The sequence below is a fragment of the Stegostoma tigrinum genome, chromosome 23 (assembly GCF_030684315.1).
Source record: "Stegostoma tigrinum isolate sSteTig4 chromosome 23, sSteTig4.hap1, whole genome shotgun sequence".
Taxonomy (NCBI): domain Eukaryota; kingdom Metazoa; phylum Chordata; class Chondrichthyes; order Orectolobiformes; family Stegostomatidae; genus Stegostoma; species Stegostoma tigrinum.
This window is the reverse complement of record NC_081376.1, coordinates 17,952,191-18,096,369: the sequence shown is the minus strand read 5'-3', so window position 1 is coordinate 18,096,369 and position 144,179 is coordinate 17,952,191. Positions and strand designations below refer to the sequence as shown.

General features: G+C 42.7%; 1 protein-coding gene across 3 annotated transcripts; it reads left to right on the top strand.

Annotated features, from left to right (window-relative positions):
- The first annotated feature begins 22,813 nt into the window (after positions 1–22,813).
- On the top strand, positions 22,814–110,816 carry LOC125462539 (MICAL-like protein 2). Of its 3 annotated transcripts, XM_048552678.2 has the most exons (16): positions 22,814–23,478; positions 39,831–39,879; positions 54,455–54,596; positions 59,501–59,646; positions 60,746–60,888; positions 64,453–65,396; positions 75,382–75,481; positions 86,262–86,758; positions 88,888–88,985; positions 89,983–90,109; positions 93,694–93,784; positions 95,435–95,508; positions 96,714–96,828; positions 102,365–102,411; positions 102,926–103,024; positions 110,634–110,816. In XM_048552678.2, the coding sequence occupies exons 1-15, from the start codon at positions 23,336–23,338 to the stop codon at positions 103,021–103,023; spliced, it is 2,814 nt and encodes a 937-aa protein (XP_048408635.2). In that variant the 5' UTR covers positions 22,814–23,335; the 3' UTR covers position 103,024; positions 110,634–110,816. The 3 variants fall into 3 exon arrangements, with proteins under 3 accessions (XP_048408635.2, XP_048408637.2, XP_048408636.2); XM_048552680.2 differs by lacking the exon at positions 110,634–110,816 and having other exon boundaries at positions 64,453–64,547; positions 102,926–105,576; XM_048552679.2 differs by lacking the exons at positions 22,814–23,478; positions 110,634–110,816 and adding an exon at positions 23,661–23,800 and having other exon boundaries at positions 102,926–105,576.
- Positions 110,817–144,179: the final 33,363 nt, after the last annotated feature.

Genomic DNA, 144,179 nt, shown 5'->3' with positions numbered 1-144,179 from the left:
TTATACTCCACATGAACCTTCTCCAATCTTTGTACGAGCAAATTGCTGCAGGTGCTGGAGTCTGTTGTGAAAGTGAAAAAATACTGGAAATGACAGTGGGTCAGGCAGCATCCATAGAGAGAGAGGAAGTTAACGTTTCGAGTCTGGGTGAAGAGCCATTTAGATGCAAAATATTAGCTTGCTTTCTCTCAATGGATGCTGCCAGACCTGCTGTCATTTCCAGCATTTTTGTCTTATGCACTCCTCCAAATTTTTTCTCATCTAAATCTCACTGATAGCTGTCTACTTTTTCTTCCTCAGTTACTTGTCTACTTTGTTGTAAATAATCCATTCTATTTAGTTCAACCACTCTCCGCGGTGAGTGCTGCACATTTTCACCACTGTTTGGGTAAGTAAATTTCCCCCGACTTCTCTGTTATATTTCTTAATGATTATCTAATGTTGATAGTCTCCAATTCTGTTCTTCACACAGGATGAAACGTTCTATATGTGCACAACATGGGAATTATGAAAAGTTTTGACAGATTATGCACAAATAGAAATGCTCCAGCCCATCGTGAAGAGCAGAAACTACCCTGAAAACATTCAACGACCTCCCTAATTAGGGTCCCTTTATCCATCGGACTTGTTCAGTAAATACATGGATTAAAATCTCCCATGATTATCAATGTGTTTTTCTGACAAACTCCCATTATTTTTCCTACTGTATGGCTACTATTAGGGGGCCTGTGCACCACTTCTACATGTAACTTCCTGCCTTTATCATTTCTATCCAAACTGTTTCCACATCTTGGTTTCCTGAATTCTCTATTTTCTCATACCATCATTAACTATCAGACTCATCCCACCTTTTCCTATTTTCCTGTCATTCCTACAGAAGTTATGACCTTTATGGTCAGCTTCTTATTTTACCACCTAACTCATCATGCTGATGATGCAGAACATCCTTCTTTGCCCTATCTATGTTGTTGCCAGCAATGTAGGCCACAATGACTGGATTCACCCCCCTGCCCTCCCCCACAGCAAGTTTCTCTCCAGTCTTTAGCAGGATTTACCTGAGGGTGGGGGTGGGGCAGTAGCATACTTCTTTTGGATTTGTAATCCGGAGCTCCAGCAAATGTTCTGGGGACTTTGGTTGGGAATCTATCATGGCAGATTGTGAAATTTGAGTTCAGTAGAAACCTGGGATTAAAATACAGTGCAATGGCCACTATATAAACATTGTCAATTGTTGGAAAACCCGTTAAGTGTCTTTTAGGGAATAAAATTTGAGTTCTTACCCTGTCATGTGACTCCAATCCAGAACAATGTGATAGGATCTTAGCTGCCCTGTGAAATTGTCCGAAGAGGCAATTAGTGGTGAGTAACAAATTCAGCGATACTAATAGCCTATGTAAGGATAATAAAAAAGTTCCAACTTCTAATCACTTACCAGATACTCATCAAATAACCAGCCTCTTCTCCTGTAGTAGAATATGAATTCCTTGAGGCTGAAAAGTTTTAATCAACAGAACACCACTTTCCCTTTCACTCCTTTAACCCCTTGAATCAATGAAATTTAGTATTCTATTTATCACTGTATGCTCCTAACACAACAGCCACTATCATAGTGAATGGCAGAGCAGTCTCAAAGGTCGGGATAGTGTACTCTAACACCTATTTTTTATGTTTCTATGTTCCTAAAAGCCTATCTTACTTAATGAGGATTTAATTTTTCATGCTTCTTAGTTAAGCTGCTCTTTCACTGGAACCCTTTATAAAGTACTTTTTTAGGTCTGACATGTATAGAATTTTAACTAGATTTCAGTGTGATGTCAACTAGAAACTACAAACTAAATTCAATTGGCACAAAATAATAATTTATTCTTTCTTACCTTCAACTACATGCACAGAGTACTTGATCAATCTGAATATGTTAGTTGAATGTATATTCTCCAAATCCATAATGTCCCTGTCTTCAAATTTGATTCCTCTGGCAATAAAGCTTGGGTGTAGCTCTCTCATTTTGGTTGTAGTTGTAACTTTAGTTCTGAACCTGGGCAGATTGTTGGATGAGTGTTAGAGAAAACAAACCTTGTCAATGCTGCCCTGTATCCTTTTCAACCTTTACTGTGTAATTGCTCCCACTGACTAGCTGTCAGGAATAGCTTTTAATGACCCACTTGCTGCCACCAATATTTAATGTATGCTTGCTGTCACCATTGTATTGTACCCACAAACTGTTGCAATCATGTGTTTCATTGTTCTCTATACATTATTCTACATCATAATGTGGTTAGTGAAGTTTCTCTTCAGTGAGGTGGCTGAAATTTATTTACAACACTAATTATTTACAAGCCTATGATATCACAAACTACACATGTAGATTGTTTTTTACTTACGAATATTACACACAACTGACTACACTGACTCAAATACACAGGGAGTGTGACCAGGCAAGGCATGGAAGATTGCATGTTATAATTTCATGTAACCATCTTAAAGGTCTGTCTGGTCTGGAATCTGGACCATAATAAACCAGGCAGTTAGGATAAAGTCACCATCGACCTACCAAATCATAGAGCTGCTCTCTCATTAGATAGAAAGAGACAAGTGCTAGTGACTTAACCTGAGGGTCACCACACCTCCTGCAAGGGGTGAGGTTGAGAAAAAGAGTCCTTGATGATAACCCCAGCCAGCGTGGGAATTGAACCCATGTTGGTGGTGTTACTTTACATTGCAAACCAGCCATCCAGCCAACTGACCCTCAAGATAGACAGTCCTTTTGAGTTGAAAGTGTGACACTCTTGACCACTCCAACATGGTCTGGAGTTGTACATCACCCCAGGGTAGGTAAAGCAGTACCCTTCTTTTCCTAAAGCATAACCCAATGCTTAACTTCAGCACTTCTGATTAAATAGCGCATACATCGAACAGCTATAGGAACTATCCTTGTGAAATGAATAATGTTTGTAGAGAAGACTTACTCATCCAACCCTGAATGGATGTAGACATGAAACTTGTTACTCTTGCACTAAAGAAGACTTGCAGAGTCACATATGAAATTCATGCTCCAACATATTTCAGTGTCTGCAGTTAATGTAATTCAATTTGAGGGAAGAGCACCATCTAGTGGACCTTCTACATTGGGCTCTGGTATTTCCCTCTTGACCAATATTTTTAATACTTCTCATAATAAAGTTCAAATTACGTAAGAATTAGAATAGGCCATTCAACCATTCACAACTGTTTTACCATTCAGTCAACTCAAGCCTAGTTTTTATTCAACTCTATTTACAGGCCTTTGTACCATATTCCTTAATAATTAAATATCAGTCAATCTTAATCTTGAAGGGTTTAAGAGACTCCTAGCAACTACATGCTTTTGGGACAGAGGTTTCTGATGCTGTTTTGTGGAAAAAGTGATTCTTGATTTCATTGCTGTATAACCTGCCTCCAATTTTAACATTGTTCATAATTTCCCAGCCAGTTGATGTTGGTTCTTTGTATCAATACCATCAAATCATTTTGTAATTTTAAACGTTTCAGTTAGACTTGCCTTTAATATTCCAATCTCAAATGAGTACAAATCAAAATTATGTAACCTGTCTTCATAATTAAAGAAACTGTATTGTTTCAATTTATCAATTACTGATCTGACGATGAAACGCAGCTAGTAGGTGCATGAATCATACAGGATAATGTGACCGCTGTAATTCTTATATTTAAGAAATATTTCTAAGTCATCTCATCAGATTGAAGCATCTCAAAGTACTTATTAGGATCTAAAGTCATTTTTTGATTAACCTGCTCAGAGATGTTATTTATTCACCTGTGAAGGAGGTGGGCCTCCAGGCTCAAAGATAAGAACACTACCACTATACCAAAAGGGCCCTCTTTCCACTGCAGCTGGCAGGCCCAAGCAGTCTCCCATCCATATTGTAACCAGCCTGAGTCTGCTTATCTGCAGGGAACAAGCATTTGCAGTTAGGTATGGCTGCAGGCCCTTCTCAGTGCTTAGTACGCTTAGAGCACAGTGACTGTTGCATGGAGGCAGTTTGGGTAGTTTTCCATGCCTGTCATGTCAGCTGTAGCTCAATTGGTAAATTGTCATCTCCGAGTCAGATAGGCTAATGCCAATGTGAACAGTTTCTCTTTATCTTGTCTGTCCAAGCCCTGCATGCTTTTGAAGACAACTATCAAACCTCCTTTCAGCCTTCTCTTCCCCATGAAAAACAACTCCAGCCCCTCCTATCTCCCCTTGTATCTAAAATCCCTCACCCCTGCAACCATACTTTCCTACGCCCTCTCTAAACCCTCCATGTGCCTTTTGAAGTGTGGTGCCCAGTTGTAGATACAAGTTCATTCAGGTCAAACCAGTGTTTTTTCATACTTATTTCAAAACATCTGTATTCTTCTATTAATAACGTTCGAATCACATCTGCTCTTCAACCATTTTCTCAACCTGTGTGATGATTTGTGTTCAGGTAGCAATGTTCTTGCACAGACTTTAGAATTGTGCCCTTTCCTTTGTATTGCTTCTTCTTGATCTTCTGACTAGACAAGGAGCAATACTTGACATTCTGTTTGGAAATAAGACAGGGCAAATGGTCATAATTCTATTAATGATAAAATAGTTATGGAAAAGGACAGGACTGATCAAAAAGTTAAAGTTCTAAATTGGAGTAAGGCCCATTTTGATGGTATTAGACAGAAACTCTCAAAAGTTGAGTTGGAGAGGCAATTCGCAGATCAAGGAATGGTTGGGAAGTGGGAGGCCTTTAAAAAGAGATAATGAGAGTTCAGAGACAGCATATTCCTATTGGTGTGAAGGGCAAGGCTGGTAGGCACAGGATGACTAGAGAAACTAAAGCTCTGGTCAAATAAAAGAAGGAGGCAGATATCAGGTGTAGACAGCTGGGATTGAGCGAATTCCTGGAAGAGTAGGATATACGTAAATGGGAAATCAGGAGGGCAGAAAGGGGATATGAGATATCTTTGGCAAATAGAGTTATGGAAAATCCAAAGAGTTTCTATGAAAGCGTTAAAGGCAAAAGTGTAACCAGGGAGAGAATAAGGTCCTTTAAAGATCAATGTGGCCATCTATATGTGGAACCACAGGAGATGAGCGAGATACTAAATGAGTATGTTGCATCAGTATTTACTGTGGAGAAGGACGTGGAAGCTTGGGAAGTAAATAGTGATGTCTTGAAAAGAGTTCATATTATGGAAGAGGAGGTGCTGGAGGTCTAAAAATACATAAATGTAGTTAAATCCCTGGGACATGATCAAGTGTTTCCTGGAACTTCGTTGCAAGTTGGGAAGTGATTGCTGGACCCCTTGGTGAGATATTTGTGTCATCGATAGCCACAGGTGAGGTGCCAAAGACTGGAGGTTGGCTAACTGGTGCCATTATTTAAGAAAGGTGGTAAGGAAAAGCCAGGAAACTACAGAAAGGTGCACCTGACATCAGTGGTGGGTATGTTGTTGGAGGGGATTCTGAGGGACTGGATTTACATGCATTTGGAAAGGCAAGAACTGAGTAGAACTAGTCAGCATGACTTTGTGTGTGGAAAATCATGTCTCACTAACTTGGTTGAGTTTTTTGAAGAGGTGACAGAGAAAACTGATGAAGGCAGACTGGTGGATGTTATATACATGGACTTCAGTGAAGTGTTCAACAAAGTTCTGTATGATAGACTGGTTAGTAAAAGTAGATGACATGGGATCTGGGGGAGCTAGCTAATTGGATACAAAATTAGCTTAGAGGTAGGAGACAGAGGGTCATGGTGGAGGGTTGTTTCTTTGACTGGACGCCTGTGACCAATGGTTTGCCACAAGGATCTGTGCTAGGTCCACTGCTTTTTGTCACTCATATAAATGATTTGGATATGAATATAGGAGGTATGGTTAGTTTGCTGATGACATCAAAATAAGTGGTATAGTGGACAGTGAAGAATGTTATCTCCCTGGGGAATGCTGCCAGACAAAGAGACCTAGGGTCAAGGTGCTCGGTTCCTTCAAAATGGATTCGCTGCTATACAGGATAGTGAAGAAAGCATTTGGCACACTTGCCTTTATTGATCAGTGCATTGAGTACAGGAGTTGGGATGTCTCGTTGCAGCTGTACAAGACAGTGTTGAGGCCACTTTTGGAATTCTGTGTATAATTCTGGCCACCCTTCTTTAGAAAGGATGTTGTTAAACTTGCAAGCACGAAGAAAAGATTTACAAGGATGTTGTCAGGACTGGAGAGTTTGAGCTACAGGGAGAGGCTGAATAGGCTGGGACTTTTTTCCAAGGAGTCTCAGAGACTGAGATGTGACCTTATAGAAGTTTAAAAAATCATGAGGGGCATGGACATGGTGAATAGCCAAGGTCTTTTTCCAAGAGTTGGGGAGTGCAAAATTAGAGGACATAGGTTTACGGTGAGAGAGGAAAGATTTGAAAAGGTCCTGAGAGGTAGCTTTTCCATACAGAGGGTAGTGCAAGTATGGAATGGGCTGCCAGCGGAAGTGGGGGAGACTGGTACTGCAACATTTAAAAGGCATCTGGATGGGTATATAAATAGAAAGAGTTTAGAGGGATATGGGCCAAATGCTAGCAAATGGAACTTGATCAGATTGGGATGTCTGGTCAGCGTCGATGAGTTGGGCTGATGGGACTGTTTCTGGCCTGTGTGACTCTATGAGTTGATAACTCTATAAATGTCTCATTTCACATTCCACTTCCAATGTACAAGCCTAGTTTGTGTTCTTTTGAAGTCTATCACCACCCTACTTAAAGTTCACGTTAATTTTTTATTAGCTGTGAATTTTGAATTTTGTGCTCTGCACACCCAAGTCTATCTCATGAATCAAGAAAAGCAATGTTCTTGGTACTGGCCCTTGGGGAACCTCACTACAAATCTTCTTTATGTCTAAGAAACAACCATTCACCACAACCATTCTACTTCTTGTTCCTCAGCCAACTTTGTGACCATGTTGTCACTGTCCCTTTTATTCCAACAGTTTAGACCTTGCTGACAAGCTGTTATGTATCATTTTCCACAATGCTTGTTGGAGGTCTGGGTACATCACATAACTCATTTCCCATATTAACCCTCTTTAATGCCTCATCAAAAAAATTGTATCAAATTAGTGTCTTTAACAAATCTGGGCTGACTTTCATGAATCAATCTCGTTCGAGCAACTGTTCATTTTGTCTAAAATTATTATTTCTAAATGTTTCCCACCATGGAGCTTAAATTGTAATTGTTGGGTGTATCCTCATGCCATTTTGGAAGAAGGTGTAACATTTGCAATTTTCCAGTCCTCTGGAATTTCCCCATGTGAAGGGAGGATTAGAAGATTATGGGCAGTTCTTCCTCAATTTCTTCTCATAAACCTGGAATGCATTTCATCTGGTCCTGGGTACTTTGAACTTTAAGTCCAATCAGCCATTCTTGTGCCACCTCTTTCTCAATTGTCAGCCTATTTGCTATCTCTATGACCTCCTCTTTCATTGTGACTTTGGTAGCAGCCTCTTCCTTGGTAAAGGTGGATGTAAAGATCTCGCTTCATATCTCACTCAGGCCCATTGCTTTCTGTGTAGGTTTCCTTTTATGTTGCTAACCAGCTTTACCTCTCTTCTCTTTTGTTAGGTACTAGTCTGAGCTTTCTCCACTCAGCTCGGCCCTTGTATTAACAACCTCACATTTGTCATACACTTTTCCTCTTTCACTTACATCTTACTCTCTATTGTCTCTTCCGTTATCTCTACTTTGTTTGTTCTACCACCCCACCAAACTGGAATATGTTACAACTGTCCCAGATCAAATTCTTCATTTAAAACAGCCCACTGTTCCATTATAACTTGGATGGCCAATCGCCCATTCTCAATAATCTGGGACAGTTGTGTTCCCAATCTAAAGAAATTTGTCAGATTGTCTGACTGTTATCATATCTGGATGCCAGCTACTGAAATTTCTTACAAGATAACAGCGACTTCAAAAGTATTTAAATACCTGTAGAGTGCGTTAGGATGTCCTGAGACTATGAAAGCAACTATATCAAATCAATCCTTTCACACTCTCACATGCAGCAGTGAGTTGGAGGGAGTTAGGCATTGGCCTGGTGATATTAGTGCTGAAGAGGTTGTTGATTAGAATACCATATCCTGAATGGTACTAGTCCTCACAACAGCCAAAGGGACCACTTATTCACACACACTGATTTCCCCTCTCCTTTCAATAACAAAAAATTCAGCTGCAGCATGGAAAGGAGTGGGGAGGGGGTGGGAAGAAGGGTTGGCAGGGTAAGGAAGAGGAAGGAGGAAGGTGGGAGGGTAGAGGGAGAGAAACAGCAAGAGAAAGTAAAGTAAAAAGAAAGCAGTACGGAACAGAAGAGGAGTGTAAATGAAGTGTAGGGGTGGCAGAGAGAGGAAACTCTCCTTTTAGTTGTAACATTTCCCTGATTGTGCAAAACCTTAACCTCAAGAACCGATGCACTTAAATCATAAAACAGTGATAAATGAGCTTTAGTTTTACAAAACATTGTGAGTTTTTGAAATTAGGGTCTGTATCACTCTGAATAGAATTTTGAGACAGAGTATAAAATAGGTTGAAGCATGAAGAAATAGAAATTCTAGTAACATCAGGTAATATAACAAGGTGTAGAGCTGGATGAACACAGCAGGCCAAGCAGCATCAGAGGAGCAGGAAAGCTAACATTTCGGGTCTGGACCCTTCTTCAGAAATGGGGGAGAGGAAGGGGGTTCTGAAATAAATAGAGAGGGGGGGCAATGATGGAAGGTAGATAAAGGAGCAGATAGGTGGAGAGGAGATGGACAGGTCAAGGAGGTGAGGATGGAGCCAGCAAAGGTGAGTATAGGCAGAGAGTTAGGATGGCCTGTCCTCTCTCCACCTATCTGCTCCTTTTTCCATCTTCCATCCGCCTCCCCCTCTCTGTCTATTTATTTCAGAATCCCCTTTCCCTCCCCCATTTCTGAAGAAGAGTCCAGACCAGAAAAGTCAGCTTTCCTGCTCCTCTGATGCTGCTTGGCCTGCTGTGTTCATCCAGGTCGACACTTTGTTTTCTCAGATTCTTCAGCATCGGCAGTTCCGATCATCTCAACATCAGGTGATATGAACACTTAGATTAGATCAGATTGCCTACAATGTGGAAACAGGCCCTTTGGCCCAACACGGCCTCACCACCCCTTGAAGCATCCCACCCAGACCCATCCTCCTATAACCCCCACACCCCTGAACACTACAGGCAATTTAGCATGGCCAATCCACCTAACCTGCACATCTTTGGACTGTGGGAGGAAACCGGAGCACCTGGAGGAAACTCACGCAGACACAGGGAGAATGTGCAAACTCCATACAGACAGTCGCCCGAGGTGGGAATTGAACCCAGGTCCTTGGTGCTGTGAGGCTGCAGTGCTAACCACTGAGCCACCAAAGGGAAGGAGCTGGGGTCAGAGGAGCACTGTTGGGGATAAAGACAGTAGAGAGAGCTTTACTCTGCATCTAACCATTTGCCTTAGGTGACCTTGATTTGGCATTAAGGAATAAAACAAAATCAAATTAGAGAAATGTCTGCACTGTCAAAAACCAACATGCCTCTGTATATATGCACAGGTTTCATCACTTCTCAAATATACATACATACACACACGCACATATATATGTATGGTCTTAACCTTGTACAGTGTTCCTTGTCACATTTACTAATTGCAATATTCCATTTATATACACACACACACACACACACACACACACACACACACACACACACACATGGAAGGAGGCCATTCAACCCATCAACTCTGCTCTGCCATTCATTGAAATCATGGTTTTTCTGATAATCCTCAACTCTACTTTCCAGCCTTAACTCCATAGTCTTTGGTTCCCTTAAAAATTAGAAATCTGCCTCGCCTTGACAGCCCTCATTGATAAGGAATTCCACAATTCACCACCATCTGAGAGAAAATATTCTTCCTCATCTCATCTGAAGTGGGAGACTCCTTATTTTGTGATGAAGCCGTCTGATCATAGACTCTCCCACAAGGAGAAACAAACCCTCTGCTTCTACCCTGTCAAGCTCCTTGGAGAATTTTGTATGTTGCATTAACATTTCCACTTATTTCTCTAAACTCTGGTAAGGACAAGCTCAAACTATTTCATTCCCTCAAAGTTGCTATGGATCAGCCATATGCGACATTGAGAGGAGGTTGGAGGTGCATTTGGAGGCAGATCCTAGGTGTGGGGCATGGGATAGAGCCACCAGCCTTGCAACACTATCAAAAAGGAGTGTGCAGGGTGCGAGTGAGTTATCAAAATGAGAAGCAGGGTTGAAAGTTAGAGAAGGAAGTACATAGAGGATATGAAAAAAACTGCCATTATGGGACCACCATCGAGTTTGCTGGGTGGACTGAAATATAAGTAATTCTGAGTTTTAAATTTTAACTTAAGATTTAATTAATCATATATTCTTAGAGATGTTTCACAAATGCATGTCCTTTGCTAGTCTAAGAAAGGAAAGAGACCATTTTTGTATTCATATATTTAACAATTCCACACCACTGAAACTAAATTGAGTAGCACCAGTAACAAGTTTTCGGAGAAGCTCTTCAATTATGCTGTAATTGAAGAGCAAGTAATTAATAATCATTACTGAGTAAAGGTTTTATTTCATAAGTAATTACTAATAAGTCTTAATAACTATGTTTACAAGGTATTGTAACAGCAGACTATAGGAGTGGGTTGAGAAAAAGATCTCTGGAGGTCTTATCAACTAATGCTGTCCTTAGCAATTAAGCTTAAGAATACTAGTTTCTTCATTTTACGATAAAACATACACACTGAGACACTCCATTATCTGAGAGCAAGAGAGTTTATGTATGCATAGCAAGATCCAATTAACTGTTACAACATTATAAGCAAATTGGGTTTCAACAACTTATAATTAAGAGGGATTATTCTCAAAAGGGATGATGAAGTAGGTGTTCTGATTGCCATGTCTTGTTGCAAATTCATGAAATGTGGACTTGCCCTGTTGTTTTAAATTGATCTAAAGTTATCTGCTCCATTAAATTATTCTGAAAGTATCTATTTCATTAAAGCAAACCAGGGACTTCTTTTAAACATGAGAATTTGACGTCAGGATAGTTAGTCAGGTGCTTCTTTCCAGTATTTAATAAAATTCAGGGAAAATTACTCAGGGATTCACGTCAACATGAAAATTTGAGGTATTTTGTTTTGAGAAAGGAAGAATTTCCTGTCTGAGAGAGGGGCTTGGATCCAGTTTGAAGTGAGTCTTGTATTCCTGATAAGTACAGTTTTGGCTTTTGGCATTTTAATTAGTTCTTAATTGTCAACAGGGTATCATCCTTGATTGTATTGAATAAAATCTGATATCATTCATTAACTCAGTGTCTGAATCGTGCCTTATGCTATATCTGCAATGGCCTTGAGGCTTGAAGGTGCTAATTTGAGATGTTAAATTGTGAGCTCATCAAATTGATTAATCTAAAATTACCCCTTTAAAAAATTACAGAAGGTGGTCAGTATGTTGGGACGCAAAATAACACATGGGAAAACTAATGGCACAAGGAGTTTACAGAGGGGTATTGACAGGTTAAATGAATAGGCAAATCTTGGCAGATGGAATATTGTGATGATACTATAGCTTTAAGAGATGTATTTTGCCCTTTTTTTTATGAAGAGAAGTCGAGACAGAGGCATCGAGTGGACTGTTCCAAGCTAATACCAAGCCCTTGGTATTTTTTAAAAAGTTGGAACAACAGAAGAACCATGAAAGGGTGGGGTCACACTCTCACAGAGCCAGGATTTTAGTTTAACTTTCAGAAGTTGGTGGGGTTTGGAAGCTGTGATACGTCTATCCCTGCAACAGAAAAATGCTTGAGTCCTCTCTCCCTCTCTCAGAGTTTTCTCTTGATGTTCTTTCCTTCTGGGCTGGAGAAATGTTGCATGTGAGAAAATCTATTTTACTGAGTTTTCCTCTGCCAATGGTGTGTTTATATGATGTTACTATTATTGGAACAGTTGCTGTTTAGTAGTTAAATACTCTATTATTCTGTTAAGTTTTCCAATAAAGTTAAGATTTTCTAATTCTTCTTTCTTTTGTTTGTATTCTAACTATAGTGCAAGAATAAAGTTTGCTTCACTTCAAGCCTGGTAGTTTGACCAATTGAATTGCATCTGGAATACAATATCTTACACTTGCCTTTAAAAATACAAAGAAGTTGGAGTCCAAGCTATGTCCTTAACATATGTTGAAAGGGTTTGGTCTGGCCCGTAGCAAAATAATTTGTGGAAATGTGAGACTCTGCACTTTGACAGGAGGAATAGAGGAGCTGAATGTCATTAAAATGGGGAAAGGCTGCAGAAAGTTGCAGCATAGAGGCATTTAGAGGTGCTAGTGCATGGATCACAAATAGATCATATCCAAGTTCAGCAGGTAATAGAGAAAGCAAAGGGAATGGAGTATAAAAGTAGGGAGATTTGTTTTTCTAAAATAATTCAGAGGACTGGTTAGACAACAACTAGAATACTATTAACGTTTCTGGTCTCCTTATCTAAAGAAAGATGCATTGGCATTGAGGGAATCCAGAGAAAGTTCACTGGTTGATTCCCTAGGTATGAAGGGATTTTCTTATGATTAAAGTTTGAGAACTTATACTTGTATTTGCTAGAGTTTAAAAGAATGAGGAGCAAGCCTTCTTGAAAATTTTGAGAAAATTTTTAAGGTCTTGACAGGGCAAGTGTGGAGAAGTTGTTTCTCCTTGTGAGAGAATCTAGAAAAAAGGGGAATAAACTTGAATATGAATTTACTATTTAAAACAGAGGTGAGGAGGATTATTTTTCTTTCAGAGAATAGTGAATCCATGAGATTTTTGATGCACAGGGTTTTCGAGGCTGGGTCGTTCAATATATTCAGATTTTTAATCAGTAATGGAATTAAGGGGTTACGGGAAAATGGCAGGAAAATGAATTTGAGGATTCTAAGAAATTTCTCAATCAAGGTGGGATGGTCTTAGTAGCATACTTCTGCTCCAATTTGTGGCCTTAGTGAATTATAGAGTTGTCCATGGCAGGACTATACACATTATTAAGGCTAGGAGAGGCATTCAGGTATAGAGATGAAGTACTAGTCACTTCTGTTTATCACATCTTGAGATCCCACAGTCTCCAATTAGTTCTAACAGAGTAGTACAAATTCCTGACTGAGATAAGGCCTCTATAATGTCCCACGTAGCCAGTGATTGCTGTTGTTCAGAGCACGATCTATCAATGGCCAAGATGTTATCACACATCTCAGGAGAAGGTAGGAGATGAACATGTGCCTCCTGATTCAAGGGTAGAAACACTGGAACTTCACCACAAGAGTCCTCCCTGTTCCCCTTCTATTATATTATTGCAATAGCAATGCTAGTAGACACGGCTGATTGCCAAATAACCTGTCTTTCCAACGAATCAACGGTCAATTCAATGGACCATGCACCTGATTGGCTGCTTTGGATGATGATATTCTAGGTACTCAGCCAATAGGACTGGGACACAGAAGATGTGTGACCCAGGTGAACATTATCACCCTCTGGTGGCCTAGCTGTCAGTGTGGGAAGGGACTTGACTCACATGGGTGGGATGTGCTTATTGCCTGGAGCATGGGCTTAGTCTCCGGTGTGGGAAATGTTTATTCCCCATATGGGAGGGTTTTATTCAAAGGTGTAGGAGGGGTTTATTCCCAGTAAAGGATGGGTTTTCTCATGTTTCAGAAGGTTTCATTCTCGGATGTAGGATATCTTTATTCTCAGGCGTGAGAGAGGTTTACTCCGAGCTGTGGGAAGGGCGTTTCTCAGTTGTAGGAGTGACTTTATTTTCTCAAGTGTAGGAGAAGTATATTCTCATGGTTTATTCTCGGAAGTAATTGGGGAGGTTTGGCTCGGGTCCAGAAGAATGAATCTCAGGTGTGGGAAAAGTTAATCTCAGGTATGGGAGGTGTTTATTCCTTGGTGGAGGAGAGATTTATTCTCAGGTGCAGCAGTAGTTTAATCCTAGGTGTGTGAGTGGATTATTCTCAGAGGTAGGAGCCCATTAAACACAAGTATTGCAGATTCTCAGTCATGGAAGGGGCATATTCATCAGTGTAGGAGATAGTTGTTCTTATATGTGGGAGGGTGTTATTCTTGGGTGCAGGAGTATATTCTCAGGTGTGGGAGGGGGGTATTTTCAAAGATAGGAGGGCATTATTCTAAGTGTGGCAGAATTTTTTTCACAGGTATGGAAGGAGATTACTTATCACTGTGGGAGGAGGTTATTCTTATATGTGGGAAGGAGTTATTCTCAGGTGTAGAGTTTATTCTCAGGTGTGGAGTTTATTCTCAGTATGGGAAGGAGTTATCCTCAGGTGTGGAGTTTATTCTCTGGTATGGGAAGGAGCTAATCTCAGGTGTGGAGATTATTCTCAGGTATGGGAAGGATTTATTCTCAGGTGTGGAGTTTATTTTCAGGCATGGGAAGGAGTTATTCTCAGGTGTGGAGTTTATTGTCAGGTATGGGAAGGAGCTATTCTCTCGCGTGGAGTTTATTCTCAGGTGTGAGAAGGAGCTATTCTCAGGTGTGGAGTTCATTCTCAGGTGTGTGAAGGAGCGATTCTCCAGTGTGGATTTTATTCTCAGGTATGGGAAGGAGTTATTCTCAGGTGTGAAGTTTATTCTCAGGTATGGGAAGGAGTTATTCGCAGGTGTGGAGTTTATTCTCAGGTTTGGCGTTTATTCTCAGTTGTGAGAAGGAGCTATTCTCAGGTGTAGAGGTTATTCTCAGGTGTGGAGTTTACACTCAGGTGTGGGATGAAGTTATTCTCAGGTGTGCAGTTTATTCTGAGGTATGAGATGGAGATATTCTCAGGTGTGGAGTATATTCTCAGGTATGGGAAGGAGTTATTCTCAGGTTTGGAGTTTATTCTCAGGGGTGGGAAGGAGTTATTCTCAGGTGTGGAGTTTGTTCTCAGGTCTGGGAAGGAGCTATTCGCAGGTGTGGCGTTTATTGTCAGGTTTGGGAAGGAGCTATTCTCTGGTGTAGACTTTATTCTCAGAAGTGGAGATAATTCTCAGGTATGGGAGGATTATCCTCAGGTGTGGAGTTTATTTTCAGATGTGGGAAGGAGTTTTTCTCAGGTGTGGAGTTTATTCTCAGGAATGGGAAGGACCTATTCTCATGCAGGGAGTATATTCTCACGTCTGGGAAGGAGCAATTCTCCGGTCTGGAGTTTATTCTCTGTTGTTGAAAGGAGCTATTCTCAGGTGTAGAGTTTATTCTCAGGTGTGGAGATTATTCTCAGGTATGGGAAGAATTCATTCTCAGGTGTTGAGTTTATTCTCAGGTATGGGAAGGAGTTATTCTCAGGTGTGGAGATTATTCTCAGATATGGGAAGTAGCTATTCTCCGGTTTGGAGTTTATTGTCAGGTGTGGGAAGGAGATATTTTCAGGTTTGTAGTTTGTTCTCAGGTAGGTGAAGGAGTTATTCTCAGGTGTGGAGTTTATTCTCAGGTGTGGGAAGGAGTTTTTCTCAGGTGTAGAGTTTATTCTCAGGTGTGTGAAGGAGCTATTCTCAGGTGCGGACTTTATTCTCATGTGTGGGAAGGAGCTATTCTCAGGTGTAGAGTTTTTTCTCAGGTATGGATTTTATTCTCAGGTGTGGGAAGCAGTTATTCTCAGGTGTGGGCTTTATTATAAGGTATGGGGTGGTGTTATTCTCAGATGTGGAGATAATTCTCAGGTGTGGGAAGGAGCTATTCTCAGCTGTAGAGTTTATTCTCAGGTGTGGGAAGGAGTTATTTTCAGGTGTGGAGTTTATTCTCAGGTGTGGGAACGAGTTGTTCTCAGCTTGTAGAATTTATTCTGTGGTGTGGGAAGGGGTTATTCTCAGGTGTGGAGTTTATTCTCAGGTGTGGGAAGTAGCTATTCTCAGGAATAGAGTGTCTTCTCAGGAATGGGAAGGAGCTATTCTCAGGTTTGCAGTTTATTCTCACGTATGGGAAGGAGTTATTCTCAGGTGTGGAGTTTATTCTCAGGTGTAGGAAGGAGCTATTCTCAGGTGTGGAGTTTATTCTCAGATGCGGGAACGAGCTATTCTCAGGTGGAGAGTTTATTCTCAGGTCTGGGAAGGAGCTTTTCTCAGGTGTGCTGCCTATTCTCACGTATGGGAAGGAGTTATTCTCAGGTGTGGAGTTTATTCTCAGGTATGGGAAGTAGCTATTCTCAGGTGTGAAGTTTATTCTCAGGTGTAGGAAGGAGCTATTCTCAGGTGTGGAATTTATTCTCAGGTGTGGGAAGCAGTTATTCTCAGGTATATATTTTGTCCTCAGGTGTGGGAAGGAGTTATTCTCAGGTGTGGAGTTTATTCTCAGGTATGGTAAGGAGTTATTCTCAGGTGTGGAGTTTATTCTCAGGTATAGGAAGGAGCTATTCTCAGTTGTGGAGATTATTCTCAGGGGTGGGAAGGAGTTATTCTCAGGAGTGGAGTTTATTCTCAGGTGTGGAGTTTATTCCCAGGTGTGGAAAGGAGTTATTCTCTGGTGTAGATTTTATTCTCAGGCGTCGGAAGAACTATTCTCAGGTGTGGAGTTTATTCACAGGTATGGGAAGGAGGTATTCTCAGGTGTGGAGTTCATTCTCAGGTGTGTGAAGAACTATTCTCCAGTGTGGAATTTATTCTCAGGTATGGGAAGGAGTTATTCTCAGGTGTGAAGTTTATTCTCAGGTGTGGGAAGGAGTTATTCTCAGGTGAGGAGTTTATTCTCAGGTATGGGAAGGAGGTATTCTCTGGTTTGGAGTTTATTCTCAGTTGTGAGAAGGAGCTATTCCCAGGTGTAGAGGTTATTCTCAGGTGTGGAGTTTATACTCAGGTGTGGGATGGAGTTATTCTCAGGTGTGCAGTTTATTCTGAGGTATGGGATGGAGTTATTCTCAGGTGTGGAGTATATTCTCAGGTACGGGAAGGAGTTATTCTCAGGTGTGGAGTTTATTCTCGGGGTGGGAAGTAGTTATTCTCAGGTGTGGAGTTTGTTCTCAGGTCTGGGATGGATCTATTCGCAGGTGTGGCGTGTATTGTCAGGTTTGGGAAGGAGCTATTCTCTGGTGTAGACTTTATTCTCAGAAGTGGAGATAATTCTTAGGTATGGGAGGAGTTATCCTCAGGTGTGGAGTTTATTCTCAGATGTGGGAAGGAGTTATTCTCAGGTGTGGAGTTTATTCTCAGGTATGGAAAGCAGGTATTCTCATGTGTGGAGTTCATTCTGAGGTCTGGGTAATAGCTATTCTCAGCTGTAGAGTTTATTGCCAGGTGTGGGAAGGAGCTATTCTCAGGTGTAGAGCTTATTCTCTGAAGTGGAGGTTATTCTCAGGTATGGGAGGAGTTATTCTCAGATGTGGAGTTAATTCTCAGGTGTGGGAAGGAGTTATTCTTAGGTGTGGAGTTTATTCTCCGGTATGGGAAGGAGCTATTCTCAGGTGTGGAGTTTATTCTCAAGACTGGGAAGGTGTTATTCTCGGGTGTTGAATTTATTCTCAGGTATGCGCCGGAGGTATTCTCATGTGTGGTGTTTTTTCTCAGGTATGGGAAGGAGTTATTCTCAGGTTTTGAGTTTATTCTCAGTTCTGGGAAGGAGCTATTCTCAGGTGTGGAGTTTATTCTCAGGTATGGGAAGGAGCTTTCTCAGGTGTGGAGTTAATTCTCAGGTATGGGAAGGAGTTATTCTCAGGTATAGAGTTTATTCTCAGGTGTGGAAGAGTTATTCTCAGGTGTCAAGTTTATTCACAGGAATTGGAAGGAGTTATTCTCAGCTGTGGAGTTTCTCCTCAGGTTTGGGAAGGACCTATTCTCAGGTGTGGTGTTTATTCTCCAGTATGGGAAGGAGTTATTCTCAGGTGTGGTGTTTATTCTCCAGTATGGGAAGGAGTTATTCTCAGGTGTGGTGTTTATTCTCCAGTATGGGAAGGAGTTATTCTCAGGTGTGGAGTTAATTCTCAGGTATGGGAAGGAGTTATTCTCAGGTATAGAGTTTATTCTCAGGTGTGGAAGAGTTATTCTCAGGTGTCAAGTTTATTCACAGGAATTGGAAGGAGTTATTCTCAGCTGTGGAGTTTCTCCTCAGGTTTGGGAAGGACCTATTCTCAGGTGTGGTGTTTATTCTCCAGTATGGGAAGGAGTTATTCTCAGGTGTGGTGTTTATTCTCCAGTATGGGAAGGAGTTATTCTCAGGTGTGGAGTTTATTCTCAGGTATGGGTAGGAGTTAATCTCAGGTATGGAGTTTATTCTCAGGTATGAGAAGGAGCTATTCTCAGGTGTGGAGTTTATTCTCACGTGTGAGAAGGAGCTATTCTCAGGTGTAGAGTGTATTCTCAGGTGTAGAGTTTATACCCAGGTGTGGGAAGGAGTTATTCTCAGGTGTGGAGTTTATTCTCAGGTATGGGAAGTTGTTATTCTCAGTTATGGAGTTTATTCTCAGGCATGGTAAGGAGTTATTCTCAGGTGTGGAGTTTATTCTCAGGTGTGGGAAGGAGCTATTCTCAGGTGTGTTGTCTATTCTCAGTTGTGGAACGGAGTTATTCTCAGCTATAGAGATTATTCTCAGGTGTGGGAAGAGCTATTCTCAGGTGTGGAGTTTATTCACAGGAATTGGAAGGAGTTATTCTCAGGTGTGGAGTTCAATCACAGGTTTGGGAAGGAGCTATTCTCAGGTGTGGTGTTTATTCTCAAGTATGGGAAGGAGTTATTCTCAGGTGTGGAGTGTATTCTCAGGTATGGGAAGGAGTTATTCTCAGGTGTGGAGTTCAATCACAGGTTTGGGAAGGAGCTATTCTCAGGTGTGGTGTTTATTCTCAAGTATGGGAAGGAGTTATTCTCAGGTGTGGAGTGTATTCTCAGGTATGGGAAGGAGTTAATCTCAGGTGTGGAGTTTAGTCTCAGGTGTGGAGTTTATACTGAGGTGTGGGAAGGAGTTATTCTCAGGTGTGGAGTTTATTCTCAGGTATGGGAAGGATTTATTCTCAGGTGTGGAGTTTATTCTCAGGTGTTGGAAGGAGTTATTCTCATGTGTGGATTTTATTCTCAGGTATGTGAAGGAGCTACAATCAGGTGTGGAGATTATTCTCAGGTGTGGGACGGAGCTATTCTCAGGTGTGGAGTTTATTGTCAGGTGTGGAGTTTATTGTCAGGTGTGGGAACGGGCTATTCGCAGGTGTAGTGTTTATTCTCAGGTTATTGAATTTATTCTCACGTGTGGGAAGATGTTATTCTCAGGTGTGGAGTTTATTCTCAGGTATGGGAAGGTGTTATTCTCAGGTGTTGAGTTTATTCTGAGGTGTGGGAAGGTTTAATTCTTAGGTGTGGAGTTTATTCTCAGTTCTGGGAATGAGCTATTCTCAGGTGTGGCGTTTATTCTCAGGTGTGGAAAGGAGTTGTTCTCAGGTATAGAGTTTATATTCAGGTGTGCGAAGAGCTATTCTCATGTGTGGAGTTTATTCTCAGGTAATGGAAGGAGCTATTCTCAGGTATGGGGTTTATTCTCAGGTGTGAGAAGGATTTATTCTCAGGTGTGGAGATTATTCTCTGTTATGGGAAGGAGTCATTCTCAGGTGTGGAGTTTATACTCATGTCTGGGAAGGAGTTATTCTCAGGTGTGGAGTTTATTCTCAGGTGTGGGAAGGAGTTATTCTCAGGTGTGGAGTTTATTCTCAGGTGTGGGAAGTGCTATTCTCATGTGTGGAATTTATTCTCAGGTATGGGAATGAGCTATTCTCAGGTGTGGAGTTTATTCTAAGTAATGGGAAGGAATTATTCTCAGGTCTGGAGTTTATTCTCTTGTATGGGAAGGAGCTATTCTCAGGTGTGGAGTTTATTTTCAGGTATGGGAAGGAATTATTCTCTGGTGTGGATTTTTTTCTCAGGTATGGGACGGAGTTATTCTCAGGTGTGGAGTTTACTTTCACGTATGAGTAGGAGCTATTCTCAGGTGTGGATTGTATTCTCTGCTTTGGGAAGGAGCTATTCTCAGATGTAGAGTTTATTCTCAGGTGTGGAGTTTATTCTCCGGTGTGGGAAGCAGTTAGTCTCAAGTGTGGAGATAATTCTCAGGTATGGGAAGGAGTTATTCTCAGGTGTGGAGTTTATTCTCAGGTGTGGGAAGGAGTTATTCTCAGGTGTGGAGTTTATTCTCAGGTATGGTAAGGAGTTATTCTCAGGTGTGGAGCTTATTCGCAGGTATGGGAAGGAGTTATTTTCAGGTGTGGAATTTAATCTCAGGTTTGGGAAGGAGTTATTCTCAGGTGTGGAGTTTATTCTCAGGTGTGGGAAGGAGCTATTCTCAGGTGTGGAGCTTAATCTCAGGTGTGGAGTTTATTCTCAGGTATGGGAAGGCGTCATCCTCAGGTGTGCAGTTTATTCTCTTGTATGGGGAGGAGTTATTCTCAGGTGTGCAGTTTATTCTCAGGTCTTGGAAGAAGTTATTCTCAGGTGTGGTGTTTATTCTCAGGTATGAGAAGGAGTTATTCTCAGGTGTGGAGTTTATTCTCAGGTGTGGCAAGGAGTTATTCTCAGGTGTGGAGTTTATTCTCAGGTGTGGGAAGGAGTTATTCTCAGGTGTGGAGTTTATTCTCAGGTATGGGAACGAGCTATTCTCAGGTGTAGAGTTTATTCTCAGGTATGGGAAGGAGTTATTCTCATGTTTGTGAGGTTTTCACAATCAGGTGAAGAGGTGTATATTTTCAGGTGCAGGAGAGCTTTATTCTCTGGTATAGGATCGATTTATTCTCTGCTGCATGAAGGGTTTATTATCTACTGGTAGCGGGATTTTTTTCTCAGATGTAGGAGTAATTTACTCTCAGTTGTGGGTGAGGTTTAGTTTCTGCTGTGGAAGAAGACCATTATCTGGTGGACGAGGATTTTATTCCCGGTGTGGGAAGCATTTATTCCAGACGCGGTTATTCCTAATTATGGGAGCGGGTTCTTTCCAGTAGTGGGTGGGGCTTATCCCTGAATAGGAGTGGCTTATCCCCAGCTGTGGGAGGGGTTTATTCCCAGTTTGATCGGCATTTTATTCCCAAGTAGGAGTGATATAATTCTCAGGCAGAGGAAAGGATTGTTCTCAGGTGTAGGAGAATTTTATTCTCAGGTGCAAGTAAGGTTTATTCCCAAGTCGTGTTGGAGTGGTTTGTTTTCAGGTTTGGGAGAACTTCATTCTCAGGTGTAGGTAAATTTTATTTGCAGGTGCAGGAGTGATAAACTTCTCAGGTGTGGGATGATTTTATTCTCAGGTGAATCAAATGTTTATTTCCCAAATTATGGATTGGTTTGTTTCCAAGTGTGGGAGAGGTTTATTCTCAAGTAAATGAGAAGTTTCTTCAACAGTGTGGGAAGGGGGTATTTTCAGGTGTGGAAGTTATTTATTCCCAGGCGTTGAAAGGTTATATTGTCAGGTGTTGAAGGGTTTCCTTCTGAGGTGCAGGAATGGTTTATTCTCAGGTGTAGGAGGAGTTTATTATTGAAAATTACCTTAAAGAAGTTTATAAAATCATGAGGCATAGATAAGGTGAATAGCAAACATCTTTTCTGTAGGGTAGAGGAGTTCAAACCTAGAGGGTATAGGGTCAAGGTGAGAGGGGAAAGTTCTAAAAGGGACATGATGAGCAATTGTTTCACATAGAGGATGTGCATATATGGAATTGACTGCCAAAGGAAGTGGTACATGTAGGTAGAGTTACGATGTTTAAAAGGCATTTGGACAGAAAAATGAGTAAGAAAAGTTTAGAAGGATATGGAGCAAATACAGGCAAACAGGACTTGTTCAGTTTGAGAAACACAGTCAGCATGGACAGATTGGACCAAAGGGTCTGCTTCCGTGCTGTAAGACCCTGGGGTGCAGGAGGTGTTTATTCTCAGGTGTTGGAGGGGTTTATTTTGGGTGTGGGAGGTGTTTATTCGCAGGTAAAAGGAAGGTTATATTTTAGGCGTGGGAGAATTTTATTTACAGGCGTTGGAGGTGTGTATTCGGCAGGCGTAGGCTGGGTTTATTCCCATGTACGGGTGGGGTGTATTCCCAGGTGTGTGTGTTGGGAGGGGTTTATTCCCAAGTGTGTGTGTTTGGGAAGGTTTTATTCCCAGGTGTGGGAGGCGTTTATTCCCAGGTGTGTGTGTTTGGGAAGGGTTTATTCCCAGGTGTGGGAGGGGCTTATTCGTGGGTGTAGGAGGGGTTTATTCCCAGGTGTGTGTTTGGGAAGAGTTTATTCCTGGGTGTGGGAGGGATTTATTCCCAGGTGTGGGAGGGGTTTATTCCCGGGTGTGTGTGTTTGGAAAGGGTTTATTCCCAGGGGTGGAGGGGTTTATTCCCAGGTGGGTGTATTTGGGAAGGTTTTATTCCCAGGTGTAGGAGAGGATTATTCCCAGGTGTGTGTGTTTGGGAAGGGTTTATTCCCAGGTGTAGGAGGGGTTTATTCCCAGGTGTGGGCGGGGTTTATTCCCAGGTTTGTGTGTGGGAAGGGTTTATTCCCAGGTGTGGGAGGGGTTTATTCCCAGGTGTGTGTGTTTGGGAAGGGTTTATTCCCAGGTGTGGGAGGGGTTTATTCCCAGGTGTGGGAGGGGTTTATTCCCAGGTTTGTGTGTGGGAAGGGTTTATTCCCAGGTGTGGGAGGGGTTTATTCCCAGATGTGTGTGTTTGGGAAGGGTTTATTCCCAGGTGTAGGAGGGGTTTATTCCCAGGTGTGGGAGGGGTTTATTCCCAGGTGTAGGAGGGGTTTATTCCCAGGTGTGGTTGTCGTTTACTCTGAGGTGCATGGGAAAGTGCGGTTTTGGCTTTTCTTTCAGGCAGCTGGTGGTTTGAAAGCGGAAAGCCCCTGCTTTGTCCTGTCCTGTCATTGCAGCCTGACGTTGCTGGCTGGTTTCTCTCTGGCTCTCGACTCGCTGTCAGTCTGCCTGAGCTCCCGGAGACTCCAGTTTATCTGTCCCGGGCCCGTTCACCCCTTTTACATCTCTGCTGTTGTTGTTTTCAAACTGTACAGAGACTTCACCTCCCACTTCTCGAAGACTGTTCCAGTTCTGGTTTCCTTCGTCTCCTATTTTTCTTACTGACGCTCTAAAACTTTTGTACTCCTTCCCAGTACGTACCTCCCAACGCCACTTCTCCCCTTCATTTTCACTTTCTCTTCTGTCTCTCATTACTGTCCTCCCCTTCATCCGATTTTACTTTCCCCTTCCCATCTCTTTCTCCCGGATTTCCTGGTTGTTTTGTGCCCGGTTTTCTGGCTTTCCGTTGCCAGTGTGTGTGTGTGTCTCTCTCTCTGGAGGCGCTATGGCTGCGATCAAAGCCTTGCAGCAATGGTGCAAGAAGCAATGCGAAGGATATCGAAACGTGGAGATTACCAACATGACGACCTCGTGGCGGGATGGGCTCGCTTTCTGTGCGATCCTGCACCACTTCAGACCCGACCTTATGTAAGCCACAAACTAACAGAAAGAGCGACTGGTCTGTGTGTGTGTGTGTGTCTGTGTTAGAAGCAGAGCAAGCAGGAACCTAGTGCGGGCACAATGCAACGCTGCAGTCTGGATCTGACCCAGACTTTGAACGCTTCTTGAACCCACCAAGACCCGTTCTGCCCTGTGTTGCAAAACTGCAAGCGAACGCAACACCTCTTTTGCTTTCTGACAATCGCTGTTGCCTCGATTTCGGCGCTTCTACTAGAAATTAAACTCCCCAGGCACGGAAGTATTTTCTAATCAATCTGCTCTGAAATTTTATTCCACACCTCTTGAGCAGGTAGGACTTGATCCTCGGTCTATCTGGCTCAGGGGAAGGGACACTACCAGAGATTAGCCCCAGGCTTCAGCACTTTGCATACAGCGTGCACAGTATATATTTTGAAGAGACGAAGAGAAGAAAACGAGGAGAAATTCTCGCCTTTCTGTGTAGTTAGTGGCATGGCTTGTGATGGTGATACCAGGTTGATCAGATTGGGCAAATATATGTTTTTACCTCAATAGAAATATTCCTGCTACTGTTCTCGAGTTAGCTTCTGATTCACAGGCTGCAGATGTTTCTGATGGGATATAGAGTCTCTTTTGAAAGGATGGTGTTAGTTCCCAGTAGTGTTACTAATGCTAAGCAGCTGGAGAAAGGATTTCCGGACAGCATTTGGTAGCTGGGAGTTTCTGACAATGGATAGTTTCAGTTCGTGTCTGTTTTTTTTAAAAACAGCTTCTAACAACACTACATTCCTTAATCAGGCAAGCAACTATTTACATAGAATTCCCACAGTGTGGAAACAGGCCCTTTGGCTCTACAAGTCCACACCAACCATTGGAGTATCCCTCCCAGTCCCATATATACCCTTACACCCACCCACGGGTACAACAGTGTTGAAGACAAAGGGACAGTTTTGGGATTTGGTTGGGTTCCGGTGATAAGTTTGCATGCTGCGATGGGCAAGCCGTTTGGGCAGATCAATAAATGGAAATGGGGACATTGTTCTTTGGGACAATATATGGGAAGTGAAGGTGTTTGGACAGGTCCATGAGAACCTGCAGATGTTTTCAGTTCAAGGAGAAGTTGGAGGTAATTTTCTTAATTTGTCCTTGCAAAGTGGGCGTTGCGGGATAGACCAGTATTTATTACCCATCGCTAATTGCTCTGGAGAAGGAAATGGTGAGTCACCTCCTTGTGATTGGGAGGTTGCGACTGAGAACGTCAGGCGGACAGGTTTCCCTCAAGCCTGGTCAAATGTAATGGCAGGGCTTGATTAGCAGTTATTTTCCATGGTTTCCCAGCCACAACTGGGAGATTGGGAGATTGGCTGTCATCATCCCTGTGGACAGGAGGTAAGGATTGCAGGTACAGGCTGTGTGAGAAGCCTTAAGGAACGAGATGCAGATCAGGGTGTCTGATCGCTGCAATCAACCAGGCAGCAATGTCAGATCCAGCAAGGTCAGTGAGAACACTCCAACCACCCCTGGTCCAGCAGCAGTTCCCTTTTCTCCAGCGACTCGGGCCCTCCAGCCAGCCAGCATTACATTTGAAATAAGGGATTGAGATGAGGCTGTGATTTGAACTGATTTGCGGCATGGTCTCAACCCACCTTGGTTACAACTAAAAGTCAGTGGATTGAGTCAGAAAGCAGATTTTCAAGGTGGCTCAGCGGTTAGCACTGCATCCTCTCAGTGCCAGGGACCCAGGTTCAATTCCAGTTTCAGGTAACTGTCTGTGCGGAGTTTGCACATTCTCCCTGTGTCTGTGTGGGTATCCTCCCAGTGCTCAGGTTTCCTCCCACAGTCCAAAGATGTCCAGGCTAGGTGGATTGGCCATGCTAAATTGCCTGTAGTGTTCAGAGTTGTGTGGGTTATGGGGGATGGGTCTGAGTGGGTTGCTCCAAGGGGCGGTGTGGACTTGTTGGGCCGTGTGGCCTGTTTCCACACTGTAGGTAATCTAATCTAATAATCTTGCAACCAACTTGAAACACACTTGTTTTCTTGAATTAGGATTCTCTCCTTGATTTTGAAGAGATGCTGCACCAATCTTAGTGGACACAGGCTTTCTCTGTTTGACTATTTCACAAAATAGAAGCTAGTAATGTCTGATTTTCTGAAGAAGGTTCCTTACCCGAAACGTCAGCTTTCCTGCTCCCCTGGTGCTGCCTGACCTGCTATGTTCCTCCAGCTCCACACTGTGCTATTTCTGGCTCTAGCATCAGCAGTTCTTACAATCACTGAGCAAGTAGTGTCTGTTCCTTCTAAATGAATTTATACCCCTGATTGAAATCGCTGATAGTGCAATTACACGGCAGTGTGTTCAATGATTGTTCACTGAGATTTGACCTGACTGAGCTCAGGGCCCATATCCATTCTTCTTTCCCTGGAGATCGCCCTACTCCTCAGCAGCAGGGCTAGCTGTCCTCTCCAGAATGTATTGCTGTTTAGTTAGTGGGACTTGAGCCTATTACTTGTTAGTGCCATGGTGCACTGAAAGAAATTATGATCAGTGTCCCCAGGAGGTTATAACTGTGGTCTATTTTTCTGCTATTGTGGTTGAGCATCTCCGTACTGACCAAAAATGGGGACGGATTTTCTAAAAAAAACAATGCTTGTAGGAGGTTTATGCAGCATCAGGAGTTGTTGGACCAGGATTTAATCTCTAATTGTCAACTGCAAAGTGATGTCCAGTGACCACAGGTTTCGGGACAGGCTGCAGTTGTTCACCTGAACATCTGTTGTGTCCATGTCCTTAGTTTCCATGAACAAGAAGCCAGATCAAGCTCATAGACTTGAGTATCAAGAGCGACCAGTGCATCACAAGAACTCAAAAGAAGGAACAAGAGCAGGCCATTCAGCCCATTGAGCATGTCCCCCATTCAGAATGATTCTGGCTGAGTTTGGGTTTGAGTTCCCCTTGAACACTCGGTTCTTAGATCCCGAGAAACCAAGACATTGTCTATCCTAGCCTTAATTATTTTCAGCAATGAAGCTTCCACAGCCCTCTTGAGTAGAGGATTTTTAAAATTCTGGACCCTTCAAATGAAGAAGTTTCACCTCATCTCAGTCCTAAATGATTGATGCCTTCTGCCTGGAAAATGCCCATGTGTTCCAGACTGTTCGGATATATGTCTATCCTGTTGATCCTTTTCAGAATATTATATGCTTCAATGATATCACCTTTCATTCTTCTAAACTCCAGAGAATATCTCATCATAGAACATTCCTCTCAGCCCAGGTAGCACAGTAGTGAACCTCCATTGTAAATCTTTCCTTCCTTAAATACAGCGACCAAAACTGTATTTTCCAGGTGTGGTATCACCAAAGCTCTGTACAGTTATGGCAAGATTTCTTATTCTTGTATTCCAATCTTCTTACAATAAAGTACAGCAGAGCATTTTCCTCGAAGGCTGTTTTTACTGGACCCACAAGTTTGTTTTCTGAGTTCCTTGTGCCAACAGACCTAAATCTTTTTGGACATCAACATCCACTGGTTTCATATCTTTTCAGAAATACTCTGTTTTTCTAATGGTCAAGATGAATGCCCTCACATTTCTCCACAGTATACTCCATATGCCATTTGGTTGCGCACTGATTTGAATTGTCTATATTTCTTTGCAGACCCTTCTATCCACTTAACAGCTGACATTTTCATCCAGCTTTGTACCTTCTGCTAACATTAATATTGGTTACAGATAACTGAGACACTGATTCCTGTGGTCTTCCTAACCCTATCGCCAACTTGAGAATGTTCCATTTATGCCTACTGTTTGCTTTGTGTTTATCAATGTTACTAAATTACTTTTATTAAGAAATGGAATTTTTCAGCCCCTTGAGCCTCTTCTGTCATCAATCAAATCCCGACAAATGAACTGTAACCTGGAACAATCTAATGGTCTTTTGTGAATGGAGGTGATTCTGACTCCAGATAGGAATCAGTCTCTGAATGAAATGATTGGGAATTGAGCATGGGAAGGAACAGATCTCATGGCTGTAATTGGCCTCAGACAAGTTTAGAAGTCCATTTGCTGGACTTGAAGGGGAAACACGCTCTTGACTGACCTCCTGAGAGAAAACAAAAAAAATTTATTTTGTTAGAACAGCCAGTTAGTACAGATGGCAATGTGAAGAGTGCCAAGGACATGATGTTGCGTGTCTAACACAGCAGCTCCTTGATTCAGACCATATCCCACACTCTAAACTTAACAGCTGTGCCACAGAACGAGAAACTGTAAGTAAATATCTGCAGCATTACATCTCCATAATGGCAGTAATCTAGCTGAGATGAGGACCCCATCACTCATCACCCACTGCGCCTGTTAATGTATAAAGGCCCCTTGTCCAGTTGTCAGTTGACCTTTAAAACTTTTTAAAAAATGACAATCAATCAATCCAGAGAAACCAAAACTAATTTCTCCGATAGCAGGAACTGCAGATGCTGGAGAATCTGAGATAACAAGGTGTAGAGCTGGATGAACGCAGCAGGCCTAGCAGCATCAGAGGAGCAGGAAAGCTGACGTTTCATCAAAAAATCTGATGAAGGGTCTAGGCCCAAACGTCAGCCTTCCTGCCCCTTTGATGCTGCTTGGCCTGCTGTGTTCATCCAGCTCTACACCTTGTTATCTCCAATTCTCCAGCATCTGCAGCTCCTGCTATCTCTGAAATCATTTTAACCCCAGTGCAAAGCCTACCGTGAAGAAGTTACCCTCCTCCCCACTAATTTCTCTGTCTCTGTTCCTGTCTGTGTCCCCTTTAGTTTCTGCTTTCGCCTCTGCCTCCACCTTTCTCTCTTTCACTCTCACCTGTCCATTTCCCACCCTCCCATCTTTCTGGTTCACTTTCCATACCCCTCTGCCCCTGTTCCCCCTATTCTCTCTGCCTCAGCCACATCCCATCCCTCCCTCTGTCTCTTTCCTCTTTTCTCTCTCTTTCTCTATCTCTGTCTCTGTCACGTGCTCTCTCTCTCTCTCTCTTTCTTTGTTTCTCTGTTTGCCTCCCTTTCCCTTTCTGACTCTCTGTCTGTCTTGCCACTGCCACCTATGCTCTCTCTTTCTTTTTGCTTCCCTCCCTCTCTACCTCTCTCTACCTGCTCCTCTAACTCTTTGACCCTGTTCTTTCTGTCTCTCCCCTGGCCTTGTCTCTCCCAGCCCCTTTCTTCACCCTGACCCTTTCTCTTCCCTGACCCTTTGTTCTTCCCCATGATGTTTCTGTCCCTCTGAACACATTCTATCTCTGTCTCTCTCACCTTTTTTTTTCTATTTCTCTACTTTACAGATGCCTCTTTCTCTCTCCCTCATTCTCTACGTAATCGAACACGGAATATGCAGTGGATAGTTCTGAAGTCACTGACAATGTGTAAACTGGACAAGCTGGTCAGTGTGGTAAATGGAAAGTCTAATTCCTGATTCATTTGTTCATTCATTAAATCTCATATTCACTTTGGGGCCTAGAGCATCCCAGCTGCGACACTGACATCATAGATCCCAATCACTCTTCTGAACACCGAAAGTGGGGTTGGATTGTTGGCTTGTTTTAGGATCCAGTGACGAGCAGCATTGGTCTTCACCCATGTCCCCATTTCAACCCCCCATCCCCCATTCTCCTTCCTTCATTCAAGGAAGCAGCAGTTTATTGCTGGTTGAGTTAGTTGCCATTGTAACTGTAAAGGGTGAATTCCCTGTCCAGGTAGGTGCAGTGTGAGTGATATCTCAGGCAGCAATCTGCATTAAAGACCAACATCAGACAGAAGGAAAACCACTCTTTGAACACAACACTGCAAACAATGCCACAGCCCCTTTAAAAAAAGTTACCTGTTCAAAACAGAAGTGGCAACATACAAACATATTTTGCATAAGATGATTATTGCACAGGTACCTATCTCAAGATGCGACAGTAGATCAGAAGTCTCAACTGCAGTTCTGATTTGATGGGAGATTTGACATTATTTGGACATTTTAAATGGGCAGTGTACTGATTGGCACTGTATCTAATCCAGGTTGTATCTCGGCAGTTGTGTAATGGGATTGTGTATCGGACAGTTTTCTCAGTGTCTAAACTCTGCTGTCAGATCTGGAGAGAGGCAGAGAGAGAAAGAGAGAGAGAGGAAATGGGAGTTCAGAAGATGGATGACAAAAGGGAGGAGATGGGGGTGCAGGAGAGGGATGATGAGAGGGACGAGATGTGGTTACGGGAGAGGGAGGGTGAGAGGGAGGAGATGGGGTTGCAGGAGAGGGAGAGGGAGGGTGAGGGGGAGGAGGTGGGGGTGCAGGAGAGGGAGGGTGAGAGGAAGGAGGTGAGGGCGCAGGAGAGGGTGGGTGAGGGGGAGGAGATGGGGGTGCAGGAGAAGGAGGGTGAGAGGGAGGAGATGGGGTTGCAGGAGAGGGAGAGGGAGGGTGAGGGGGAGGAGGTGGGGGTGCAGGAGAGGGAGGGTGAGAGTAAGGAGGTGAGGGTGCAGGAGAGGGTGGGTGAGGGGGAGGAGATGGGGGTGCAGGAGAAGGAGGGTGAGAGGGAGGAGATGGGGTTGCAGGAGAGGGAGAAGGAGGGTGAGGGGGAGGAGGTGGGGGTGCAGGAGAGGGAGGGTGAGAGGAAGGAGGTGAGGGTGCAGGAGAGGGTGGGTGAGGGGGAGGAGATGGGGGTGCAGGAGAAGGAGGGTGAGAGGGAGGAGATGGGGTTGCAGGAGAGGGAGAGGGAGGGTGAGGGGGAGGAGATGGGGGTGCAGGAGAGGGAGGGTGAGTGGGAGGAGATGGGCTTGCAGGAGAGGGATGGTGAAGGGGAGGAGATGGGGTGCAGGATAGGGTGGGTGAGAGGGAGGAAGTGGGGGTGCAGGAGAGGGAGGGTGAGGGGGAGGAGATGGGGTTACGGGACAGGGAGGGTGAGAGGGAGGAGGTGGGGATGCAGGAGAGGGAGATGCTGCTAGACCTGCTGCATTTCTCCAGCATTTTCTCGTTTTGTGTGCAGACTTTCTCCTGTGGTTCAGCAGTCGAGAAACTGAAGTAGCATGGGCACACCAGTTGCCAATTCTGTTTGGTCATATTCCTGGAGTTTTTGTTGCGTGCCCTCCCACCTCCGAGTGTCACTCACAGCCAGACAGCCTTGTCTCTCAGCTGCAATCGTTTTGAAACTAATAAGCAAAAGTATTAAAAGATAATTGAAGAAGAAAATGCATGATATTATTTAATTCCACCATAAGATTAATTTCCTGGACGCTGTTTCCACTAAACCTGAAGAAATCAATCTCTGTTCTCTGCATAGTGCAGAGCATTTCTGAATGGTAAGCAACCTATGTTGGGAATGAGTGCTCACTGAAGGATTTCTCTGCTTTACCTCTTCCTCACTACCTTCCACAGCCCTGAATTGCATCATTTAAAGATAGTTATATCCCTTTGACATTTCTGTAACTCTCAATACCAGAGTGAGACTGCATCATCACATTGCAGGCCAATCTCTGCAGAAGGCTGCTAGTTCCCAGGGACTCAAAATCTGATAATTCTCCAAGTCTTAGACAGCAGAAGGAATGGACAATTCCCAATGATATCCATCTGAGATGGAGGTGTCGTGGTAATTTCCATGAATAGGATCATCATTTATTTTCGTAACAGCCCCACCAATCAAGTTGTATTCACTCAGAGATGGTGGGGTTGACATTCCAGATGTTCTATCTTTAAGATACTTTGAGATTGTGAAGAAGTGCATTTACCCAGATGTACACCATTAAGTCAACATCTAGCACTGCCCTGAATATGTAGCAGAGAGCTCTACACAGTGGCTACAACAGTGAAATTCTGCACTTCAGATTTGGCAGGCTATTTGGCCAAGAAGGACATTCTCCCAATGCCAGTCGTGTTGTCTCTTAAGCTGTGTGACTCGGTAGATGGAATTTGAATTGATTTGATTTATTATTGTCACATGTACCAAAGTACAGTGAAAAGTTTTGTTTTATGTGTAGGCAGCAGATCATGACATACAAAGACACAAAACTCATAGGGTGATTGAACAGAGTGAGGAATACAAAGTTATGGCTGCAAAGAAGGCACACAAGAAGCAAGATGAACAATTGATTTGAAATTTGAGAGGTCCATTCAGAAGTCTAATAACAGCAGGGAAGAAGCTGTTCTTGAACCTTTTGGTGCGTGTGTTTAAGCTTTTGTATCTTCTGCATGGTAGAGAGGTTGGAAGAGATTATAACTGGATGGGAGGAGTGTTTGATGATGTTGGCTGCTTTCTGAGGCAACGGGAAGTGTAGATAGAGTCGATGGTTGGAAGGTTGGCTTCTGTGATGGTCTGGGCTGTCTGGAGTTTCTTAGGGTGCTGGGCAGAGCAGCTGCTGTACCAAGCCATGATACATCCAGATAGTGTTGAAAATAAACTGCTCAATTAAAAATATTATTACCAATATTTTTGTTAGACAGCATATCCCTGTTTGTGCAACCAAAGGTGACTTAGACGGAGTGTGATCTAATTATATAGCAAATAATCTCGAAACACTGACTGCTTTCCCCTGTTCCTATGTTCCCACTTCAGCAGCAGGCTGACCATACTGTGAAAGCCAGTTCAATGCTATTTTAGACTTTCTTTCAAGTGTGACCATTAAAAACTGCTCACTGAAAGCAGTAATATGATTCTTTGAGAAGACAGAAGCTCGTTAAAAGGAACATTGCATCCATTTAATTCCCCCCTAGTTTTGAAACCAACAGATGGAGATGGATTGCACTGAACTAGCATTCATCCTGTGTGCAATCTGTGGGCAGTAATTAAAATTCCTCATTCCCCACATTCTCTGGGCTTGCATCATTCTATCCTGTGAGGAATGTCCCCTTGTGAAAACAAAAGGACTTCCCAGGAATGATGTTTACAAGGAGTTCTATTATCATTTAGTTAACCACAGACTGAAAATTTTTCTGTAAAATGCAGGCAACTTAGAATGAAAGAACTTACATTTATGTTCACCCCACTCACCACTTCTTGATGTCCCAAAGCTTCACAGCCAGTGAAGTACTTCATTGAAGAGTAGGCACTATTTATAATATAAGCGTGACATTCAATTTATGCAGAACAACAGCCCACAAACTGTGGATGTTTTAGTTTATTAATGTTGGTTGAGGGACAAATATTGTATAACACTCGGGAAAGTGTTTCTGCTCTTCTTTGAATGTCTCTGTTGAATTGCAAAGTTTATCACAAATGTGTTTGTTGAACACTTCCTGCAAATTCTTTTCAGTTTTGAGTTGCTATGGTTATTTTTCCAACAGCAACTCTGGCCGGAGTTTTCTGACTGTTGTGTCCTGTTTTCCAGTCACAATGCATCATTGACTAGGTTTTTGCTTTAATTCATTGTATAATTGTATACTGACCACTGTTTCCACATGTGCTTTCTACGGAACTCAGCTGACGTGTAAGTTCAGTGGTGCCACACCTAAATGTGTGCTCACACATCCTTTTTCAAACAGGGGCCAGTTTAAACACCTTGGTACCTAATATTTGCATTGGTTTCTTATGCAATCGGCTAATGATTAATGGAAATATTAACTGACTCAGTTTAAAAATTTAAACAGTAGCACGTTTCTGAGTATTTGCTTTTCAACCTCAAATATGCAGGATACACAGTGTGCTCTTAGATGTGGTGTGGGGAAGAAATGGAATATCTCAATTGAAAGACTTCAGAAATGCCGTGACTTGTTTAGCCAAGCATGGCGACCATGCGAAACACAGGAAGATCCCACAACAAAATCCGTTGAGATGACTTACTTTGTAGTTGATGCTGGTTAAAGGGAGAAATGTTGTTCATGAGACCGATTTTTGACCAGCTCACTGATGGTTGACAGAGGAGTTGCCAACTCTGCTCAGAGTATTCCTGGAGATTTCATCAAAACGGCATTCTGCTTCTAACATTCCTGTTCTTCAACTATTTTGCCTTTGGTCCCTCAACATAGCCATGTTCATGGCCAAGTCCCATCTCCCAGTAAATGGAAAGCAACCAGGTATAATGTTATAGAGACAGTAGGAAACTGCCGATGCTGGAGAATCTGAGATAACAAGCTGTGGACCTGGATGAACACAGCAGGCCAAGCAGCCTCAGAGGAGCAGGAAGGCTGCCATTTTGGGTTGAGACCCTTGTTCAGGAAAAAGAAAAAAGTGTCTGAAGAAGGGTCTTGACCCGAAACGTCAGCTTTCCTGCTCCTCTGATGCTGCTTGGCCTGCTGTGTTCATCCAGCTCCACACCTTCATATCTCAGATATCACGTTAGTCCATTGGGTGATTGTTAATTGTCAGTATAAGTTCCTATTGGGCTTGTCCTTCCTGTTGTAAAAGGAAATTGTTCTGAAGGGGTTAATGTTGATGATGCAGATCTTCATTATGAAGAGAAGAAATCCAACAGGTCCAGAAGTAAGACTAAACATACTGTAGCAAGTGAGTTTACCATTTTAAAACTAAAGTTGGGGTGAGAACCTCCAGCAGCTGTGGAAACATCAATGATGCAAGCAGAGCACTCCAAAAGCAAAACCCCACTCATAGGCTGGTTAGAAAAGGTAGGGAAGGGTGTGGCTAGAAAGCGCGAGAGAAGGTAGCCATGAGTAGAAAATACAGAGACTTTAGTGAAAAAGGCTCTGCAAAGCAGCAAGTAAAGGCTCCAGGAGATATAGTTAAGAGATCAGTTAAAGATATGGGAAGAACTGGATGGCACAAAGACCAAAAAGGGAGGGCAGTCGAGTGTAAAGGAGCTTTCTCATCTCTCACAATGAGCATCACTACCATTGGCTTTGGACTGTAGAGGCTCAACTGCAAAGAACAGTGAAAGGTGCAGAGAAGAAACTTTGATTAAGCCTACAGAATAATGAAGACCTCAGAGATGAAAATTTGAGCTGAAAATGATCCAATTTAAAGAAATCTACTGAAAATATTTGCAGAAGAAAGAAAGTCAGGAAAAGTGGAAGATTTGAAAGGACTATTAAGCTGCAATCAGGATAATCAGAGTAGTAATCAGGAATTAAGCTGCAGCTTTGGTAGGATGATTTATAAAGGTTCTGGTCACCAATCTTTATTTTAAAGATTAAATGGAAGAAAATATTTGAGGTTTTAGACCTGAAGAGATGAGACTATTTGTTATAGTTAGTGGATGATACATCTTGGCCTCCTCCAGTGGTCCCCAACATTACAGATACTAGTCTTCAGCCAGTTCAACTCACTCCACCTGATATCAAGAAATAGTTTGGGACATTGGGTACTGAAAAGGCTATGGATCCTAACAACATTACAGCAGTCTTACTGAAGACTGGTGCTCCAGAACTTGCTGCTCCCCTATCCAAGCTCTTCCACAGTTACATCGCTGGCATCTACCCACTCATGTGGAAAATTGCCCAGGCATGTCCTGTACACAAAAAGCAGGACAAATCCAGCCCGGCCAATGACTGCCGCAACAGACTACTCTCGATCAGTAAAGTGACGGAATGTGTCATCAACCATGATATCAAGCAGCACCTGCTCAGAAATAACCTGCTCAGTGACACCCAGTCTGGGTTCTGCCAGGGCCACTCAGCTCCTGATCTCATTACAGCCTTGGTCCAAATGTGGACAAAAGAACTGAATTCCAGAGGTGAGAGTGACAACTCTTGACATCAACGCTGCATTCAACCTAGTGTGGCATTAACGAGCCCTAGCAAAACTGGAATCAAGGGGTACCAGGGGGCAAACTCTCTGCTTATTGGAGTCATACCTGTCACATAAGAAGATGGTTGTGGTTGTTGGAGGTCAGTCCTCTCACCTCCAGGATACCTTTGCAGGAGTTCATCAGGGTAGCGCCCTAAGCCCTACCGCCTTCAGCTGCTTCATCAATGACCTTCCCTCCGTCATATGGTCGGAAGTGGGGATGTTCACCGATGATTGCACAATGCTCAGCACCACTTGTGACTCCTCACACTTTGAAGTGGAGTTTGAATTCACTGTTGACTCAAAGGTCCAGCCAAATTAGTGCAAATCTCTGGCTTCTCGCTAGGCACTGACCACTATCAACTGAGGTGACTGGTGGAAGTGTAGGTGTTTCCTGATCCTGATCACTAGTCAGTGCATATCTGCTGGAAAGTGTATCAGTGAATATTGTGTGAGAAGATAATCAGGCTTGGGTTCTGGAATAACTTTGCTGTGTGGGCCCTTCTGAATTGCAAATTGCAGGTGAGTAAATAAAGCTTATTGCTCACTGAGCAAAACAATTACAGAATATCCTTAAACTGGAATAACACATGGTGAAGTGTTCCTGTGAGTAGACCCTCATGTGCCACTTGTTAAACTGAGAGGGGAAATGGTGAACCATGGTTATGTGCATCTATATTTGTCAATCATGCTACAACCTTTGGTTATATTGTAGTTAGAAACAATGAACTTACTATAAATGGACACCTGTGATGCGTCACAGATTGAGGTGAAGTTTCCTGCCATTGAGTGCCTTGACTAGCCAGTTCCTGCTGTGATGTTCGTTCTATTGCTTTGGCGATCACTGATTGATAATTCTGTTGCTCTATTGTGCTAAATTCTCAGTGAATGTGGATATGGTTTGTCGTCTTTATCTGATACCACAGTCCTTTCTGCATTTTAAAGCAGCCAGCTGACCTTTGACCAATGCCATTTTCAATGCTGTTGCTTGGCAGTAGGAAGTATTACATGAGCATGGCACTGATCAATGAGTCTTCACCCTGAACCATTCCCAGCTCCCTTCGATCCACAGGATTTCAGTAAAGTGTAATGACAGTTGTGTGAAATTTCTAATAATACCGTCCCACTAAAACAACACTCAATTATTATCAATTCAATTACTGATTCTGACCTGCCATGTATTGTGGGGATATTGGAGGCAGTCATTAGAATAATGTGTTATTGGTGATGGGGGTAACATCTTTAGGTGGTGAATTAAGGTTCTCTCACCATGTGTATTTGCTGAAGTGTGTTTGTTCTTAAAGAAAGAACTTGTATTTATATAGAATCAGTCAGGATCTTGAAATGCCCCAAAGTGCTTTACAGCCAGTTAATTACCTTCTGCAATGTAATTGCTCATCCTTTGAGCAGCAGTTGACTCCAGTATCTAACTTGGAGCGCTGCCCTTTTGTGGATGTGCCCCTCCCTGTTTGGTCTCCTGCTCCACAGAGTAATTCTGATGTTTCTACTAAGTAGGAGAGACAATGGCACAACGGACTTGGGATCACCGACACTCTCTGTGAAGGTCAACTGTATGCTGAATGCAGTGGAGCTGGAGCTGGAATTACCTGGTGGTGATGCATTTGTGAATGATATGCTCTGCTACATGCTGTAATAGGATAATCTGTTTTACTTCAGTATTGACTTGTGTGTGTCATGGTTCTAATTGTATAATGTGGTTTAATTCAAAAAAATTATCTGCTCAGACACCCAAGAGCAATTGATGTATTACTTATTGAGGCTGGGTATTAACTTCTAATTCCAAAACTGTGCTGCTGTGTGTATACTGTCTCTCATCTTGTCCTGTTTAACCATGATTCCTCTGACCACCCACTCAGATTGGATCCCAGCTCAGCAATGTCACAAATTCAGAATTCTTAACCTTGCATTCAAGTCCCTTCAAGGCCTGCCCCTTCTGACCTCCCTTATCCTCTGAAGCTGTAAAGCCTCTGGGAATCTTTGCATTCCTCCATTTCTGGTTCTGTTGTGTGGCCCTGGCTTTCGTTACTTGTTACTGAAGACCCTGCCTTCAGTCTTACAGGCCCTCCCCTCTAGAATTCCTTCCCAGAAACCTTTCCACCTTTTCCTTTGTAAACTTTTTAAATCAAGAACTTGTCCACTTGTTCTATTCTCTTTTCATTTTTAAAATTCACTTTTATATTTGCCGTTAGGATTTGGATATTGTTGGTAAGGTTCCAGCCCTAATTGTCCTTGAGGTGGTGTGGTGTGTTGCTGCTTTGAACAACTGCAATCCATGTGGGAGAGAACCACCCACAGCACTGCAGGGAGGAAGCTCAGGAGTGACAGTGAAGGAATAGCAATGCTGTCCCAAATCCGAATGGTGTGTGACAGAGGGGGGATCTTGCAGCTGGTGGTGTTTCTATGCATCTTGTCCTTCTCAGTAGTAGATGTCATGGTTTTCAAAGGTGCTGTTGAAGGAGCCTTAGTGAGTTTCTGCAATGAAATTTATTATTTGTAGATTAGGTGGGTTGTTGGGCACTGTGTCTGGGTGGGATGCTGTGAGGATCGGTGTGGACTTGTTGGGCTGAAGGGCCTGTTTCCACACGGTTGGGATTCTATGAATCCTATGAAAAAAAAGTTCCCATTCTTCTGGTGGTGCTTCCAGTGGATATTTAAGGTAGTGGATGGGTTCTGTTAACTACATTACCTAACAAATTGCTGGAGACTGAGTACAGGCTTTACAATTGTTTTATTCAAGTGCCAAAGGGAGAGATTTTCCTGAAATAAACACTGAAGTGAACTCTGACTCATACTTAAACGTTGAGTATCTTTATACCATAAGCATCTAATTATCCAAATTCCAATCTTACTTCATACGGACAAAAGAACAGAAGTGTCCATTCCAGGTTACGGACACCAGTCAGGAAATAGTTAATTTTTATCCTAGCTGTTCCTGCCTCTCCCTCCCTTATCTTGTCTCTCTTTCTTTCTCTGTTTCTCTTTATCTCTCTCTGTCAGTCTCTCTCTCTCTTTCTCTCTTTCTTTCTCTGTCTTTCTGTGTGTTTGTCTATCTCTCTTTGTTTCTCTCCAAGGCCTTCTTAGAATGCTTTTATTAATATTACCTTCTATTTAAACATGTGCCTACAGAATTCCTGCTAACTCTAGCCTGTGGGAGGTATTGTGTCAGGTTGTCTTTCATGCTTTCCACAGTTTGGACATTGACAATTCCACTTTATGTATTTCAACCAGCTCTACCTGCCCATTGTTGCTGGCACCTATGTGTGTAAACACACTGAATAGTTATACATGGACATGATCAACTACTTGTATTGAAACTCTTTGCTCTACATGGTAATACAATATCTCCCATCGCCCACGTATGTGATTTTCTCCTGCAGTGAGACAAGGGGAGGAATTGAGTGAGATGGAATTGGCTGGCACATTGTTAGTATTGTTACAAGAGGTGGTGAGATGTCCTGAGAGAGTGAGTAGGAAGCACAGAGGGTAGGAAGAGTTAGTAGTTTGGGGGGAATGGGGGGAGTGAGAACCATTGATGAAAGATGCTGTGTGCAATGGTGAGACTGCTAAAGGTTAGCCTTGGTGGGAGATGGGGACAGCAACAGAGTTAGAGTAACATGAAGGAGCAGAGAGAAGATGGTGGCTGTTGCCCTTGCAGAACACAAAGCACAGCTCAACATTGCTCCAGACTGTGGAAATTTTTTTTCCTTTATTCATTTATAGGATGTGGGCATCACTGGATGGCAAATGGCAGTGACTGGGCTGGCAACATCAGACCAGGCTGACAGGGTCTGGTGCCATGGTCTCCTTTGGTGGCCCTAAAGCAAGAGGACAGCCCTTCTCTTCACTACCCCATCGAAAGGACTCCCAGATTCCTGTCCATGAACTGGGATGCCTGTTTGCCTCTGCTGGCCGTGTCTGGTGGAAATCTTCATCTGCTCATTGTCAGTTGTTGGAAAAAAAAACCCATTTGGTTCACTCATGCTCTTTAGGGAAGGAAATCTTCTTTCGATACCTGGTCTGGCAACTGCAACCGCTGTAATGTGGTTGACTCTTAACTGTCCTCTGGGCAATTAGGGATGGGCAGACAATGCCGATCTAGCCAGTCTGCCCATATTCTATGAATGAATTCTTTAAAAAACTCAAATTGTGAAAGGCAGTTCCTGGTGCCAGTATTTGAATGGTGCACAGCTGAGATTTAAATATGGCACTGGTGGCATTGACGCTAGAGTGGTAAGCACTTTTACTGCAGCTGAGCACAAGGTAGCATGAGAGTGGCGCAGTAGAGTTGTGGTGCATTCCTAGTGAGGCGAGCACCATGGAACTGTAAAAGTAAACTCACCAGGGCTCACAGAGAGAAAGCTCCCATGAAACTCCCTGAAATTGGGGCTGAATTTTCCTGAAATGTGGTTATGTTTTAATTACCAATAGTAACTTGTTATTCCAGGCCTCAAACAATTAATTAAGTTTTGAATTTCTCAACTGCCATGTTGGGATTTTGTGTTTGTGCTTCTGGGTTTTTAGTTTAATAGAATAACCTTCTGCTTCTGCGCTTGTCCTTTGGTGATTTAAATTTGGCGACTGTAAAGTGACTTGGTGATATTTTAACTTGTGTTGGTGGCTATAAACATAACCTATTTATTTGTTTTCTGTTTCAATTGCAGAGATTTTGATTCTCTTAAGAAAGAAAATGTCTATGAAAATAATAAGTTGGTAAGTAGCACTCTGTGAGACAGAAAAAAACCCTTCTTGTTAAATTTCCTTTCATGGTTAGTTTAATGTTAGATGCTGGGTGGATACATTTGTGGTAATGAAACGCGTACAGAATGGCTCTGCACATTTCCACAGCAATGTTAATCCAGGCTTCTACCGGTTGTATTGAATGTAGAAAACCTGTGACAATATTAGCAGAGGAGCAGTGATACTTATGATACCCTGGCCAGCATTCTTCCCACAAACACCAAGGACAGATATACTGCTGCTTGCGGGACCTCAGGCACGGCAATTTATCCTCACTCAGGATCTCATGGGAGAGCTGTGAAATTTTGTGACATTTCTGCTGCTGACATTTGCAGAGCTGTGTTAGCATACTCACTGTCTACTGATTCTTGATTTGGTTACAACCAGCAGCTCCGTAAGGCTCCAAAGCTGCTGCTTGTTTTGTGTGCACCTTGCCTTTGAGAGAACACACCATTAGAATTCGGTTTTATTGTTGCACGTAGTCGAGTATAGGGAAACATGAGTACTGCGGAAAGTGTACGCAGTCTCCATTTCTGGTGCCATCTTAGGTGCAAAGGTGCTTAGGTACAAAATCTTACGTATAAATGAGAGAAAAATAAAGAATTACAGCCTTCTAAAACAGAGAAAGACAAAGATAAAAGTGGATGGAGTAGATGAGTCTACACTGTGTGTGTACACAATGTTGAGACTCTGCCTGCCAATTAGTCTGCTTCAGGTTTGCAAGCCTTGCACAAAGAAACCAGCGGTGATGCCAGCTTCATTACTTACAAAATGTGCCTCACTTTGTTAAATCAACTAACCCAAACTAACCAATAACAAGTGATTATTTATTAGACTGTTATCATTAACATGACCCAACTAGGCAGTTTTTCAGAGAGGCAAATATCTTGCAGGGCAATATGTCACTGCCCTCATCATAGAACATTACAGCACAGTACAGGCCCTTTGGCCCTCGATGTTGTGCCGACCTGTCATGCCGATCTGAAGCCCATCTAACCTGCACTATTCCATGTACGTCCATATGCTTATCCAATGATGACTTAAATGTACCTAAAGTTGGCGAATCTACTACCGTTGCAGGCAAAGCATTCCATTCCCTTACTACTCTCCGAGTAAAGAAACCACCTCTGACATCTGTCCTATATCTTTCACCCCTCAATTTAAAGCTATGCCCCCTCGTGCTCGCCATCACCATCCCAGGAAAAAGGCTCTCCCTATCCACCCTTTCTAACCGTCTGATTATTTTATATGTTTCAATTAAGTCACCTCTCAACCTTCTTCTCTCTAATGAAAACAGCCTCAATTCCCTCAGTCTTTCCTCGTCATAGAGACACAGAGTCTTACAGCATGGAAACAGGCTCCTTGGACCAATGGGTCTATGCCAATCATGTTTCCTAAACTGAACTAGTCTTACTTGCCTGTTCTTGGCACATATCCCCCTAAATCTTCCCATTTACATGCCTGTACAAATATCTTTTAAACATTGTAACTGCATCTACCTCTATGTTTTGGATGATTCAAATGTGGATCTCATAATAGCTACTCCACTGTTGTTTTAACATGTTAATTCATTAAGTGGGAACACGTAAATTAGATTTTAGGAGACAGTTGTTTCAATCGATAGGCACTGTGATGGGAAGGTGGATCCTTCTTCAAGATATGCAGGGGGATCAAGTAGGATTTTTAACAAAGATTTCTTTTGTAAAACATAGCATTTTCAAAAGCAGTAATTTTCTTTTGTTAAGAACTTTGAGCAGTTTGTGATTAAATAAGCCATGAGTGAGGTTTATGAATTGATGCCTGGATTTTACAGGGCAGGGACATGGATTTCTTGATTCCCCTATCCATTCCCAAATTCTCTACTTAGGAAGTTGGTTATGAACTGACCAGCAACTCACTGCCAGTGTCTGAATTAGCAGAGAATGATGCTCCAGCCTCTTGGTCTCACAGTGCAGAGAGCAATGGATCCTGGATTCAAATGAGTCTGAGGATTCTTGGGCTAGGCGTGTTCAGGCACCCTGGGGCAGGAAGGTTGGTGGAGGTTGTGTCGGGGGGGGGCGCAGATTTTGGAGACCAGGTAGGGGGACACCAAGATGTGGGGGGGGATATCATCTTGTGGGGCTAGTAGTACCCTATTACACACAGGGTACCTGCCAAACGATGCACTCCACTCTTCCGATCTGCTTATTTGCGTCAAATGCAGATTTTCCACTCTTCCCCACTTAGTATTAGCTGTAAGGAGAGGTTGAACAAACTGTATCAGTCCGCTTGGGAACCCTGCAGCCCAATGGTATCAATGTGGTCTTCACCAGCTTCAAAATCTCCCCTTCCCCCACCGCATCACAAAACCAGCTCAGTTCGTCCCCTTCCCCCACTGCACCACACAACCAGCCCAGCTCTTCCCCTCCCCCCACTGCATCCCAAAACCAGTCCAACCTGTCTCTGCCTCCCTAACCTGTTCTTCCTCTCACCCATCCCTTCCTCCCACCCCAAGCCGCACCTCCATTTCCTACCTACTAACCTCATCCCACCTCCTTGACCTGTCCATCTTCCCTGGACTGACCTATCCCCTCCCTACCTCCCCACCTATACTCTCCTCTCCACCTATCTTCTTTTCTCTCCATCTTCAGTCCTCCTCCCCCTCTCTCCTTATTTATTCCAGAACCCTCACCCCATCCCCCTCTCTGATGAAGGGTCGAGGCCCGAAATGTCAGCTTTTGTGCTCCTGAGATGCTGCTTGGCCTGCTGTGTTCATCCAGCTTCACACTTTATTATCTTAGGTTGAACAAACTGGATGGTTTTCGCTGGTGTGTCAGAGGCTGAGGGCACACGTATGGCTTGAATATTCTGAGCTTTTTTCTGAGGGTGGAAATGTCAAATACTAGGAGCGTGGGCTTAAGGTGAGAGAGGGAAAGTTTGAAGAAGATATTCGAGGCAATTTCTTTACACAGAGGATGGTTGGTGCCTGGAACATGCTGCCAGGGATGGAGGTAGAAGCAGTTACGATGGCAACATTTACGAGACATTTGGATACGAACTGCATGTGGGCAGATGGGGTAATTTAGAATGGTATCATGGTCAGCACAGACCCAGAGCCTGTTTCTGTGCTGTACTGTTCTATGTATTAGCCTTTATCATTAGAAAAAATGATAGACTTAAGGAATGTTGTGCTTTTGTTACACAGGGCATTCGTGAGATCATGTCTTGAATATTTTGTACAGTCTTGGTCTCCTTATTTAAGGAAGGATGTAAATACTTTGGTGGCAGCTGTGGTCCAGAAGATATTTATTAGATTGGTTCCTGGACTTTACGTGCTTCTTATCAGAAAAGATTGTACAAGGTTTTCACTAGAGTTCAGAAGTCTGAGGGTGTTTTGATTTAAGCTTATGTGATTCTGCATGGCTTTGACAAGGTGAATGTGGAAAGGAATTTTTATTTTTGTGCATGAATTATGAAACACTGTTCAAAAATTAAATGTTGCCTTTTTAGTACAGAATGATTTTCTCAGAGATGTGTGACTTTGTGGCGCTCTGTCCCAGAGGTCAGTAGAGGCGGAGTATTTGAATACTTTGAAGGTAGAGGTGGATTGGTTCTTGTTCGGCAGGGGAAGTGGTGGTTATCATTGATGGATGGGAATGTGGAATTTGGAGTTGAACCAGATCAGCCATGATCTTACTGAATGGTGAAGCAGGCTTGCGAGCCAAATGGCCACATAAAGGCATCGAATCATACAATTCTGTAACATGAAAGTTGGCCCTTCAGCCCATCAGATCCACATCAGTCATCAAGCACCTGTCTACTCTTTCTCCAACCTTGTATGTTATGGCACTTCAAGTGATCGTCTAAACACTTATTAAATAATGTGATAGTCCCACCTCTACTGCCCTTTCAGGCCCTGTGTTCCAGATATCCACCACTTTTTGGTTGAAGGATTCTTTCTTAAATCCCCTCTAACATACCTGTTTTTTTACCTTAAAACTATGCTTTCTGAACACTGATCCCCCTTCTTATCTACCCTATCTCAGCCCATTATAATGTTGAGCACCACAATCAGGTACCCTGGAAATATCCTGATGAATCTCCTCTGCGCTGTCTCTAGTGCAATCATACTTTTCTTGTAGTGTGCTGACCAGAACTGCATGCAATGCTCCAGTTGTGGTTTAACTAACTTTATATACAGCTCCAGCGTAACCTCCTGGCTTTTGTATTCAATGCACTGTCTAATAAAGGCAAGAATCCCATTTATCTTTGTGAAATTCTGATCCACCTTCAATGTTCTGTGGATGTTCACACCAAGATCTGTTTGATCCTCTGTCTTCCTGTGGTCCTACCATTCATTGTGCACTCCCTTGCCATCTAGTCCTCCCGAAATGCATCACTTCACATTTTTCAGGCGTAAATTCCCATTTCCACCATTCAGCCCAACTGACCAGCTTGCCTGCTTCTGCTCTTAACCTGCATGTTTGTACGTTCACTCCATCTGCGTGGCAGAAATACTTTGGAAAGTTTTAGGGTGATGTTCATTGCGTGCTGGGAGTTAATGCTCTGTTCAAGCAGAATCCATATCTTTGTGAAAATGCACAACAACCTGTTTGACAGATATTTTGCCTGATTGTTTTATTGCATAACTGTGGGTTGAACTTTGCTTTCAATCCCTTTTACAGTTTTATTGATATAACGACTTAGCAAGTAAATGAAAAGCAGCTGTCCGATAGCTTTCTTGATCCTATCTGGACTACTGTGTGCTTTTCCAGTCACCTCAGCACAGGAAGTATATCACTGCCCTTGGCTCCAGCATTGAAGATGATTCTAAGCACCAGGAATTTGAGCCACAATAAAGAAAAATGAATGCCTGTTTTGGAAGAAGAGTGTAACGCTCAATGTTGGTTTAATTCAGCTCTGCAGAGTAAAATGGAGTATAAAATAACAACAAACCATTAGTTTGCTCCAGTCTGTATGGTAGGAGTTGTTGGTCACACATGGAGACTGCAAAAACACATCAGGGGAGTCAGAAGCCAGATTACCTCATGGGACAAGTCAAGGATGGTTTTGGAAACAAATGGGTACAAGAAAACTTCAAAATCAAACATCTCGCGGCAGAGAAGCAGGGACTGCAACCATTTTTATGAGAGCTCCGCCTTTTTGCGAAGCTATATGGTTGGTAAAGTCGTAGCGTCTTACAGCATGGAAATAGACCCTTCGGTCCAACTCACCCATGCCGACCATTGGTTTGCCAAACTAAACTAGTCCCACTTGTCTGTGCTTGGCCTATATCCATCTAAACCTTTCCTATTCACGTGCCTGTCCAAATGTCATTTAAATATTGTAACTACACCTGCATCTACCACTTCCTCTGGCAGTTCATTCCACATACAAATCACCCGCTGTGTGAAAAAGTTACCTTTCAGGTCCCTTTTAAATCTTTCTCCTCTCACCTTAAAATTATGCCCTCTATTGAAATCCCCTGCAAAAGACTTTTGCTATTCACCTTATCTGCACCCTCCCCCAGAATTTTATGAACCTCTATAAGGTCGCCCCTCAACCTCCTATGCTCCAGCTATCCAGACCCTCCTAATAATTCAAACCATCCAGTCCTGGCAATGTCCTGGTATATCTTCTCTGAGCCCTCTCCAATTTCACAATAACCGGAATTATGTACCTGAAGCCCTGGGTCTCTCTGTTCAACAACACTCCTCAGGGCCCTACCATTAATTGTGTAAGCTCTCCCCTTGCTTGTTTTACCAAAATGCATTGCATCACATTTATGTAAATTAATCTCCACCTGCCACTCCTCAGCCCATTGGCCCAATTGATCAAGATTCCTTTGGACTCTCAGGTAACCTTCTTCACTGTCCACTATACCACCAGTTCTGGTGTCATCTGAAAACTTACTAGCCATGCTTCTTATATTCTCATCCAAATTGTTGACAAACAGCAGTGGACGCAGCATTGATCCCTGAGGAACGCCGCTGGTCACAGGCCTCCAGTCCAAAAAATAAACCATCCACCACCACCCTCTGTGTTCTACCATCAAGCCAATTTTGTATCCATTTGGCAAGGTCTCCCTGAATCCCATGTGATCTAACTTTACTAACCAGTCTACTATGCCGAACCTTCTCAAAGGCTTTGCTGAAGTCATGTAGACAATGAATACAAGGAGGAATATGTGGGACATCAGGTCTGGGTGAGAGTTGAAGGGGGTGGGGGCTAGAGGAACTACTAAAGTTTAAAAGGACTGGGACAAAGATCCAGAAAACCGAGCCGGGCGTTCTAAATAGTCTGCCTTATCCCTTGCCCACCTCCATGGTCTGATCAGGATCTGCTTCTGAAGTCAGCAGACCGCACCTTCCCAGAATAAACATAAGGTCTAACCAGGTCTTTTGAATCAAAGTGAATCTGCTGAGGTGTGAAATTTTCTGACTCAATTAACCAGTCTTGGTAGCAAAACAAAACTTAGTATGCAAATTCCCTCTCTGCCCTCTCAAATGTCTCTTTCTGTGTTCTAAGTCATAAACAGAGGCTCAGGAATGCTCCAGTTCATTACAGTTTGTGCTCTGTGCGTTGTTGCAATAGTGACCTAATTCTGTGGCGCTGTGGTTAACCCTCTCATCTCAGTCAGAAAACTGGCAAGTTCAAGTTACTCTCCAGAGAATTGTTCACAATTCCAAGTTAGCACTTGCACATTGGGGAATGCTGCAGTACTGGATGTGCTGTCTTATGGATAAGACCTCTCAGGTTGATGTCAAAGATCCCGAAGCACTATGTTGAAGATGAACAGGGGAGTTCTCCCTGGTGCCCTGCCTCACATTGATCCTTCAACCAACAAACAAAACAAAAGCTTTGCTCATTTAGTGCAAGACAGTAGACCGTCAGTAACTGTGCAATAGAGAACAAAATAAGTTTCAAATGCGTCTTTCATAATTCGGATCTTGTATAATGAAACTTAGCTTCACGTCTCAGCTTCCAGAACTGGTTTTGCTGGTTAATTAGATAGGGTCGATCCACCAGCCTTGGTTGCATGTTCCTGAATACACGTGGCTTTGTTTGGGGAAGAGAGTTTTAGATTTCTATCATCTTTTAATTGAGGAAGTGCTTCCTAATACACCACCTCTTAATAGCCTCGTGCTAATTTTCATGGTTTTTTTTTGTCAGAGGCAGTCAGCGTTTCAGTGTAAGCTTATTGGCCCTAATTTCTTTGAAAACATTTTTCATCACTTGATCTTCTGACCAGGGTTAATGGATGCAGTGCAGCCATTAAGCTTCTGGGTTTTAGGAACATAGGAACAGGAAAAGGCCATTCAGCCTGTTGAGTCTGCCCCCATTCGTGATGCTACTTCAGTGAATGCTACCAGTTATAACAGGGAAGAGGTACAGTGTGTTAGTTGTGCCTTTCATAATCTCGTGTCTAAAAGGCTTTGTAACCAGATATTTTTCTTTGCTCATGTAATTTGAGCTTTGCAGATATTGCCTAACCCTAACAGTTTTTGAAGTTGGCAGTGAGTTGCTGCCTTGAACTGTTGCAGTCTGTGCAGTGTAAGCACCCACAATGCTGTTAGGAAGGGAGTTCCAGGATTTTAACCTGGCATCAATAAAAGAACAGTAACAGAGTTTCAAGTCAGGAGGTTGTGTGACCTGGAGGGAAACTTGCAGTTGGTGGATTGCCCATGGATCTGCTCCCTTGTCCTTCTTGGTAGTGGAGATGGCAGGTTTGGAATGTGCTGCGAAAGGGATTTCCGAATTGCCAGAGTTCATTTTGTAGATGGTACACATGGCTGCCTCCCTATGTTCCTGGTGGAAGGGGTAAATGTTTAAGGTATTAATGAACTTTTTTTGAGGTATTATCATGACAGTGGTGCAGGAAATGTTGCAAGCATTTTCACACAGCAAGATCCCTCAAACTGCAAAGAGCTAGCCTGAGGTGCCATCAGTGTCCTGCACAAAATGCCAATGGGCCCTTGTGTGGAATATTCTCCGCAGTTTATGGGTATTTCAGCTTTGCACAGCACTGCGGGGATTCACACTCTCTCTTGTTGTGAATTTTGCACCCTATAATCCTCCAGCTTTGAGGCATCTAAGAAAAGGGGCAGATTCCTCTGTACTGAATGTAAACAAGTGAATGGTTAATTACATGAAAAATTATATTCGAAAGTTAAGTTAAGGAAATAAACTGGGTGTTTGTAACACGATTTCTAAGCATGTTAATCCACTTCCATTCCACCTTGTGACTGATTACAATCAGTATTGCCTCAAGAGTGTTTGCTGACACTGAACATCTGAAAGAGAAAGTGCTGCATATTGCATTGATAAACACAACACATCAAACTCTTTTGATAATTTCAGTGCTCATCAAGGAAACTCCAAATACCTAGCTCACTCTACATTTTTCTAATTCCTATGTTTTTACCAATTCGGTAAACAGTGCTCCTTAGCTGATTGACTGATTGAAATAGATAAATTCTGTCACGTACTGAGCCTGCAAATGGAAAGCACAGAGCTTTCCTGAAACCGAAAGTAAACTTCATAACAGACTTTGAACCAGCAAGCGTTGACTTCAGATCTTGTCAGATCCCAACACATAGTCATGGCTGTTGCACAACATGAGGGAAATTGTGCAAGTTCAGAGCTTGTATTCGAATCCCTATGTCTCCTCGCATTCACTGCTATGCATGCCTGAAACAACCCAAGGAACAATATTTGGTGAAGGAAGATGTGGTCAACTTTGTCAAAAGCTGCAGGAGGTTGTTGAATGATAACGCACCATGGTTACAGTTATGGAGAATGCTGATAATGAATTGTGGGTATTTAGAATTGCATGTATCACACAGCACAGAAAACTGCTATTTGGCCAACTATTTCAGATAGGGATTAATGCTCTGGATGAGTCCCTCCCACCCTACTTAGTCGTATCAGCACACCTTTCTACTCCTTGTCCCTCGTCCCTATTCAGCTGTCCACCTGAGCTATTGGAATGGTTTGGTTCGATTGACAGCAATGGAAAGGAACAGAATAAACTGCAAGAGGGGCAGTTATTGCAGGCATGTCTTGAATTCTGAGGTTTAAGTTTCCAGTACTGGAGAAAGATTGGGAGAGATTTTAGGTCAAGAATGAGTCCAGTCACAACCCTTTGAAGTGAGGAAATGGTGGCAAATGATAATGCCATTGCACTAATAAGTTAGAAGCCCAGGCTAATGTTTTGGGACATGGATTCCAAACCCAATTTTTTAATTGATTGTAAATAATATTTGGAATTAATGGCTAGTCTCAGTGATGGTGACTGTAACAACTATAAGTGATTGTTGAAGAAACCACCCACCTCACTTAGCTACCTTTAAAGAAAGAAATCTGCCATTGCTAGCTATTCTGGCTTAAATATTTCTCCAAATACACGCTCTTAACTGCCCTCTGAAATGGCCTAGCAAGCCAGTCAGTTTCAATAATTTTTTAGGGATGTTAGCCTTGCCAGTGATGCCATGTTCCAAGAAAGAATAAAGGGAAATGAATGGCTCGTTAATATAGCCCTTTAAACTGTGGTACTAAAGATGAGATGTGGACATTCTGATAGTTACAGCTTTCAAACAGGCAAGGGTCACGTAAGATAATAAAATGTGAGGCTGGATGAACACAGCAGGCCAAGCAGCATCTCAGGAGCACAAAAGCTGACGTTTCGGGCCTAGACCCTTCATCAGATGAAGGGTCTAGGCCCGAAACGTCAGCTTTTGTGCTCCTGAGATGCTGCTTGGCCTGCTGTGTTCATCCAACCTCACATTTTATTATCTTGGAATCTCCAGCATCTGCAGTTCCCATTATCAAGGGTCACGTAAGCACTGGTTTGGAAATTTGACACTTGGACAATGCTGTCCCATTGGAAAAATGTTGCTTAACTTTCCCCTGGCCTTCTGACTTCCTTAGCATTTGGCTGGAGTTCTGTTTTATTGAATCTGGAGCTCAGAGGAAAAATGTTTCTCCACTTCCAGCATACTTCTGAAAGACCTTTATCAAGTCTCCACACCAGAGAGTGAACTCTCGGGGCAGATTATCTATCCTTGCCTCTCAGTTCTTAAGGTAGATTACTTTTGATTTAGCTGAAAGGAGCCAACTTGGTATCAATCTGGAGTTGAGATGTTCCAGGCTGGGCATGACCATTGTTACAATTTCATTACGTTGTTAGAGCATTCTGAGTAAGTAAGTGAGTAATTGAGACTGCATAGATTTGGCCTAAAGGTCATGTGTTTTTTAGGTGATCTTCTAGGTGTATAGGCGAAACCTAGACCCCAAAGGTTAGTGTCAAGAGTAAAGGTACGCATGATGTCCTCAGGAACTGATGGTGGTCTTTTTACCTTGTCACACTTGCTGTACTAAGTCATGAAGATTTGTTTTGTGAAGAGTAAGGGCTTGCCTCTGAGCACTACAAGTTGCAAATATGATGACCCTTAAACAGTGTTTCACTAGTTTGAATTGCAATCACTGTCTTACAGACATCAGTTGAATAATTCCTCAAAGTGAGCAGCTCATTCTCCTTGCTCCAGGCTGAGCCATTCATATTCTTATCATTTAGCTTTGCCTGTCTCTTGTCCAGTTTCTAAGTAAATATCCTCATTGAACTGGCCAAACAGGGACCTTGAACTGTACATCAATGAGTCATTGTTGGGGTTAACACTGACTTCTGCCCAGCCCAACCCCAGGCTGATATGCTGCATTCATTTTCTTGAAGGACGACAATGTATAGTTTTACGTTTGGAAACGTAAACAAGCCTGTGACGTACTACATGTATGTTCTTTAACCATCCATCAATCCCTTTTCTTTCTGAATCCATCGTGTGGGTCTTCTCAAATGCACTATTTTGTCTTCATTCACCTCTCCAGAAATGCACAGCACTTCATTCACTTCAAAAACAATTTTAAAAAGTGATGCTTGTGTGTTACAAAGGACAAAAACAAGGAAGTTGTGGTGAACCTTCACAAAACACTGGTTTGGATGCAACTGCAGTATTGTGACCTTGTGTTGGGTACTACACTTGAGATAAAGGGCGTGGAGATGTTGGAGAGAGTGGAGAAAGGGTTTCTGACAATTGTTCCATGGACCTGGGTGGATAGTGAAGCTGGGGCTGGTCTCTTGCGAGAACAGAAAGGAGACGTAGGAGAGATGTTAAAAGTCATTTCAGGTCAGGACAGAGACAGCAACTATTTAGTGGAAGGACCAAGAATCAGATAATATTGCTTGAAGGTGTCTGACAAAAGAAACATAAGTGACATGCACAAAATTTTTATGACACAGTGAGAGTTTAGATTTGGAAATGCATTGCCTCAGGTAGTGGTGGGGGCAGAGTCAGTGTTATTTCAAAGGGATTTTAATAACTATCTAAAAAGAGAAAATTTGCGAGTTGTAGGTAAAGGTAAATTGGGCTATTTGAATAATTCTCGGAGAGACCTGGCATGGACAAATGGATTAAATTGCCTCCTTGTAGTGTTAGCACTTTATGGTCTGATACAAATTCAGCTCATAATACAGTTTTTAACATTACAAAAATGGGTACAAGTCCTTCTAGATTACAAAATTATAGCTTTCTTTTTAGCATTGGTAGTTTATGAAAACAAATGCCCAAAGAAAAATGGGAACTTTTCATTTATTAGATTGAAATGCATGCTGGGAATATATGAAATTTGATAAGTGATGAATTTTATGCTTCCATAAATATTTGTTAAGTCTGAGCAGCATGATTGGCAAATGAAGTTTTCCAACATCATTATAAAAGCACCCTAGATAATCACAATATTAATTAAACTGCATATTAAAGTAAGTACAATTTTGTTATTAATTTTTTACTGTACTAGAGGTGACAATTACTCTGAGTTCGTCAGTGTGGAGTCAGGAGACACTTCAATGTGTACTGTCTGTCAGTGCAAAGGGAACACTTCTGGCAGAGTTCTGAATTGAGCTTTGTAAATCAATTACTTTCTTTGTTCCCTATTTTTAAATAACTCACTTGGATTTAGAAATGAAATTTCACTCTTTAATCTTTAGTGGCCTCTTTGCCTCAGTCGCTAGTTAAAATATAATAGGGAACATAAATTGGAATGTATAAATATCGCTCGTCTTCGGCCAGTGAATCTTGGACTGTGATGGTGCAGTGACTCAGGTGGAGAGTATGTTGCCTGCTGGGGACACTACAGAGCAGGAAGTAATGTTCCTGTCCCCGGGTCAGTTAGTTAACTGGCCATCAACTGGGATGGAGTGTGTACCCTGGGATACTGGGGAGCAGGTGTAGGAACTCACACAGCACTTCACGAGGGGTGCCAAGGGAGGGGCATTTTACTGCATAGGAGTTGTTTTACTGTGGGTGCTGGGGAGTGAGTATTCCATTTGGTGAGTGAGTAGTTTATGTGCTGGGGACAGGTGTAGTTTACAGTGAGTTGCTGGGAAGGAGGTAAACAGTGGGATTTGCTGGGAAGGGGCTAGTTCACTGGGAGTTGCTGGGAGGTGGGTAGTTCACATGGGGTTGCTGGGAAGAGGATAAACAGTGGGTTTGCTCAGGGAATGGGTGGTTCACTGGGAGGGAGGTTGCTGTGAGAAGTGTTTTATTCTAGGGTGTTCTGGGGGAGAGATGCCAGAGTGCCAATCAAGGTTTTGCAGTGTCTAGCATTCCCTAGTCCTGTTATTTCTATTACAGACCTCAGCAAGAGCCCAGTATTGGAACCATTTATATCCAATCACCAACATGGACCTGTGCTCACCCAGCAGTATAGCTGTGTCTGTGGTTGGTAGAAAACCTTTCCATTTCAAACTTTCCTGTACGCATGGCAGAGCTCTCTCACCTCTACTCTTCAAATGAGATTGGCAAAGGGAGGTGGGAGATGGTAGTGGAAGAGGAATCTCCTCCTAAAGGTGATGGAAGAAAGCTGATCCCCGTTCTGATTGGAGAGCTGCTATGATGCATCCTCTTCTTGTTCCTGCCCGGCTGTTGACTGACTTGTTGTGCATTTTCCATATTTATTCGCCATAACCAACTGCAGCAGCCATGTTAGCGACTGGAAATCAGTGGCAATAATGTGTTTGAAACTACTTTTATCACTGGAATCCTTCAGCTTCATGTCTTCTTGAGCTGGGTAATTTGGTTCAAAGTAGTAGAACATTCTGTTAACCTCTTACAGTGGAAGCTGGTGCCATTTTTGTGCAATGTAAGAGCATTACATTTTAATTAACTGCGTTTCCTTCCATTTTCAGCAGGACCTTAAATTATTCCAGAGCAGTTTTCAGCTCATGGAGTATTTTTGAAGCTTAGTCAAACACTGTTGTAATGTAGGAGACCTGGGAACCAATTTGAATGCAGAAAGCTCCAACAACCAGAGTGTGATAATGGGCAGATAATCTTTCTAGTTACATTGGCTGACGGATAAATATTAGCCTGGATAACAGGAGAAATCACTGGCCTTCGTAAGAAGGACTCCGTTTTTTCGAAGAATTACCATCGAACCTCAATTTTGGTACTTCTGACAGTGCAGCACCTCTCTCATGGAATATCAAATCTTGATTTCTGCTGCTTTAAAGCAGCATTTTCCCAGAGGGTTTGGGATCTCACCATATGGTGTCCTTGCTGGGAGCCAGATCTGAGGAAGTTATTTTCCTGTAGTCCACCCAGAGGGCTTGCGTCTATAGATTCCAGGCAGCTCCACCACAGCGATGTGCACTGCTGAGGGAGTTAGAAAACTTGAAGGATATGATTAAAATTCAAGTTTAGGGTTGAGTCTCTCAGTGGAGGTGAACTCCTCCACCACCATCACCATTCCCCCGAACACTGCTGTACCCCATCCTGGTGTCAACATTTGCCTATTGCCTGTGACAGGGTTAGGGTTAGCTGCTGGCAGCTCCCTCTTTTGAGGATGAAGCCTCCTACTTTGGTGGCTCCCTCAGAATTCAGCGAGACCTGCTCTGCCAGTGAACAGATGTGCCTCTAACCGGGAGCCCTAATTTCCAGTACATCTCCATGCACTAGGCAGGAGGCCCACATCCTGCCTGTCTCTGAGAGACTTCTCAGACAGAGGAATGCATCTGAAGGGTTCAAGGGATATGAAGGGGATGGCAGGATTAGGGTATGAGCTGGATGATCAATCATGATCATAGTGAATGGCAGAGCAGCCTCAAGAGGTCGAATGGCTTTCTGCTCATATTTTCATAATTTCTGTGTTTCTTGGCACCACTCTCTTGTCAGCCCCACCTCCATGAGGCTGGGAAAATTCAACGCCCACTCCCTTCTGTTTCTGACCCTGACAGGAGAATCCACAATGTCACAGCTGACAGCTGAAAACTTTGGAAGAGAACTTTCTCATTTTGTGAGAATCTCTTTCTCCCACCTCAACTTGCTTGAGAATTTTTTGGATTTAAAGGTGTTTGCTGGGCAGCTTTATTTATTTATTTATTTATTTGCAACTGCCTTGTTGCTAAGGTTTCTAAAGGAAATACTTTTGAAGGACCAAGCACTTCCTGTAGCTCTAAGCGGTTAGGACGCAGACTTTGCAAAACTGTCTCCTGAACTTTTGTTCTCGGTTTTAGGCATTCCAGGTGGCAGAGGAGGAGCTGGGAATCCCAGCGTTGCTGGATGCAGAGGACATGGTGGCACTGAGAGTCCCAGACAGACTGAGCATCCTGACCTATGTCTCGCAGTATTACAATTACTTCACAGGCCGGTCACCAAGTGAGTAACCTCCTTTGTGGTAGTACATCTGATGTGATTGATTGAAGTTGCTTAAACTGTGCTATAGGTGGAGTGCCTCCAATCCAAGCCCAAGTAAATCAGTTTGGGGTCACCCTCCATTTTGTTCATAGGAAGCCAGCTGATTTGATGGGGTTTAGGGGTGTTCCTTTTTAACTCTCTCCTGCCAAGCAAGAAACAATTGGGAAGATGGTTTCAGTCCCTTAAGTCCCATTTTGCATGCTCGCTGACACTCATCGACTCCCTGTTACTGCAACAGCTCGATTTTACCATCTTTAATCTGTTCTTTAATTCACCATGGCCTCACCCCTCCCTCCCTGCTCCATCCCTATAACTCGCCAAGAACTTGACCTCTGCTCTTCCCACTCTGGCATCTTGAGTTTCCCTGGGTTTAATTGCTTTGCCATTCATGGTCATGCTTTCAGCTGCTTGGATCAAGCTCTCAAATCCATCTCTGTGCCCTTCCTTCCCTGTGCCCCTCTATCTTTGTGCCCCTCCATAATTTGATTTAGTGTCAGTTTTTACTCGGTAACATTCCCAGTGAAGCAACTTGGGAATTCTACTACTTTAAATATGATAACAGATGATAAAGTTCCCCAATACAATCATACCAATTGATCTGAATGAGAGGTATATGACATACGAGGCACCTCAATGGCATTTTAACCTATTCCTGAGTAAAATATGCATGGAGAAGCAAGTGAATCTCTCTGAATAAAAACTTTCCCTCGATGAGGACAAAGCTCCACTTGACTCCTCCAGCGAAGCCTGGGAGTGTGCTGCTTTGAGTGCCAACCTGAGCAGATTTGCTTCTCAGTCCTGCTATAACCTGTCATCCTCCCCCGCTTCCTCTCCGCCTCCTCGGTTTGATTTGGTGTCGGGGGCTTTCTCAGTGATGGGACCTGAACCAAAGTTGGCCTTCCCTGGAACCCATCTGACCACATCGCAACGGTTTTTTCTTGAATAAAAGACTTGTGTCAGTAGAATTGAGTCCAATAGTTAAAATCTGCCAATTGTGCAATGAATGCTTCAGCATCTAATACCCATTGTTTTGAGGAGGACTTATATTTGGACTGTGTCTGTGGCTGTTTAGGCCACTTGACTCTTGTTTTGTTTTATTCCAACTCCTCGAGTAGGAAATGTTTCGAACACAAGGGTGAATTGCTGTGACCCCTTTGCCCACCATCATTTCTGGCTATAATTTCTGTTCTTCCATCCCCTCCTCACAGTTTCCCTGCCTCCTGTTAACAGACACTGACGACCTCATTCCTCAACAATTCTTCACATTGTCCAATGATTGCTAGATACCAGACCTCTTGCCCTTTTTGCACTCAAGTCCAATTCTCAGGAAGACAATGGCCACCTCAAAAGCATATACTAAACTTATCAAATGAAAGGAATTGTATTTTTACAGCACCTTTCAAATTGTCAGGACACCTGAAAGTACTTTACAGCCAATGAAGTATATTTTTCAAATGTAGTATTCATTGGCAGCTATGTTTTCTACATTGGAATGTGCTTCAGCAAGTTGGCATCATTAACAAAGTGATGATGACCAGACAGTCTGGTCTTTGTAGTGTTGTTTGAGGGAAAAGTATTTTCCGGGAAACCAAGGAGAGCTCCCTTGCTCATCTTTAGATATTGATATGGCATCTTTTATACGGTCAGATTCTGCTCAATCCTGTCTATCAGGATGGAGGGGGCATGTTTCAGAGTGATGGCAGGCCTTCTGTTCATCTAAGCACTGTCATTTTCTTCACACCGGCCTATTGTAAGGACGTCTATAAAACCCAGCAGTGTTTCTCTCCGAGGTCATTTAGCCTTATTCTGTCTGCTGTCGTGGGCCACTGGCTTCCAATTTTTTTTGTAAGAATTAAATCAAACGTAAAGACATTCTAAATCCATCATGAAGTTATGGCCTGCTTGGGGTGAGTGAAAGCCTGGGGTGAGGGAGACAGGTTTCGGGGGAGCGGGTGGGGGGACGGTTCTCCTCACTGTGTAACTATGGCAACAAATGACTCATTGGGATGTGAGTATTGCATGTCGGGACTCGTTTGGCTCAACATCCCATCAGTTTCAATGTCAAAGGGAACAGTTCGTTTCCAAGTATGTACATGGTTGTGCTGGGCCGCTGTGTTTGATGCAGATGGTGTTTGAATAGATCAGAGAATTTAAAATTGCATGGGTTTTAGGGTTTCCAACAATAATCTCTTTAATGCCCTTTCCACTTATAGTCCTGCTTGTTGCACTGAATGGTCCCTTTATGATTGCAGCATGGCCACATATTTACATCTCAAAGTGACTTATGTGTGGCTCATTTGTCCCTTGGGCTTCATAGCTGCACATTCACATGGTTTAGGGGCAACATCGATTGTCATTCACTCCAGAATTGGAGGCTGATCTCCAAGAGAGAACTGTCAATGAATTCAGGGAGAACATTCATTAACTTGTATGTGTTTGTCATTTTCTTTGAAAACCTGGTTTAAAAAGGAATTGGGTTGAGAGGCAGTCCTAGATTAACTCAATTGAAAACAGATTTGTTCGCTCTCTAACCAGCCATGAGAAGGCTGTACGTTTGGAGGGTGAATAATGGCTGGAATGTGGGGGTGGGTTTGATGACTGCTTTGTGACAGTTGGTCCAAAACGTCCAGAGGAACCCCAACCAGAGTTGGCAACTCGAATGGTTTTCCTGGCTGTGTCCTATTGTAGGCAGGAAGCAGAGGTAAGGGTGTGTGGACTGGATTGGTATCAGAAGTGCTTCTTATCTGGAAAATACACCTTCAAAGTGGCCAAGTACAGCACCATAGCTTTTGGCGCTTGCCTTGTTCAAGTGGCTATTCAATTTACATTTGGGATGTGGGCATAGATGCCAAAGTAGACAATCATTGCCTGCCTTTAGCTCCTTTGAGAGGTGCTACTGAGCTGTCTTCATGAATTATTGCAGTCTATGTGGTTAAAGTCCTCCCACAGTGTCGTTGGGAAGTTCTAAGATTCTGACTGTGACAATGAAGGACTGACACTGCAAAATAGTTAATGCTCATTGTAAAACCCCAGATGTTCAGTGTCAACAAAGAATGCAATAATGAAGCATCGCCACCAAGTTCACATCATGTAGCAATCACCGGCAAACAACTTGCCTAAAAGTAGCCTGATCTTTGCTCAAAAAAAACGAAAGAAGTGGATGCTGGAAATCAGAAACTAAAACAAAAACATAAATTGCTGGAACAACTCAGCAGGTCTGGTGGCATCTATGGAGAAAAAACAGAGTTGACATTTTAGGTCCAGTGATCCTTCTTCAGAACTTTGCTCTTTCACTTTAGGCCCCACATTAAGTGACATGCTACACTGCACTGAACTTGTTTCCCCAGCTTGTAAGGGCATGTTTCCCCAGCATATGAGCTGTGTGGCATGTGAAAACCAGTTTGATGATTAGTATGAATAAGAATTGGGATGCAATAGTGAGATCATCCCACAGTGGGAACAGGGTAGACAGTCTGCTGCCATTCCCTTTTGTTGCTATTTTTCAAATACGTCTATGTTCAGCACCCTTTGCCATAACATTGCAGCAAGTCTGAGAACAGGCTGGTGGTCAACTGGTGTGTATGCCCCACTGAGTTTCCCCCCAACCCTCTTTACTCATCCCTTTCCCTTGTGCAAAATGATGAAGGTGTTTTTTGTTTAATCACGCATAGGATGTGGGCGATTCTGGCAAAGCTGCACTTATTGCTTGTCCCTCATAACTATAAGAAGGTAGAATTGCTTCTGATTGTCTTTACAACTGTCTGGCTTGAAGAAAGAAAGAGTTAGATTTTAAAAGTGCATTTGCATGTCCCAGTGTGCCTTTAGACCAATGCCAGACTTGAAGTATAATCGTTAATGTCATGTAGAAAAAATGCCATGGAGAGCAATGATTGTATCATCTTTTTAGCGATGTTGGTTAAGGAGTAAATATTGGCAGGAACACAGTAGAAATTTCCCTTATTTCTTCCTCTTGCTCTTCTTAGTATGCAGGTAGAGCAAGTGATGAGGAAAGCAGATAGAACATTATCACTTATTGCAAAGGGAATGAAATACAAAAGTAGGGATGTTTTACGACCATTGTACAGGGTGGTGTGAGATCACATCTGGAATATGACGCAACAAGTTTTTGTTTCCTTATTTAAGGGAAAATATAAATGCTTTCTAAATATAAATGAGGCAGCAGGTTAATATTTCTTCCAAAAATTAGCACCTTCAGTAGGATCACCCTCCCTCAGCAAGACACTGGAACCTTGAGAATGGCACAGGGAGATAGCTGTTCTGCCGGTTCTGCACTGAAGAGCCCTCTGCAGCACAGCAGGTGTAAAGTTCCACGCTTCCTGTGAGGGAGATTGTGGATGTTCTGTTTTAAATTCTGTGGGCGGCGGTGGCTGGCCAGCATTTACTGCCCTCCCTAGTTGCCCTTGAGTTGGTGGTGGTGTGCTGCCTTCTTGAACCACTGCAGTCCACATGCTGTAGGAAGACCCACAATGCCATTAGGGCGGGAATTCCAGGATTTTGACGCAGCCGCAGTGAAGGAACAGTGATATATTTCCAAGTCAGGATGGTTAGTGGCCTGGAGAGGAACTTGGAGGGGGTGGTGTTCCCATGTATCTGCTGCTCTTGTCCTTCTGGATTGAAGTGGTCATGGGTTTGGAAGGTGCAGTCTGAGGATCTTTGGTGAATTTCTGCACAGCATCTTGTAGATGGTACACACTGCTGCTACTAAGCATCGGTGGTGGATGGAGTAGATATGGTGCCAATCAAGCGGGCTGCTTTGTCCTGAATTCTGTCAAGCTTCTTCAATCATCCAGGGAAGTGGGAAGTATTCCATTGGGCCATCTTAACATCTGCTTTCTGTTTTGCAGTTGGTGGTATGGCTCACATCAAGAGATCAGCTCCTGATTCGGGTGAGGAGCCTGTGCGGAAGAAGTCAACTCCTGAGACCAAACCTAAAGTGCCCAAGAACGCGGGGACTCCCACTGCTGTGCCAGCCTCTAAGGATGCACCAACGGTATGGTGTAGCCTCTGCTTTGAGAATCAACTGGTAGAATACATTTTCTTTCAACTAATTAAAAAAATCATATTGGAAACTCTCAGCAGCATTTTTGGAGTGAGAAAGTTAACTTTGCTTTTCTGGAGAATTGGAAAAGTGTAGAGAAATGTGAGAAAAGTGAAGCAGATACAGAGACACAGGAAGTGGGGATGGGAGGATGATGTGAAAGGGAAGACCTGCGTCTATTTGGAGAACAGAAACTGGTGAAAATTCAACTATTCCCTTTCAACTTCTTCAGTTCTCTGCCAAAGGCAGGGATTATTTGCTGATCCATGGCAAAGTACCATTATTAATTTTTCTTTATTCATAAATAGGATGAGAATGTTGCTGGCTAGGCAGCATTTATTGTCCATCCCTAATTGCCCAGAGGGAAGTTCAGAATCGACCACACTGCTGTTGGTCTGGATCATATGTAGGCCAGACCAGGGAAGAACATTAGCAAACCAGCTGGGTTTTTCCAACAATGGATTCATGGTCATCATTAGACTCGCAATTCCAGATATTTTATTGAATTCAGATTCCATGACCTGCCATGGTGGGATTTGAACCTGGAGTCCCCAGAACATTATCTGGGTCTCTGGATTAACAGTCCAACAATAATACCACTAGGCTATTGCTTCGCATATGACTGAGTTTGAGTGACTAAGTCAAACTGGGATACCAAATCCCATGCTGTTGGTTTGATCTGATCGACAGGCAAGTCTTCCAGCCGACTGAGCTAACTAGCTCCCCCACACTCATCCCCTTTACACTTACTCATTTTTTCACTTACCATCTCTGTTTTTAGGCTATTGTACTGTTATTCATTCTGCCAGGCTGTATTCCCCTCCACACTATTACATTGTACTAGTGAGAGAGTGATAATCACACACTGGGCTGCTCCATTCAAGGTCAACCAGCTGCCTATCTTGGAGGTGTGCCACCTGAGAAATGATGATTGCATCCGGCTGCTGTGGCACATTGGCACAACAATCGTTGTAGGACTTTTGTGACCCACTCTTGGTTTGATGGGGACATGAGAGCAAAGTAATTGTACACTTTTCCCTCCTTCTTCCAGAATAAAACTCCTGTTGCCAATGCTGGTGACAGATCCAATAAGTCGGGGACTTTATCCAGTAGCTGTGCCATCTGCAAAAAAAACGTGCTGTTGGTTCAGCGGTACTTAGTAGACGGGAAACTCTATCACAGGAACTGTTTCAGGTGAGATACAGGACTGAATGTGTTGCCTTTGCCTTCAGCTGTTGATGTCCGAAGCTCTGCAACTCTCCCTAAATCCCTCCACTTCCTGATCTTGCCATCCAAATTTAAGACACCCTTTAAACTCTACCTTTATGACCAAATCTGTCAGCACTTGTCCAAGTGTCGCTGTACATAGATGGGTTTTGAATATTGCTCGTTAATTTGGTGGCCGAGGGGAGAACAGAGTGAGACTGGAAGAAGTATAAAGATCGTCTAGTCGTGGTCACTACACTCAGGGAAAGATGTGAATGTCCTTGAGAGGGTGCAGAGGATATTTACCAGCATATTTCTACAGGTGTGCATTTATTCTAATTGTTGGGTTGGAAAGGCTGGGTTCATGCTCTTGACAAAGATGTTTGAGAGAAGATTTGATAGAAATGTACAAGATTATGAGTGGCTCAGATAAAGTAGCCAGTCGAAAACTGTTCCCATTGGCTCAATACACAAGGTCCAGGGGATACAGATTTAAGGTTTAGGGCAAGAGACAAAGGAGGACAGTGAGGAAGAGATTGTGTAAACAGCGAGCAATCTGCAAATCACTGCCTGCAAGGTGGCATATGTGGAAACAGAATCACAGAATCATAGAAGTCTTATGGCACAGTAGGTGACCTAAGCTGAAACCTTTGGTCCCAAGTTGGAAGCACAGATCCAGAAAAATTCCAGGCTCAGCAAACGCCACACAGGGGGAGATCCCTCAGATTTTCCCATTTTGATTCTGGGGGTGGAGGGTGGATCTGGACTGGATCTCGGTCTAGCACCACGCGAAGAGTTCAGAGCCAGCTGCAAGGGCTGCCAAATGCAGTGGTGGGCTGTTGTAAAGACTATGGAGGGACAGGACTTTGTTCCCGTTGTAAAATGAAAGAAACAAAAACGAGCCCTCCCAGCCTTCATCCACACACTCCTCGTGCCCCTTCTGTGCCAACCATGTACCCACCCCCAGACCTTTTGCAGCCCTAAATCAACTCTGCCAACTCAAACCAAACTGTGTCTGCCAAGCACCACCCTTTTGATTTCTAGCTTGGTACCAACTTACACAGTATTCCACCCAGCACACTTTGGCACCCATGAGGAATTGAAATAAAGTTCTAACTGACTGTTACAGTATTTCATGAAACAAAACACTGCAGCCTCACAGCGCTAGAGACCCGGGTTCAATTCCAGCCTCGGGTTACTGTCTGTGCGGAGTTTGCACATTCTCCATGTGTCTGCGTGGGTTTCCTCCAGGTGCTCCGGTTTCCTCCCACAGTCCAAAGATATGCAGGCTAGGTGGATCGGCCATGCTAAATTTCCCATAGTGTTCAGGGGTGTGTGGATTATAGGGGTGATGGGTCTGGGTGGGATGCTTCAAGCGGCAGTGTGGACTTGCTGGGCCAAAGGGCTGTTTCCACACTGTAGGGAATCTAATCTAATCTAATCTAAAACTCATTCATCAATATCCATTTACTATATTTGCATTCCTTAAACACTTTTATAAGCAACCAATTGTGCTTGTAGCCCATATCAATATTATAATACTTATAGAGTTGTCAATCAAACTACAAACTGACAGGTGTCCCACTGTGAAAATGATAATGTGAATTCTATATTTATAGCCCTCAGGCTAATGCCAATGGTCAGAGTGAAGCCACTAGCACTGAATTTCATTTCTAAACTGAAGAGTATTTTATTTTCAGTTTTGAAACCAGGAGATTTAAATGCCTTGATAGCTTCACTGTTCCAATGAATGTATTTGCTTTTTACCCACACCCATGTCTACTTTTAATGACTTCAAAGGAAACCTAACCTCTCCCAAAGACACCTGACCTCCCCCAAAAATGCCCTCAACCTACAGTACCTGTCTTGTGGCATATTTAGACTTTCTTCTGAAAAGGGTAAAGCCCACTAGCTTTTGTGCTCCTGAGATGCTGCTTGGCCTGCTGTGTTCATCCAGCCTCACACTTTATTATCTTTAAAGCCCACTAGACATGTTTTAAGTAACCCAGTACTGAACGTATGTTCTGTTTGAAGGCACTTTTACAATTACGGCCACCTCCTTAAACGGTCGATGTGCAGATTATAACCCATGCCCATTATCCACCCAACGATGAAAGTGAGTGGCAGGTCCAGGGCGGGACATCTTGAATCAGGGCTTCAATGCCACTCGGATTCACCAGGCACCCTATTCTGTCTTTGCAAAACTTCAGATCCCGATAATGCAGTTGGCATTTTAATATTATAAATTGCTATTACTGTATTCCAATGTAAATCACATTCTTCATACTTGAAATAGGATCCACCTCTGTAAAAATTGATTTTCCCTATGGCTGTACAATTCAGTATGTCTAACTTCAATTACAGATGTTGGCCAAGAGGTTTTACAATGTTGGGAAGTTGGCAGGAATTCTGCTTAGATCTAAAATTGTAATGAAAAGTAGAAATTTACATAAGACCTTTGACATCCTCAAGATAGCTCAAAGTACTTTACAGCCAATTGTCTGATTTCGTAGTACTGTCGTTATCATGTTTTCTTGACGCCCGGGGATAACATTTCATGCTTGAAGCGGGTAGGGGAAGTTGGGCAATTTCCTGGCTTGCTTGTACATCTGCTTCAGGAGAAAGTGCCTGCCAAGATAGGATTTTTGTTTTGGGTGCAGTGCAGATGCTAATAAGAGTTCAGTAGCAGCTACAGGGCTGCTGGGTATAGAAGGTACCCTCTTCTAAAGGCTCACCTCGTATTGTGGGAGCATGTCCCAGTTATAATAAACACAGTAAGGCCCTATAGACCTTATCTCTTGCACCCTCTCACCCAACACACTACATATTCCCCATCCATCAAACCTCATGTTGTCACCTGTCCCTGTATGGATTTTCATACCTTCCTTGTCAAGCTATGACATTTTTATGCCCTTTCAAACTGAACCAGGAAACCATACACTGATAATAGGCAAACAAAAAATGCTGGAGATCACAGCGGGTCAGACAGCATCCATGGGGAGAGAGCAAGCTAACATTTCGAATGTATATGACTCCTCATCAGAGTTATCTAGACTTGAAATGTTGGCATGCTGGATTTCCAAAGATGCTGTCTGACCTGCTGTGATCTCCAGCACTTTTTGTTTCCAGTACAGATTCCAGCATCTGCAGTGATTCACTGACAGCAGGATGTGTTCTAAAAGAAGTTTAAAAATTAACTCCTTCCTTCAGAACATTCCATTTTCTTAAACAAATAAACCTTAATTCACATGAGACAAATAAAAATACCAATTGTCCACACCCTTTAAAGTATCAATCGCAGAAATTGCAAGCACCAAAATCTCTTTATCTTGTACAGATGCACATGGTGCAGTTGCCAGATTTGATCAGAGATCCAGGGCAGTCAATCAGCATTTTAGCTGGGATGCAGCTATTTCAATACTTGAATGGGGGCTGTCTGGGCTCTCCAGCAAGCCTCATTATGTACTGTTAATGTATTAATCAAGCTTGAACTGTTAGTCATGCTCTTCGTTCAAGATGCATTTTTTTTCTCACCCTTCTCACCTGCCACAGGTGTAAGCAGTGCTCCAATACCCTCATGGCTGGTGCATACAAGACTGGACCCATACCTGGAACTTTCATTTGCACCAACCACCAGGCCAATGCAGGTGAGAATAACAACAACAGCAGCAGCTACATTACCAGCAAGTTACACAAGCCCAGCCCCAGAGCCGACAAGTCAGCGCCAATAGTCCATAAGCCGGTGGTGAGCCATGTGACCGGCCCCACCGCAGTGACAAATGCCCCCAGACAGGGTGAGGTCTCGTCAGCAGCTTTCAAACCAGGACGTGGTCGTGCGGACACAGGGCAGGCTGCAAGGCAAAAGTTTATGAGTTCAGGGATGCCTGAGAAACCACCTTCGTCTGATTCGGTGAGCTCACTGCGTTCCCCAGATCCTGCACGTGGCCAGCATTGTTCATTGGAAACGATAACACAGAGGCCTTGGTCGCCTGGAAACCAGGAGCGCACCAACATGTTGAAGAGTCCGACTGCAGTCACCAGGTCCACTTCTGACACGGACAAAGACAAGGCACGCTCGGTCCTGCAGAGGAATTTGCCCTTTGAGAAGAATAACAACACAAGCCAAGGTGTAGCCTCATCTTCCCTGTTTCATATGGACAAACCTTCAGGAGCACAGCCCACGAGTCACCAGAGCACCAAAACTGTAACTCTGGACGTAAGCAACCAGAAAAATGTCCAGGCAGGAACCAGGCAATCTACATCCACAGAGCAAAGGGGCGAGACCAGCAATCCACAGGACAAAGCCTCCAAGTGGAGGCCAACGTCTGCCTTGGAACTACCATCCCGCCCTCTGGTCACCAAAGGTGTTGCTAGCTCTGAGGCAGTGTTCACACCTTCAATGGGGAGTTCCCCAAGAGGCACATTAAACCGGGCTGCCAGCATGAATGAAGCAACAGGTCGTGGATCAACTTTGACCCAGCAGACCACCAGTAAAGGTTAGTTCTCTGGCTATACCAGCATATACACTCTTTAAGGTAGCTGCAGCCCCACAGGCTGACAACCAACCCTGTCTGAATGGGCTTCGCTATCCTCAATGTGGACATGGCACCTAGTCTCACAGTCTGAGAGAATGTGCTGAGGTACTTTCACAAAGTTAGCCTGCCAGCTTCCAATGAGATGTAATGCTGAGATCTGCATGTTCAGGTTAACGTACAAACAACTTGCATTTACATTGTGCCTTCAAATGTAATGAAACATTCATGTCCCAGAGAGCTGTTTGAAGAAGAGCAGAGAAATACACTTCCCTTGTCCTGGGCAATGTCCATCTCTTAAACTACACACCTGTGAAAGGGTTAATCAACCATTTCTGACATTGTTGTTTGTGGCACTTTACTGGGAACAGTTAGCTGCCATTTTATTCTAAATGACTGACTTATTTAGTATTTAGTTGAATTTAATCTGCTTTAAGTGGAGTGACTAGGGAAAGATTGCATTCTTCTCGACGGAACAGAGTGGGAGGTTTAGTAATGTTGCGTCAGAATTTCCGAGTACCAGCAATCTCACGCACATTGCCACTGCATCCTGTTTTATGCGACGTAAAAGTTCCACATTTCTGACAGGAAATTTGATCAGAGGGTCCTTCAGAAATGCACGGCCGTACGTCCACTCAGACTCCCATTCCACTCAGAATTTTGCAGGGACTTAAACTGTGGCCCTTTTTCTCACAGCAGTCAGCTGCTGGATTCCAAAATGCAAAGGTTCGGAATCCCCAGACATCCACATTGGCAGCTGCTGTCAGACCACCATTCGGTGCCTGGTGGCTGGGCATTGTAAGGTGCCTGGTGGGTAAACAATACGGTGTCAGGTGGGTAGGATGCCAGACATATGACATACAAGATGGCAAGGGGGTGAGGTAAGTACAGATTTTAGGGTAGTCTAGTGGGTCGGAGTGTTGAGCCATACTAGGAGTGGGGAGCTTTTGGTCTTTGGGCTGTTGTGGGGGGTAAGGTGCTGAGGGGAAATCTGAAGAGTTGGGTAAATTAGAAAATGTGACGATTAGAAGAAAGCATAAAGTTAAGGATAAAAGAAAAGGTAGAAGCTCAGAATACAATTCTAATTTTGATGGTTTGAATTCAATAGAAATCTTTGGCAAGTACGTACATTTACAGAGGATGGTGTTGGAAGATATCTAACCTTATTTGAAAAGATGGCTGGAAGTTGACGTGATTATAAAATGCTTGGACCGTATTGTTAACATCTTTTGGTACAGTGATGAGTGGATACAGCAGTTTGTCAGAAAAACAATCTCTAGGCTGTGAAACTGCAAAGAGAGTGGTACGCAATGCTTCTGCATTTGTTCCTGAAATGTATCGGCGGGGCAAACTCTCTGCTAACTGGAGTCATACTTGGCACATAGGAAGATGTTTGTGGCTGTTGGAGGTCAATCATCTCCGCTCCAGGACATCAAATGCAGTAGCTAGGTTTGGGTTGATAAATGGCAGATAGCATTTGCGTCACATAAATGCCAGGCGATGATCATCACCAATAAGAGACAATCTAACCATTACCCCTTGACATTCAATGGTGTTACCCTAAATCCCCCAACGTTGACATCCTTGAGGTTACCATTGACCAGAAACTCAACTGGACCCACCACATAAACACAGTGACCACAAGGGCTGGTCAGAGGCTAGGAATACTATGGCGAGTAACTCATCTCCTGAATCCCCAAAACCTGTCCATCATCTATAAGTGTGATGGAATACTCCCCACTTCCCTGCATGAGTGCAGCTCCAACAGCACTCAAGAAGCTTGACACCATCCACGACAAAGCAGCATACTTGACTGGCACCACATCCACAAGCATCTACTCTCCATCAACAATGCTCAGGAGCAGCAGTACTATCTACAAGATGCACTGCAGAAATTCACCACAGATCCTCACAGCACCTTCCAAACCCATGACCACTTCATTCTAGAAGGACTAGGGCAGCAGACATATGCGAATACCACCATCTTCAAATTCCCCTCCAAGACTCTCTCCATCCTGACTTGGAAATTTATTGTCATTCCTTCATTGTCACTGGGTCAAAATCCTGGAATTCCCTCCCTACCAGCAGCAGGCGGACTGCAGCAGTTCAAGAAAGCAACTCACCACTGCCTTCCCAAGGTCATTTCGGCAATAAATGCCAGTCCAGCCAGTGATACCCACGCTGCGGGGAATGAAAAATGTGGTTGTGAGTAGGAATAAAGAGGGTCATTAGCTGGTTCTTGTTGCGATTAAATGTTCCTGTCCTCCAACTAGGTGATGAGTCATTGTGTGACGCCAACTTGCATGGGCATTGGGGTTTGAAATGAACTAGTTTAGCCAATAGGCATTGGATGGATAAGGCTGTCCCCTTCCCTGCAGACTTTTCCAAAGCATGTTGGGTCATGCTGTGGTTTGCTACGGTGCAGGGTTTGGCTGATTCAAACTGCCTTTGGCTAGGAGCCCAGTAAGATCATTTCTGTGGAAGTTGTATGACTTGATACTTGGTAAACATTTCACTATCATGAGTTAGCCCTTCACTGGCACATGCCTCTTGTGTGCCAACCCTTTTTCAAAGCGGTAAGAAACTTGTTAAACCAAAGCAATCACTTGCCTCCTTTTCAGAAGGGAGTTGATTTTTTTTATCCTTATCTAAATTATTGTGAATTGTTTTTGATGATGTTTTTGGTAAGAGTGTACAATCTTAAAGGAAAGAAAATTCCCCACTCCCATGTTTCCACCCCTGCAAGAATGTAAAGATGCTATGAATAGGATAAGGTTCTCAGTCTTCCTTTTGTAATTTCTAGGAATTAATAAATTAATCTTCCAGACCTGGTATGAGCAACACTATCAAACACATGAACATTTTAAAAAATCCTTTAAAAATATAAAAATACAGAAAGAACTGCAGATGATGTAAATCAGGAACTTGATCAGAAGTTGCTGGAAGAGCTAAGCAGGTCTGGCAGCATGTGTGAAGAAAAATCAGAGTTAATGTTTCAGGTCCAGTGACACTTCCTCAGAGCTGTTCTCACCAGACCCGAAACGTTAACTCTGATTTTTCTTCACAGACGCTGCCAGACCTGCTGAGCTTTTCCAGCAACTTCTGTTTTTGTTCCTTTAAAACTATATGTTTGAATGCTTGGATCATTGGTTGTAAATATATTGAAGATGGGAGAAATGTTTTATTCACAATCAAGGATTGTTCAATCAAATATGAAGAATCTATTTGCTCTTAAATTGGCCTGGGAGGACATTGTACCCTAAGGATTAATATGTTGAGCAATCAATTCTTGAACTGTGGGAAGGACAGTCAAAATGCGTAATTTGTTAAATGTTCAGTGATTGGGACTGATTGAGTTTATAATTCCATGGAATGTCTGTTCTTTATCTTATATTTTATGACATTTCGCTGCTCTGTAATTGACTTAGCTAATGATCTGGTCTTTTAAAAACTATTTAATGATCCTGTCAGGTTTATACCTCTGTGATACCTTCTGGGTCTAAATGTTAAGCAGTGATGTTTATCTGTACTGATCATGTCCTCCCTGCTACTTTGTGTGTGTGTTTGTGTGTGTGTGTGTGTGTGTGTTGCATACACTCATGATTCTGGCTCCCTAGAAAACTCCATACACTATTCAACTTTAAAATTGGCTGCAAGAATAGAGAACCAAAGAAAGACTTGTGCTTAAATAGTGTCCTCCATGACTTTAAGACAATTAAATGCACTCTAGGGCCAGGCAAGTAATTCTGAAGTGTTGACACTGTTGGAATGTAGGAAATCTGGCAGCAAATTTGCACACCACAAGCTCCCACAAACAGTAGGGTGATTTGTTTTATTCATGTTACTGTAATTGAAGGATAAATGTTGACGGTTGGACTGCCTACTTATTTGAATACCGGTTAAGGGATCTTTCGTATTTAACTGAGAGAGCAGACAGTATCTCTGCAACAATTGATTGCTGCCTGGTGTTTACTTATGTCCCTGGACGAGAAATGAAGCTACAACTTTCTAACCCAGAGAAGAGAGCTATCACATGAGCCAGAACTGATAGTTGTAATTGCCTTGCTCTAATGGCAGATTTGATAGTGGGAGGATAGTGTTGTTCCCCTGCCATCTTTCCACCATTGCATTGATTTAAGTCTATCATCAAAAGGCTTGTGGACAGCTTTCCTGCCTTGCTGAGGATTGAGGCTCTGGAGGACCTCAACCCATTTCCCCAATTATTTATCCAGTGATGGCCAAGGTATTTGAAATAGGAGGAAGCCCAAAGAGCAAACAGTGCCCTCTGGGGGCAGGGGGTACCTACACATTCAAAAGTTTTTCCCAATTAATACAGAGGAAAATGAGGGAGAGTTGGGTGCAGGGAGAGGGTTTAGTGCTACTGAGAACCACCCACATGCCCAGCTGCTAATCCCCTTGTCTTCCAACCTACCGTTCCCATCTCAGAAATCACCTTCCTGCCATCAATCATCTGTGCCTGAATCATTGGTGATCCTGGGTCTTGGCAGCAGTCCTGTTAGCAGCCACACCCCTCGTCAGGTGGAGCTGCTGATCAAGGAAGAGCTGCAGGCCTCTGATTGGCTGGTGGCTCCATTCAGGGAAAGGGCCATACTCTGTCCAGTTAAATGCCTGGTGACAGCTATGGGACTCGTATGGCAGTCTGGCTGGCTGCCTTGATTCCTGTCACTTCTGTTTAAGTACTGCCCTCAGAGTGACAGGTATGTCACTTAAGGATGTTGGACAACAAGATTTCCTTGGTGCTTCCAGGCTAGAGAGAGAGGTAACAAGCGGATTTCCCATTGCTGATCTCTATCCAAAGATGCTTGTGGGGAAAGTGGATAAAGACCAAATGGGAAGGAAGCTCTGAAATGAGCTGCAGTCATCAACCAGTTGCAGGATCACATGGCAATAATGGGAGTTTGGGTGAGATGCTGAGCTCTTGGGTGCTGCTGTTGCTGCATTACCCCCCTCTACAAAGGAACTGAATCCTTTCCCACTGGAACCCGAAGGTTGGATCAAATAGAGATAAATGCAAATCTTAATGAACTGAAAAAGTTAGAATCTTTGGGAAATCCAAAGAGACTTGGGTGTTTAAGTACATGAATCACTAAAATGTACTAGTCACACACAAAAGGAAATAATCAAAACACCTAATTCAATGTCAGTTTCTATTGTTGAAGGACTGGAATTTGAACGACTGAAGATTTTGTCACAGATGTACAAAGTCCTGGTTAGACCACATCAGGGGTGTTATATACAGTTCTGGGCACTGTATGTTTGAACGGATCATGTTGCCTTTCAAAGGGATACAGATTCACCACTGGGTTCCAGGAGATCCCTTATAAGGAGACTACCTAACTCTGTATAATCTAGAATTTAGAAGTTTCCAGGTGATTTGTTTGAATTAGTTTAGGATTTTGAGAGAATTTAATGGACTAGATCAGGGGTAAAAATTCCTTCTAGTGGAAGAGTCTGGAATAAGGGAGTAAACTTTATAATTGGAGCCAAACTGCTTGGCAGGGAAGTTAAAAAGCACTTTTTTCATGCAAATGAGACAGGCAAGAAGGGGTAAGATAAAGGAACCTTGGATGACGAGAGCGGTGGAGCTTCTTGTGAGAAGGAAGAAGGTAGCTTACATAAGGTGGATGAAGCTAGGGTCAAGTTCAGCTAGAGAGGATTACACGCAGGCAAGGAAGGAGCTCAAAAATGGTCTGAGGAGAGCCAGGAGGGGGCACGAGAAAGGTTTGGCAGAACGAATTAGGGAAAACACAAAGGCATTTTACACTTAGGTGAGGAATAAGAGAATGGTCAAAGAAAGAATAGGGCCGATCAGGGATAGCATAGGGAACTAGTGCGTGGAGTCTGAGGAGGTAGGGGAAGCCTTAAATGAGTTTTTTGCTTCTGTCTTTACGAAAGAAATGAACTTTGTAGTGAATGAAACCTTTGAAGAGCAGGTGTGCATGCTGGAATGGATAGAGATAGAGGAAGCTGATGTGCTGAAAATTTTGACAAACATTAAGATTGACAAGTCGCCAGGCCCGGACCAGATTTGTCCTCGGCTGCTTTGGGAAGCAAGAAATGCAATTGCTTCGCCACTTGCGAAGATCTTTGCATCCTCGCTCTCCACTGGAGTCGTACCTGAGGACTGGAGAGAGGCAAATGTAATTCCTCTCTTCAAGAAAGGAAATAGGGAAATCCCCGGCAATTACAGACCAGTAAGTCTCATGTCTGTCGTCTGCAAGGTGTTAGAAAGGATTCTGAGGGATAGGATTTATGACCATCTGGAAGAGCATGGCTTGATCAAATACAGTCAACACGGCTTTGTGAGGGGTAGGTCATGCCTCACAAACCTTATCGAGTTTTTTGAGGATGTGACTAGAAAAGTTGATGAGGGTCGAGCTGTGGATGTGGTGTATATGGACTTCAGTAAGGCATTTGATAAGGTTCCCCATGGTAGGCTTATTCAGAAGGTCAGGAGGAATGGGATACAGGGGAACTTAGCTGCCTGGATACAGAATTGGCTGGCCAACAGAAGACAGCGAGTGGTAGTAGAAGGAAAATATTCTGCCTGGAAGTCAGTGGTGAGTGGGGTTCCACAGGGCTCTGTCCTTGGGCCTCTACTGTTTGTAATTTTTATTAAAGACTTGGATGAGGGGATTGAAGGATGGGTCAGCAAGTTTGCAGACGACACAAAGGTCGGAGGTGTCGTTGACAGTATAGAGGGCTGTTGTAGGCTGCAGCGGGACATTGACAGGATGCAGAGATGGGCTGAGAGGTGGCAGATGGAGTTCAACCTGGATAAATGCGAGGTGATGCATTTTGGAAGGTCGAATTTGAAAGCTGAGTACAGGATTAAGGATAGGATTCTTGGCAGTGTGGAGGAACAGAGGGATCTTGGTGTGCAGATACATAGATCTCTTAAAATGGCCACCCAAGTGGACAGGGTTGTTAAGAAAGCATATGGTGTTTTGGCTTTCATTAACAGGGGGATTGAGTTTAAGAGTTGTGAGATCTTGTTGCAGCTCTATAAAACTTTGGTTAGACCGCACTTGGAATACTGCGTCCAGTTCTGGTTGCCCTATTATAGGAAAGATGTGGATGCTTTGGAGAGGGTTCAGAGGAGGTTTACCAGGATGCTGCCTGGACTGGATGGCTTATCTTATGAAGAGAGGTTGACTGAGCTTGGTCTCTTTTCATTGGAGAAAAGGAGGAGGAGAGGGGACCTAACTGAGGTATACAAGATAATGAGAGGCAGAGATAGAGTTGATAGCCAGAGACTATTTCCCAGGGCAGAAATGGCTAGCACGAGGGGTCATAGTTTTAAACTGGTTGGAGGAAAGTATAGAAGGGATGTCAGAGGCGGGTTCTTTACACAGAGAGTTGTGAGAGCATGGAATGCGTTGCCAGCAGCAGTTGTGGAAGCAAGGTCATTGGGGTCATTTAAGAGACTGCTGGACATGCATATGGTCACAGAAATTTGTGGGTGCATACATGAGGATCAATGGTCGGCACAAAATTGTGGGCTGAAGGGCCTGTTCTGTGCTGTACTGTTATATGTTCTATGTTCTATGGTGGCAGAGGTGTGGAATGTTCCCCACAAAAAGCAGTACATGTTCAAATAATAACTTTAAACCTGAATATTGATAAACTTTTGTGAGGTGAGGTTATAAAAGAATAGTGAGTCAAAGCAGGTGGATAAAGGCAAGGTAGAGGTTTCAAGCCATAACATCATTGAATGGCAGAAGGGAATTGGGGGCTGAATGGCCAGCTCCTGTTCTTAAAACAGAAAGGAAGAAAAGTGGATGGACAATTGAAATGCGGAGGTGAAAAATGAAGCACAAATATTGGTATCAGAGATAATGGGAACTGCAGATGCTGGAGAATTCCAAGATAATAAAATGTGAGGCTGGATGAACACAGCAGGCCAAGCAGCATCTCAGGAGCACAAAAGCTGACATTTCTGATGAAGGGTCCAGGCCCGAAACGTCAGCTTTTGTGCTCCTGAGATGCTGCTTGGCCTGCTGTGTTCATCCAGCCTCACATTTTATTATTCACAAATATTGGTATTTGAGATTGATGCCTACGGATGATCAAAAGGCTCCATGATCATAACTCACATTCCTGAGGACATGTATTTACTTTATCTCAACATTGACATGTTTTGAATTTTGCAAGTCAGTGGCATAAGATATTTCTGGCAGTAAGCAACAGGAGCTATTTGTTAAAGATCAGACTGAAGATTAATGAAAATCTAGATGGAACAAGATTGTGGCAGTGTGTGAGTGAAGCACATAAGTGCGGGAACTGAGGGCTACTGGCACAGACTAGCTTCGACGTGAGTGATTAGAAGATTGTGATCCAACACTTGATCTTGGATCGTGTTCTGACAATCCTGACATTCAAACAGTCATTGCACAGAGGCTAAAATTGCAATCTTGAAGAAAAGTCGTGATCCCAAGACAGCAGAGTGATCTGGTTAGGCTGGCCTTTGAGAGCTGTGGTCAGTTCTGGTCACTCAGAAGTAGCCAAGTCTTGGCTGCAGAGAAATGTGTTCAGTTGGCCGCACATTTAGGAAGATTGAAAATACAAGATTAGACTTTGCCGTCTGACAAACTGATGGAAAAAACTCTGGACTTTTTACAAAGTTATTTAAGTCACTAACTGGAATGGAAAAAGTTATTCCAATATTGCTGCAGATTGTATAATAGGACCTAAGGGGCAACTTTTTCACGCAGAGGGTGGTGAGTGTATGGAATGAGCTGCCAGAGGATGTGGTGGAGGCTGGTACAATTACAACATTTAAAAGGCATCTGGATTGGTATATGAATAAGAAAGGTTTAGAGGGATATGTGCCAAATGCTGGCAAATGGGATTTGATTAATTTAGGATATCTGGTCAGCATGGACAAGTTGGACCCAAGGATCTGTTTCCATGCTGTATAGCTTTATGACCCTGTGACTGTATAAATGTAGTCCCAAGAGAGAACAATATGACAGTATTCATCAACTTCCCACTATCCTGAAGCCAGCCAATCCTTCCGAGTTATTGGGTCAAACATCTGAACTTCCTTCCCTAGCAGCAATGTAGGGAGCACTTTGATCACACAGGAGGTGATGGTTCAAGCAGAAATATTCACCATCAGCTGATGAATGAGTAAAGCTATTTTAGTACCTGCCAAAGTGAGCAACGCAATTCATAGATAAGATCCAATAATTAAACAAACAGCTATATTAGCATTGTGAATCGCACTGCTGTTCGTCCTATGAATTGTGAGTGGATGACGTTTTTGGGTGGTATGATTTTTACATTTTAACTGTTGATTGTGAACTGGTCTGTTTCATTGTGCCTTTAATTATTGATTTCACAACAATATGAGAGAGAATATACATTCGCACAATGCATTATTAAATATAATGTTTTAATCGTAAATCAATCAAGGGGCAATTAGGTTTGGACAATTAAGTGCTGACCTTTCCAATAATGTCCCTGACCTAACAATGAATAAAGAGGAAAGTACAGTGAGTGGTAATGGACTTATCCAAGATTGTTATCAAGATATGCTTCTTTGGGTGATTCGTAGCAGGAATGATCTTTCTAGAGCTCTAATGGCCAAGCGTGAATTACAATAGGAGGTTGAATCAAATGGGTACAGTATATTGACCTTCTGAATTCTTCTTCATTATGAAGAAGAAATGTAGATACTACAATATGGTACCTGGGAAATGGATAAGAAAGTATGAGCCAAAACAAATTTGGCGCAGAACAGCTGCGATGAACAATCTGTAGAATCTGGGAATATGTTTTGGGGTGGCAGGAATAGCAGGCAGTTTAGTGAAATGTTCCAGGTTGTATTCTTTTGGGTGCAGTGATTCCAGAACAAAGTGAGTAGATAATGATCATCCTTGTGGATTGTAGGTTCATACTATGCCATTTATTGTTTCTCCTTCAGGGAATTTTTCCTACAGTCCGCAAATCATTACTCGGCAAGAGGCAGACGAGTCTCCCTCTGACTGGAGGTCTAAATTGAAGCCAGTCCAAAAGCATTACAGGTGAGTTTGTATCACAGCATGAGTGGCAGCTAAGCCTTTGGAAAACCACAGGGAGGTATTTTGGATTTGGTCAATGATCCCTGCCCTGGCGGAAGCTTCCAAGCAGAACCTGTTCACTAAAATGCTGTGAGAAAAAAGTTCACTTTAGAAAATAGATTTGATTCTCTTATGATTTGGTTCAAGTTGTAGAATGTAGATTGTGCTGTGCTTGTTTTACTGACACTGAAAGCTCTGGTATCACAGATGGTTATTTTTGTCTCCTCTTTCTAAATTGAAAGTGAGCTGCCTGCCAAATTGTTAAAGTCTTTCTGTAGATATTCAGGATGTTTGCCTGTTTGGTAGGCTGAATGCATATATGAATAGGAAGCCTCATTCCTGTGTGATGCCACTTTACAAAATTGGATTTACCATGGTGTTAGTCTATGTCCTTTTATTACAATCAGTATTGCAGGCCCTTGAGAACGAAACAGAACTGATCGATTCTTCAGTGGGCAACTGGAGAAAGCTTATATATTTTAATTGACATTACTGTGGAATCAAGAGCAAGGCTTCCTTTTCATAATAAGGTTTAGCTATGAAAAATTGCACAACTAAACAACTGTGCTGTGAAGTTGCTGGATAAGTGAAAGATATTGTCGGGATGCTTTTCTCTAGAAAGACAAGGTTGACAGGTATTTTAACACTATGAAGGATTTTGAGGTTGATGTGGAAAAGATGTTTCCATTCATAAGGAAGTTCAGAAGGCATTAGATCAACCTTCGTAATTTGAATATGAATTTGGGAGAAATTTCTATACCCAGAGTATTGGTAGAATGTTGGACTCGTTACCATTTGAAGCAGTTAAGATGAATAACAGATGCATTTAAGGGAAAGCTGGATAACATATGAGGCAGAAAGTAATAGAGGGTTATTCTGATAGGATTAATTTACATATTACTACCATTGCAATTGAGCGCTCAGCCATCTAGACTTGTACATGAAGGTTGGCTCGTTTAGTGAGACATTTGATGGTCACCAATCCCTATATTAAAGCAGCATGCCTTGGAATTGATAAGAAGGCAAAATAATGAAAACAACGAAATGCATAATAAAAACAAGTGTTCGCTCCGCTTTAAAATTGCTCCTTGCCATGTTCCTGCTGCCTCCCTTTGGCCTGAGGTAGAATGACAGTCATGAGTTTAAAGTGTATGTGGTCCAATAATGCCATTATTTTTAAATTCTTAACCTTTTCCACAGATTGTTCCACAGTTTAATTCCTCTTCATATCCACACCCACCACCAGCTCTTCAGCTCCACATGATCTCTGTACTTCTCCAATTTTGACCCCAAGCACAATCCCCATTTAATCACTTCCCCCAGCCATCAGCTGTCTAGGTCCTAAGCTAAACTTTTTAGCAACTTTTCTTCTTTAATACCTAGTGTTTGATCACTTTTCATAATATATTACCTTACATGGCTCAAATGTTACTCTACCATCTTCCTGTAAACGACTTTGGGTTAGCTTGGTTTACTAAAGGTGCAATAAAAGCCAATTCTTCTTGTTCTTGTCTGAGCAATTGACTTGCAGATAAATGAAAGCTGGTTGCAACTACAATCTGTTTACTTGCCAATAGCACGTGTTGCAATTTTGGCTGTTGACAAAATCTGAATGTCAACATCATGAATGTTGACTTTTCTGAATTTCCTGTGTTCAGTCTGGGGGTAAATCTGGCCTGTGTGGGAGAATACACAATGGACGATTGCGAAACTCCAGCCTGTTGACCAAGTGAAGTAACTGGAGCTGATGATGTGGCCTGACTAGGATTGTATGACACACATTTGATTTGTTTCAGCAACAACATTCTTGAGAAATTCTCAACATTTGGACCATGTTGAGTTGACCAAAAATATTTGAAGTTTTCAAAAGCCCCTTTGTCCTCAGTAGAATAAAAACAGAAACTTAACAAGTCTGGCAGTATCCATGGAGAGAGGACAGAGTTAACAACTTTTATTCAGAATTCAAAAGGGTCTGGAAAATGCTGTTTTGTATATATGCTATTGGCAGAGGAGGAGGAGGTGCAAATAGAATAGACTGTGACGGTGCCCAGAGCAAAATACAAAGGGAGTACTAATGGTGTAAAGGATAATTAGAGGTGTAAAAGGGGTGTAATTGAAGATGTGGAAAGGCAAAAATGGGTCCATTGTACCAACATCAAAATTAACAAGACATGCAAGTGTTGGGGGAAGGAGTTGTTATGGAGGTGTAAGGAAAATGGAATCGAGAGGTCATTCTCTGAAATTGTGGAACTCAATATTGTGTGCTAAAGGCTCCAAAGGACCTAAATGGGAAATAAGATGGTGTTCATCTAATTTGTGTTGTGCTTCATTGGAGCATTGCCAAAGGTGCAAGATAGAAATGTTAGCAAGTGAGCAAGGTGGTTTATTAAAATGGCAAACAACTGGGAGATCAGGGAAATGCCTGTAGATAGAGCAGAGATGTTCTGCAAAGCATTTTGTGAGTCTAGGCTGTGTTTGGTGTCACCAGTGTAAAGGATGTGAGCAGCAAATACAGTAAACCAGACTGGAAGATTTACAAATAAAACTCTGCTTCACCTGGAAGGTGTGTTTGGCACATAGCGCAGTGAATGAGGAAATGGTACTGTTTGTCCGATTACATGGGAAAGTGCCACTGGGGAGTGAGGAAGGATTAGGAGTGGTGGAGGAGCGGACCTGGGTGTTGCAGAGGGAACAGTCGCTGCGGAATGCTGCCAATGGAAGAGAGGGGAGGATGTATTTGATAGCCATGTCCTACTGGAGATGAGTTTCCCTCCCCATTTGCACCAGCTCTAGCAGGAAACTGCCATCAAATAACTTTTACTCATCCCCTCCATTGTCAGCATTATAGAGGAACCCTCCCAGCTAATATCTCCATCCTGGGCCTGCTACAGTGTTACCATAAATCAGCAATGTTGATAACCTCTTAATTCTGAGAAGGAGCTGGAATCACTCAGAATTTTCAAAACTAATAATTGATATCTCTATTAAATATTTCATCTGTGTTCCCTTTGTAACTCTAGCCTTGTTGGCTTGCTTTTATTTGCACTTTTTAAAACTTTGAATTATTGAATGATGTAGCATAGTGGGAGGCTATTCAACCCATCATGCATGTGCCAGATTTTTGAAAGAGATGGCTTATGAGTCCTACTCCCTTGTTCTTTCCATATGGCCTACAAATATTTTCTTCGTGGGTATACATCCAGGCTGTGTGGAATTGGCACCATATAGGCTCCACTCTGACTCTGACCCTGACCCTGACCCTAACCTTAACCCTTCGCCAGCACATCTTTATACTGGCATTTAAGTGCAGTACTGAAAGTACTGTTGGAACTCCCACCTTTTCGATGTGATGATCACCCGAGGCTCACTGACCAGTGGCTCAGATGGATGTTTGATAACAACATTCAAATCATCAGATCTAACTCAAAGTTTAACACCAACCAATCTCATCAGGACTGACTGTTGGTCTTCAGTCCAATGCTGTTAACAACCATGATTAATAAGATTGTTTAGTTTGTAAATCTTGCAGAAGATCTTCTGTCCTTTTTACACGCACGTTTGACGCAGGATTGCCATTTTATTCAGCTAATGAGGAGCTTGTATCTGATTTAATTCTGAAGGAAATCTCTGCAGGTCTGAATCCTCATATTGCTGCAGTCTGTATCACTTTTGTTATGCCCTCTGCAGTGATTGGAACATTGCCCTTTCTTAAAATCTTTAAATCAGGGAAAATAAAGATGCAGAGGATTGCGCCGAGCAGCTAGAATTTGGCCACTTCCGTTTGAAGTCCCAATATTTTGAACAATTTTGTACTGCTTTTCTCACTCCATTTAGACTTGACCTCAGCACTTGTGTTATTTCAAAAAGAGTGATCCTGACTTTGATGTTAATGTGTAAGTGGCAGCAAACAAGAGCACAATTTAGCCCTGAACTTTGGGAACCACTTTTAGGCAGCCACCTCAGCGGTTTTCTGCACTGTTCAGAGTATTATCAGACTTTGTGGATTTGCTATTCAGAAATAAAGTTAAGGATGGCATTTTATGACCAGTTTTAAAATGCAATAGATTTATATCTGTCACGGACGACAATTTGAACTTTACCATTTATTATTTTCAGAAATTAAAGTCTATATTAAAGACATTAACAACATTGTTATCATTCTGTTATATTGTACAGTCATCCCTTCAACATTTATTAGCTCCAGAAATTAACAGTGACCACTGTGTAACTGAATAATAACAATGCTATTAATGTCTTTAATGACAGCTTTAATTCCTGTAGCTAAAAACTAGTAATGGCAAAATTACGTGGGACAAATGATGTTGTAAATGTACTTCACATTGAACAAATGTAATAAAAATAAAGACGCCTGATTCTGGAACAGAACTAGACTTGCTAAGTGTTTGGATGTTTAGTCTGTGCCAGCCGACGGGCTGTGGTAGGGGTTCACTCTGGGAGGAAGAATTGAATTAGGTCCATTATTTGGTTTGGGAATTGTGATGTGGAATTAATCTATACTTGGTCTTAAACTTTATGCAACCTGCCTATCTACTTGATGAGAGGGTGTAGTCTGTCACGAACCCTATTGCTGCTTGGCCCCATGTTTAACAGGGATCCAGCTTCTCAAACAATTGGAACCACGTTGGCTCCTTATTAAACAGCCTACTGCCGGCTGCCAAGCATGTGCCTTCTGGAGTTGGTCTGCCCAAATCTATCCTGCCCCCCCCAGTTCCCTGGATTGGTAGTTGGGTCTGACCAGGCCTTTGAAGTCCAGGCCTTTGCCCTCAGAGGAGACTAGACAGTTCTCGAGACATGTAAAGCAACAGGTGAGCAAGAGGTTGCTGTGTTAGTGCATGGGATGTTCAGTAATTGTGAAGCTATAGCAATATGGCATTAAAGTTTCTCTGAACTGGAATCTGCACAGTTGTTCACCGACATCCTATCCATAGCAAAGTGATCCAGCCTTGCTTTCTGTCCTCTTCCTGGATTATCCTTTTGAAGGCTTGGTGGGAAGGAAGGTGCCAAATAAGAACCAATTTGCGAATAATATGGCAGATCACCACAAACATGTAGAAGTGCCTTAACGAGTGTTGGAACGCAAGTCATAGAGTCAAAGTATTTTAACAGCATAGAAAGAGGTCCCAGATCCATGCCTATTGTCAAACATCCATTTGTTCTAATACCATTTTTGAGCTTTTGGTCCATAGCCTTGTATGCTGTGGCGTTTCAAGTATCCAAACAATCCAAATAATTCTTAAATGTCTTGAGGGTTCCCATCTCTACCAGTCCTTTAGACAGTGAGTTCTAGACACCCATAAGCTCTGGGTGGAAAAAAAACACTCCTCCTTATCCTAAAATTATTTTGCCTAGTTATTGCCCACTTTACTGCTAAGAGACATTTCTTCCTATCCAGCCTAAGCCCTTTACAATTTTGTTTACCTTAATCAGGTCCTCTTCTCTGCTCTAAGGAAAACAACCCCAGCCTTTGTAATCTGTCTTCACAGCTGGATCATTCTGGCCCCTGAATCTCCTTTCCAGTACAATTACATCTTTCCTGTAGTGTAGTGACCAGAACTATACACACTACTCCATATGTAACCCAAATAACATTACGCACAGCTCAGTTGTAACCTCCTTGTTCTTATAATCAATACCTGATTAATAAAGGCAAGTCTGCCATATGTTTTCTTAACCACCTTCTTTAACCTGTTCTGCTGCCTGCAGTGTTCTATGGATATTCATGTCAATGTCCGTCTGATCCTCTGTAATTCACAGGGTCCTACCATTTCTCTTGCCTCATTAATCATCCTTAAATGCATCACCTTACACTTTTCAGGATTAATTCTATTTGCAACAGTTCAGCCCATTTGACCAGCCCATTTCTGTGTCATCTGCAACTGCACTGATCATGCCTCCTATATTCATGACTAGATTATTGATGTACTCAACAAACAACAAGGGACCCAGCACTGAGCTCTGTGGTACATCACTGCTGAAAGGCTTCCAATTACAAAAACACCCTTTGACTATCACCCCCTGCTTCCTGCCACTTTTTTTTTGTCAATGTTAGATCCAACTTGCCAAATTGTCCCTGATCCCCTGGGCTCTTACTTTCTCAAACAGTTTGCCTTACGAGATACTGTCAAAAGTCTTACTGAGGTCCACGTAGACTATCTCAACTGCATTAACCTCACCTACACACCCAATCACTTCCTGGAACAATTCATTTAGATATTTTTTGACACGATGTCCCCTGTCGAAGCTATGTTGACCATCCTTGATTAATCCTAAATGGGCATTAATTCTGTCAAGAATTTTTTTCCAGATTTTCTATTGGTGATGTTAAACTCACTGGCCTATAGTTTCCTGGTTTATACCTCGCACTGTTCTTGAATAATGGTTTTATCTTGCTGTCATGTAGTCCTGTGACGCCTCTCTTGTGGCCAGAGAGGATTTGAAAATCAGTGTCAGAGCCCCTGCAATCTCCTCACTTGCCTCCCAAGGCAGCCTGGATAAGTCTCATCTAGGCCTGGGAATTTATCCACTAGCAAGCCACTAGAACTATACCGCTTCCTCCTTCTCAATGCTAATTTGTTCAAGTATGTCACAGCCCCCTGTCTGAGTTCTATACCTACATTCTCCTTCCCTGTCTGTGAATACAGATGCAAAGTACTCATTTAAAACCTTGATGGTGTCCTTCTGGCTCCATACACAGATTGTCACTTTTTGTCCCTAATGTGTCCTACTCTTTACATGATTAGTGTTTTGTCTCCAAAATACTTATAAAAACATTTTGAATTTTCAATAATGTTACCTATCAGTGTCTTTTCATGTCCCTTCTTCAACCTCCTAATAATTTTTAAGAAATCCCCTGCACTTTCTATATGTCTTTAGGGCATCTGTTGTTTTGAGGTGTCAGTATCTACCATAACTTCCACTCTTTTTCAAACCTGTTAATCAATTCCGTACATTCCCTGGCATCCAGAGTTTTTTGACCTGTTGGTCCCACCCACTCACCTTTACAGGAGCATATGGGCCCTACATTCTCACTGTTACTTTTGCAAATGTCTCCCTTCTCTCTAATGTGGATTTTTCTGGAAGTAGCTGCACCTGGTCCATTTTGGCCAAATCTTGTCTTGTCTTATAAAAATTGTCTTTCCCCCAATTCACAAACTTTATTTCGAATCCATTTTTATTCCTATCCATACTTACCTTAAATCTTGCTGAATTATGGTCACTATTACTTCCATGCTTCCCTACTGTCCCTTCTGTACCCGGGTGGCTTCAGAGAACAAGCATAGAATGCCTGCATGTCACTGTAACACTTTAAATATGGCAGGCCTCACAAAAAGTGGAATATACCAGAGAGGTAAATTGCCATATTACAGAACAATATAATTTATTCTTCTCAAAATTGTACCTTTTATTTGAATCTCGTGGTTGTGCTTCCTTTTCAACAAAATGTGGAAGTGGATTCAGCACTGGTAGGGGGAAGGTGATGTGGAGAGGATGGGTTTTCACTGACAACACTGTGGCAATCCTTATTAAAGCTTTATTTGAAAGAATGTTAGCTTGAATTCCCAAAAAGTGCAATGTGAATCCAATGTTCAGGGAATGAGCTAAAAGGCTATAGTCTCAATCTGTAGATAGATTAATTTTATGTTATAATACTGGCAAAGTAATCTGACAGCTATGTACTTGCTTTATCTCCTGCATTTGTAGTATATGTGCTCTAATCAACACTTTACTTTAATACTAAGCCATTGAGTCAGGTCCTTATGAAAGGTTGATGCCTCACTGTTCTGTTGTCAGCAGTCAGATTATGCCAGCCATTGTAGAAGTTTGCTTGCTCGGTTATAATTCCTTGCTTTAGATCTGGAAAATATCCAGAGTTATTTTATTCCCAGATATTTAAATTTGGAATCAAAGAATCACATAGCACATAAGGAGTTTGCAGCCCATTGTGTCTGTGAAAGCTTTTGGAAAGGGAGATCCAAATGTTCACATTTCCTTGATCGTTCCTTACATCCCTGCTTATATTTTCCCTTCAGAATCCTTTTAGAAGTTGCTGTTGAATCAGGCAGTGATTTCCAGGTCATAACTCAATACTCCAAGAAAAAAGTACAAAACTGAGGGACAGAGAAAGATCAGCTGGAAGGCCTACTCAAAAAATGGCTTGGATGGCCATGTACACTATGTATCGACTCAGTAGTTGGAATTGTATTTAATTAATCTAAAATTGACAGAACAATGGAGAATCTCACTACTCTGCAGAAATATTTCCTTCTCTCTCTCGCACGGTCCATAGGAGGCAAACATCACATGTTACAGAGTAAGACTCCATTAACTGCATTTTTTAACACTTCATATGAACATGCTAAAAATGAGGAATAAAAGTTGATTCACTAGTAATATTAATTCAATTGAACCTGCACCCTTAGTACTGCAGTGACAATGCTCATCTAGATCTTGTGCTCAACTCTTTGGCAAAGGGCATCAGCTTTCAGCTGAGAGTGAGTCACAGTTTAACGTTTACTGTTGTCATTCATTTGAACAGGACCCAACAGTTCATTGTAACTGGATCATTCCTAAATCTGAAGGGATGATAGGGTAGGCTTTGCTAGATTGGAATTTACTTTCTAACCATTCTCTTAACACTGATCTGTAACTTGGTGTTCTTGAAATGGAGTGGTACTGTGTAATGTCCTGACAGCTTCTGTTTGAGCAATGAATACTGTTTGCATTCCTAATCCAAACCTTGTTTCAAATTTCTGGGTCAGTTATGTAGAAAGGAACAGATTGATTCATCTCCTTCCCAGCAGACCTATTAAATCTATGTAGGTTTTGTTCAAAAGCTTCTGCCAATAGACTCGTCAATCCTTTCAGGTTGATTTCAAGGGTGGAGGTGTGAGGTGTGAGGTGGGGGTGGTTCCAGGTGGAAGATCATGTGACTAAAGCTCCAGGATAACACTAACCAGAACTGGAGACTCTGTCCTAAGGTAGTCAGACACATTCTGAGCCACAGAACATGATGGATGGCTCTATTAGTATGAAGGTCACTGGTTCAGAACTTTCTGTGAGTGTGTGTGTGTTTGGAACCCTCAATTCCAGGCATTTTGTAAATCTCTGAGGTCATTTAGGGGTTAATTGTAGCTATTTGTATGTTGCTGGCTCCAGGTTAGAAGAACTGAGCTTTAAATTACGAAGGCTGGGATTTTCCGTCATTGCGGTATGGATAGGCATTATTCATGGGGATCCTGGGGAATCCCATTGTAGCAGATTTCTGAAAGAAGTGTCCTGGAAATTTAAGAATCCTCTGTCAGCTCTTCTATGCCCAGAATTCTCCAGAAGTCTCCATTTAAATTGGAAACTTTGAGTTCGGATGAAATTAAGTAAATAGTTACTCAGGAAAAGTTGGACCATTAATCATGTTGTCTATCTGTTGAGGAACAATTCAATAGAGCCCATACTTAACTCACACCTCCCGAGCTACTCGTTGCCCAGACCAGTTACATCTCCAGATCCTGACCTGATAGTCTCTTCTCTCCTCCATGAACTCTACACCCATTCCTTTCTCAATCCTTTCACATGCTGCCCACATTCTGCCACTGCAGATGTAAGCCCCTTCTCATCCTCAAGACACAACAGCCTTTCCCAAACTCTGGTCCTGATGCTCCCCTCTCTCCCTACCTCCAGACTGATCCTCCCTCTGAGCAGTCTGGGTTGACACTCCCGTCTCTTGCTGGCACCCCTCTTTCTAGCCACTGGACTTGATTAGATTTCCTCTCCCCCGGGAGCTGACCCCATCTTCCGCTGCACTGCATCCACTTTACCCTTGTCTGTCCTCCACCCCTTCCCCTGCACCCAATCTGGAATGCCCTCTATAACAGCATTTTAGATCTACCTACTGAAAATGGGCTGGAAAGGGTCAAGAAAGAAGCTCATTATCACCTTCTCAAGTGCACTTAGGGATGGCCGAGCCAGTGATGCCCACATCCCATGTGTGAATAAAGAAAGAAGAATTGCCTACCCTCCTGGCACCCTACCCAATTAGTATCCTATTTTGCTGGCACTCTGACACCCTATTCAAGTGGCACCCTACAGACCTGGCACTTTAACCAACTACCCTCCTGGCAGAATAACCTCACACTTACGTTATGTGCTTAATCTTTGATAGCAGCTGACAAAGGGCCTGTCTGTGATTCTGGACTTTTATGTTTTGGAATACAGAAGCTGACTACTGTGAAAAGGGAGTGTGGTTTACTTTCCAGTTCTGCGCAACCGTCAGAACGGAAATAGAGCTATGTGTTTCTGATGCAGTCCTGATTGGAATCTTCTCTCAGAAATGCGGAACTTTCTCCTGTAAAACAGTAAGCGGGAAGGTTGCAACTCCGAGGAAAATCCAGCCCTAGTTTTCTTTTCTGTTTTTGGTCAGATTGTGTAGAAGCAAGGTAGTGGAAATCTGAAACTCTTTCCCAAAAAGCTGATGAGCTCAGGGGTTATTTGACATATTTTAAACTAGGACAAACTGGATTTTGTGAGGCTTGCAGTTTCAGGGTTATGGAACTAAAAGGTGATGGGAATTAATGTCGAGATGGAATGGTGAGACAGACTTCAGCTGAATGATGTTCTCTTGCATCTAGATTCCTACAGCGAGTTGAGATGTGTGCAGTGTGATTTGACACCAGATGTGTGAGTTATTTGAATTTACATAACCGTGCTAATCGAATATTTTTGTTTTTAGCTTTGGATCGACGGACATCAAACAAACGCATAGTTCATCCATTAACGTGGACATTAAAAAACCAAGTGCATTTGGCAACACAAGTAACACTCCCTCTACACCCAAGACAGCTGCAGGTAGCAATTGGACTCCAAGTTCAACCATCACAGGCACTGGGAAACAGGTAGAGGTAACATTCTCTCTCCATAATTCCAGCAACACAACAGTCTCCACCACTTCTCTTTCCCCTGCCAAAGAGATATCTGGTACAGAAACCAAAACGTTCCACTCCACACAGCAGAAGAGGGTGCTCAAACCGGGCATGGAACTGTTGGCAGGAGTAAAGGATGGCCTCCAGTCTCCAACAGACAAGAGCCTTGCCGCAGTGTCTCCCTTTGAAAAGGACATGAGGAGTCCTCAGGGTTTTGGGAGCAGCCATCAACCTGCATTAGACCGGGTCATGGAGGAATCACCAGGGAGACAGAGCTGGGTCCAAGGCAAATCAGCCACTGAGACAGGTCAGTATGTTCCTGCACAAATTCTATTGCCAGAAGCGCCACCTCAGCTAATACTGCTTTGCATTCATTACTTTCATTATGCCACAAGTACAGATTATAACAAAAAGTCAATTTGATGATGGAGCTAATCTGCGCATTAAAATTGGCATATTTTGGTAATATTTCTTAAAGCACAATGTCGACACCTTTGATCTTCAACAAGACAATCATTGGGGAAGCTATTTATTAACAAATCTAATTTTCACACTTAAATCTCTCTCTTTCAATGAGTACAGTTCAGATTTTATAAGGTATGCCTGACGTTTACTGTATAATTAAGCTGTGATAATTATGCTACACATTTTACTCAAAGCGATGCTATGTCACAGGATTAAAGGAAAAATCAGAGAGCCTTGATTGCTTTTGTGTTATTACTCTTGTTGAATGAAGATCATGTTGGTTACTAAGGAAACCTCAGGCCCAGTAAAAAGCTCAACAACAACATTGCATTTATAAAGCACTTTAACATAGTAGAAACCTCCCCAGGAGCGATTTTCAAACAAAATTTGACATCAAGCCACAAGAGGTGCTGCAACAAATGAGGAAGCATCTAAGGTGTGTCTTGAAGTAAAAAAGCATTGCAGTGAATTATGGTGAGAAATTTGGTCAAGAGAGCTTGTGGCATGATTAAAATTAAGGAGATGAAGAGGACAGAATTAGAAGGCAGTAGAGACCTTGGGAAGACTGTGTAACTGGGAGAGATTACAGAGATAAGTGGGGAGGGTGATGTGCAAGGGCAAGAAAAATGGGTCAAATTGTAATGCTTTGTTGACCTATTCTCTTCCAATCTGGCAGGATTCACTGGAACTGGAAGAGGTCATTCTGCAGCTTGATCTTGTTCGGCTGTTCAGTGACATAATGGTTGCTGTGTATCTTGATTCCTTCACCCTACCTTGGTTCCTTTATTCCGAAAAAAAAAGCTAAGATGAGGGCAGTTGCCCTCGGCATCCAGGCAGCATTTGACCAAGTATTACATTAAGGGACTCGAGAAAAACTGAATTTGATGGGAGTCATGAGAAAACTCTCCACTAGTGGAAGTCCTGCTGAGCACAAGGGAAGATGGTTTGGATGAGGTTGCAAGGGAAGATAGTTGTTGATGTTGGAAGTCAGTCAAAAATCATGCAATGGTTACGATTGGCCCTAGCCCTAGGTTTTGGGGTGAGAAGGGTGTTGCAGTTTTCCAGTATCGTTATACAGAATAAATGATTCCCGATAGCATCCTAGAATTGTGAATTTTGAAGTTTTGTGCAATCTATGCTTGAGGGAATATGAGACTTCTCATCCCACCTGACTTCATTATTTAACTCTTTAGTCCCAGTATCAATATATGCTTGGATTATTGTGTTCAATTCTGATTGCGACATTGTAGGAAGGGTGAGGAGGGTTTGGAGAGGATGCAGAAGAGGATGCTGCTTGGATTCAAGGATTTGAGCTATAAGGAGAGGTTAGAAAAATTTGAGTTGTTTTCTCAGGTGTAGTGGAGGGTGAGGGGAGACTTAATAGAAGTCTATAAAATTATGAGATCCATGGATAGGGTTGACAGTCGGAATCTTTTGCCCAAAGTTGAAATGTCTAAAACTAGGGGGCATGCTTTTAAGGTGAGAGTGGGGAAGTTCAAAGGAGATGTGAGGGGCTAGATTTTTACACAGGAGCAGGAGTCTGGAATGTGCTGACAGGGGTAGTGTTGGAGGGAGATACATGAGGCGTGTTTAAGGGACTTTTAAATAAGAACATGAATATGCAAGGAGTGGAGGGATATGGAACAAAGGCAGGCAGAAGGGATTAGCTTAATTTGGTGTTATGTTCGGCACAACAGGGTGGGTCGAAGTGCCCATTCCTTTTGCTGTACAATTATATGTTCTATGACAGGTGAATCAGGGCTGCATCCATTCCAAGGCAGATGAATCCTGCCCTGAGGTGCTGTTCCCCAACTAAAAGCTATCAGCCAAATAAAATGTGAGCAGAGGTTTATATGACTCATCACTTTGTGTTCTTTCTACCTTGAGATTTGTGTGATGTTATCGGATGGGATTTGATGGGATGATTTCTTACTACACTGGTTCTGAAGTAGCGTTGGTTTAATTTTACAGCAAAGTCAGCGAGAGCAAAATTCTTTGAAAGCAACTACGTTCCAGAAGATTCCAAGGAAAGCCAAGGTCATGGTGACTCTACCACTACCCCTGAGAAGGTGAGAGTGAGTGAATGAGGAGGGAAGTTCACTCCATAACAACATGAATAATGTCTTAAAAATTAGTTCATGTATTACCGGCCTTACTGGCTAGGCAAGCATTTATTGCCCATTCCTAATTGCTGTTTCAGGGGGAATTTAAGAGTCCACCATATTGCTGTGGGTCTGGAGTCACACGTAAGCCAGACCTGATGGGGAATGGCAAATATTTTTCTCGAAAGGCCATTAATGAGCCAGATGGGTTTTTGCTACAATTGAAGTGGTTACATGGTCACCCTTAGGCTGGCTTTATTTCGAGATTTTTATTGAATAGACATTTCACCGTCCATCAAGATAGAATTCAAACTGTGTCCCATAAAGAAGAACATTATTAATAGAATAGCGTGAGGTTGAGGATGGGAGGGAATGAGAGAGGGTGGTGTTGGGGTGAAGAGTGTCTGTGTTAGTACGTTCGTACCGGGGTCACTGTATTTAATCTTGTCATTCCCATTAACAGCCCTTTTCATGTAATCTGTGTTCACTCATTCTTATCCACAGTCATTGTATGTGTGTACATTCACTGGTTGACTTGTATCCTGCGGTGTGCTTATCACCGTTCCTTCCCATTGAGGTAGTGTTAGCGAGACTGTCTGAGGGCTTTCATTTTATCCCGACGACATACTGCTTGTTATAGTATGTTCCTTTCACTGGCCTTGGTCTTATTGAAATGGAAGCAAGACATTAGCCACGTGGGTCAGTGTATGTCACAAATAATCAAGCAGCCATGTCTGATCTATAGACAATTGACCAGGGTGGAAGCAATAGAGACGGAAAGAGAAACGTTTTTCTGAGTTTAAGTTTCTTAATTCCTCCCTGAGAAGGCCAATCTTAGTTGCCCTTGAGAAGATGCCACTGAGTTTTCATTCACAGAGAGAGCTAGCTGACTGTGGGAACAAATTTGTCCATTTGTCAGTCTTCTTGTCTGCATTTCATTTGAACTCTGAATTTCACGTTGCAGAGCACCTCCAGTCAGCGAATATCAGAAGAGGACATTCGGAATGAATTACAAGATATCGGGAAGAAGTTGGATGCACTGGAACAGAAGGGGGTCGAGCTGGAACCTCAGCTTCGGAGCTGTGAGGGAGGTGGGTGTTTGAGGCAAAGCAGGACCTGGGCTGGGCCCCTATGCCCAAGGTTGGAAATGGAGGTTGATTGGATTTTTTGTGCAAGAGCGTTAAGAGTTAAGGTACAGATCAACAATAATAGAGTTATGTGAGGCTTTAATGAATACTTCGCATGAAAATTATTCTGGGAGTGGTAGAGAACTGAAGGTCAAATACAAATGAGAAACTAGGGATATTATCATCAATCAAGAAATAGTACTGACGTAATGAATGTATTTTATGACATCAAATGCTTTGCATCTGATGAGCCAAATGCTAAAGTTTAAAAGAAGTAGCTAGAGAAATATTGGCTTGATCTTCCCTAGATTCTAGAACAGTCCCCATCAATTTGAAGGTAACACATGTAATTCCATTATTCAGTAAAGGAGAGAAAGACAGATAAAACTGGGGCCTATGGCCTAGCATTAATCCTGAAGTTGGGCAGTGCTGTTTTGAAGCAGTGAAAGCTATAGTGACAGGACAATGTTTAAGAAAAGCTTTAAAGATTCATTGATAACTTACCACAATGCTTAAAAAAACTTACCTTTCACTGTTGCCTAATAAGCTGTAATAAATTTCCTGACCACTGAAAATACCAATAGCTGTAATTATAAGCACTCAATATCTCTTGAGCTTGTGTAAATAAATATTGTGAAAATGACTTAAATCAAAGGGCCATAGTTGTTCATCAAGCAGAGGCTCGGGTGTTTTTAACTGAGAAATAGTTGCCTCAGCCCTCAGCCTCTTTCCTAGCAATTGTTGCATGGAGCCAATGATTAGAGGGCTGGAAACAGGTCAGAGAGCCTTCGGGCCTATAGCGTGACCTGGCCTTCCTCGGTAGTTGCTAACCTCTCCATGGAGGAAGCCATGTGGTTAAGTGTCGGAAACCTGGCAGAACCTCAGGCGGGTATGCATCCTCTATAGTCTATGCAAAGCTGCTCATACCCCAGTATATCTGCCATGTGTTTTTCTAATCTTTGCCAATGCCAAACAGACAACTTGCAATCATGACCTGATGCCCAGTAATATTTAGTATCAGGAACTTCAGCCATCACAGCTTCCTTCAGCTGTCATGATATGTTTATGCTATACTCACAAAACAGTATCCACTTTTCTCAATGCCTGTCCTCATCACCACCTGGGTGGGTACAGCTGAGCTGGTGAGTGAGGAAGAGATGGGGCATGGTGCATCCTCTGCAATCTGAATTGCAGGCACCCGTAAAGGAGAACTAAAATAAGCATGTTGTCATTGCAGAGTCTGTGAGCGCAGCACCGTTTCTTCTGTGATCCTCAGTGCCCATTGTAGCAACACCACTCATTGTAGCTGCCTTATCACAACAGCTTCACCTCCCTCCTCCCCAGCAGTCTGGAACGATCTTCCTCAGTCAGCGTGAGGGCCTTGACATCGGGAATCTCTCTGTCCATAACTTCAGGCTATGTGTCTGATTGTCCTGTCGGAGAAAGTGGAGGTTTAGTGAGTTGACAAATTCGAACTGAGACCTTTGTCAACATGCATCCCTATTATTCATACAGGAGCATCGGTGTGTTTGGTTGTATCCATTCATTCGTTCTGCCATACAGTCTTGACATTTATCAGTCTGCCTCCCCCACTCCTTTGGATGAATTGAAGGAGGTCATTGATGCGTTTACAGCACCAGATGCAGCATCTTTAGTGGACCCTACAATTCTCAACCTTCCCTGTGATTTCCATCCAGGCTGCTTTGACAAAACCCTATCGCAGGAAGGGTGTCATTTACCACCACTAATAAAGAGCACTTTCCCACCCTCTGAAATTGGGAAATGTATTAACACAGGTATTAAACTGAAGTATCTTGCACATGCTTTTATAAAAATTTCAGAAATCCAGCATGCAGCTACACCTGACAATTAGGAAAGTCAAAAACATATCTACCTTTGTCACAGTGATTTGGAATGTAATAATAAAGAAGTCTTAACATGTAGTTATAAATGCCATGTTATATAGAGTCCTGAAAGCAGTTCAGATCTCCAAAGGAAGGATAAAACAAACTTGAAAAGACCAAACATGAGGCCAATTCCTGAAATGTGGGGATTGTCCAAAAGGGAGACATTGAGTAGATTAGGCTTCAATTTCTTGAAATTTAGAAGAATGAGGTGATGTCACTGAAACATAGAGCATTTTGAAAGCATTTGAAGGGATGGATGCTGAAAGAATGTTTCCCCTAGCTGAGGAGTCTAACAGGAAGAGTCACTTCACTATCATTTGGATCCTGAGGGAATTCAATGATATGGAGATTGTACAACAGTCAAGTAGAGGTTGGTGATTAACCATATATATGCTGAATGGAAGAACAAGCTTGCAAGGCTGAATGGCCTATGTTTATTCCTATCCAAACCAACCATGGAAAATGGAAGAGCAAGCTAGTGGAAGTGAGGTTTCATTGAGTCTGAGCTTTGCTGCTTGGGAATCTGAAAATGAATTGTTGGAAAGTTGAAGGTCACCACGTCAATAAATGCCAGCTATTAAAAAGTGAGGCTGCTTGGCCCAAGTCCTAACTCATTTCCTACCCTCACAGGCCCTGCTTTGAAGGCTATACTATCAAACTCAAGTCAGTTACACACCCTTCTTGTCACCCTGCCTTTTTGATACTATGCTGTTATGTTAAGCAGGTTGGTAAGACACTCACAGGAAAATAACTAGAATTGTGCTTAAATACAGAGATTAAGCAGTGGATTTGAGGGGTGGGGGAAACACAAATAGCTTCCTCATTCATGAGGTCAGTCATTTTGGGAGGGGATCAGGGACATTAAGGGCCCCAGGCTTGAATGTTCTATTTTGTTTGAGGGCTAGATGGGTTTTCTTTGAGTTTCACGAGAAACTTAGGGCCTCCTTTGACTCTGAGTCTTCTTCATCCCTGACCTTAAATAGTCCTTTGCTCCAATTGCCTGGATATGTGTTGCATGGGCCCTCCTGCCACCCAACTTCCCAGCCTCAACCCTTACTGGCCACCAGGCAGCCAGGGTTCTGATGGTTCCTGGTTCAAGAGTGAAGGGATCATAGTCTCAAGATCAGGGATTGGCTATAAAGGACAGAGATGAGGAGAAATTTCTTTACTCTGACAGACGTGAATCTTTGGAATTTGCTCCCCGTGAGGTTTGCAGATGCTCAGTCAACAAGATGCAAGACAGAGATCAGTAGATCTTTGGGCATTAAGGGAAACTTGGGATATTAAGATTGGGTGCAATTGAATTAGGAGATCTCCCATGATTTAATTGAATGGTGCCACAGTTTAGAGATACTGAGGCCAAATGTCATTTTTCTACTTCTGTTTTGTATCTGTCTTCGCTAGTGGCACCTTGTGGGTGGAGCAGGCTTTCTGAACCAATCAGTATTTCCGACTGACCAGTGTGTAGCTGATGTCCTTTGTCATATAAGGTGCAGATTCCCAGTGAACAGCCTGGTGTGAGCCTTGGACAAACACAGCTTGTGTGGTTTGACAATTGCATGCTTGTGGATTTCTGTTGATTGTCACCACCTGTTTTTAGAAATTCTGGATTTTTTTTTCCCTTTTATTGCACACAAACAGACGAAAATGAGGACGAGTTGATGGTGGAGTGGTTCAAACTAATCCATGAGAAACAGTTGCTGATGAGACGGGAATCTGAGCTCGTTTACATGTGAGTAGTAAGTGGATGGGAGCAAGGGGGGGACTGGACTCAGGCAATTTCAATACTACACATTGTAACGGATACCCTGCTTACCCAACTCTCCCTCTCTCCCTGGCAGAACTCTCTTTTCCAACCTTTCCAAGCCTTCTCACCCTACCTTCTTGACTTTCCTCCCTTCCTTTTGACACTTGGAAAAATCAAGTCTCTTCTTTCGCAATTAAGCAAATTATAAGAGCAAGGCATTTAAATGTGCGATAGGATGGAACAAATTGGATTGAAACCTACATTGCAGTGATGAATAGAATAGGGGTATATATAAGATGAAAGAAAAGGCAGGGATGGAGAATAGGAGAAACCTTTCTGCACTGAGGATTGTGAGGAAATGAAGTGTACAGTTAGTGTTTGGAGTGAGGTCCAAAGCATTATTTAAAAGCAGCTTTGATAATTAGTTGAAGGAAAGGGTAGACACCAAGCAGACGTGTGGGGTTAGGGTACTGGACAAGTGGAAGATAAATTCCACCATGGACTGTATGGGCTGAATGTCCTGTTTCCATGGTTCAATTCTGTATAATTGTCAAAGGAAATCCCTGCCTTCCCAGAGTGGTTGCCTCAATGCTTCTCTTCTTCTCATCTGTGGAAACTACTTGGTTACTTCTTGGCTGTCCATACAATGGTGCTTGGTTCAGCTAGTTTCTGTATTACCCTTTGTATGAAATAGCAACTGCAAGATTTCTTGCTTAAATGTTACATAGAGTGCACACCAACAGATCAAATAGTTCAAGCTGGTATTTATGGAGGCTGAGGGGTGACTTTTTAGAGGTTTATAAATCACGAAGGGTGGGGTGAATAGCCAAGGTCTTTTTCCCCAAGATGGGGAGAGTTCAAAACTAGAGGGGCATAGGTTTAAGGTGAGAGGGGAAAGATTTAAAAGGGGCCTGAGGGGCAACTTCTTCACACAGAGAGTAGTGCGTGCATGGGACAAGCTGCTAGAGGAGGTGGTGGGGAAGGGTACAATTACAACATTTGAAAGTCAGCTAGATGGGTACCTGAATAGGAAGGGTTTACGGCGATTTGGACCAAATGCTAGCAAATGTGATTAGATCAGATTGGGATATCCTGTCGGCACAGATGAATTGGACCGAAGGATCTGTTTCTGTGCTGTATGTCTCTGAACTCCAACAGGCTAGCTTCCAACATAATTTGTCCAATCTAATCGTCATATTCCTCTTGTTCTTTTCCCCTGCTATATTTAGCTAGCTTTCCTGTAACTGCATTCAGTTCTTCCCCTATTGAATGTATTCAAGCGGCAGCTAGATATAGCACTTAGGGTGATTGGGATCAATGGTCATGGGGAGAAAGCAGGATTAGGCTATTGAGTAGGATGATCAACCATGATCATGATGAATGACTGGGCAGGCACAAAGGGCCGAATGGCCTCCTTCTCCTCCTATCTTCCATGTTTTTATATTTCTGTGTTAATGAACAATTTCATCAGTTTGAACAGCAAACTGCATCTATCACACCGTTGACCATGGCCATATCCCCCAAGACTCACCCCCACCGGGAATATGCCTGTTGCCTTTGAATTTCCTTTCGGCTTTTGCTCCTGAGTTCAGGTATGAATTGGCACAAACACTGTACCTTTGTTTTCGTTGACAGATCAAAGCAGCAGCACCTGGAGGACCGTCAGGGTCAGATCCTACAGGAGTTACGAGTGTTGATGGAAAAAGCAGGTTAACCTGTTCTTCCTCTCACCCATCCCTTCCTCCCACCCCAAGCCGCACCTCCATTTCCTACCTACTAACCTCATCCCACCTCCTTGACCTGTCCGTCTTCCCTGGACTGACCTATCCCCTTCGTACCTCCCCACCTATACTCTCCTCTCCACCTATCTTCTTTTCTCTCCATCTTCGGTCCGCCTCCCCCTCGCTCCCTATTTATTCCAGTTCCCTCACCCCATCCCCCTCTCTGATGAAGGGTCTAGGCCTGAAACGTCAGCTTTTGTGCTCCTAAGATGCTGCTTGGCCTGCTGTGTTCATCCAGCTCCTCGCGTTGTTATCTTGGATTCTCCAGCATCTGCAGTTCCCATTATCTCTGATACAAAGTTGACTTTTGCACCCTTTTGAATCAAGACTGTTGCTGCTGGAAAGAGACGAACACCGACCTGTGTTGATACTTTAACAATGCGTGCACTAAGGATTGAAACACTGGATGTTAGACCATTGAGTAATGGACAGTGGGCCAGCCCACCTTAAAAAACAGGACTGTCCTGTGCAAAGCTGGATGTTTGGTCATGTTAACTGCACAGCAGCAACAGCCCCCTTCCCTTGACCTCCAATGCTTTTTCCCCTCTACTTTGTCATAAACTGTCAAATTTCTAAATTTTTTCCAGTTCTGCTGAATGATCATTGATTTGAAATGTTCCCTGCTTCATCCTGCGCAGGTGGTCCCTGACTTATTGAGTATTTCTCCATTTTATTTGTAAGAAACTATCTGTGTTGACAACTGTTCTAATCTGACGAACCTGCCCTAAAGCAGGGTGCTGGAAGCTCTTTCAGCTGTCAAAGACACATTTACCGAGCTTAGCTAGATCATAGGCTTGTGTCAGAGAAAAGCCATGCGATAGTCCAAGGAAGCTTTTGAAGGAAATTCTTAAGGAGCTGTGACTTCAAATAAACCTTCCATTTGTCTGTCTCCTGTTCAAATGACCTATGCTATTTAAGAAATAATGCTGTGAATTAAACTGTTCCCAGAGACTAAATTAGAAACTGAACAATAATTAACAGTAACTTTACATATACAAGATCTTTTAATGTAATAAAATGGCCCAAGACCTTTCACAGGAGTGTGACTGAAGTAAAATTGGTCCCAAGGCATGTAAGAATTTATTAGGACAGCTGACCAAAAGTTTTCTCTTTCTGATCTGTTGTCGTTGCAGAGGACAGTAAAACTGAGCGAGATCACCTTCGTGAAAAGGAGCTGATGGAAGAGCTATTGAGAACAGTGGAGGGCAGGAATGAAATCATCGATGGACTGGATGAGGACAGAGTGAGGTATGAGATGTGCAATCCAGATTCCAGTATAGGTGTCTGACTTTCAGTGAAGATGTTGTTTAGTGAGGAGTGGGTGCTAGGGAATATCCAACTTTTCTTGCTGTGCCAGAATTGGGAAGGCAGAAATATTAGCATCAGGAATAAGGTCAGTTCCTGTGGTGAATCTGCCCGTTTGCAATGGAGAACAATGCCACAATGTCCCCAATCTATTCTAGCTCAAGAATTGTATCTATGGTATATTGATTCTACGTAGACTATTTAATTCAACAACCTTTTCTATTAATTATCACCTAGCTCTTATTACCTTGTTTGGTCAAAAAATTGCCAACTTCCTCATTTTCACTTCTAAACTTTGTGTTTTGACCCTTCTCTGTGATGTGGATTTTAGGGGGTTCCTGACCACAGTTACCTAATATAGGCAGTTGATGATTTGTCGGAATTTCCTTACAGTTTATTGAGTTTGTTAAGAAACAGAGGTTTGGATATGCTGCATTAGTTAATGAGATTGGGAAAGCGTACAGCTGTGACAACTGGGGATGACTCACTTAGAGCAGAGAATAAGCCGGCTATTGGTGCAGAATGTTTCAGTCTTATTAAAGTCTTCCTTATCTTCTTCTGGTCTGTCTTCCATCTGGAGAAGACACCTCTCTCAGGACAGCCCAATGAGAACTCCTCAATGCAAACTCCCTGAAGACACTGCTCCTCGGCCCCGAGACTTATGGTTATATTTCTAGGCCCAGTTAGTCTATATTGTGCCAATTAATTGTCTGAACATTTGTGGCCTATGGGATTGGGACAGCTACTCATGTCATTGGCTGACCTTTGTCCATCTCCATTTATCCACTTGGTAAATTGTTGACGCTAGTTCAATGCACATTGTGACCTCAGTGTTGTAATTCTCTCATTTTGTTTTCCTATGCTGGGAAAGTTAATTGTTGCTGTAATAGCTGTTACATGAAATCTCATGCTACAACAGTAGACACTATTAATATTCAATTCTAAGTGCCTCTAATTTACAACAACAAGCAATTTGCATTCAACTTTTTCAAACCCTGTCATAATCAGAAAAACAGACACAAGGAACAGGTGGGAATTACAACTGAAGAGCAAGTATAATCTGAATGGTAGCCTGAACGGCCTCCACTCTCATTGTAATGTCTATGATTTCAGCTGATCTTAGAGTGTTTCTTTCCTACTCCTCCCTCCCCACAAAGGATTAATGCATCTTGAATCAACTCACGAGTCTGTGTGTCATTAGCAAGGCCAGGTTTATAAAGTACTGGATTATAGGTCTTTGTCCCACTTCACGATGAGGCTTGACTGCTTAGTGCCAATATTGAGCTTATTTGAACTCCTCTTAATTCATGTGTTCAAATGACTATTGACCAGGAAAAACAACTCTGAACTGACTTTACTGGGGACCCTCCGAGAATCTGTTCGAGGAGAATTTCAGTGCTTTAGTCTGCCAACTCAGAGACAATAGGCTTTAATTGTCAATGATCAAACCACCTTAAAGTTCTATTGAAGATTTGGAGTTGTCCAACAGTTTTAATTTTAACTAACCCATTCGTGGCGTAGTATTTTGCACTGCACTCTACTGTCCAATCACAGCAAACAGAGGAATAGTTATGTGTGTGCCATCTGTCACCCTGTCTCTGCCATGTGGATGAATGCCATCCTGGCAATCTGTCGTACTGCCACTCACTGCTGCCTGCAAGTGCACAGCTGATCTAAAGAGAAATTCCCATGTGAAATAAACTTAGCAAATGTGGAAACTTCATTGTATTGTCCATGCTGCCCATCTGCCCTGTATCTGGTTCCTGCTCTCACCAGTTTCTTGCTAACATCACCGAGGAGCAACATATAAGGCTTTGCATTATCTGGAAGACATAGTGCCAGGAAATTTAAGTGGCTGCTTCCCTAACAACAACAACAACTTGCTTTATCTAGCAGCTTTAACGTAATAACATGTACTTGCCAGCAATAAATTCAGGCAGAAATTGACATCAAGGAATTATCGAAAGGGGTAATTAAAAGAGATAGGCTTAATAATAGGAAGAAAGAGGCAGAGAAGTTTAGGAATGAAACTCCAGAGTTTAGGGCCTGCACAGCAGGAAGCAGAGAAATACTCGTGGTGAATTGGTGGCAAAGGGGGTATGCAAGAAGTGAATAATCACAGAATGCAGAGATCCTGAATGCTGTAGGGAATTACAGAAATAGGGGGGAGCCAGACTATGCAAAGTCACCTTATACACCCAGACGAGAATTTTAAAAGAAAGTGTTTATCAAGTTTGAGGCCACTGTAGATCATTGAGTAAAGGAATGGCGATGAACAGGACATGAGCTGTGTTACAGGAGTGGCACCAGAATAAGGAATGAGCCAAACCAGAGAACTTTAGAAAAATAAAATTTGCAGATAAGAAACCATTTCAATACAGGCAATTCCCAATGGTATCGCAGGTCATTCCTTTCAAGTTGAATAATGTATTTGGTCACCCATACATGAATAAAATAATAGGTACCTCTGGTCATTACGGGTCATTACTCTTGGTGGCTATGGAAGGTACCTGACAGCGAGAGGAAAAAGTACTTGAAAACCTTATTAGTCACTATCAGGGGCTTGGACGTTCATGACTGCCACCTTCAGCAGTGTTGCGGTTGAGATTCACTCTCGGGAATACTGCAGTGCATCACACCATGAGGAATGAGAGCTTGGGCTGTGCCCAGTGTTTTCTAGACTGTGAACTTCTGCTTTGAAATGTGAAGTTTGCGTTCTCTTTAACGTGCTAGGCAGCAACAGTCTGTGAGCAGTGAGATTTAATCTTGACAGCTGAGGAGTTGAAAACCCACTGCACTGGTCAACAGTTTTACAGCCTAACTTCATCCAAAAGCTGCATAGTTAGTATTTCGCTGTTGACTTGTGGGAGGAATTAAGCCACACAACATAAATATAAACATGCTGAACAATTAGTTTAAGGTGCAAAAATCTTTTGAATGGGGTTGCTAGTTTTACAAGCCACTAAATTTATTTTAGGAGCTGCTTATTTAGCTATCAAATCAGTCTGGAGCTTTTAGAGAGACCAGCCTCATGTTGATTGACTGCTGCTATTGATTTGACTAAAAATCAAACTATTAAATAGATTACTGTCAAATTGATGTAGAAATTGTGACAAATTGTTATTTACTTCTTAAGTAATCTGTATAGAATATTGACACCTGCAATTATAATACACGACTGTAATCTATTTGCCTGTTCAGATTCAATAAGTTTGTTTGTCATTTAAAGCATAAGATGAGATCTGATAAAGGACACCAGGTGAAGGAACCAGGAGCGACATAAGGATTTTATTTTCTTTACCTAGTTTGTTGTGATCTGGAAAACACTACCTAAAAGGATAGTGGAGCCAGATTTAATAATTTTTAAAAGGAAGTTATATATATATAGTGCATATGCAAGGGTTAAGTTTATGGGGCTATGGGAAGTGGGCTGGATTGGATAATTCATTCTTGCCTTTTTCCTGTGAGAGCCTTTGGAAAGGATCCAGTGGTGGCATTGGTTAAGTCTAGTAACAAAATGGAATACAAAAAATAAGTTGCTCTCTAATCATTATCCTAGGATGGCAATTAAACTGAATGGGAGTAAAGATAGTCACAAAACTCTGTGGAAACATAGAAGCTAGGAGCAGGAGTAGGCCATTCAGTTCTTCTAGCCTGCTCCACCATTGATCAAAGTCATGGCTGTTCCTCTCTCTCAATAGAAATATTCCCACTTATTCCCCATAGCCCTTGATGCCTTTAGAATCTCAAAATTTATTTATCTCCTTCTTGAATATATTCAGTGACTTGGCCTCCACAGCCTTTTGTGATAGAGAATTCCATACGTTCATGACCCTTTCAGTGAAGAAATCTTTCCTCATCTCAGTCCTAAGTAGTCTACCTCATATCCTGAGACTTTGCCCCCAACCTGGGAAAATGTCTCCTGTGCATCTAGTCTGTCGAGCCCTGTTTAGAATTTTATATGTTTCAATAAGATCCCCTCTCATCCTTCCAAACTCCAGTGCATACAGGCCCAGTTGAACCAATCTCTCCTCCTATGACAGTGCCCTATATCAGCATGGTGAACCTCTCTCTATAGCAAGTATACCCTTTCTTAGGCAGGGAGACCAAAACTATGCATTGTCCTCCAGTTATGGTCTCACTGAGGCCCTGTGTAACTGCAGTAGTACAATGCTGCTTCTGAACTCCAATCCTTTTACTGTGGAGGCCAGTATACCATTTGCTTTCTTAATTGCTTGCTGCACTTGCTCCACCTTCATTAATGGGTTTACAAAGATAGCCAGATCCCTTTGTACATCAACATTTCCCAATTTATCATTTTTAAATTACTCTCCGTCTTTCTGTTTACTGCACCTAAGTCTGTAGCTTCACATTTAGCCATGTTGCACTATACCTGCCATGTGTTTACCCACTCACTCAACTTGTCTAAATCATCTTGAAGCCTCCTTGCATCCTCCGCATAACTCTCAATCCTGCCTAGTTCTGTGTCATCAGCAAACTAAATCCATCATCCGGGTCATTTATAATAGATAAGCCCCAAGCACCGATCCTGTAGTGCCCCATCAGTCACTGCCTGCCACTTTGAAAAAGACCCATAAATAGTACTACAAGTCACCTGAGTGTGAAGGTGCACCCCAGGATGACAAGACTGATCTGAGAATAACCCACAAAACTGAAGGGGCAAAAAGAGGGTGCTGACGTGATCTGTCTCACAATGGGAGAGATAAAATCTGACAAAACTGGTAGTTAGACCTCCTGCAGCTCTTATCAGAATTCCTTATCATCTTCATGAAACCTGGGTTTGCCCTGTCTTCTCCAAGCATTCCATGGTTTTGATGCTCAGCCAGGAGGATGAAGGGGAGAATGGCACTGATTTGCAACTCTACCATGATCAGAGCCACATGGGGTGTAGGTCTGCTGATGACCATGAGGATCCCCAGCTGGGATCCTCATGGACTGCAATCTGTCCCATCTATAATAGATGTCTCAAACATGCTGGGAACTATGGTTCAGAAAAGGGTAACTTGTGGAGGCCATAAGTAACTCTCAGGATAGCTGGATTATCTGAAAATGACATGTTACAACTTGTGAGGTGCTAAGAACAGGCCTTCTGACCCCTCATCTGAGTTTGGAGAATCAGATAAATACTTTATAATAAAAGATGTAGACTGTCAATTCAGCCCCCGTCTATGATGTATGCGTGCGCCTATCAATATATCCGGACATGTGTCTCTGCAATGTCAGTATGTGCTGAGGCATGGAAAGGATACATCTGATCAGAAACCAAGTCCCTACTTACAGGATGGTGGGGAGGGTCTCCATTTTGGCCATATTACCGAGCAATCATTGAGGCTCTGAATAGAGGCCACTGGCAGCTGGGCTATATCTATTAACATTGCCAAGGAAGACGCATAGATCTGGAGGGGAAATGCTATGTTTTTTAAATACAGTAACCCTGTGATGTATTCTTCCATTACAGAGAAATGGAAGAAGACCAGATGATGGAAGCCATGATTAAAAGGATGGGTACGAAAAAAATACTTTTTAATCATTTTTTTAAAATGTAGAAGGACCATTTTTCAATACTCTTCTGCTTTCCTTCTCATTTTCCCCCTTTCCATAATTTCACTAATGTCCTTTAGGGAAGGAAACTGCCATCCCTTAAACTGGTCTGGCTTACATGTGACTCCAGACCCACAGCGATGTGGTTGACATCTTAACTGCCCTCTTGGGCAGTTCTGGATCGACCATAAATGCTGCCCGGTCAGCAATGCCCTCACCCTGCAAATGAATTTCAAAGAAAAATCTCTTCTTCCCCACATTCCTAGCCCCCTCCTTCTTATTCCTAACCTCTTTCCCTTTAACCCCTTACGTCTCTCCTTCATACTGTTTTTACCCCTCCCCTCTTGCATCTGGAAACCATCTCTCTTTGGTTTCTCATCCTCTTTTCTCTTTGACCCTTCTCTCCCCCTCTCCACTTCATCTTGCCCCTCCACGTCCCTCCACCTCTCACTCTGTCTGCCTCTTTTCTCTTTGACAGACGTGAGCAAGGAGACAGAACACGACCTGAAGAAGAGGAACAAATTCAGTCCATTAAAGTTTCTGAAGGGATTTGCTGCCAAACCAAAGGGAAAATAATGTGAGCTGGCATCTTCAGAAATCGCCATGTACTTTTCTCAGTGCCAAGCTGCTATTGACTGAGCTGCTACTGTCGCAAACTTGTTATAATCGAAAGCAACTCTCTTAAACGCTTATGTGGCATTAACCTAGTTCTCTGAATAAAGGAAGCTGTTTGTGCTGGGCTTGCACAGCAGGATATTTCCTGTTGCTATGGAATTCTGTGGCAAAAAAAAACTAAGAGTAACAAAATCCTGTACTTTGCTGATTTGCTTGGGAAAATGAGGAGTGAACCAGTGCTGGATGCTGTCAGCCTCTTCTAAGCTCCAAGGGTTTGAACGTAAGATTTGCTTTTTAAAGGGAGATGTGATCATGTCACTGGACGATGTCTACAGCAACAAAAAGTTCCAGTTATATAGCATCTACCACATAGCAGAGCTTTCTGACAGTGCTTTACAGGAAGATTGTCAGGCAAACATTGACACAAAGCCAAGTAAGGCAAAGCCATGGCAGGCGACCAAAATGTAGGTCAAAGTAATAGGTTTTAAGGAAGAGCCAGAGGTGGAGAGATTTAGGAAGTCAATTCCTGAGCTTAGAGCCAAGGCAGCTGCAGTCACAACCATGTTGCAGTTGAAGGAGGACCATGTCAATGTTCAGACACCTGAATATTCTCCCTCAATATAAAGAAGTGACAAAGAAAGCCCAAGAACACTGATTTTGTAAGAATGAATGGATGTAATGCCTACTAGTATACCTAAAATGAGTGGGATCTATGTTTCCTTGGTTAAAGCCATTCTTGCAATGTTTTTTGCTAACTTTCTCTACATCTAATCATCTGTAGTATGTATTTTCACCAGTCAAATGAGCAGACTTGAGATGTGCTGTATGACCTCTACCAATGGCAATCCATAATTGACTGGTAGGTGTGGCTGTTCATTCATTTTCTTGTCCATTGTCCTCCGTATCTGTACAGTCCTTCTCTCTCGCTCTCTCGCTCTCTCTCGTTCTCGTGCTCTCGCTCGCTCTCTCAATCCTTTTGGATCTGCTCAATTTCTGTCTGAGTGTTGCCAAAGATGAGATTGTGCTCAGAACAGCCATTGCTCTACACTTCCTTTGATGGGAAGACTAGTTAGGGGTAGTGGGTAGTGTCCTGTTAGTTGTGGAGGGGGTGGGGATTAGTTGGAGGATCAGATTGCTGAGCTTTAGGATGCTGTGTATGAAGGCTTTTTTTTAAAAAGTGGCTTATTCTTTGGTAATGTTGTTTTGTCAAAAAAGCAAGTTGTAACTGAGCTAACAGCTCTGCATCACAGCCACGACTGTTTGGAAAATTCATCTTCAAAAACACTGCTTCTGATAATGGGTTGTGATCTCCCCAGGCTTCAATCTTTGCAGTTCTGCACTATTGGGCACATATCTGGGGAAGGAAAAAGGGAGATGATTTTGGATTTAATTGGTAAAATGTTCGGGGTGAACCATGTCCTTCATTTTGTAGAATTTTATTAATAGTTTTCAGCTTTCTTTGAGTTGTGTTGCATTATTTCCCACACCATTTCATCACGTTGTACTGTTCTGTCAGGCTGTTTTTTTGAGAAAGAAAGACTTGGATTTGCATACTGCCTTTCACAACCTCTAGAAGTCCCAAAGGGCTTTGTAGCCAGTGAAGAATGTTTTGAGGTTTAGTCATCTTCTTTAATATGTGAAATACAACAAATTTCCATGAACAATTAAAAAAAGATAATCTTCAGTGATGTTGGATGAGGGACAAGGATTGGACAGAACCATACTGTTGCAGTTTTGAATAGATCTTTTAAATCAAAGAACAAAGAGGACCTCCAGTGTAATATCTCATCTGAAAGATGACACCTCTGATAGTCTTCACTATTGGACCAAGCTAAAGGAGATGAGAGGACAGATAGGAGCAGGTTTTGCCAGAAAGAAAGATTTTAAGCAACATTCCTAATGGAGAAGAGAGAGGCAGAAGGGCATCAGGAGGGATTTCTGAGCTTAGATGGCTAAAGACACAACTGCAATAATAGACAAAGAAAGTGGTTTGCGATGGAGGAACACTGAAAAAACAGTGTAGGACTGAGGAAGATCGCAGAGGTGGGGAGGGTTCAGGGCCTTGGAAGGAATTTTGCAAACCTCAAATTGCTTACCCCCTGTTGTGGTCCAGAACGAAGAACTTTTGGAATAGGTAGTGGGTGGTTGGGGAGAATGGAGTTGTGAAATGGAGTAACTAGGACCAAGGTATTGGTGACAAACTTCAGTTTAATGATAGAAAGCTACCTCCTGAGAGCATTGGTAGATTGTAACTGAGATGTGAATTTCCATATTGGAGCAGTACAAATATAACAGATGATATGATTTAAAGCAAGTTCCAATGGTACTGACTACTCGAGGCTTGACCAGTATTATGGTAGCTGATTCTTACCCATCACAGACTAGGTACTAATGTCAAAGCAGTAAAAAATTGTGGGATATTAAATACAATAGACTTCATTAACAAGGTGGGGGGAAACTAAAGCATGTGTTTCATAAAAAAAAATTGTACTGAAAATAAAGATAAGTTTTAAACCTGTGACAAATTTTCATTGGAAGAAATATTTGTATTTCAAACATAAGAAAAAATGGAAAAAGATGTTCGTCTAAATTGTCGCTGAAGTTTTCACTGAAATCATCTTGCTATCACTAACAAATGGGCTATTTCTCTTGTACTTATGTTTACACTTGAATTCAGTCCAAATTCCACTCTGCATATATTCATAAATATGTGACATTTCCAAGGAATCCAGATTCCTGCTTACAAACACTACCATTTTCCCTCAGTCATTCCAACTGAATTCCTCTCAACCGATGCTAATAGCAACTTTTGTTTATCTGCCTTTTAGCCAACTTGGAGTTATTCAAAATGAGTCTGTTTGGGAATTACGCTTCAATCAGTTTGCTGTGCATTATGTGCAGTTTTAAGACAAATTCTCTCAGGTTATATTTCAGGCACATTGTGAGATTTCCGATGAGATTATTGAAGCACTATTTCAGAAGGACATTAGACACATATAACACAACTCATGTCCCAAATCAATCTGAGAGAGACTCAACTGTATTTATAAGAATTGGTTAACAAGCAGCAGCTTTTGGTTTAAAAGGTCATATTGCTTAATTGTGGTGTCAACGGGAAGAATTTGTGTAACAGCGAGCCAAACTTTACAGCAAAATTTCCCTTTACTTTCCAGGAAGACCACCTCCTGTTTTCTCCTCTATTCCCATGAAGGTGCAGACCACCCAACTTTCCTTTCTGTTTCCTGTTTTAGCTAATACTGGTCATATGCTCCCTCTTCAAATCTGCCATTATCATTTATTTTAAAAATTCCACAGTCTTTCCAAACTCCAGCCCCTTCTCTTACCTAACCTGCCTTTCAAGTGCTTGAATGTTTTGCCATCTTTCAAATCTAGCACCATCTAACCCACGTTCAGGCCCCTTCTACTGAGATTCCACCTCTGCCACTGGATTGAAATCACTCTAAAAATCATAAATTAAGTCATCTGACAAAAGTAAGCTTTCAAGCCTCACGCTACTCGACCTGTCTGCCATCTTTGACACAGTTGGCAATGCCATTTCACTGGTGTCCAGCTGGGTCAGACCGCTCTCACCTGATTCCATTCTAATCGAATTATTGCAAGTTTTTCTCTTCCTGTTCTCTCACTGTTACGTCCAGGAGCAGTTGAGGACTCTAGACCAATGGAGTTTAGAAGGATGAGGGCGGATCTGACTGAAACTTACAGAATACTGAGAGGGCTAGATAGCGAGGGCGTAGAGAAGATGTTTCCACTGGTGGAAGAGACTAGGACCTGAGGGCACAGCCACAGAATGAAGGAATGACCATTTGGAACTGAGATAAGGAATTTCTTCAGCCAAAAGGTGGTGAGCCTATTGAACTCATTGCCACAGGGGGCTGTGGAGAAAAGTCAATGGGTGTATTTAAGACAGATAGGTAGGTTCTTGATTAGTAAGGAGATCAAAGGTTATGGGGAGAAGGCAGGAGAATGGGATTGAGAAACCTCTGAACTATGATCGGAATTCAGAGCAGATTTGATGGGCTAAATGGCCTAATTCTGCTCATACGCCTTATACCCAGTGGTCTGCATATGTCCAAGTATATGTCATTGGCTGTCACCTCTCGTAACATCACCTGAAAGACAATGTTAGTTTTCACGTGGAGACTAATAATATCCACTTGCACACTATCCCCAGTTTCTCTACTCCTCTATTAGTACTAAATATTCAGAGGGATTTTCTGATAACCAGTACTGGAATCACAGAAATTTCCTCTTATTAAATATCAATGAGATAGAAGACAATGTTTTTAGACCCTGTTGAAAGCTTTGAATGCTGGCTACTGACTTCAGCTCTTGCACTGGGAACAGTCTGAATATAAACCAATCTGCATGCAGGCTTTGTGTTATATTTGACTCTGGGATGTGTTTCCAACATATTTGTGCCATCACTATAATCATTGATTCTCTCCTCCATTTCTTTGCCTCCATCTCAGCCGATATGCTGCTCAAACCTTCATTCCAAGCTGGACCTATGCATTGCTGGCCAGCTTCCCACATTCTACCCTCCATGAACTAGAGATTATTCCTGAACTCCAATGTGTGTGTCCTTTTCTGCACTCAGTCGTGTTCACCTATCAGCCCCATGTTTGCTGACTTACATTAGTTTTCCAGTTGAGCGTGCCCAGATTTTGAAACATGCATCGCTCTTTTTAAATCTTCCCTAATTTTGCCCTCTCCTACCCATGTAAATATCTCCAGGCCCATTGCCCTACAAGATACTTGTACCCATCCAATTCTGGCCTCTTAAGCATCCTCCATTTTAATTACTTCACCATTGATGGCTGTGCTTTCAACTCCGTAGACCTCAAGCTCTACAATTTTCTCCCTAAGCCTCTCCGTTTCTGCAACACTCTTTCTCCCTTTAAGACACCCCTCTAAACCCATCTTTTTGGTCAACCTTTTGGCCATCTGCTCTAATGTTTCCTTTTGAGACACTGTATCTAATTTAGCTTCCTAGCACAGCTATATGATGTTAAGAAAGATATAAAAATATAAACTTTTTATTGAAAGGAAGAACTTGCATTTATATAACAACTTTTATGACGTAAGAATGGTCTACATTCTTGATGTGATAATGACCAGATAATCTTTTTTAGTGGTGTTGGTTGGGGACTATATATTGACCACAAAAGTAGGTGAACATCTTCCAATTAGTTTTTATAGATTCTTTGATCGCTACTGTGGAGGGAAGGCAGGGTCTTGGTTTAGATCATATCCAAAAAGTAGAAGCTGCAAGCTGCAACACTCCCTCAGGACTGTATCAGAGTATCAGCCTGGATTAAACCCATAAGCTTTTTTTTTGAGTCATTCACAGGATATGGGTGTCACTGTCTAGGCAAGTCCAACTTTTATTGCCCATCTCTAATTGCCCAGAAGTTAAGAGACAACCACATTGCTGTGCGACTGGAGTCACACGTGGGTAAGACCAGGCAAAGGTAGACAATTTCCTTCTGTGAGGGATATGAGGGAACCAGATGGGTGTTTCAACCTGAAAATGTAGGGAATCTAATCAATATTGGCAACAGTTTCACAGTTAACATTAGACTCTTAATTCCAGATTTATATTGAATTCAAATTGCACTATCTGCCATGGCAGGATTCAAACCCGAGTCCCCGGGTGTCTGGCTTAATAGAGTAGTGATAATTCCCTTTCTGATTCAGAGCCGCTACTGTTAAAGCACTAATATCAATCCTTCAGAAACCTAAGGCTTGCACCTAAGTAATTGCCACGTGGTATTATCACTAGACTATCAGTCCAAAGACCCAGGTAAAGTTCTGGGGAACTGGGTCAAATCTTGCCACGGCAAGTGGTGGAAGTTGAATTCAATAATAATCAGGAATTAGGAGTTTAGTAATGACCACAAATCTATTACCAAATGTCAGGAAAAACCCATTTGGTTCACTCATACCCTTTAGGGAAGGAAATCTTCTTTCGATACCTGGTTGGCCTACCTGTGACACCAGACTCACAGCAATGTGGTTAACTCCTAACTGCCCTCTGGATAGTTAGGGATGGGCAATAAATCCTGGCCTAGCCAGTGATACCCACATCCATGAACGAATTAAAAAAAAACTTTAAGTTATATGAGGGCTGGCAAAACTGCTCAGTTGTTTAGAGACAAAAGAACTGCAGATGCTGGAATCCAAGATAGACAAACAGGAGGCTGGAAGAATACAGCAGGCCAGGCAGTATCAGGAGGAAAGGAAAAGTCAACATTTTGGCTATTTCCCTGCTTCAGCAAAATTGTTTGACTCCTGTCAGCTATGAGAGACTATCTGCCTCTATTTCCCTTTCATATTTTCATTCAACACTGCAGCTTATATGAGATTTGAGTTGGACGATTGTTCTCAATTGACCCTCCCTCCAACTCTCCCCTCCCAGTTCCTCAGCATTTGCTCATCTCTTTCATTCCTCTTCCTTCCATTCAACCGAAGCACTCCCCCTCTCTTCCTGTCACACTTACTTTCTCGCCCCCTTTCTTCCTGTCACCTTTACTCTCTCTCCCCCTCTCTTCCTGTCACCCCTACTCTCTCTCGCCCCCTCTCTTCCTGTCACCCCTACTCTCTCTCTCCCCCCTCTTCCTGTCACACTTACTTTCTCTCTCCCCCTCTCTTCCCATCACCCCAACTCTTGCTTTTCCCCTCTCCTCCTACCACCCCTACTCTCCCTCTCTCCCCTCTCCTCCTGCTACCCCTACTCTCTCTCTCCCTCCCATCCTGCCACCCTTACTCTCTCTCTCCTCCTCTATTGCCATCCTACTCTCTCTCTCCGCCCTCTTTTCCTTCCAGCCCTAGTCTCCTTCCCTCTCTCTCTCTCTCTCTCCCCCCTCCTCCCCCCCTCTCTCTCTCTCCCTCTCTCTTCCCTGCCACCTCCCTGCACGCCCCTTGCATCTCTCCCCCTCATCTCACTTCTCCTTCTCCCCCACTCCATGTGAAGTAGACCCAGGTTGTGGTCAAACACATTCTGACCACAGGATTTAGCAGTGGAATTTTCCAGGCTGACTCCGTGATGAATGAATTCATTCCCTTTGCTCATACAACAGAGAACTTTTTTTTTGTTGAGAGTATAATACACTTTGATCCCCACTTTCTTATGGCCTGGAGATCATGCTTGGTGGTTGCTGTAACACTGGCAACAGTGTAAGTTAGGAACACCCCTGTTGAGAGGCTAAAAGGGGAAACTAATATTAACAACCTGTTATGTCAGAGACAGCTGGGCTTGTAGAATTGGAAAGGAGGTGAGGGGCCCCTCTGGGCATCCAGAGGAGGGATTGACTTCTTTAGTCAATGAGCTGAAGGATCTGTTGGGATTGATGAAGTCCGCAGGGAGCAAGGGAACTGAAGGGTATGAAAGCAATATTTCAATAGCCCACATCTGCTTTCATTTCATAAAACCTCAGACTGTGTTGAAGCAAAGTATCACCAGCAGATGGAGACAGTGCCCACACCTGCCATCCCCACTGAATTGGGGCTCGCCAGATGGAAATTTAATGAACATTTTTGATGCTTTACAGGAGACAGGAGACGTACGTCATCGGCTGAGTTTCCAGGTCACATGGCCAGGACAGTGTTTGGTGTGGGTAGTGAACGTCATGCTACAGGATGCTTCCTGCCCCCTTGTGGACAACATCCTGGATGGTGCAGGAGGCTCAGAAAATTCTCATTGAGAAACCCACAATCATGGATTTTCAGGGATGAGATGCAACTTCTGTCCATGCAATTTTTCTTGACCGTATCCTTTTGGCTTTTTTGAAGGTTCCAATATTTAATTCATCTGCATGAAATGAGGTGATTAAGGACTAAAACGGTGAGAGCTGATGAAGTAGTAGTGTCACAGGACTAGCAGTCTAAAGACACAGGCTAGTGCTTGGCAAACATTGGTTCAAATTTCACCACAACAGCTGGTAGAATTTAAATTCAGTTAATAAACCTAGAATTAAAACCTGCTGTCTGTAATGTCCCTTGTTGATAGTCCACCTTGTCCATTAATGCCCTTCAGAGAAAGAGCACATTGTTCTGGCCTGGTCTGTGATCCCAGCCCCACAGTAATATGACTTTGAAATAACCTAACAAGCTGGTCAGTTGTATCAAACTGCGGTAAATTCGAAAAGAAATGAATCAGATGAACCGCCCAGCATTGACCGAGACATTGAAAATGACAACAATAAAACCCAGCCCTCCTTGCTGACCCTGCAAAGTTCTCCTTTCTAACATCTGGGAGCTCATGCCAAAATTTGGAGGGCTGTCCTACAAGACTAGTCAAGTAGCAGGCTAACCTAGTCATACTCCTGTAATCATCCCTTCTCGGCAATGTCAGCTGAGGGGGGCAATGGACGAGTGGTATTATTGCTAGACTATTAATCCAGAGACCCTGGTAACCCTCTGGGAACTCAGGTCCTCCTTCTCCTCCTCAACATTCTCAATCCCCCATGTGAATTCAATAACAAACCTAGAAGTAAGAGTCTAACGATAACCACGAAACCATTGCTGATTGTCAGAAAAATCCATCTGGTTCACTAATGTCCTTTAGAGAAGGAAACTGCCATCCTCACCTGGGTCTGGCCTCCATGCAACTCCAGACACACTGCAATGTGGTGGATGCTTCCTGCCCTCACGGTAGTTAGGGATGGGCAATAAAATGTTGGATTATCCAGTGATGCCTCCATTCTGTGAATGAATGAGTAGAAAAAAATGACCCAGTTACCATTGGGTGTGAGACTGGATATACCCAATAAGGTGGCAGCACTGTGGTATACAGTCGAGAGGGAGCAGACCTGGGAGCCCTTCACATTGACTTTGGACAACATGAAGTCTCATGACATCAAGTCACATGGGCAACGAAACCTCCAGCCACCATCCGGAGGTGAAGTACCAGTTCTCCTTGTTGAACAGCTTGTGCAACAAGCACTATAGTGTTAACGGCACAGAATATACTCTGGAAGACTACTTCAATATCTGTCACCACGCTCATCACCATTACTAGTTGAGTTGGTAGAATCCTAAAGGACACAACCACGAGACTGAGATAACAAGCTGTAGAGCTGGAGGAACACAGCAAGCCAGGAAGCATGAGAGGAGCAGGAAACTGACATTTAGGGTCTGGACCCTTCTTCAGAAATTGGGGAGGGGAAGGGCAGTCTGAAATAAGTAGAGAGAGGGGGAGCAATGGAAGGTAGGTAAAGGAGCAGATAGTTGGAGAGAAGACGGACGGGTCAAGGAGGCGGGGATAGAGCCAGTAAAGGTGAGTATAGTTAGGGAGTTGGGATGGGGGCTGGTTAGTTGAAGGAAGACGGACAGGTCAAGGAGGCGGGGATGAGGCTAGTAGGTAGGTGGTGGGGGTGTGGTTTGGTCAGTGAGGTGGGAGGAGCAAATAGGTGGGAGAAAAGACGGACAGATCAAGGAGGTGGGACGAGCTGGGCTGGTCTTGGGATGAGTTTGGGGGTAGGGAAGTTTTGAAGCTTGTGAAGTCTACATTGAGCCCATTGGGCTGCAGGGTTCCCAAGTGAAATATGAGATGCTGCTCCTGCAGCCTTTGGGTGGCATCATTGTGGCACTGGAGGAGGCCTAGAATGGTCATATAGTCCTCAGAGTGGGAGGGGGAGTTTAAGTGGATCATGACTGGGAGGTGCAGATATTTGTCACGAACGGACTGTAGGTGTTCCACAAAGCAGTCTCCGTGCCTCCGCTTGGTTTCCCTGATGTAGAGGAGGCCACATCGGGAACAGTGGATGCAATATACCACATTAACAGATGTGCAGGTGAACATCTGTTTAATGTGGAACGTTTTCTTGGGGCCTGGGATGGGGGTGAGGTGGGTGGTGTAGGGGCAGGTTTAGCACTTCCTGCAGTTGCAGGGACAAGTGCCGGGGTCGTGGAGCTAGTAGGGAGTGTGGAGCGGACGAGGGAATCACAGGGAGAACAGTCCCTCTGGAAGACAGATAAAGATGAGGTGGGAAAAATGTCCTTGATAGTGGGGTCAGACTAACCTGGGCATGTGGCAGGTGGGGAGGGAATCAATAAGGGGGAAGAATCAACTTCACCTCATCCTCTTTGATCTATCTGATCACTCACACTCATTTTCCACAACAATGATGCCGTGACAGCCTGGGTCCCAACACGGACAAAAGAGCTAAACACAAGCAGTTATGTGAGAGCAACTGCACTTGACATCGAGGCCGCATGTAACCAAGTGTGGATCAAGGAACCCTAGCAAAGCTGGAGTTAATGGGAATCAAGGAGGAGCTCTCTACTGTCACAAAGAAAGTTGCTTGTGATTACTGGAGGTCAAGCATCCCAGGAGGTCACTGCAGATGTCCTCGGGGTTGCTTCTGTCCGTCAAAAGACTGGATGTGGGGATGTTTGTGAATGATTGCACAATGATCAGCATCCTTGCAACTTCTGAAATACAGAAGTAGTCTTTCTCCATACGTGGCAAGGCCTGGACAACATTCAAGCGTGGGCTGATAAGTGATAAGTTACATTCATGTCACACAAGAGCCAGACATTGGCCATTTCCAACAAGAGAAAATCTAACAAGTTTGCTTGATATTCGATGGCATTACCATCAATGAATCTCCACTATTAAACATCATATGGTGAGAGCTGACCAGAAATTGAACTGGACCAGCCATATGACTGCGGTGGCTGCAACAGCAGGTCAGAACCTGGAGATTCTGCAGTGAGTAATTCATACCCTAACACCTCAAAGCCTGTCCAGCATCTACAAGGCAAAAGTCAGGAGTGTAATGGAACATTTTCCACAAGCCAGGAGTGCAGTCCCAACAACTCTCAAGAACCTTGATACCATCCCTAACAATGCAGTCTGTTTGATTGGCACATCATCTATCATCCCCATCACCACCGATGCACAGTAGCAGCTGTATATGTATACCATCTTGTAGACGTATACCATCTACAAGATCCCCTGCCAAAACTCACCAAGGCTCCTTTGACAGCACCCTCTAAACCCACAAACTCTACCCTCTAGAAAGGCAATGGTAGCAAGTGCATGGGGGACACCATTACCTGCAAGTTGCTCTCCAAGCCACTCACCATCCTGCCTTGGAACCATGTCACTGTTTTATCACTGTCACTGGGTCCAAAACCAGGAATTCCTTTTCTAACATCATGGCTGAAATACTTACATGTAATGTACAGTGTGCTGTCAACAAAATTGGCCACAACTGGCCACAACTATGATGGTCAGACCTGGTACTGATGGTGCAGAGCACATGTCACATCTGATTAGCATTGTAACACATGACAGTATTCAGTGTTGCTACTAAGTTTCTAAAGGTGGAAAGGGACAAACAGAAAATCCACCAGTCGGATACTCACTAACCCTCATCAGTCCTGTTCTCAATCTTGGTACATGCTGCCAGTTAACTGTAGGGAAGTTAATGTTTGTTCAGCTGGATAAAGGGTAATCACTTGTCACATCAGTTATAGGAGTAATGATATCTAGTTCCTGTTTATTTAGAAAGATTAGTGTTAGAAGTTCTCCCAACATCTGTGTTGGTAACTGTCAGTACTTCCTGTTTATTCAGCGAGACCAAACTTGAAAGAGGTTTTGATGCTTCAAACGTACAATTAAGTTTGAACTTGTTACCAGGACTGAAGAGAGGGAGATCATTAAATGTCCTGTGTAGGAGCTCCAGTACTGGTAATGGAGACTGTCTGAACTGCTCCAGATTAGGGAAGGGAAGACTTTGCTCCTCCTCAAATCATTCTGTGGGCCCTATTCAGCCTACTAGAAGGTATTCCGGCCATTTGCTAGAAGGGGAGAATATTATTTCTGTGATATCCCGCCATGGTTCGTTGACTTGTGGCTGCTTGTCGTGAAGGACCCACCTGTGTTGAATAGCTGCTCCAGGTGTGATGCCTGTGAAGGTATTGTCCAGTGAGGAATCGGAGGAGTGTGGGGGTGAAGCAATGGGAAATGGACAGGGACTTGGATACAGAACACTGTTGTAAGAGGAAAGAGAGAAAAGGCAATGTTACTCTGAAGGCAATGGCTTCTCAATTCAAGTGTTTGCTCGAACTTAAATATTAATACAAACAGGGGTGTGCTTGAACTTTGAATGGAGGATGTAGCAGGGATGGTTTTGGTAAAGGTGAGGAGTCTGCATTGAGCTCATAAGACCCTGTGTAATGAGCAGCCCACCCGTATTGTTATGGCAGCCACTTCACTCACTTCTATGGTGCCTTTAAACAGCCTAATTGGCTGCTCTGATTGTCGGTCAGTGTAAGCCCACTGCGGCTACTTCAAAACAATTGCAGTCTAAAGTCACTATTTATAAGAAAAGACTTTGGTTAGAGATCGGGACAGTTTGTTGTTCCATTCTAAAGTGCTAATTAATTTCTCAGTTCTCAAAGGTTTTAAATAGGTTAGAAATTAATTGTCAATATTAAGGGAAAAAAAATCCCAGCCCTCGTGAATTAAAATACTTGCATTTGCCAGTGTAAGACATACAGATTGTAGCAGGCACCTGCTAAAAAAAATTACCAAAATAATTGAATATTGAAAATTGATTATTGACTTACCAATTATGGCAACAGAAGAACAAGTGTCTACCATTCAGCCTTTCAAGCTTGCTGTGCTCTCTTATAGCTAGCCTGTACCTGAACTTTAGTAATCTCCTTTGTTTCCATACCTCATCGTATCTTTATCCAAAACAAGACCTAGCAAGCTCAGTTGACCTCCAGCAATCTTGTTGGGGATGGATCGAGGAGTTCCCAACCAATACCATAGGAATTTCTCCACAAATTACCTCTTATCCCCTTAATTCCAGCTTTCCTGCCTTTATTTCCTCGCTTCATCAACTGGAGAAATGTTCCATAGGTGTTTCCAGCCCCCATGCCACCAGCCTTTATGTTTTATACTCCATTGGGCTGTTTCTCAACAGACTGCATCACAACCAAGTCTTTTCCTTTCCTCGCCTGGTCCAATTGTCAATGAGGGAATGAAGCAGGAGTCATATGGTTATGAGGTGGGGCAACAATGATAATGTAACTGATTTGTTTCCTAAGGACCTTTCATCTCACATTGCCAGGGGTGCTGACACCAATAGTGATGGCACAAGTTGCTGTTTTGGCTGGGATCGTGGAAAGTAATACAGAACTTGCTGATTTAATTCATATATAAAAGGGTAGGTTGTACGCAGAACAAGCAGTAATTTCTGAAGAAGGGTCTTGACCCAAACCGTCAGCCTTCCTGCTCCTATGATGCTACTTGGCCTGCTGTGTTCATCTAGCTCTACACCTTGTTATCTCTTGTAAGCAGTAATTTTTGTCACTTTTATTGAGGCTTGGGTGCTGTGTAACAAGCTGACAATTAGTATGGAAACCCTTTCCTTCCCTTTATTCTTAACTATCCTCCAACAACCCAATATCCCACCTTTCGCAGGCCTCAATTACTTTTAACACTGCAAGTAAATCACTGGATAACCCTGAGAGATTATTTTCCTGTTAAAGGGGCATTTCAGTGACTCATAAAAATTAAAGAGTTAGCCCAGCTGGAGGCAGTGAAAGCAGACTTACCCCCTCCCATCCCTTTAAGCTAACTATCTGCAGCAGCTAATTAACACTGAAATTAAATTTGCAATGTTAACCCTCCCATGGTCACTAATTGCCCTCCCCCATCTGCCTGCCAACATTACACATCCATGATTCTCTCTGTGCAAATTAATAACAAAAGGGACAATGGAGTAATATTTGTGCTGCAAACACAGATTAATATCATGTTCCAGTTTTTCTTCTAATGTTGAGAAAGATCGATTGATTACTAAATATTCAAATCCCAACCATGTTCACTAATTTACTTGACGAGATGTTGTTTTCCTTCAAAACAAAATGGAAAACCTAATTGTGGAATTCCATAGCACAGAAAGAGGCCATTCTGCCCATTGTGACTGTACCTGCTGCATGAAAAACGATTCAATTTCTGTACATCATGATGTACAAGTTAACTCTGCTCATAAGATTACTCCATTTCTTAGTGTCAAAAATCACACTTTTTAATATATCACAAATTGCTATGCAACTGGCCTTTATGCGTCACCTCTGGAAATCAGTGCATGGGATCAAGCAAGTGATATGGGCTGTGCTGCAAAGATGCACTAAAGAATTTAAAACATGCTCACACAGAGGAGGTTTGCCATATGACAAACATAACAGAATTGCCACCATCAAAAGGATTGAAATATGGGAGCTGCTTTCAAGCTAAAAGTCACAACATTTGCTAACTTGTCAAATAACTGCTGCAAGAATATATGTGAAAAGCTAGGTGTGAGAATGAAAGGAGAACGGAATCGGCACTGAGGAAAATGCCCAGGACCAAATACACCAAGAGAACACGGACAGGAGCAGACACTTTACTGGTCTTTAGAAACATGAGTTGGAGCGGTTATATTTACAATGTGAATATACTCACAGCAAATCAAACCCCGAGTCCAGCAAAGATTTCACAGGACTAACTAGCGGGTGGAATCTAGAATGGAATAGTTCAGTGTTGCAGCACAAGTACACTATTTCTCAGAGGCTTTTTGGAGAAAATATTTTGTCTAACCGCTGTTTTAAATAGGTGACACCTAGTTTATAAACAGTGACCACCCTGTTCCCCCGCCAAAGATTGAATCATAGCATGGAAACAGACCGTTCGGTCCAACCAGTCAAAGTCAACTATAATCCCAACTAAACTAGCCCCACCTGCCCCCGCTCGGACCATATCCCTCCAAACATTTCTTATTCAGGCACATATCTAAATGTCTTTTAAACGTTGTAACTGTATCTGTATCATGACAAGTTGTCCCATTAGAGGAAACATTCTCTTTATATCTACCCTGTTAAGGCTTCTTAGGGCTTTATATGTTTCAATCAAGTTGTCTCTTACTTTTCCAAATACCAGCAGATGTGTCTGACCCTTCCTCATAAAACAACCTTCCCATTCCAGGCATTAGTCTTATAAATTTTCTCTGAACTGCCTCCGACATATTTCTTAAATAAGGCGACCAATACTGCACATGGTACTCCAGATGCCGTCTCACCGGTGCCCAATATAATTGAAGCATTAGCTCCCTACTTTTGTATTCAGTTCTCCTCACAATAAATGATAACATTTGATTAACTATCCTAATTACTTTCTCTACCTTTGTATTAACTTTTTTGTGATTCAAGCACAAGGACACCCAGATCTCTACACATCTCAGAGATCCCCAATCCTCGCCATTGAAATAATACGCTATTCTTACTAAAATGGACAATATTACATTTCCAAATTTTACGCTGTTTACCACACCTCTGCCTCGTCATTTAACTTACCAATGTGTTTTTTGTAACCTTCGTGTATCCTCTTCATAACTTACATCCCTACCTTTGTACTGTCAACAAAATTGGCAACTATATCTTCTGTCCTTACAGCTATGTCATTTATATAATTTGTAAACAATTAAGATCCTAGCATCCCCTGTGGCACACCATTCTTTTACATTTGCCAACCTGAAGAAGACCTATTTACAACAATTCTCTGCTTTCTGTTAGGCAGTCAATCTTCTATCCATGACATTATGCTACCCCCTGTCATAAGCTTTTTTTTTTAACCACAACCTTCAATGTGGTACCTTATCAGATGCTGTCTGGAAATCCCAATACAGCTGATTCCCCTTTATCCACCATTTCACATGACACCTTTAATGCAATAAAACTTCTCTCGGTGCTTCACAGGAGTAATTAACAGTCAAGACTTAATTACAGACTGTAGAAACAGATATTATTCCACATAGCCAAAATGTTGGTGAAGAGGTTTAGACTTAAGGAGTATGTATAAGAAAGAATGAGAGTGTAAGAAAGGGGAGGGGAGGGATTTCAGAGGTTAGAGTCTCAGTGGCTAAGGTGAATCATAGAATCATAGATCCAGCGCGGCCCCTGATTGTGGAATGATAAAAGTTTTTGGAGCATGGAGTTCCATAGGATCAGAAGTGGAGGGGTACAGAGTTCCTGGAGGGCTGTAGGATTAAAGGAGGTTGCAAAGAGAAATAAAGTAGGGAAATGCCCCACCAAAGAATTTCATAGTCACTCTCTGACCCTTCCTTCTCCACCCTGGACCATGTTCCCAGTACCAAACATTAAACTATTGTTTCCTGAGCAGTCACTGGCCTCATCTCTGATAGTAATCTTCCCTCCACTGCTTTCCAGTTTAGGAGGAAAGGGAAAGGATGAGAGCAGAAATGTGGCTGATAATTTCTCAACTCCATACAGCTTTTTTCTACCTCCTTCTCAAGATCCATAAACAAGACAGCCCAGGTAGTCTAAAAAAAAACGATGATGAAGGGCCCGAAACGTCAGCTTTTGTGCTCCTGAGATGCTGCTTGGCCTGCTGTGTTCATCCAGCTCCACACTTTGTTATCTTGGATTCTCCAGCATCTGCAGTTCCTATTATCTCTGAGCCCAGGTGGTCTAATCATTTCATCCTGTTTCTGACCCATTGAATGGTTACTTTCTACCCCTATTCCATTATTTTCTTCCCTTGACTTGTTTCTTATCTTCTGACATCCTCTGTCTCGTCACAAGTTCAAATTTCCTGGCCCTGCCTGTCTCTTCTTCACCAGGGGGAGTTAATCCCCTTGCATTTCCATCGCCATCAGGACAGATTTGAGGGTTTACTACGTTTTTCTTTATTGGTGATTAACCAGCTTCTGTTAGCAACCACCCTCCACTACCTCACTGAACTTAATTTCTTCTTGAATTTTTTTTCTCTTTGTTATTAATAATGTGGAAAATTCCTGCCAGAGGCTCCCTCCCTCAATTTTTAACCATACCTTGCAGCAGTGCCACATCCTGAATTAGAAAACTTTATTAGGTTGGCTTCCAATTATGACTTTCCCCTTAGTTTCACTTGGTTCATCTTAAATCCTCTTCTTTTCCTATATTCATTACTTACTGCTTAGTATTCATTGTAAATCCACTCACTATACTTCCTGGCCCCCTGCTTCTTGTAAATGCCCTGTACCATTTTCCCAGTTTCTCCATCTCTGCCATCCTTGTTCCAATGAGACAACCTTTCACATCAGTCTTTCTGAAATGTCATATTTTTTCCCCTCAATGGAGGATTTCCTCTCTGCCCAGCCCCACTATTCCCATATTCTCCAAAAGCACATTTCCCCCACCACAACCCCAACAACACTCCACAACAAGAAATGATCGATGAGGCTCTCAACCATATCCAGCCCATTCCCACACTGTTGTTCTCTCCCCTTCCTTCTCTCCTAGAACCATGATAGAGTTATCCATGTCCTCACTGTTTCACCCCCACCCGTCTCCATGAGCAAACCATCATTTTCCACCACTTCTGTCACATCTAGCATCATGCCACTGTTAAATACAACTTCTGAAGAGACCAATACTTCCATAATGCGCTGGTTCACTCCTCAAACACACCCAATACCTTTGCCCCTTCCCACAGGACCTTTCCATTGACATACACAAGATGTGATCCCCATCGTCCCCACCCTTTTGCCTCTTCCCTTGTCATTGCCTAAGACCCCAAACATGGTTTTCCAGTGAAACAGCAAATTACATCTATTTCTCACAATTTCATCGAACAGACACACTGCTCAATGCAGTTTCCTTTTCATGGGGGAGATCAAGTACAGATTGGGTAACCATTTCTGCTCCTCCCTGTTCAGTGCAGAAACGTGAGCCTGATCTCCAATGGCTTAGCATTTTAAACCTCCAACTTACTCTCACACTGACACTTTGACCTGCTGCACTGTTCCAATGGAGCTTGAACAGCAGCCCCATTTATCGCCATCAGCCTTCTGCACTGAACATTGAGTGAATTGATTTCAGAATATAACATCCAGGCCCACATTTTGTTTATTTGTCTTGATGTGCTTTGGTTTTTCTCTTATCTTCAACTCAGGACAGTAGGCACCTTTTCTAGCTGCATCTATTGTTGGCAAACATCATTATATTCTTATGTTATTCAAACTATCCACCCTATCCCAGGTGTTTTTGTCCTTGTTTTACCGACTCTTTGCTCAAATCCTCTGATATCTCTAATTTTTCCCAGTGTATTAGCTTAAAACATTTAGCCAGAATCTTACATGGAGCGCCAGTCATTGTAGAATTGTTACTTCACTCATGGCATTTCTCCGCCTGGACATGTTCCACATTTCTGATTGGGTCCTCTGCACCTGGCATTATCCATAAATGCAAAGCATAGAGTCTATTGATAGTTGAATTGGGTGGCGGAAGGTGGGTGTTGAAAGTGGCAGATAGGCAGATTGGTAAGTTGGTGCCCGTAGAGGGTGGCAGGTGGGTAGCTTGAGTGAAGTTGGGAGATGTTATCAGACCAGGCAGATAGCTGGGTCACGTTTTGGGTTGTGTGTTTGGCCTCCAATGAGCCAGAGACCAGACGACATGGGCAATAACTGGGTTTCTTCCTCCCACAAATGCTGCCTGACCTGCTGAGAATTTCAATAATTTTCTGTTCGTATTTCAGTATTTCCACATCCGCAATTTCCTGCTTTTCAGCTTCAAAGCCTTGTTTGTATCATAACTCCAAAATTATGGTATCAATTAGTAAGTGTGGATTTTATTTGCTGAATTCCTATCTCAATCTTTGAAAAGTACTTGGATGAGTACTTGAAAGTCATTACAATGAAGGCTGTGGACACTAAGCACAGGTAAGTGGGGCTGGTGTAAATTTAGAGTAGTTTCTGTCAATGCAGATCCGATGGGCCAAAGGGTCTATTCTGCATTGTTTGATTCTTCCTTCAGTTCTGAGGAAGAGTCACATCACCTGAAACATTTCTCTCCACAGATGCTGCCAGACCAACTGAGTTTTTTCAGAAATTTCTGTTTTTGTTTTTGATTTACAGCATCCGCAGTTCTTTCGGTTTTTAGTCAGGAATGATTGTTTTGAAGCACCTGATTTTGAAGAGTCGGTTATAACAAAAGAGTTGCTGGGCAATCACTGGTTCGGCATTTTATGGATCTGGGGCGCTTCCTTGGAGTGTCACTGGGATCTCTTCAAAGCGAAGCATTGATTTGTCAACACTAGAGGGAGCCAAAGCCTTGAACCTGCATGAGGCAGTCTAGGGCTAAAAATAAGCTCAGTGGTTCTGTACAAGACAAGGCGTGTTTGACAAGTTTGTTTTAAATTGAGCTGACTTCTAAAAACAGTCTGGTAGAGGTTCCCTTTTAAAATACATACATATAGGGTGAAACATGAAGCAAATATATTGAGCAAGTGGAGAGAGAAGATTACATATCTCCTGTTGAATGGGATGCAGAGGAGAAACAGTGGAACAGTCTTCACTGAACATGCTGCAGCATGTTCTCTCAATGCCACACCATGTGTGAAACTCTTATATAGGCTATAAAATAACTAGCTTTTAATTTATCTTTTTGATTTTGCCTTCTTTAATGCTTATTTTAATGTCAATGGTCTTATCCTGGGCTGTGAGGTAAATGGGCAGGAATGACCTCAGTTTCTAGTCCGAATGTCGAACAACTGTGACAGTCACTTACTGTAATTATGATCCCAGTAGTAATTCTGTACGCTCATTAACACCTGTCTGGTAAACAAGCTGCCTGTTTTTAATTATTGACTAGCCAGGCATAAGATGCAGTACTCGAACAATCTACAGCTTCATGTTGTGCAAGGTATTGGTGGGGGGTGGGGGGTGAATGAAATTGGTGTCAACAGGAGTCTGCCTGGGAAAGAAAACAATATTTTTAAAAAGCCACAGCAATAAAAAATGAAGATTAAATATTTCAATTTTGAAATGCCTGCTGAAAGGAGCAGTCCGTGGGATTCTGGTGCACAGCTCCCCTGTGTGCTGCTTCTAACACTTGAGCTGGAAACGCCACATTGCAAACTGTTCTGTGATGGATGCAGAGTTTTGTAGTGTACAGAGCGCAAAAAAATAGAGCTCTCCTCTTAACAAGATATGCAGGCATTGAATGCATTCAGCTGAGATATATCATGTGCAAACACACACAGCACTGAGGTTGTTTGAGGTACAACATTGTATGCAGGAGAACATGCAATGAATTCAGTTACAACACCATATACATACAAACATACACAAGACAGAAGTGTAACACTCCTGTTGCAAACCCTGTCTTTTCATTCCCAATTACAATCCCTATGAATGAACCCATTCTTCAGTACCTTAATTAATCAAAGCCAACCATTCACTCCCATCAGGCAAAACCTTGAGTTATCTAGCTTAACCCTAACCCTATTGCATAAATATTAGGAGCGTAGCGACAGGAGTGGTCCATTCAGCTCTTCATGCCTGCTGTGCCATTTAGTACAATCATAGCTGGTTGAATATTTCAAAGTCTCCAGTCCCGCAACCTCAAATGCCATTGGGTTTCAAAAAACTATAGCTTTCTGAATGTTGAACATAACAAATCAAAGCCCACTTTATGACAGCACCATTGCCTCCTCTCAAGTGCTTAGGCATCATCTGCTAAGGAGTGTATGATTATTTCATTTACACACATTCTCATAACCTTTAGACATGATCCTAAACAGGCATCTTTACAGTTTAAAATTTGTTAGCTTACAGCAGAATATCGAACTACAATCAGTTTTGCATGCAGTGGGGGAGAAATGGATTAGTACATGTATATTTGGAGCAAGGAAAATTTTCTAACTATTCTAACTGTAGGATCTTCTCCACAATGCCTTTCTCCATGACCCAATTTCTCACCCACTTCCTAGTTTTATGACAGACTTGTGAGCACTTGGTGCTGTCACCAGATGCATTAAAAGGTAACTGTTGGCTATTTAAAGACATTGCTAATCTTTAGAAATCAGAAGTTTTTTTCAAAGTAGATCGCTTCCCAATGAATGACATTTGAGATAATAATATTTCATTATGGATTACTGAAAACCAATTTGCAGCTCTTAATTATTCCATTAAGTTGACTGGATTTGAACAGTAGAGGTATTAGAGTCAACTGCTGTTCACTGACTGTTTGCTGTACACTGCTATGTATCAGAGTTTCATATAAAATAATAGAAATTGTCCCTTTTTGTGCTCAGAATGAGTTTGGAATGCTGGGACAACAGATAATCAATTTTTTGTATCAAACACAGAGGACGCTAGAGAAACTCAGCAGGTCTGGCAGCATCAGAAATAGATTTAATTCTCTTCAGTCCAGTCTTACTCTGAAAAACAGACATAGCAATTTCGAAACATTAACTCAATTTGCCTCCACTGATGCTGCCGCACCTGCTGAGTTGCTCCAGCATTCTGTGTTTGTTTCAGATTTCCAGTGTCTGCGGTATTTTACTTTTAATCAAATATCCTGGAGCTCTGCTCTGCAAACTGAGACCATCCAGGATATGTCTGAAGGCACATTGCCTGTAGACAACTCCTGGAGTTGCAAGTGACCTCCTAAGGCAGACATCAGGCCCCTTGTGTTTCTTGATTAATTCACAGGATGTGTTCATCATTGCAAAGCCAGCATACTGAAAAGGCTAAGGGCCTTGACACATTCCGACAATAGTACCGAAGACTTGAGCTCCAGAACTTGCTGCTCTTCCAGCTAAGCTCCTCCGGTACAGTTACAACTCTGGTGTCTACCCGAAAATGTGGAAAAATATCCAGGTATGCCCTGTGCACAAAAGGCAGGATAAATCTAGCCCAGCCAATTACTTCCCCATGACTCTATTCTAGAACATCAGTAAAGTGATGAAAGTTGTCATCAACAGTGTTATCAAGCAGCATCTGTTTCGCAATAACTTGCTCAGTGATGCCCAGTTTGGGTTCTGCCAGGGCCAATCAGCCTCTGACCTCATTACAGCCTTGGTTCAAACATGGACAGAAGAGCTGAATTCCAGAGGTAAGGTAAGAGTGACAGTTCTTGACATCAAGACTGCATTCGGCCATGAATGGCATCGAGGAGCCCTAGCAAAACTGGAATTAATGGGTATCAGCAGGATGTTCAGAGTCACACAAGCTACATAGGGAGATGGTCATAATTATTCATCTCAGCTCCAGGACATCTCTGCAGGAGTTGTTCAATGTAGTGTCCTTGGTCCAATCATCTTCAGTTGCTTCATCGATGACCTTCCCTCCATCATAAGGTCAGAAGTTGAGGTGTTCACCAGTGGTTGCACATCGTTCACACCATTCACGACTCTTCAGATATTGAAGCAGTCTGTTTTCAAATGCAGCAAGATCTAGACAATATCCAGGCTTGTGTTAGCATGTGGCAAGTAATATTCACACCACACAAATACCAGACAATGACGATCTCCAATACGAAACAATCTAACCAGCGCTATGATTAGATGATACCACTACTGAATTCCCCCACTATTAAATCCTGGGAGTTACCATTAACCAGAAACTCAACTGGACTAGGAGACCAGGGAAAAAAATTGGAAGAACTGTTGATGCTGGAAATCAGGAACAAAAACAGAAATTGCTGGAAAAACTCAGAAAGACTAGCAGTATCTGTGGATAAAAATCAGAGTTAACATTTCAGGCTCAGTGAACTGTTCTGAAGAAGGTTCACTGGACCCAAAACGCTAACTCTGATTTCTCTCCACAGATGCTGCCAGACCCGCTGAGTTTTTCGAGCAATTTTTGTTTTTGTTTCAGAGATTAGAAATACTGCAGCAAGTAACTCACCTCCTGACTCCTCAAATACTGTCCATCATCTACAAAGCACAAGTCAGGAGTGTGATGAAATACTCCCCACTTGCCTGGGTGCGTGCAGTTCCAACAACACTCAAGAAACTTTATACCATCCCAGTTTCAAGCAGCTTGCTTGGGTTGACTCCACATCCACAAGCATCCACTCCCTTCACCACTGATGATCAGTAGCAGGAGTGTGTACCACCTACAGGATGCCCTGCAGAAATTCACCCAAAATCCTCAGATAGCACCTTCCAAACACATAGCCATGAACAAGGAGAAGGACAAGGGCACAAGAGCCATGGGAACACCACCACCTGCAAGTTCTCCAAGCCACTCACTCTCCTGACTTGGAAATATATTGCCATTCCTTTAGTGTTGCTGGGTCCAAATCCTGAAATTCCCTCCCTAAGGGCACTATTGGTCATCCAAAGCACATGGACTGCAGCAGTTCAATTAGCACCTCACCACCACCTTCTCAAGAGTAACTAGTGACGGGCAAAAATGGTAACTCAGCCACTGTTGCCCATGACCCGCAAGTAAAAAAAAACACAACTGACTTTCTTTGTGGTAGCGAAAACTCCAACCAATGGAGAGATTTGCTCTTGATCACTATTGTTTTTAATTTTGCTTGATCTCCTTGGTGCCAGATTTGGTCAGTTCTGCCTTGACCGAAAGACCAGGTATCATAAATGTTGTAAGCTGCATTAAGCTTCATCCAGTCTGATGAAATCATGTCATCTTGGGTGACAAATGAGGAATCTAGGTGAAATCCTTATGTGTGTCACATATGTGCCACATTGATAGTCTTAATAATTCTGTGCAACTTAGTGATATAATTTGTGCCTATTGCTATCGTGCAACCAAGTACATTTTATTGTTAAGACAAGTGCCTCTTGCTGTTAAGACTTACTAGTGGTTCATTCTCTACCACTGTTAACTAAGTGTAACCCAATATAGAAATTAAAATTGACATCAGCAGTTTACCACCCACCATTACCTGGTAGTGTTTGGTTCTGCAGCTCATATAACACGGTGATCAGTGGTGAGATTATTATCTAAATACTGGCAATGACAATTGTAGGAAACATCCAGTCATTCCAGGAGGTAAAGATTTCAGATTGCAAATTAGTTTATCAGTTTATTTTGAAAACACTCAGCCTGTCAGTCTGTAGCTGCAAATGATTAAACAAACTAGCAATCAACAAAACCTGGGAGGAACTGCACAACAAAAGCAGTACTCCGTGTTGAAACCATCACCTCAGAACTAATAGCTCAGTAGAAACTGTGTGGCTGGTAAGAGAATGAGAAAACTAGTCATGTTTGGCATTTACAGAGTCTTTAGTGCAGAAGGATCTGTAAGGCCAATACTGATCCAAGGTTTGGCTGGGAAGCAACTTATTCAGAGCTCTGAGAATAAACATAAAAGTCCCTGTTAGACAAAGAGGAAAGGATTAAATTAACAGCAGAAAGTACCAGGCTGGGAAGTGAAGAAGTGAAAAGAGTCTCACTGCCATTGTCAGTAGTTGCTATGAAGTATGGCTACAATAATGAAATCAAGAGCTGTTAAATTTACCAATGCTGAGGCTGTGGTATCAGGTGTGTCTTGGAGCAGACTTACGGCAATAAAAGGGGAATTTAAAAGATTTAGAAGACGGAGTTTGATAGAAGAAGAAAGAAGAATTTTAATGTTGTGATAAAATTGGGAGGCACATAAATTAAACTGCAGATTTGGTGGGAAGATTTAATCAAGCTGCAGTCACAGAAGTAAATTTGAAGATCAGGGAAAAGGATTTGCATTGCATATATAATGCTGTGAAGGTGAAAAAACTTCCATTTTGCATACAAAGAAGTCAGAATCCTTTATTTTGACTGCACAAGATGGAAGAAACTTTACTTTCCCTTCAGGAACGAAGAAGCCGTTATTTTAATCACAAGTTGGAAAACCCACATCAAGCAGTACAGAGATACCAGCTTGCTATTCAACAGAATTTAAAGCTTTAAAAGAGGTATATTATGACAGCATTGCCATACTACCAAATCAGAAATGGATCATCTCGCTACAATAGAATTTAGAAGTATGTGAAACAAGGATTGGGATACAGCATTGCTAAAGTATAGAGATCAAATTTTGTGGGCACAGATACACAGAAAGATTGTTTCATGCTTCTGTTTTGCAACAAATCAATCAGGTTACAAACAGCATTGACATGCAATGGATTTAAATTGCTTTGGAGACAGATGAGTAAAAATCATGGAAAAAAAAGACATAGCAGCAGATGTAATATTGCTTTGTTGATCTAATGTCAGAGATGGGCCAAACAGAACACAGGATTGGACATCGTAGACAAAATACTTCTTAGGGTATAGATTTGCTTCAAAATTAGATGTTAAATGTGAAGGTGAACAAGTGTTCAATAAGAGCTACAGCTGATGATGTTATAAATCGCCAAAATGTAAACAAGATACAAAAACTTTTGAAAATGATATCCAAGCTTTGAACAATTACTTTAATCTGAGAACAATCAAAACTTTTGAAAAGGCAGGTTTTAACAGAACGGTTTAAACGAACCCCATTCTGAGGTAGAGTTCCAAAGTCTTACAAGCCCTCAAGAGGAAAAAGCGAAGATTGCTGCAAAAGCTTTAGCCTTGTCTTTCGCACTGATGTGCTCTGCTCTTCCATCATTGAGGATGGGGATATTTGTGCAGCCCCCTCCTCCAGTGAGTTAATCATCCACTGCCATTCAAGACAGGATGTGACAGGACTGCTGAGCTTAGATCTGATCCGTTGGTTGTAGGATCGCTTAGCTCTGCCTATCACTTGTTGCTTATGCCATTTGTCTTTCAAGTAGCTCTGTTTGGTGACTTCATCAGGTTGACACCTCATCTTTAGGTATGCCTGGTGCTGCTCCTGGCATGCCCTCCTGCATTCTCCATTGAACCAGTGTTGATCCCCTGGCTTGAATAGGGGTTATGCTGGGCCATGAGGTTCCAAATTGTACTGGAGTACAATTCTGCTACTGTTGATGGCCCACAGTGCTTCATGGATACCCAGTCTTGAATTTCTAGGTTTGTTCTAAGTCTGTCCCCATTTAGCAGTGCGTTAGTGCCACACAGCACAATGGAGATCATTTTCAATGTATAGCTGGGACTTTCACTCCATAAGGACTGTGCTGTGGCCACGCTTACTGGTGCTGTCATAGACAGAATAATCTGCAGCTGGCAGATCGGTAAGGATGAGATCAAATATGTTTTTCCCTATTGTTGGTTTACTCACCACCTGCTGCGGAACTATTCTAGCAGCCACGTCCTTTAGGACCCAACCAGCTTGATCAGTAGTACTGCTGCTGAGCCACACTTGGTGAACATTGAAATCCCCCGCCCAGAATACATTTTGTGCCCTTGCCATCTTCAGTGCTTATTCCAAGAGTTGTTCAACACAGAGGAGTACCTGTTTGTCAGTTGAGGGAGGACAGTATTTAGTAATCAGCAGGATGTTTCCTTGCCCATGTTTAACCTGAAGCCATGAGTCTGTAAGCAATGTTGAGGACTACCAGGGAAACTCCCTCCCAACTGTGTACTACTGTGTCACCACCTCTACTGGGCCTGTCCTGTGGTGGGACTGGACATATCCAGGGATGGTGATGGTGGTGTCTGGGATGTTGTCTGTGAGGTATGATTCCATGACTATGACAATGTCATGCTATTGTTTGACTAGTCTGTGAGACAGCTCTCCGAATTTTGGCACTAGCTCCCAGATGTTGGTGAGGAGGACTTTGCAGGGTCGACAGGGCTGTTTCTGCCGTTGTCTTTGCCAGTGCCTAGATCGATGCCAGGTGATCCATCTGGTTTCATCTGGTGGGAAACAAGGTGTGGTGCTGGATGAACACAGCAGGCCAAGCAGCATCTCAGGAGCACAAAAGCTGACGTTTCGGGCCTAGACCCTTCATCTCAGCTTTTGTGCTCCTGAGATGCTACTTGGCCTACTGTGTTCATACAGCCTCAAACTTTATTATCTTGGATTCTCCAGCATCTGCAGTTCCCATTATCTCTGATCTTCATTTGGTGGGTAGTTTGGAGAGGATAAAGGCAAGTATGTTTATTGCTCAACTGGTTCTTTCACCTCCTGCTGGAGGCCCAGTCCAGCAGATACATCCTTAGTACTCAGCTAACTTGGTAAGTCCTCTCTGCCAACACATCTGGGAGTATGTCTTGCTCTGGCCCACTCTCAATGGTTTTTCAGAGCAATCTTCAGTGTGGAAGTGCAGGGATGCATGATCTGTAAATCTCATGGACTATGTGTGGTCTGAAGTCAATGTTGAGGAATCCAGGAGGCCATTCCTGCTGACCACATACCACTGTACCACCACCTTTTGTGGGCCTAATGCCCAGGAAGGTGATGACATCTGCGACATTGTCTACAAGGTATGATTCTGAGTCTAACTAGGTTCAGCCCATAGCTTGACCAGTTTGTGGGACATCTCTCTCACTTTTGGCACCTGTTCCCTACAGTGTGTGTGTGTGTGTGTGTGTGTGTGTGTGTGTGTTTGTGTGTGTGTGTGCGCGCACGCACACATGAGCATGCGTGTGTGTGTCCACTAGTTTCCTTATTACCCATGATTAAGACTATTTATTTTATTCCATTATCAATTAAATTCAAGTTCAATCAGTTTCCCAGGGTTAATTTGAAATCTTGTTTCCAAGGGATTTGGCTGAGCCGCTGAATACTACTGCAGTAACATTATTAATATGTTATTGTTCCTATATGCTAACTAAAGACCTAAAATCTATTTCAGTAGAAAGGATTTACATGTATAGACCACCTTTCTCATAACATCTCTCTTCATATTTAGGGAACAATTTCAAAGATTGAGGATGTTACAAACTTGGAAGCATTGCAAACTATAAGGAGGACAGTGTGGAACTTCAGAAGGACATTGACAAGTCAGAGTGGGTAGATAGGTGGCAGATGAAGTTCAATGTATAGAAATATAAGGCAATATATTTAATGCAAAGTGCTTGGAGAAACAATAGAAAATAAAGAGTACTGTTCTGAAGAGTGTGCAGAAGCAAAGAGACCTGAATGCATGTATGTATTAACTCATTAAAGGTGGCAGCACAACTAAAGCTGATAAAGTACACAGTATTCCAGACTTTATTAATAGGGGCACAGGGTATATGAGTGGGCACTTTATGGTGAAGTTATTTAGGAGACTAGTTCGACCTTAATTATAATATTACGTGTAACTGGGGAGCCACAATTTAGGATGGGTATGAACACAGTGGAGAAAGTGCAGAACAGGTTTATGTGAACGGTTCCAGGAATAGGGAACATAAGTTATGAAGATAAGTTAGGACTACTTTCCTCAGAGAAGTGCAGGCTAAGGGAAGATCAAAAACTTCCTAGAAATGTTTGAAATCATAAGGTATGTGGATAGAATAGATAGGAAGAAACTTTCCTCTCATGAAGGAATCAAAAGTCAGAGGCCACAAATTTTAAAGTTTTTTCAAAAGAAACAAATGTGAGGCAAGGAAAAATCTTCACACAGAGTGGTTAGGATCTGCCTGGACGTTTAGTGGAAATAGTTCTCATTGAAGCACTCAAGAGGGTATTGGATGATTGCACATGTCTTACAATGAGCATCCAAAAGCAACAATTTTGGGTCATCTGTTTTGTATGCTATTAGTTGATGAATAACATTCAACAAAGCACTGGGGAGAATTCTCCTGCTTTCTTTTTAATGTGCAACCTTGTGGGCATCAGAATTGTAGCACCCACGACAGAGCTGCACTCCCTCAGTACTGATTTGGAGCATTCGTCTAGATTATTGGCACAAGTCGTTGGAAGTTCAAGGGTCTTCAGCACTGAGCAGAGCATTGGGATTTGCTGTTACAGCTGTCAGCTAGCAAGGTGGCAACATTAAAAAGTACTGTTTAATGCCCCTTTCGCTATTCCTCTCAACTTCACTATATATCGGTGGACTTCAAGTAGTCCCCAACCCAACACCGCACATCTGTTATTATTGTATCTTAAATAGTGGTGTTGAACTGGCTTACCTCCCCAGAACCACTGTTAGTGGGATAATCCCCTTGGTGTTCTTTGACATTGAGACCCTTGACCAGTTGGAAATGACTCAAGATAATTACTACTTCTGAGATATCAGCTGAGACTCCTCCTATCCTTCATGAATTCTTTTATTGACCAATCTGATATTAATGTGCCCTTACCCCAGAGTCTTTAATTATTATTTAATTCTTTGAGCTAGTCACCCAAAGACCACCACCGTTTTTTCTCATCCCTGATACCGAATATTCTCCTGACACTGAGTTTCCTGTACAAACCTAAGATTGACCATAAGATACATTCCAAAACAATTTACTTTTCTGAATGATCACATATGATGTCAACCCCAATGGAATCTTTCCCAACATCTCAAATGTATTACCTTCATGCATACCATCAGTTCTCTGTTTGCGTATTCTCACCTATCTTCTCTAACTCACCTGAGATGGAAATTTATATCAATGACTTGGATATGGGTAGCAGAGGTGTGATTGCTAAATTTGCAGATACAAAGGTAGCTAGGAAAATATGTTGTGGAAAGTTCACACGGAGTATGAAAACGGATATAGATGGGTTAAGTGAGTGGACAAAAATTTGGCAGATAGAGAATGAAATAAGAAAATGTGATCTTGTCCATCTTGCAAGAAGAACAGAAAAAAAAGATATACTGTTTAAATGGAAAGAGATTGCACTATTCTGAGGAGCAGAGGGATCTGGCTCCCCAGTACATGATCACAGCAAGTTGGTGTGAAGATGAAGCAAGTCATTAGGAAGAGAAATGGAATGTTGTTGTTTATTGCGAGGGGAATGGAGTGTAACAGTAGGGATGAAATATTATGTGTTGCTCAGGGAATCGGTAAGACCAGTTTGGAGTAAGGTGAGAATTCAGAGAAGGTTCATTTAATGGATACGGGGATAGTGGAGGAGTTTATCTTATGAGGAAAGGATAGACAGGCTGAGTGTATATTCATTGGCATTTAGCAAAATATTGAGACATAAGATCGTATGAGAACTTGCCAGGTTACATAAATGATGTTTTCCCTTTATGGAAGAAATGAGAACCAAGGAGACAGTTTAAATATAAGGGGCCTTCCATATAAGATGTAGATGAGGAAAGTTTTCTTCATTCAGAGAGTTGTGTGTCATTGGAATTCTCTCCTCAGACAACGGTGGGACAGCTTCATTAAATATATTTAAGGCAGGAGTGCATAGAGTTGTAACTAACAGGGGACCATAAAGATATTTGAGATGGGTGGGAACGTGGTGGTGAAGCCAAAATCAGATGATTAATGACCTTATTAAATGGTCCACTCCTGTTGCCATTCATTTGTTCTGATGTCCATACGAAATATTCAAATCTCAACATCAGTTGGGTGATACGATTCTAAAGAGACACATGGTGAGAAATTCCTTTGTGCAGTGAGTTAGTATAATCTAAAATGCACCAATTCAAAGGATAGAGGAAGAGGATTAAATACTATCTTTCAAAAGGAAGTTGGATACATACTTGATGTGGGGGAAAAGGTTGCAGCACTTTGTGAAAAGTCAAGGGAGTGGGACTAATTGCATATCTCTTTCAAATAATTGACACAGGTAGATGGGCCAATTGGCTTTCTTCTGTGTTGTATAATTCTATACTCTGATCCTCCTTAAAACTGGTCTTTGCATATAATGGCTAAATTCTGACTCAACATTGCCCAAGCTGATTCACTGCTTTCCCTCAAATCTCAGCCAATTATGCTCACCAGAACAACCACGGGATTTAACTTTTTGTGTTAAATGTACTTGATCACCAAAAACAGCAGAAACAAGAGAAGATACTCAAGCAGGGTGACCGTGTATTACAATCCTACTATTGTAAGGCAGTCAATATTGGCAATTATATGCCAAGTGTTATGAAGTTAATTCAAATATAATTTAAGGATTTAAATCTTGCAGATGCTAGCAAGGGTATTTAGTATTGTTATATGAAATACCTCTTGTGAGACAATTCTAAAACGCATGAAATTTATTCCAGTTATGTCTTATAAAGGCAGGAATGATTTATCTCATTCCTCCTCCATTTCTCATTTAAGGTCCTGTAGGGAGGATTTGGTTCTCCCTCTGAGCACCTCTGGAATTGAACCATAGAGTGGTATAATATATTATTTAACACTTATCCATTTGAGTATTTGCTTTCTCTGTCATGGTAATTAGGCCAAAATTTGTCAATACCATTAACTCCAAATCATTAACTGCATAAACTACCTTGGGGTAATGGAGTAGATGAGGCATTAATGATTGGTAATGGAGTTAACATGATCAAACTTATTTATCTACAATGCTTTGACTAATACAGACCTCTTGGGTCCCATTTTAGTCAATGTGAAAATATTGAAATTCCTCTTGGGTGCAACTTTGAAACTGAGATCAACAAACCCAACAGTTGGTGCACGAGATACATAAACTAAAGACACTGAAATTGCACAACAGGTTAGGCAGCGTCTATTAAGAGACAACAGCAAACATTTCTGATCCATGGCCTATCATCAAAACATAGAAAGAAAACATTGGAAATGTAACAGGTGTTAAGCATGGAAGCTAGGAAAGGGTGTAAGGCAAAAAAGTACTAAAGGGTAACTCTATGATGATGTGGAGGGCAGGAGTTATTTATTGGCAAAGGGGGTGATATTAGAAGACCATAGAGGGTTGCAATGGGACAAAAAAGGGAACAATGATGGGGAATTTAAAATGATACAAGTGGATTGACTACCAGCAACTGCTTTCTTAAAAATGGGAGCAATGTTTACGGCCTGGAATCATAAACTCAAAAGTAAAAATCTAAGCAAAAGATGGATAGGAATTAAAGACCTATGCCAGCGATTTCAGTATGTAATCCAGGCTGAACCCTCAATAGATGTTCTAAAGGAATTCCATACAATTAGCATACTGTCCTTCGAATAAAATGTTAGACTGCAGTGCCATCTGCCCTCTCAGTTTCCTGTCAAGAAACTCATGGGGAGTTCTTCCTTCCATTTGAAAAATATTCATCATCCAACATCACTAAAAACTGATTATCTGCTCATTATGACATTGCCGTGTTTGGGGAAAATGCTCTATGCAAATTGGTTACCACTTTTTCTACGACAGCGAAGACCCTTCAAAAATACTTAGTTTGCTGTAAAGTCTTGAGTTTCTGAAGGATGCAATAGAAATATTAATTCCTTCTTAGTTGAGGAAGTTTTCTTGTGTAAAGAGATGTGAAAGAGGATTGCACTGGTGGTTTTTTTTACGAGGGGCTGGAATATAACGGAGATCTTATTTGTTCTTGACATTCCATTGCCTTGCTATACTTTTGGGTTACTGCGTTGTTTAGAACAAGATGTTTCTTAGTGAGATGAGGATCCTAACTACCCTTTTTATCATCGGAGAATAGGGGTATGGAAAGGCGGGGATGGTGGGGGTTGGGGGGGTGGGGAGGTAGGGAATAGGGTTGTTTACTAATTATAACTGGGGGGGAGGTCTTTACAATTAAGCTGTGCTATCATTATCACTTTCCTTCCCATAAGGAGAGACAACATTTATGGCTCAGGTAGTCCAGAATTGCAGTATTATTAAAAATTCTACTTGACTGAATGGCTGGTGTTAAGGTACTGTACTGTGAGAACTGTACCTTCTGCACCAAGTATATTTCCCTGGAGTGCTGTACCAGTGAAATAATTGTAACGTTCTATCAATGTTACCAATTTAGAACATCGTCCCGCTTGTCTGTTGTCCGGCTGCCTATGCATTAGGGAGACATTATTTTTAATTAACACTTAAATTGTCACAGGCAAAGATGAGTAAAAGACAGGATCACTGACTGGGGGGCCTGGGTAGCATGCTTGGTTAGCAACATGTCTCCTTTTCTTCCACCCCCACCCCCCTGCTGCCCCGGCTGAGTGTTGGGTTTGATCAACTCAGATTGACGGAGACGAATACTGTTTCTTTCTGATGACCAACTGCAGTGCTGTTCAGGCGAATGAATGCTACCTTGCCTGTAAATGTGATAATAAATTGGCAAGGTCAGGAGGACAGAACTGATGTTATGAAGACTGGCAGGGAGACGGGCTGGCGAGAGGAGAGGTGATTGAACGAGGTGGGGGGGATCGGGGTATAATCCGGTGACAAAAATCCGTTGGCGGTAGGATGCATTCAGGTAGGAAGGCAGCAGGCAGGTAGGAACCCTACAACCTTTCCACGTCCACCCCAATTCGGTTGGGCAACTTGTCCACTTTAAGAATCTCTCTGTGATAGAAGCCCAATGATGGGCAGGGACACAACATGTTGGGAGCGCAACAAACAAATGTAAGTGGGCTCCCAAAGGAGGGGTCTGGGAGGCACTCACTGGCTGATGGAGGTGACATGACGTTCTCATAGCACCCTTCTCATCATTACTCATCTATGCTTGGGCCTCTCCTCAATCCAAAGCCTCAAGCAGGTGCCACACCCATATCAGACCCTGCCTCCTCAGTGGAAAAACGTGACATGCTTCATTCCTCAATGTTCCAAAATCCTGGAATGGAACAGAATAGCTTCCCTCTGTATTTGAGTGTTAAGATTGACAAAGGTTAACTGTTCCAGATCGAGGTGAGACAGGGCAGGTACTACTTGGTCTAAAAATGAATGACCTGGGGATGGATCTAACCTACAGTTTTGCTTAGAATCTTCACTCGTGAACTGGAATTAAGCCAATAGTGATAAGTCATCCAGGTGTGAAGTATTAGATTCTAGTATCAATGAGCAATCAAACAGCGCAATGAAAGCTTGTCCCAGTTAATGGGTTTCTCTTGGGCTAAGGCTTCCCCAAGATGATATGCCTGGAGATGGATGATTAGCTCCAAATCAATCGCTTCTGGCAGACTGGGCAATCTGATACTGGAGCCAAGTTAGCACATCAGGGCATTGTTGATCATGAACAAGCCAACTTTTCTCATGAGTGAAGTTAAAGGAGCAGCTCAGTCTTGAAGAGTTGGGAACCTTGCACAGAAGAGTCTTGGCTGAAGGAGGATTGAGATTCTTGACAGTGCTGTTTATTAATAATCTGTATTGTGTTAACCTCAGCAATAAGCTTATATCCACTTGGTCTCATTTAGTGTTCAGTTCAAACTAGATTTGTGAGGTGGGAGAGTATGGAAAACTTTGCAACACATACTTCCAGATTCAAAGGTGACTCAAACATCCTTCAGTTCATACATTAAACCAAGGTCTCTTCAAATGGAGGAAATATTCTGCAAGCAGGGACATCTTTGCCAGTATCCATGGCCAATATTTAGCCATCAAGCAACATTAGGTTATCGAGTTATCATTACATAATTTGTTTTTGTGGAATCATGTCATTTGTAATTTGGTTGCTGTATTTATTCATTCCAAAAATCTCTACATTTCTATAGTGCCTCATTGGGTGTAAAGTACTTTGGAATGAAATTGTGAAGATTGCTACACAATGAAACATTATCTTTTTCTCTGGTTTTCCAATTAGATGCTTCATCGTGAATGTGTTATGTACCTTCAACACACTGGGGGGTCAAGGGTTCAGTTAAAGATGAGCTGCAGTTAAGTTCACCTGCAATGAAATCTTAACCAGTTCTAAGTCTTGAGAAAAGATTAGATGAAAACAATTAACTGGTCAAACATATGGTCACTGTTAGCCAAATGCAGTGTCTAATGTTCAGACAAGAAAATTCACACCCAGCAGCAAGTAAGCTGAATTAAAGTTAATCTGGTCATTCGTTTTCCCTGCTGTTGTTTGATGGTGGAGTGTCATTCTGGACTTTTTTGGGGGAGGTGGGGGGTACAAAATGTAACAGAGATCTGAGTAAGATCCCACCTGTTTGGAGTTGAAGAGTCTGTTGTAGGCTGGTTGAGGCTGTTTGGAGGGGAGTTAATTGTGTATCCAGAGAACTCCTGACTCTTTGCTCAGAGTGCTGCTGTCTAACAAAAACACAGAAAAAGGTCTGAATTTCTCCGACAGAAGTGCAGAAAGCCAGCAGTGGCCCCAGTGGAACAATTTACCTTTTGAACAGGTCCAAGATATTAATTAAGATAAATCTACCTCAATTTTGAGAGGCTCCCATCATGTAATTTATCAAAATTATGATAATTATTTCTGTAGGGCAGCAAAATTATTACCTCGTTCTTGTCTGATTTGTATTAGTCTTCATAATTTAATAATTCAGTATCTGAGTCCATCTGGTGAGGGAGCACTTATACCTTCCACATCTTACCCTTTCTTTGGAGCCTGCTTTAGATCCTGCCTGCATCTCATCCCAGGTGACATCAGGCCTGGTCTGCTCTGTGAAATCTTTCCTGCCCTTGCTCTATCCATTTCATTTAGTCAGCAAGTGCTCTCGCCACTGGTAACAAGATTTCCCCCTCTGCCCCACTTCTCCACAATGTTTACTTACCATAAAATGAATGGTTGCTTCTTATTCCTCGGGTTTTTTTCATCTGTTACGTCACCACCTGCACTCTGCAGGTGAACACAGCTGAATTGACATTTTCCACACTTCATGATTTTTACACTGTAATTTGACATAATTAATGCCTACATTACTGCTGATAATTTAGCTAGTTAATTAAACTCTAAGGAGATAATTAAGAAGAGGCTACTGCTTGGATTGCTAATTGTTTTTGTCATTATTTTTGGGGCTGGCAGCTGCAGGCTGAGTCATATCGTTCATCAGGTGACAGGTCACATGACAGGGAGACAGCTGGGGGATGGGAATGTTAGTTCAGAATATATTCTCAACCCTTCCAAGTTAACGTGCAAATGGAATTAATCATTCTCCTGAGCTGGGGATAGACCACACTACTTCATGCAGTTGTGGTAGATATCAGTACTTTGCAGAAACAGTTTAGGTCTGATCTTTACTGTTGGAATCTGATCCTTAAGAACTGTTGGGTTTGAACTTTGTACCTTGTTCAAAGTCCAGTATTGGGCAGAAATGGGGGATATGGCATAGCAGGTGGGATATGAAGGGGTTGTGAGATCAAAGTGTGATGTCAGTAAAAGGTGTCCACAGTTGATCCAAGGATCCGTGTGCAACAACTTGTATTGACACGCTGATCATGGTATTGGCTTTGGCTTCCAGAGATCACCGCCACACACAGACTTCGAAGGCCAGTGCAGCTGGAAAGAAAATTTTAGGGAGTGCTGCTCGTGGTATGCATTGCCTTCCACCTGGAAAAAGACCCATTTATTCCTTCCCATCCACCGCCCCACCCCAACCCTGTTTCCACAGACTTATAGAGATGTACAGCACAAAAACAGACTCTTTGGGCCAACTCATCCATGCTGACCCGAAATCCTAAACTAATTTAATCCCATTTGCCAATATTTGGCCCATATCCCTCTAAACCCTTCCTATCCATTTACCCATCCTGATGCCTTTTAAATGCTGTAATTGTACCAGCCTCCACCACTTCCTCTGGCAGCTCATTCCATACACGCACTACCCTCTGCGTGAAAAGGTTGCCCCTTAGATCCCTTTTAAATCTTTCCCCCTCACCTCAAACCTTTGCTGTCTAATAGTAGACTTCTCCGTCCCTGGGAAGAGATCTTGCCTATTCACCCTATCCATGCTCTTCATGATTTTATAAACCTCTATAAGATCACCTCTCAGCCTCTGATGTTCCAGAAAATAGCCCCAGCCTATTCAGCCTCTCCCTGTAGCTCAAACCTTCCAAACCTGGCAACATCCTTGTAAATCTTTTCTGGACCCTTTCAAGTTCTACAACATCCTTCTTATAGAAGGGAGACGAGAACTGCGTGCAGTATTCCAATAGTGGCCTAACCAATGTCCTGTAAAGCTGCAAAATGACCTCCCAACTCCTGTACCCAATGCACTGACCAATAAAGGAAAGTGTACCAAACACCTTCTTCACTATCCTATCTACCTGCGACTGCACTTTCGAGGACCTATGAGCCTGCACTCCAAGGTCTCTTTGTTCAGCAACTCTCCCCAGGAAATTATCATTAAGTGTATAAGTACTGCATTGCTTTACCTTTCCAAAACATGGCACTTTATATTTATTTAAATTAAACTCCATCCACTCCTTGGCCCATTAGCCCATCTGATCAAGGTGCTGTTATATTCTGACGTAACGTTCTCCACTCACTACAACACCTCCAATTATGTTCACATCCAAATCATTTAAATAAATGATGAAAAGCAGTGGACCAGCACAGATCCGTGTGGCACACCACTGGTCACAGGCCTCCAGTCTGAAAAGCAACCATCCACCTCTAGGTCTTCTGCATTAATCAGTACGTGTGAATGGGACCTGTAACAGATTGTTAGAAATTGTTTGCTCCTCTCCACATGCCTCCTGAAGTCTGGTCATGGTGGAGACTGAGTTAGTGGCTATGCAGAGTGTAAGTGGCCATGGGGATGAGAGATGTGTTAGCATTGAGGGTGTAAGAGATCATGGGTTGGATGGGGATAAAATGTGAGAGCATGAGTTGCCATGGTGGAATGAGGGACCATGCAGGTTTGCATGGAGGGATGAGGGTAAGATGTTCCCATGAGTTCTAAGTTAACTAGTTCTCCCTTGACTATGCATCCCCCTGCTTCCAGCGTCAGCAAGCAGAGCTGTTTAGAATTGACACCTAAAGTCAACTTCAAATGCTGCCACAGTACTCCAGTTCAGAAGTATTTCACAGGATTGGGATATCCTCTAATCTAAAATTTAATTTGTTAGCTCTATTATTCCTTCTGTTGTTCCTTATTTCATGCTGTTTTTGCCTTGCCTCTCTCCCTTCATTTTCAAATTCCCAAATATAGCATTTTGAAAAACATTTGTTCTCTGAATGTGAACATCGCTGGTAACTATATAGATTCTTGATCAGCCAGGGAATGAGGAAAGGGCAGGAAAGTGGACATGAGGAGTGTCAGATCCTATTGAGTGGCAGAGCAGGCCCGGGAAGGCCAATGGCCTACTCCTGTTCTGATTTCTTGTGGTCTAATGTTTTAGTTGCCCTGCAAATGATAACAATAGACCTTCTTCTTAAACCTGGTGTCGGGTGATTGCAAGGTATTGCTCTGTGGGTGATTTCTTCCTATTTCTCCTTGCCCGTATCACCCTGTAGCAAACTTCAGTAAATCTCAGCTTCAGGGTCTGAAGCCTTTGTAGCTCCAAATCTCCCACAAACATCACCTCAATGTGTGAACCTCTCCAACCCAAGCCTTTGCTCAGCTCTACTGGCTCACCCAGGCCCTAGTCCTTTTCCCCAATGCTCCAATGCTTCCCCTGTGCTAGCAGACATCCTCTCACTGATTCATAGCTTCCACCCCACTTTCTGTCTCAGATACCTGTCTCTATAGCAATACATACAGTCCCTTGCTCACTTCAGCATTCTGCCTCCGGATATACTTTGTTTATCTTCTCCTCCTCCTTCTGTCGAAGCTCTGTGAGGACTGTTATAGCACTGTCAATAATCAATGGGTTTCTTCAGTTGTTTAACGTTGGACCAGTAGTCCATTCGTTGATGTTTGTGGAATGCAAGCTCCTTAAACTGCAATGTGTGTCTGTGTCTGCATCTATGTGCACATAGCTGTATGTAATAGCGGAATGCCTGGGCGAAAACTGTCTAAAACAATTGGAACTTTACCCATAAAAGAATTAAGTATGTGGGCATGGTGGGGTCTTGAGATAGAAAGACTTGGATTTCTATTCTACTTTTTGTAACCTCAGGATGTTTCAATGACAATAAAAGCTACTGTTAAAATGTAAGGACTGCAGCTGCTATTCGGCTCACAGTGAGCTCCAATCGGCATCACAGTGATAATGATCAGGTAATTTGTTTTAAGTGTTGTTTGAGGGATATATGCTGGCCAGGGAGAACTCCTGCTGCCCTTGGAAAAGGTGGTGTGGCATTTTTTAGGTCCACTGACAGGGTGAGTACAGGCTAGTTTTAAAGTGGGGTGCGGTTAAACATCATCCCTTCTCCTCCCACAAACATAGTTTGAAGGCCAGGAATGCCACATAGAATTAAATGGGTAGAAACCTACCTACATTCTGCTGAGAATTGAGATGGCTCCAATATTATGGAGTGTGAGTAAGGTGCCAGCCAGCATGCTCATCCTTAGATCTATTGATGCCCTATAGTAGCCAACCAAGGCAACTTAAGTTGTTTCAGAGATAGTATGAACTGCAGATGCTGGAGAATCTGTGATAACAAGGTGTGGAGCTGGACGAACGCAGCAGGCCAAGCAGCATCAGAGGAGCAGGAAGGCTGACGTTTTGGCCTAGGCCCTTCTGCAGAAATTCTGAAAATTTCTGAGGAAGGGTCTAGGCCCGAAACGTCAGCTTTCCTGCTCCTCTGATGCTGCTTGGCCTGCTGCGTTCATTCAGCTCCACACTTTGTTATCTAAGGCAACTGAAGTGTTTGTTTCTGCTGCAGAATACAGTGGGCAGGGGAAGGTGGAAGGCAGGTGGCCAGCCTGTAATTTTCCTAACTCATGGTGCAAGTTGGCAAAGAGTATTGAACATCCTTTTTCTAGATGGTAAACCCCTTCTTTTTATGCCTTTTATGCTACTCAAACCTGATTGCATTCCCTCTCCCCATCCTTGCTCGGCTCCGCAATCCATCCCAAAACAAAAGCCCTGTACTTCTCTGTAAGCCCAACATCCCTGGGTCTTCTCCTCAGGATTCCCTTGCAGTTCCAGCAGTGGCCACTAACATGTTCTGGCACTGCTGGAACTATTCAGCTGCTAGCAATCAGAATGGCCCCATCTCTCGAAGACAGGGCTTCCAGTGCCTGAGGTCACACTCTTACTGCCTCCAGCGCAGTTTTATTTAAAATCAGAAGGCTCAAGACCAACCTTTCACTGGCAAATGTGAACTGGCCCTACCATGGGTAAAATACACCCCCACCCCAACATCTCAAAAGTCTGACTCTTATAACATTGTAAAAACACTGTGATAATCCCGATCCCATGTGAACGATCTACGTATCTAGCCACAAATTTTACTTCTGGTCCAGAGATAGTAGGAACTGCTGATGCTGGAGAATCTGAGAATACAAGGTGTAGAGCTAGATGAGCACAGCAGGCCAGGCAGCATCAGAGGAGCAGGAAGGCTGGCGTTTTGTGTCTGGACCCTTCATCAGAAATGGGCATTTCTGAATTTCTGAAGAAGGGTCCAGACCTGAAATGTCAGCTTTCCTGCTCCTCTGATGCTGCCTGGTCTGCTGTGCTGATCCAGCTCTACGCCTTGTTATCTCACTTCTGGTCCTATTCTTTCCCACGCTGACCTGCACATACTGCAGAGATAATGTGAACTGCAGATGCTGGAGAATCCAAGATAACACTTTCCACATTAAGCAGAGGTTCACCTGCACATCTGCCAATGTGCTATACTGTATCCGTTGTACCCGGTGTGGCTTCCTCTACATTGGGGAAACCAAGTGGAGGCTTGGGGACCGCTTTGCATAACACCTCCGCTCGGTTCGCAATAAACAACTGCACCTCCCAGTCGCAAACCATTTCCACTCCCCCTCCCATTCTTTAGATGACATGTCCATCATGGGCCTCCTGCACTGCTACAATGATGCCACCCGAAGGTTGCAGGAACAGCAACTCATATTCCGCTTGGGAACCCTGCAGCCCAATGGTATCAATGTGGACTTCACCAGCTTCAAAATCTCCCCTTCCCCCACCGCATCCCAAAACCAGCCCAGTTCGTCCCCTCCCCCCACTGCATCCCAAAACCAGTCCAACCTGTCTCTGCCTCCCTAACCTGTTCTTCCTCTCACCCATCCCTTCCTCCCACCCCAAGCCGCACCTCCATCTCCTACCTACTAACCTCATCCCACCTCCTTGACCTGTCCATCTTCCCTGGACTGACCTATCCTCTCCCTACCTCCCCACCTATACTCTCTCCACCTATCTCCTTTTCTCTCCATCTTCGGTCCGCCTCCCCCTCTCTCCCTATTTATTCCAGTACCCTCACCCCATCCCCCTCTCTAATGAAGGATCTAGGCCTGAAACGTCAGCTTTTGTGCTCCTGAGATGCTGCTTGGCCTGCTGTGTTCATCCAGCCTCACATTTCATTAACAAAGTGTGAAGCTGGATGAACACAGCAGGCCAAGCAGCATCTTAGGAGCACAAAAGCACATACTACATTTCTGACTGTAATAGGCAGGTCGATTGAGACACTTCCTCCTTTGAAAGTAAAAGACAAACTCTAACGGGTCAGTGTTATTCCAACTCCTCCTCTCAAAATTCAAAAATGAATTTCCTCTGATTAAGTCACAGTTAAGCATAATTTATTCTGCAGTCATTGAGATGTACAGCAAAGAAACAGACCCTTC

Coding starts and splice junctions, on each gene's coding strand:
- LOC125462539 (XM_048552678.2), top strand. CDS start 23,336: ATGGCTGCGATCAAAGCCTTGCAGCAATGGTGCAAGAAGCAATGCGAA. Junction 60,889..64,452: donor TATCACAGGAACTGTTTCAG/GTGAGATACAGG, acceptor CACCTGCCACAG/GTGTAAGCAGTGCTCCAATA. Junction 95,509..96,713: donor AGTGTTGATGGAAAAAGCAG/GTTAACCTGTTC, acceptor TTGTCGTTGCAG/AGGACAGTAAAACTGAGCGA.